Source organism: Panulirus ornatus, chromosome 53 (assembly GCF_036320965.1).
Source record: "Panulirus ornatus isolate Po-2019 chromosome 53, ASM3632096v1, whole genome shotgun sequence".
NCBI lineage: Eukaryota > Metazoa > Arthropoda > Malacostraca > Decapoda > Palinuridae > Panulirus > Panulirus ornatus.
Window position 1 is genome coordinate 19,018,557 of NC_092276.1, and position 124,110 is coordinate 19,142,666.

The 124,110-nt window shown below is 42.6% G+C and overlaps 3 protein-coding genes across 8 annotated transcripts; 2 read left to right on the plus strand and 1 right to left on the minus strand.

Moving 5' to 3' along the window:
* Positions 1–16,195: 16,195 nt before the first annotated feature.
* Positions 16,196–28,545, plus strand: LOC139765292 (vacuolar protein sorting-associated protein 26C). Of its 2 annotated transcripts, XM_071692672.1 has the most exons (7): positions 16,198–16,367; positions 20,041–20,184; positions 20,575–20,808; positions 23,886–24,044; positions 25,473–25,569; positions 27,029–27,154; positions 28,027–28,545. In XM_071692672.1, the coding sequence occupies exons 1-7, from the start codon at positions 16,311–16,313 to the stop codon at positions 28,107–28,109; spliced, it is 900 nt and encodes a 299-aa protein (XP_071548773.1). In that variant the 5' UTR covers positions 16,198–16,310; the 3' UTR covers positions 28,110–28,545. The 2 variants fall into 2 exon arrangements, with proteins under 2 accessions (XP_071548774.1, XP_071548773.1); XM_071692673.1 differs by lacking the exon at positions 20,041–20,184 and having other exon boundaries at positions 16,196–16,367.
* A 2,567-nt stretch (positions 28,546–31,112) lies between these two features.
* Positions 31,113–68,602, minus strand: l(2)dtl (WD40 domain-containing protein denticleless). Of its 3 annotated transcripts, XM_071692669.1 has the most exons (8): positions 68,499–68,602; positions 67,054–67,305; positions 55,040–55,231; positions 49,886–49,990; positions 42,361–42,487; positions 40,175–40,380; positions 38,415–38,617; positions 31,113–32,805 (listed from the first exon to the last, which is right to left on the minus strand). In XM_071692669.1, the coding sequence occupies exons 1-8, from the start codon at positions 68,560–68,562 to the stop codon at positions 31,597–31,599; spliced, it is 2,358 nt and encodes a 785-aa protein (XP_071548770.1). In that variant the 5' UTR covers positions 68,563–68,602; the 3' UTR covers positions 31,113–31,596. The 3 variants fall into 3 exon arrangements, with proteins under 3 accessions (XP_071548770.1, XP_071548771.1, XP_071548772.1); XM_071692670.1 differs by lacking the exon at positions 55,040–55,231 and having other exon boundaries at positions 31,456–32,805; XM_071692671.1 differs by lacking the exon at positions 67,054–67,305 and having other exon boundaries at positions 31,456–32,805; positions 68,499–68,585.
* A 491-nt stretch (positions 68,603–69,093) lies between these two features.
* LOC139765293 (small ribosomal subunit protein eS19-like) lies at positions 69,094–88,236 on the plus strand. 3 transcript variants are annotated; one of them, XM_071692677.1, is made up of 5 exons: positions 69,094–69,162; positions 81,483–81,556; positions 81,732–81,774; positions 83,249–83,375; positions 87,984–88,236. In XM_071692677.1, the coding sequence occupies exons 2-5, from the start codon at positions 81,486–81,488 to the stop codon at positions 88,214–88,216; spliced, it is 474 nt and encodes a 157-aa protein (XP_071548778.1). In that variant the 5' UTR covers positions 69,094–69,162; positions 81,483–81,485; the 3' UTR covers positions 88,217–88,236. The 3 variants fall into 3 exon arrangements, with proteins under 3 accessions (XP_071548778.1, XP_071548776.1, XP_071548777.1); XM_071692675.1 differs by lacking the exon at positions 69,094–69,162 and adding an exon at positions 69,166–69,234; XM_071692676.1 differs by lacking the exon at positions 69,094–69,162 and adding an exon at positions 70,915–70,953.
* Positions 88,237–124,110: the final 35,874 nt, after the last annotated feature.

Genomic DNA, 124,110 nt, shown 5'->3' on the forward strand with positions numbered 1-124,110 from the left:
TTATTCAGGGACCCTAGTACGTTAGGAGAGGCATACACGTGCATTACACCACGTTACGGTCCTATGAGTTCACAGGCAGACTCATAGGAATATACTTGATCACGCGCTAAATTATGATCCTTGGAGGTTTGTATGATATATATATATATAGAAGCTGGTGACTGAGTTTGGTAAAGTGTGTGAAAGAAGAAAGTTAAGAGTAAATGTGAATAAGAGCAAGGTTATTAGGTACAGTAGGGTTGAGGGTCAAGTCAATTGGGAGGTAAGTTTGAATGGAGAAAAACTGGAGGAAGTGAAGTGTTTTAGATATCTGGGAGTGGATCTGCAGCGGATGGAACCATGGAAGCGGAAGTGGATCATAGGGTGGGGGAGGGGGCGAAAATTCTGGGAGCCTTGAAGAATGTGTGGAAGTCGAGAACATTATCTCGGAAAGCAAAAATGGGTATGTTTGAAGGAATAGTGGTTCCAACAATGTTGTATGGTTGCGAGGCGTGGGCTATGGATAGAGTTGTGCGCAGGAGGATGGATGTGCTGGAAATGAGATGTTTGAGGACAATGTGTGGTGTGAGGTGGTTTGATCGAGTAAGTAACGTAAGGGTAAGAGAGATGTGTGGAAATAAAAAGAGCGTGGTTGAGAGAGCAGAAGAGGCTGTTTTGAAATGGTTTGGGCACATGGAGAGAATGAGTGAGGAGAGATTGACCAAGAGGATATATGTGTCGGAGGTGGAGGGAACGGGGAGAAGTGGGAGACCAAATTGGAGGTGGAAAGATGGAGTGAAAAAGATTTTGTGTGATCGGGGCCTGAACATGCAGGAGGGTGAAAGGAGGGCAAGGAATAGAGTGAATTGGATCGATGTGGTATACCGGGGTTGACGTGCTGTCAGTGGATTGAATCAGGGCATGTGAAGCGTCTGGGGTAAACCATGGAAAGCTGTGTAGGTATGTATATTTGCGTGTGTGGACGTATGTATATACATGTGTATGGGGGTGGGTTGGGCCATTTCTTTCGTCTGTTTCCTAGCGCTACCTCGCAAACGCGGGAGACAGCGACAAAGCAAAAAAAAAAAAAAAAATATTATATATATATATATATATATATATATATATATATATATATATATTACTACTTATTTATTATCTATTTATCATCTATTTATTATACTTTGTCGCTGTCTCTCGCGTTAGCGAGGTAGCGCAAGAAAGCAGACGAAAGAATGGCCCAACCCACCCACATACACATGTATATACATAAACGCACATACACGCACATATACGTACCTATAAATTTCAACGTATATATATATATATATATATATATATATATATATATATATATATATATATATATATATATATATATATATACACATGTACATATTCATACATGCTGCCTTCATCCATTCACGCCGCCACCCCACACATGGAATGCCACCCCCTACCCCGAGTGCGCGTGAGGTAGCGCCAGGAAAAGACAACAAAGGCCACATTCGTTCACACTCAGTCTCTAGGTGTCATGTGTAATGCACCTAAACCACAGCTCCCTTTCCACATCCAGGCCCCACAAAACTTATTATTATTAATATCATTATCATACTTTCCATTCTTGATTGCCGTTTCCCGCGTCAGAGGTAGCGCCAGCTAGCTAGACCACGCAATACTCGGCAAGCTGCTGCGTCACATGATTATTGTGTGGCCATCAGCAACTCAAGGGTGGGCCCTTTTGATGCCTGCTTCTTTCCCGACACGCCGAAGCTTTGGACTCTCTACCTTCTCATACTACTACTACTACTACTACTACTACTACTACTACTACTAATAATAATAATAATAATAATAATAATAATAATAATGATAATAATAATAACAACAACAATAATAATAATAATAATAATAATAATAATAATAATAATAATAATAACATTATTATTATATCCGATCGGGATGTGGATAACAGTATCGTCCAGGTTCTGAAGTGTCAGTAGCTACGATGGTTTAGCGTAGTGCTACATCTACTAACTGTTGTGTCTGGTGCATCTGACCTGTGTAAGTGTGATTACCTGTTTGTGCATTACAGGCAGGCTTACCTTTAGGTGCACCTGTTTCTTCAACTTGTGTGTGTGTGTGTGTGTGTGTGTGTGTGTGTGTGTGTGTACTTTATCGAAAATTATAACCAATAATAAAAAGCTAAAAGAGTCCATCTATGAGCAAATCATGCATTTAGCAGAGGCAGGCTTGCATCTACCCAAGCATCAAGATCAAGAGCACAGTTTGAAGGAATTGTATCCCAGCACAGCTTAACATCCCATCACAGCCAAACATCCCAGCACAGCCAAACATCCCAGCACAGCCAAACATCCCAGCACAGCCAAACATCCCAGTATAGCCAAACATCCCAGCACAGCCAAACATCCCATCACAGCCAAACATCCCAGCACAGCCAAACATCCCAGTATAGCCAAACATCCCAGTATAGCCAAACATCCCATCACAGCCAAACATCCCAGCACAGCCAAACATCCCAGTATAGCCAAACATCCCAGTATAGCCAAACATCCCAGCACAGCCAAACATCCCAGTATAGCCAAACATCTCATCACAGCCAAACATCCCAGCACAGCCAAACATCCCATCACAGCCAAACATCCCAGCACAGCCAAACATCCCATCACAGCCAAACATCCCAGCACAGCCAAAATTCCCAGCACAGCCAAACATCCCAGTATAGCCAAACATCCCATCACAGCCAAACATCCCAGCACAGCCAAACATCCCAGTATAGCCAAACATCCCAGCACAGCCAAACATCCCAGCACAGCCAAACATCCCAGCACAGCCAAACATCCCAGTATAGCCAAACATCCCAGCACAGCCAAACATCCCAGTATAGCCAAACATCCCATCACAGCCAAACATCCCAGCACAGCCAAACATCCCAGCACAGCCAAACATCCCAGCACAGCCAAACATCCCAGTATAGCCAAACATCCCAGCACAGCCAAACATCCCAGCACAGCCAAACATCCCAGCACAGCCAAACATCCCAGTATAGCCAAACATCCCAGCACAGCCAAACATCCCAGCACAGCCAAACATCCCAGCACAGCCAAACATCCCAGCACAGCCAAACATCCCAGTATAGCCAAACATCCCAGTATAGCCAAACATCCCAGCACAGCCAAACATCCCAGCACAGCCAAACATCCCAGTATAGCCAAACATCCCAGCACAGCCAAACATCCCAGCACAGCCAAACATCCCAGTATAGCCAAACATCCCAGCACAGCCAAACATCCCAGCACAGCCAAACATCCCAGCACAGCCAAACATCCCAGTATAGCCAAACATCCCAGCACAGCCAAACATCCCAGCACAGCCAAACATCCCAGTATAGCCAAACATCCCAGCACAGCCAAACATCCCAGCACAGCCAAACATCCCAGCACAGCCAAACAACCCAGTATAGCCAAACATCCCAGCACAGCCAAACATCCCAGTATAGCCAAACATCCCAGCACAGCCAAACATCCCAGCACAGCCAAACATCCCAGCACAGCCAAACAGTTTACAAGGTGATATTTATCTAGGCCACTGAATGGTCTAGATAGTTACATTGTCCAATGTTTTGAAATGTAGGACGTGTGTGTGTGTGTGTGTGTGTGTGTGTGTGTGTGGCTATCATACTTGGGCTAGAACAATTTCTTATGGAATTTTTACTACAGGAGCTAATTCTCAGAAGGGTCCATTTATGTGTACGGCGATTTGTAATGATCATGATCATAGAAAGCTCACAAGGAATCTCACAATTCACATTGTTGTAGCAAAATGGACCTTAAACGTCCTTGTTTCTTAGGCTAAAATGTTTTTTTTCTGTTCTTGATTACTGGGGAGCAGGAAGGGCCTACCAGGGAGTCGCATCAGTACGAAGTATGTAATTATTAAAGCTTCACGAAAGCCAACTGTCAGAGTCAGTAAGGTCGTCAGTCATAGTCACGATCAGGGAAGTCTTGAACATCTTTACATGTGTAAGATAATTGTAAGACCATAAACGCTCTCACACGGTATGAGATGTAGACCAGAGGCTTCCACCTCTCCACACACTTATATCTACAGGAAACATCACGTCTTGTGAGAGCGGTACTCTATACAAAAACAAATTAATCCTGTCTATAAACGGAGCAACTGTTCAGAGGAGAAGTTTCGACATCTAAACAAGACTCTCAGTTTTCTAAAGGCAGACTTCAATATTTCCGTAATGTGAAGTTTCCAAGATAGGTTAAATGTTACTATAATACCAAATGTACACATTGTGTCAAGCACTGAAATTACAGATCCCAGAAAAGAGTGGAAAGTTCGGAGAAATTTTCGATACAGAGATGGGCAGAAACTGGGTCTTGGAGGCATTAAACTACACCAGACTTCGTTTACCCCGAGTGAGATACCCCGTCCAAGTCTGAGTTCACTGAGTAAGTTGTGTCAAAGCAAGACGCAGTTCGAGTGAGAGAAAGAACAGATTTTAATGATGTGGAGGAATACAGTATTGAGCCATCAGCAAATGAGCGCATCCGGTTATTTGTAGAAGAAAGGAAATCGTTGATAGATGGGAGAAAATGTGTAGGAGACAGGGCAAAACCCTGAGTGACACTGCTGATGATGGAGAACGGGGGTAAGCATGATCCATCAACAGCCACGGAGGGAGGTCAGCCAGAAATGAAGCAAAATATTGAGGGAGACAAACACAAATGGGGAAGGCTGGAGTTGTGACCCCGATGCCACACCTTGTCAAAAGCTTCAGGTACATCAAAGACGACTACACATGACTCACCAAAATCTTTCACAAATGATGACCAGACATCAGCAAGACAGGAAAGCATATCATCAGTGTATTGTATCTTACGAAAGCCATACTGATGGTTAGAGAGAAGACTGCGAGATTCAATATGTTTGATGATATGGGAGTTGAGGAGGAATTCAAAGACTTAGGAGACTAGAATTCAAAGCAACAGGATAATAGTTAGAGGGGTTAGGTTAGGTTACCCTTCTTTGGGATGGGATTAACTAACGCATACTTCCAAGAAGAAGGAAAAGTTTTGATTTTCAGAGATAAACGGAGCAGACGAGCAAGCACAGGCGCAAGAGTGAAAGCACAATCTTTTTCAGTGCACGGGGATGGATGCCATCAGGCCCATGAGCCGCGACAGAAGTTGTTAGAGATGCCCTTAGCTAAAGACCAGAAAGACCCGTCAGTGGATGACGAGGAGAGTTATCGCACTTCCTATGAGTAAAGGAACGCTTTGCCTCATGGGTAACGTGCTTGCAGGGATCACAGGCAGTGATGAATGCTGAATGCAAGCAAGAGGAAGGAGAGTTTTTCCATGCCCAAACCGAGTGGCCTTAGAGCAAGAGCGTTTGAACCATGGATTAGAAGAAGTCGTCTTGGAGTAAGCGGGGTTAAATGCGTCCATTTCCGCAACAATAACCTCTGCTATGCGTTTGACGGAGACAGAAGCATCACCACTTAAAAGACCGTAATCTAACAAAGGAGAGTCAGTACTGAAAGCTCGTAAGTTACTCCAGTCAGCTTTGTTGAGGTGCCGGTATTTACGTTTAGATGGGGCTGCTGGAGGGGAAGATGCCATTTAGACATACATATATGAAAGTGTGGTCAGATGAACCAAGTGGGGTCGCGAGATCATGTATTCAAAGCAGGAAGGATCAGAGGTGAAAAACAAATCAGAATATTAGGAGAGCAGTCACAACGGTCAGGAATATGAGAGTAATGGGAGATGGTTTGCTGTAGATCACTGAGAACTGAGAACGCGAGGGCTTCAATCCTCTCACCATCCGTGTTGGAGGAATTCAACCATTCCCTATGGTGAACATTGAACTCTCCTGAGTACAGGATCTCGGCTGGTGGGTGGGAGGATGTCACGGTCTCATGGCGGTTTAGATCAAACAAAGAAGCTAAAACACTTGTATGATTAGGAGAGCAGTGGGCGAAACAAAGGAAAACAATGGTCGTTGGTAGACAGACCTTGAGCTACAGAACTTTAAAGTTTGAGGACTTAAATTCCAAAAGGTGTGCCAGAAGTGTGTTAATGTGGTAGCATTGCTAGAAATATATGAAACACAACAAGCTTACAATACTTGTGAAATGTGGTGTGTTGCATGATTCATTACTTGTGAAATGTGGTGTGTTGCATGATTCACTACTCGAAAAACTCATCTCACAGGATAGACAGGAACTTGTTTGGAAAGTTGGCGTATTCACTTATGTAAGACACTACTATCCTGACCCCCAGATGGTGTCGGTACACTACTATCCTGACCCCCAGATGGTGTCAGTACACTACTATCCTAACCCCCAGATGGTGTCGGTACACTACTATCCTGACCCCCAGATGGTGTCAGTACACTACTATCCTGACCCCCAGATGGTGTCAGTACACTACTATCCTGACCCACAGATGGTGTCAGTAATATGCTGTACGTCCGCTCACCAGAACACAGCCTCTGTGGTAGTCTGCAGGATTGGCTGGCAGTACAACGTTATCTCAATGAGACTTTACCCAGCCCTATATCTATATCTACGTTTCCTTTTCATATATATATATATATATATATATATATATATATATATATATATATATATATCATACAAACCTCCAACAGCCAGGATCGAACCCGGGACCCTTGCGTCACAGGCGGGAATGCTACCGCTAGGCTTTGGTCTTGGCTAATAGGAGATAACTATTGGAATACCATGTACTCGAATACCCTTCGTCTCACGTTGGTTAATGTTGATTATCATTTATATGATAACAAATATAAGGCCTCTGACTCGAAACGGATAAGTTCTGCTTATTCTTGGAACAGAAAAGTTTTTTTTTCGTCATTTACTTTCTGCTTGCAAGATGTGTAAACTAACTTTCTGTTGTCGTTGAAGTTGTTGAAGGCTCCAAGCTGGGAGGAAAGCCCACATCAAGGCCAGACCTCAACTGAATGACACAGAGGATGATGATGAAACGGAAGAGACGAGGGAAAGTATTTAGCTATGCTCTGGGAAAGACTCGATTTATGTCTGCAGTAATGAGTTCAAAGACCCAGCTCTGCCCCCCCCCCCCAGCTCTGCTTCGCTTCAAGTAGGCCACGAGCGGGTGGGGGGGGGGGGGAGCCTGGGGTATCGACGGGTCAGTGACCAACCTAACCACACGGCCGTCCACCTGGGACATTATAAACACTTCCTGTACCTACCCAACTTACAACGAAATAGCACGCTGTATAGCACTAAATAGCACGCTGTATAGCACTAAACAGCACGCTGTATAGCACTCTAAATAACACGCTATATAACACGCTGTATAGCACTCTATACAGCACACTATTACTGACATATACAAGAGTGGATGTTTCTTCCTTTAAGATATGAATTTACAACGGGGTGCTTAAAATGGTGTCTTAAAACATGCATCTACAAATATGGGCGTATGGAAAGATAATACAGAGAGAGAGAGAGAGAGAGAGAGAGAGAGAGAGAGAGAGAGAGAGAGAGAGAGAGAGAGAGAGAGAGAGAGAGAGAGAGAGGTCTATTTACAGTACTTACAAAAAAAATATTGCCAGATGGTAGGGCGAGCGCGCCCCTGGGAACATAAAAACATGTCGTGTATGTGTTGTCACGTGTTAAGTACGAGATGAAGAGTGTGCATGTTTCCGGGGTGAGAGACAGCAGTCCACGTGGCTACGGCGTGGATAGGCATAGAGAAAAGACAACTCTCGCCAAAAGAGTGGCACGTGTCAGCCACTGAAGTGCTGGCTCACTATCCGGTTGTCATGAAGCGTCCCGATACCCAAGCGGTGTCACAGTACCGGTAATACACATACCGTGTGCTCGGTGGCTGACAACCACCTGTTACTACCCAGGGAGAAGTCTGTACACATGTACAGTACAGTAGTTACACACAAACTGATGCAACTCATCTACCAGGTCACTAGTGAGTGAGGGTGAACATGAGACTTGAATCATAGTTCAAGTTATAATTGTCCAGGTTTCAACCACGGTAGATTACGTTGCAAATTGACGGCATAAATGATTCACACTTTCTGGTAAGTTTAGAAATACAAAATCTGTTTATACATATTACAAATAATTGTCAAATTATTTAATATTAAATTTGAGAAACGAATTTTCAACGTTTAAGAAAAACTTGTATATCTGCGCATACTATGTAATATACTTTTTTATCCTATTTCTTTTAAGGTAGCCTGGTCGAACATGGGTCACATGCATGGTGAGAGTGTATGTGGTCTTACAATAATATTCAACATCTGCAGAAGGTGTTACAGATGGTTTGGTTGGTGGATGGAACTTACGTTCACGACCTTAATGACCCTGGCAGTGGATGGGCCGAAGCCCAAACCACCAACAAACAACCTATCGATAATGTAGTCGAACATTTGATAAGCAGATCTTGTAATGTAACCATGTCAGTTCACTTGTTGATGGTCCATACCTGAGGACAATATGAGGATGTTATTTTACGAATAAATCATCAGAAACGCCAGTCAGACTGAACCAGTCACACACCCTCAGCCTTCTGTATACTGATGACGGAAATAAATATGTACGATTTGGTATGGCGCCGTGTTTCTTCTTTTCGCCTGACCACACCTCGTTATCAGAAATAATGTTAATAGATAACATAAAGTTATCTTGTAAACACAAATACCATCAAAACTCTGAGTCCATTACTTGTTCACCTGGTGACCGTCAGCCGTCACACGGACCCCAGTCTGGACTTCAGCCGGGATATGGACCTAGGCCGGGATATGGACCTAGGCCGGGATATGGACTTGAGTCGGGATACATTGTTCGTCTCAGACACGGAGGTCACATGAGGACAAGACCCAAAATAATACGGGTGGCAGTTGACACAGTGTGAACGGTACCAGGAGCTATATTTACTTGTTGGCAACTTACAAGTTGAAGAGGTGCCAGCTTATTCCCGAGTGGCAGCCAGTGCGGCTGTCTCCCCGGTGGCCAGGGTCGTGCATCTTGGGGGATGAGTTGGCATATCATGGCCTCCAAGCTTAAGAGCGCCCCGGACAAGGGGACTGGGGACCTACAAAATATAAAGGTTATTAAACAGCAACAGACCACTGTCTTCTTTCGAGATTGTTTATGATAGACGAAATATGAAATTTGAAGATCATTGTGGTAAAATTAGAGATGTAGATATTTATAACAGGAAAATAGTGTGAACGTTTCACGTATAAAGGAAGCGCAAAAAATATCAGTAGTGGATCTGCAACAAAATGTATATCATGTGTATTCCTAAACGTATTTACGTTGCTCTTTTCAGCCACTCTGATTAGTAGATAATTTCATATTTGAACAATCCTCGGAAGAAAGAGTACTTCGGCTCATTCAAAGTAAAACGTTAGCACACGAGTTTGTAACTATATTACTAGTAAAATACGACGAATCGAATTATTCTTATACATCTTTACCTGACACAGTTAAATGAAAAGTGGTCAGACTGTCCCAGGCTAACTTCCAAACTTGACCCCCTTGCCATACGCCGCAATGTTGGTTCACTTTCCCTCTTCTGTAGGTATTACTTCGGTTTTGGCACCCGAGAGCTGGCTGCTTGTGTGCCCCCCACCTCTAGGTAGACCACGCAATACTCGCCAAGCTGCTGCGTCACATGATTATTGTGTGGCCATCGGCAACTCAAGGGTGGGCCATTTTGATACCTGCTTCTTTCCATACCCCTCGAAGCTTTCGAACCCTCTGCCTTCTCATGTCTTTCTCAATAACTATGACCTTGCTCACTGTAAAAGACCAATTTTTCACACCCTTCAAAATTCGTAAATACTTTCCCTTGTCTTTTTCCCCTTCATAATTTCCTCTATATTTCACTTAGTGCTAGTTCTTGACGTAGAATTTTGTCCGTGACTAAAACCTTCAACATATAATTTTGTTTTTTGGAGCAGGTTTTTCGAAGACTTTGTTCATTATGAATGCCTGTATTATATTACCTCTTAGCTTTCTCTTTTCTAAGCTAAATGTCGGTCTGTAATTTAAGGTAAAGTGTGTGCTAACCCAGAGCGGCGTTGGAGAATTACAGGGTTTGGTCAGTTCCTGAGGACGAGTTGAGATGCTTTTGGTGACCTTGTGTGGCTCAGTGATCAAGCGCATGCCAGGTCAACGTTAGGTTGTTTGTATGTGTTACTACAAGTTTGTATGTGTTACTACAAGCAAATTTCCATTACTTATACCATAGTTTAGCATGGAATACTTCAGCACACTTAAATAAGTTGTCGATGCAGTTTGAATGTACGCACAAGTTGGAGGCTTAGCAATCTCTGCTCACAGCAATTGCACATTTCTCCGAGATTAACTAAGGATATTGCTCTGAAAAACCACTCAGCTATATTTAACTTCATCAAAGTCAAGTTTACATAAGCTGATAACTATGCTTAGTTCTGTTACACATTATCTGTTATCATGGGATATGATCTCAGGTAAGTGTATGGTGATGGGAGGATCATGGGATATGATCTCAGGTAAGTGTATGGTGATGGGTGGATCTTGCTTAAGATATATACTTTTTCACGTTAATAATTGTCTTGCCAATTCCTGTCCACTCAAACGTTTACAAGTATCACCATGACAGACTCCGTCAAATTCACAGCCTCTAGACCCAGGCATCATGGAGGTGCTCAGAATCTCCGGGTTTCTGGCTGACTCTACTGCCAGTGAGGGAGGACTGTGGTAGTAGTAGTAGTGCTGGCCACTACCACGACCTTACTCTCTCTGTTAGACCTTCCTCTTCTTCTCTGACACGTCAACAAAGCTGAGTGGAATAACTTACGTAACTTCTCTGAATTTACTTGAATAAATTTCTCTCATGTGATGATGCTTCTGTCTCCGCCGGAATCTCTTTTCTGACTCTGAAAACTCTCTCTCTCTCTCTCTCTCTCTCTCTCTCTCTCTCTCTCTCTCTCTCTCTCTCGAAACAAGCAAGTCTTAGGGACCTGATGACATCCATCCCTATGAAAGAGTGTGCCTCTGAACTTGCAACTGTGCTTGCTCGTCTGTTTCGTTTGCGTTTAAAAACCATAACTTTCCCTTCTTAAAAGCATGCATTGATACATCCCATCCCTAAGAAGGGTTACTGGTCTGACTTTCCTAACTGTCGTCCTATTGCTTTGACATCTACCATTTCCAGATTCTTTGTCTCTCATTCTCTCCCCAGAATAGTTATTTCGTGTCGTGTGTTTTGTAAAGGGAACTGTCATAGCTCAGTCAGCTGGGACGCCATCGTAAGCGGCTCCCGTCCCACGGCTGCCTCCTGGTCACCAACTAGTGTATGAAACAAACTGGAATTATGTTAGGAGGAGCGATGCAGGTGAGGAGGCCGGGCACCGCTCTGTCTGGTGGTTGGTGCTATTCACCTCATGGGGCCGACCGAGTCTTCCACTTGTCCTTGCCAAATTATTCCCGAAGTATTGGCAGTATTGTAATGCGATCTGTCTGCTTTGTCCGATACTTACTTACGACTTACCTCGTCCATAACTGAACCTGTTACCAGCCTACCCAAATCTCGTATTACCCAAGCGAGCTAAGTCTTACTTAACCTTGAGATGAACTAACTTTATCTCGTTTCTACACAAGACACCACTGGGCGACACCTGGCTTTGTGTTTAAATGTACCCCAACGATTGACATCTCTAAAGGTAGATGTGAGATAAACATACCACACAATGTCCCCTCAGCTTGCGTACAGCCAGGGAGGGATACATTTGTTGACCTGTGTGGTCTGCTGAAGTGCGCAGGGGACAACAACGGTGGAAATTGAACTTCATGTCGACGCGACATGCGCACTCACAGAAAAATGTCATTTCGGTTACACATGACCATGATGGTCAAGTGGGAAAAAATGTCAATAGACGTGCTTGATGTTGGAAACTTGCCAGGTATTCCCTGCGTGTCGTAGAAGGCAACTAAAAGAGACGAGTGTCTGGTCAAGTTATGTGCTTGCCGCTGCCTGGGACAGCGTAAGAACACCTACAAATATTCTTGAGCAGTTCAGGGGGTCCCATCGAACGTCCCCTGGATACAGCCTTCAAGAAGAAGTATTAAGAAGTTTACAAGACTGTGCAAGGTTCCACGAGCGAATACACGTGATCCACCCGGGTACCGCTGGCCAACAAGGAAATAAATAGCTTCGCTGACACACGCCGTAGCCCACGTGACGCGTTGCCCTGCACTGACACCCATAGCCCACGTGACGCTTAATACCCTGGCGGATACACCATATAACTCGAAGGACGCCTTGCCTGGCGGGTTATAACCCGAAGGACGCCTTGCCTGGCGGGTTATAACTCGAAGGACGCCTTGCCTGGCGGGTTATAACTCGAAGGACGCCTTACCTTGACGGGTACACGTAAATTATAACTCGAAGGACGCTTATCCTGGCGGGTATACACCATATACCCCGAAGGACGCGCTGCCTTGACCGATATACACCATGCGCCAGATGATGCAGTGTCCTCCGTGAGGAACTATTTATGATGCAATAACGGGGGAGGGAGTTCTAGCACTGCATCTGATCCACCCCGCTAATTCATGTTAAATTTTGATGATATTATTCATCATTATCATAATTACTTATTCCTATGTATAACAGATAACTAACCTGTATTGGAATGATTCTTCCCACAAGCCGCACTTGTAGCCACACGGTGATGGCAAGACACATACAAGACCATCATGTCTCGCTCACTGCACACTGCGCGTATTTCCACCACCTGCTCATGTGATTACTAACTTTCTTGTGCAACTTTATCTTGTTCGAGTTTCCTGTATAAAACAAATGATCTCACTATCGAAAAATTAACATGTTAGACGAGTGGAGTCGCTTACATGACTGGTTTGTCCCACTGTTACTTTTATCATTCCTAGCTAGTATATGTGAATTATAGGTGGGTTACTTAATCAGTGACTTTTTCTATAATTTTTCCGCTGTTTTACTGTTTCATTGTTGTGCTGACTTAAATATTAAGTAAAACATGTTAATAAAGAAGATGAGTTTAGGCAACGAGAGATGAATGCGGAAAATCGTGTGTTGGTTCATGGTGTATCACCTTTAAGGATAGCTCTCATGACTTCCTACATGATGGCGAGTAATGTAGGAGACATGGGAGTCCATGTACCCTACACAGGGCCTCATTAACCCTTGTCCTGGTTACCTGTTGTGAAGAACTTTATTTTTGTTATAATTCAAAGTAAATGAAGTAAGAATAGAACGCTAAGAAGGCTCTCTCCCCACACTCCACTAACAACAGCCGGGAGGGACACACACTTATGAAGTCCACCTGCACGGAAGTAACAAGATAACAAGGACAAGAAAAATCCTAGAATGTTACTGCTCTATCTCATCCTTTGTTGCACTGTAATATATTCTGGTTTGCAGTGAAGTAAAAAAATGATATATAACTATATTCTTTTCCTGTGTTCATTCAGTAAGTACCTGAAATTATTTAAGAAAATAATGGTCTAACCGGTTGACTGGTTAAGTCAGGTTTTCCCTTAATACCGAGGAAAGTCGCCATACTTAACCCACACATGCAAACGAGCACATTAACCTCCTGCAGGACGAGTGTATTAGACAACTTCATTTTTGAGTGAAAACGAGATGATTTCCTTCTCTGACTCCTGTCACTGATTTTCTCGTCTCAATAAACTGCATCAATATATTGTAAGGGAAAAGTCGAAAAAATCCACCAGTGTGTCAATAATCATCTATGACATAACTAGAAATTTTCATATGACCGACAATTGGGTATCTCTATAACCTTCTCGTGGAGTTATCTTAATGAACTGATTTGTCCTTATTCCTAAAGGAAACAATTATGGCTTGTTTACAGACTTCTTTTCTTTTGAACATTTGATCAACTGATGTTTACCTGTGTGTAAACAACAGTTGATCTCTGCTTGGCTGATGTGCGCCGACTGCTTGATCTAGATATTGTTAATGGTGGAGTAACTTACAATACATGTTGTATTGTAACAAGATCGACCTGATACTGGACTGTAAAACAGCTGATGATACGCATGACACAAGATACCATATAGATTTGACCTTTTTTTTCGTTGTGTCTGTATATCACATTTTTTTTTTTTTAGCATGAGTCTAACGTAATTTTGCATGTTCATTTAAAGATATGCTTCCGGTTACTTACAGCTGATCAAGGCTGATTACTCAGATATTTCTCAGTTAAGTGGCAGTAAGCGTACCGCTAGTTGCTGCCAAGATTGAACAAGTACCACCTTGGCACATCAACCTCCCAAAGCTTGCCAGTAAGGAGTCCATGATGCTGAGGCAAAACGTTCCACTATTTAATCTTTAGGGTCTCTGGTCTTTAGTTAAGGGCATCTCTAACAACTTCTGTCACTCTGCCTTTGCTTCACTCTTTAGTTCTGACGGTAATATAGCTGTTTCTCCCGTAGAAAAAAAAAAAAAACTTTCGTTCTCATTTCAACGCTTAACTCACCTTGGATGACTCTAACATTCCTTCACCCCTGATGTTCCTCTTACTAATCCTTTGCCTCCTCCCACAATCTCATTTCCGACTGTCCGAAAAGTGTTTCTCTCTGTGGACACAAGCAAGACTTATGGACCTGATGGCATCCATCCCCGTGTAGTGAAAGAGTGTGCCTCTGAACTTTGCACCTGTGCTTGCTTACTCGTCTGTACCGTTTCTGTTTAAAATCCAGAACTTTCCCATCTTGCTGGAGGCATGTGTTGGTATATCCCATCCCTATGAAGGACGACCATTCTTAAACCTCCAACTATCATCCTGTTTCTTTGACATCTAACATTTCCAAAACCTTTGAATCTCTCCTTAACTCCCATATCCTCACATTTAGAATCTCACAGTCTTCTCTCTGATCACTAGTACGGCTTCCGTGAGACGAGATCCACTGGCAACATTCATTCTTATCATACTAATCTCTGAAAGATTATAGGGAGTCATGTGTAGTTGCCCTTAATATGTCCAAAGCTTTTGACAGGTTGTGTCATTTGGTTCCCTCTTTTGTTTTCCCTCCTTCAATTTGCTCTCTCGTATCCAGCTTCCTCCATAGTAGGTGATGCATCAGCCTCCGCCATTTCTCTATCAACAGCGGTGTCCCTCAGGGTTCTGTCATGTCCCCTCCACTTTTTCTCTGGACTGAATTAAGGCATATGAAGCGACCTGGGGAAATCATGGAAAGGTCTGTGGGTCTGGTTGTGGACAGGAAACTGTGGTTTCCGTGCGTTGCTTATGACAGCTGTAGAATGGATGGAGGTTAATGCGGCCTTCGTCTGCTCCTGGCTCCACATCGATAACACGGGAAACGGCGATTAAGTATGGAAAAAAAGAAGTCTTTCTGATCGTAAAGAAAAAATACTAGTGTCAGACACGAGCGTAAACTCTCCCTGTAATGTACAAATACGTATGTACACGCTATTGTTTTTTTCTTCATACTTGTTTGCTGTTTACCACTTTAACGAGGTAGCGCACACAAGACGAGGAAATGTCTCATTCGCACACACACACACACACACACACACACACACACACACACACACACACACATATATATATATATATATATATATATATACATATATATATATATATATATATATATATATATATATATATATATATATATATATATATATATATATATATATATATATATATATATATATATATACACACACACACACATAAACAGACAAAGAATGACTTCATTTCTGTACATTCATTGTAGTTGCTATGCTTATATAATGCACTGGAACCACAGCTCCCCTGTCCACAAGTAGGCCCAAAAGTACCTTTCGTGGATATCCAATTTCTTTATGTATGATATTCTCAGGACACCTTTCTAAGAGAGAGTATTGGTGGTACCACAGAACTCTTTGCCCGAGCTCCAAGGCTACGCAACTTTATGAGGCAGGGAAATGATGGGTTCTTTTGGAGTTGAAGGTTTAACGAGGCATTACTTCCAGTGGTACAACCTTGTAAAATGTGACCATTCATTTGCTGTGTAACCTCGTGTCATAAATCATTGAGGTCTAAGGGTGGATTTATCAACAGATAGTGGGCCATTCAGTACCATAACAATGGACCGTATGTCAAGCGACCACCATAAAAGGGGGTGTCATCCAGATCAGCTGATCGTGATATGGGAGAGGGAAACAAAATACGTGTAAAGGGGAAACATTGTACTTGTGGTGTCTTGTTACAGTGCCTCAGCCATGTCACTTACTGTAGATATACAGTTTAAGAGATCTAGCAAGATATACCACCAGGGGGTAAGACACATTTACTGCGGGAGGACGATTTCGTTTTCATAGAACAATGTATATCAAAGGCAGGAGGCAGGCAAGCTCTGCATATTGATTGTTTTCTGCAGTGGCAGTCTAGTGTATAGAAAAATGATGACTTGCATTGCATGACTTGAAGCATTACATTCTATGAAATGAAATCAATAAGTGTTATGTACAGTGGTTGTAGGGAAAATATGTGGTTAATTTAAGTAGAAGTAGGTGATTCATTTGTCAGTAGCTGAAATCAATATATTAGCTGAAAGCAGACAGGCATGTGCTAGGTTTAGATACCTACTCTACTCTTATGCAGTTTTGTTGTCAGTAATGGATGATTTAAGGTTATGGGAGTTTCCTTTTTTATTTGAATGATACGATTGTAGTAGGGTAATGAGGCACAAGGAAAATGTGGGGCTAAATGATAATAATGTACTTTACCTATGAATATGGAAACATAGAAATAACTTGCCTATTTTAATGCTGCAGATTTGTATCGATTTAATGTTACTGTAAAGAGTACTTCACTTGATGGCACCGTGCATCATTACGTTCATGAGATAAACAGTAAATTTAGCCATCTCTAGAGATGATAAAGTCTGACCATGTTTGGGACTTTTTCTTTTAATCAGTAATTTGATTCTTATATCTTCATAAATATCTTAAATCTCCTAACAGATTTGCAGAACTTGGATTTAAATGTTACAATTTTTGGTGGAATTCAGTGATATAGGAAATTAGCCATTTCTAGACTCCACGGGCAGTTTCTCTTTTTTATTATAGCTTCCCGTCAGTTTGTGAATTGACTTACAAATTTAATGAGGCTTTATAAAATCTGATCTAATGCTAGGTGGAGGTTTGTCATTGGCTGTCTGCAGGATGGTCTTTTGTGAATGTTTTTGTGTGTAGCATTAGAACATTTACAGAATACTTCGGGATGCCATAGTCACTAGGCATCATCCCCTGTTACACTTATATGTTATTTATTATCTATTTTGCTTTGTCGCTGTCTCCCGCGTTTGCGAGGTAGGGCAAGGAAATAGACAAAAGGCCCAACCCACCCCCATACACATGTATATACATACACATCCCCACACGCAAATATACATACCCATACATCTCAATGTACACATATACATATATACACAGGCACACAATTCACACTGTCTGCCTTTATTCATTCCCATTGCCACCTCGCCACACATGGAATAACATCCCCCTCCCCCTCATGTGTGCGAGGTAGCGCTAGGAAAAGACAACAAAGGCCCCATTCGTTCACACTCAGTCTCGAGCTGTCATGCAATAATGCCCGAAACCACAGCTCCCTTTCCACATCCAGGCTCCACAGAACTTTCCATGGTTTACCCGACGCTTTACATGCCCTGATTCAATCCATTGACAACATGTCGACCCCGGTATACCGCATCGATCCAACTCACTCTATTCCTTGCCCGCCTTTCACCCTCCTTCATGTTCAGGCCCCGATCACTCAAAATCTTTTTCACTCCATCTCTCCACCTCCAATTTGGTCTCCCACTTCTCATTCCCTCCACCTCCGACACATATATCCTCTTGGTCAATCTTTCCTCACTCATTCTCTCCATGGGCCCAAACCATTTCAAAACACCCTCTTCTGCTCTCTCAACCACGCTCTTCTTATTTCCACACATCTCTCTTACCCTTACATTACTTACTCGATCAAACCACCTCACACCACATATTGTCCTCAGACATCTCATTTCCAGCACATCCACCCTCCTGCGCACTACTCTATCCATAGCCCACGCCTCGCAACCATACAACATTGTTGAAACCACTATTCCTTCAAACATACCCATTTTTGCTTTCGGAGATAATGTTCTCGACTTCCACACATTCTTCAAGGCTCCCAGGATTTTCGCCCCCTCCCCCACCCTATGATTCACTTCCGCTTCCATGGTTCCATCCGCTGCCAGATCCACTCCCAGATATCTAAAACACTTTACTTCCTCCAGTTTTTCTCCATTCAAACTTACCTCCCAATTGACTTGACCCTCAACCCTACTGTACCTAATAACCTTGCTCTTATTCACATTTACTCTTAACTTTCTTCTTTCACACACTTTACCAAACTCAGTCACCAGCTTCTGCAGTTTCTCACATGAATCAGCCACCAGCGCTGTATCATCAGCAAACAACAACTGACTCACTTCCCAAGCTCTCTCATCCCAACAGACTGCATACTTGCCCCTCTTTCCAAAACTCTTGCATTCACCTCCCTCACAACCCCATCCATAAACAAATTAAACAACCATGGAGACATCACACACCCCTGCCGCGCCGCAAACCTACATTCACTGAGAACCAATCACTTTCCTCTCTTCCTACACATACACATGCCTTACATCCTCGATAAAAACTTTTCACTGCTTCTAACAACTTGCCTCCCACACCATATATTCTTAGTACCTTCCACAGAGCATATGCCTTCTCCAGATCCATAAATGCTACATACAAATCCATATATACACACACAGACATATACATATATACATATGTACATAATTCATACTGTCTGCCTTTATTTAGTCCCATCGCCACCTCGCCACACATGGAATAACATCCCCTTCCCCCCTCATGTGTGCGAGGTAGTGCTAGGAAAAGACAACAAAGGCCCCATTCGTTCACACTCAGTCTCTAGCTGTCATGTAATAATGCACGAAACCACAGCTCCCTTTCCACATCCAGGTCCCACAGAACTTTCCATGGTTTACCCAAGACGCTTCACATGCCCTGATTCAATCCATTGACAGCACGTCGACCCCTGTATACCACATCGAACCAATTCACTCTATTCCTTGCCCACCTTTCACCCTCCTGATGTTCAGGCCCTGATCATTCAAAATCTATTTCACTCCATCTTTCCACCTCCAATTTGGTCTCCCACTTCTCCTCGTTCCCTCCACCTCCGACACATATATCTTCTTGGTCAATCTTTCATCACTCATTCTCTCCATGTGCCCAAACCATTTCAAAACACCCTCTTCTGCTCTCTCAACCACGCTCTTTTTATTCCCACACATCTCCCTTACCCTTACATTACTTACTCGATCATTTTACTGAACAGCCTGCTATATTCACCAAGTATTGTTGAAAAGGTTCTTTATATACCAGTATTCTAAAGAAAGACACATGGCTGAATTATAGTAATATGTACATCTTCTGAGCATCTGGAATTTTTTTCATTCAAAAGAAGTTAAAATGGCTGCCCCAAAATAAATAAATCCTTGATACCCAGACCTACAGTGCTTCATACCAACCGAATAGGTTCTCTTACAAACCTTTATTATCCATACTTATATAAGACCTCAAGAAATGACTGTATTCATCTTGAATATAGAATCTCAGGAAATTTAGATATCAGAGTGGTTTCATAGCAGTTATTGTGTATTGTTAATTTATTAAAATGATGTGCTGAATTTATGAATATAAATTTACCATAGAATTACTGCTGTCTTCCTGTATTTGTATATTGTGTTAGTGGGTTGACATATTGGGGGAACATACATTGTCTAGTAACTACATGTATTAGATAGATAGAATGCAAGTAGTATGATATATTTCTGCTGAAATACATCTCATTCAGCCTATGATATCATATATGTTGCTGTATGGAATTTTTAAGGAAATTGTGAGTGGAGTGTTAGTGCTTGACAGCCGATCTGAGGCAAGGCATGATGGTATTACACTAACATTAGATGGCATTGTAAGTGTGCAGCTGTCTCCCAGAAGTGCAGGACTGATTGAATCAATTGTGAATTCTTCCAAGGTAAAGCTTATCATTTAATTTCTAATTGTTCTCAGAGCTTTGATAAATATACTTATGCACATGAATTAAAATGCATTTTTGCTTTCTTATCATTAGTCTATTTTAAAATTTGGGTCAGGAGGAAATTGTAAGGAAACTGGAGATGTTGAAATGCAATATGAAGATGCAAAACAACTGTAAAATATGAATTGATTAAACTACTCTGAACTGAATATGATAAAGTATAGATTATCTAAAACTGGTTTCTAATCATGTAAAAGCTTATATTTGTGTATTTTTAGTTTATGTCTGACTTTATCTTTTTGCACAGTCTTCATGTGGAAACTGAGATATAGAATCATTAAAAGGTTTTATGTATATTGTATTTTGTCATATGTAAATATGTTTCAGCCCATCTCTCTTATTAACCAATCTGTGGAGGTCACTAAGTCAGGCAAGATACCACCAGGGCAGACTGAGATTCCATTTGAGCTTCCCCTTAGTCCACGTTCCTCCTCCAAGACTTTGTATGAAACTTACCATGGGTTATACGTAATAGTGCAGTACTCTCTACGGTGTGACATCAAGCGCAGCCTCTTAGCTAAGGATGTATCTAAATTACAAGAGTTTATTGTAGAATATAGGGTAAGTATTTTTTAGGAAAGAAACGTTGTCTGGATGTACCGTACTAATATTTGACAAATGAGATTTTATTAAAGTTTAGTTAATACTCTCACTGCTCCATACATCATATGTTATGTTACTGCTGCTCCATACATTATATGATAGTTTATTGGCTCATACTATCATTTAAAATCCCACCTGCTGTTTGCTCACACATTTCTCATGGGTGTTACTAGCAACCCTCCTCCACAAATGGGAAAAAAATATCACACATTTCACTCACCTACAGATTGTTAGAGAGTGCATATATGTCATCTTGGTGAAATGCTACAATCACATGTCCAATACTGTTGTCATTTTAAGAATAATTGAAACAGTTACTATTGTATTAGTGTTTACATTTTAGATAAAAATGGTTATTTTTTCTCTAATTCATATAAAAAAGGTCCTGCCTGTAAATATGACATGTAAATGTGTTAATGATATGTTTAGAATTTAAAAATTCATACATATAACTTAACATAGGTATAAGTTTGTTGAGTATTCCTGGGAAACTATATGGGAGGGTATTGAATGAGAGGGTGAAAGCATGTACAGAGCATCAGATTGGGGAAGAGCAGTGTGGTTTCAGAAGTGGTAGAGGATGTGTTGATCAGGTGTTTGCTTTGAAGAATGTATGTGAGAAATACTTAGAAAAGCAAATGGATTTGTATATAGCATTTATGGATCTGGAGAAGGCATATGATAGACTTGATAGAGATGCTCTGTGAAAGGTTTTGAGAATATACGGTGTGGGAGGCAAGTTGTTAGAAGCAGTGAAAAGTTTTTATCGAGGGTGTAAGGCATGTGTACAAGAAGGAAGATAGGAAAATGATTGGTTCTCAGTGAATGTCAGTTTGTGGCAGGGGTGTGTGATGTCTCTATGGTTGTTTAATTTGTTTATGGATGGGGTTGTTAGGGAGGTGAATGGAAGAGTTTTGGAGAGAGGGGCAAACATGCAGTCTGTTGTGGATGAGAGGGCTTGGGAAGTGAGTCTGTTGTTGTTCGCTGATGATACAGCGCTGGTGGCTGATTCATGTGAGAAACTGCAGAAGCTGGTGCCTGAGTTTGGTAAAGTGTGTGAAAGAAGAAAGCTGAGAGTAAATGTGAATAAGAGGAAGGTTATTAGGTACAGCAGGGGTTGAGGGACAAGTCAACTGGGAGGTAAGTTTGAATGGAGAAAAACTGGAGGAAGTGAAATGTTTTAGATATCAGGGAGTGGATTTTGCAGTGGATGGAACCATGGAAGCAGAAGTGAGTAACAGGGTGGGGGAGGGGGTGAAAGTTCTGGGAGCATTGAAAAATGTGTGGAAGGCATGTTGTAGAAGGTGACTGAAAGGGGAGGGAGCAGAGGGCTGGAAATCCTCCCCTGTCATTTTTTTTTTAATTTTCCAAAACAAGGAACAGAGAAGGGAGCCAGGTGAGGATATTCCCTCAAAGGCCCAGTCCTCTGTTCTTAACGCTACCTCGCTAATGTGGGAAATGGTGAATAGTATGAAAGAAAAAAGAAAATATATATTTTATTTATTTATTTTGCTTTGTCGCTGTCTCTCGCGTTTGCGAGGTAGTGCAAGGAAACAGACGAAAGAAACGGCCCAACCCACATGTATATACATACACGTCCCCACACGCAAATATACATACCCATACATCTAAATGTACACATATACATACACACACAGACATATACATATATACACATGCACACAATTCACATTGTCTGCCTTTATTCATTCCCATCGCCACCTCACCACACATGGAATAACATCCCCCTCCCCCCTCATGTGTGCGAGGTAGCGCTAGGAAAAGACAACAAAGGCCCCATTCGTTCACACTCAGTCTCTAGCTGCCATGCAATAATGCCCGAAACCACAGCTCCCTTTCCACATCCAGGCCCCACAGAACTTTCCATGGTTTACCCCAGACGCTTCCCATGCCCTGATTCAATCCATTGACAGCACGTCGACCCCAGTATACCACATCGATCCAATTCACTCTATTCCTTGCCTGCGTTTCACCCTCCTGCATGTTCAGGCCCCAATCACACAAAATCTTTTTCACTCCATCTTTCCACCTCCAATTTGGTCTCCCACTTCTCCTCGTTCCCTCCACCTCCGACACATATATCCTCTTGGTCAATCTTTCCTCACTCATTCTCTCCATGTGCCCAAACCATTTCAAAACACCCTCTTCTGCTCTCTCAACCATGCTCTTCTTATTTCCACACATCTCTCTTACCCTTACATTACTTACTTGATCAAACCACCTCACACCACATATTGTCCTCAAACATCTCATTTCCAGCACATCCACCCTCCTGCGCACAACTCTATCCATAGCCCATGCCTCACAACCATACAACATTGTTGGAACCACTTTTCCTTCAAACATAGCCATTTTTGCTTTCGGAGATAATGTTCTCGACTTCCACACATTCTTCAAGGCTCCCAGGATTTTCGCCCCCTCCCCCACCCTATGATTCACTTCCGCATTCATGGTTCCATCCGCTGCCAGATCCACTCCCAGATATCTAAAACACTTTACTTCCTCCAGTTTTTCTCCATTCAAACTTACCTCCCAATTGACTTGACCCTCAACCCTACTGTACCTAATAACCTTGCTCTTGTTCACATTTACTCTTAACTTTCTTCTTTCACACACTTTACCAAACTCCCTGGGGATAGGGGAGAAAGAATACTTCCCACGTATTCCTGCGTGTCGTAGAAGGCGACTAAAAGGGGAGGGGGGGGTGGAAATCCTCCCCTCTTGTTTTTTTTTAATTTTCCAAAAGAAGGAACAGAGAAGGGGGCCAGGTGAGGATATTCCCTCAGAGGCCCAGTCCTCTGTTTTTAACGCTACCTTGCTAACGCGGGAAATGGCGAACAGTTTGAAAGAACGAAAAAGAAAATATATATATATATAATGACACAGTAATATCACTCATTCAGTCCAAGTTAATTTTTGTAATGGTAAGCTGAGCTGTTGAGTACCAGTAAGAGAGCAGTGTAACTATATATTCATACATACTGATAATCACTGATATTCATTATTTGTTTCAGCCTAGTAATGGAGAGACTGACGAGAAGAAAGCAGTCAAGTTTGAGATACGTCCAGAGACATTGCAAAATGTTCGTGATCGGGCACGCATCCCACAGTTTCTTGTCAGAGGTCACCTAGATTCTGCAGTGTTTCCACTTTCAAAACCATTAACAGGAGAAGTTGGTATTTCTTCATGCAGTCCATTATGTATTAAGTGACTGATGAACAGGGAGTATATATGAAGGTGTTACTCTCATTCTGTAATTTACCTCAAGCGATAGAAGCTACCTTTGAATCCCCCATAGGGTAGAAAATAATTCACTTTGATTTCGTTACATTCTGAAAACCATAGCTTCCTCTTAGAATATATATAGCTCATTTCCACAGCCTGGTTTATTGACCTGTGTAATTCAGTGAGGGAACACATATAAGATATGGATAGAAAGATAGATAGATAGTAATGTTTAGGATATAAGGATAGGGATGGATTTTGAAATGCAGGATCACGTGGTAACAGTATGTGCACTGAGGCTGTCATTAAGGTAGGCAAAGAAAGGACATGGAAATGAAAAAGGTATGAGGATAAATACTGACAAGGTTGAGAAAATATCTAAGTTGAAAAAAATGAAATATGACAATTACTCATAATTGTAAACAGCCATGGAGGAGAGGAAAAGCAAGATGAAATGGAGATAAAAAAAACTAGTAGATGAGAAAGAGAGTATGGAAAGGAAAGTTGAATTGTTTTTTGGACTGTGAGAAATGGAATTCTGAGAGGAACTGCAAATTATGACTGGAGAATAATGATTTTTAGGAAAATGGTATGATTCTGAAAGATACATAAATATGTATGGAGAAAATGATTTGTGGAAAAATTAATGGTATAATGGTGAAGAGAGGATGATGTTTACGGAAATTGAAGAAAATACATTAAAGATTTGGTGGAAAGTAACAGAGTAAAAGATTAGGGTATGGGTTTAATGAGATTAAACTTAAGAACAAAACAGATGTAATGAAACAGAAGACATCACAATAGGATCAGGATAACTGTAGTATACCTTTGTCTCTGTATTTCTGATGCTTCATTCCCTTTGGGAACTCCACTCACTGTATATAGTAGAAGGGGAGAGGTACACCATGTAATAGGTGGTTGATTCAGTAAATGATTTATATTTAATTATGTCAGTAAATCCTATCATAGGAGTGGCTGTTGACTGTGCACATTGGAAACATATTGAGTATGGGAGTAAAGATGCACTGTTCAGACCATTTAGTACTGAGCAGAATTAGTGCATATAGACTTAACAAGCTATAAAGACTTAAGAAGCAAGTTATTTTGATTTAACCATTTTCTAAGTATGGAAATGGCTTTATTTCTATTATATAGTTTTATTAAAAAATTTTTGTTATTCAGCTTGCTTGGCTATTTCATTTTTGCTTATTATTCTTTCAATTTACTTGAGACTGTAGCTGTTCTACCCTATAAGAATGCTGTTATTGTATGTCTGTATAGACAAGAAACTCTGGTTATAGCAGTACTACAAAAGTTCTTAATGATAATGATTATGATTACAATTACAGTTTCATAATTATCCAATGACTTGCAGCTGACAGTTTGTGAATGTGAGAGGGGTATTAGCAGCATAGAGCTTCAGCTGGTGAGAGTAGAAACCTGTGGCTCTGCAGAAGGACACACCAAGGAAGGTAGGTCAAACATAGTTATTCACCAAAGTATGTTGCATTGAATGGAGAAAAATTGGAGGAAGTGAAGTGTTTTGGATATCTAGAGTGGACTTGGCAGCGAATTGAACCATGGAAACGGAAGTAAGTCATAGGGTGGGGGAGGGGTCCAAAGTCCTGGGAGCAATGAAGAATGTGTGGAAAGAAAGAATGTTATCTCAGAAAGGAGAAATGGATATGTTTGAAGGAATAGTAGTTCCAACTATATTATATGGTTGTGAGGCATGAGAAAGGGCTGTGCAGAGGAGGGTGGATGTGTTGAAAATGAAATGTTTAAGAACATAATGTGGTGTGAGGTGTTGTGACCACGCAAGTAATGAAAGGGTTGATATGTATATGTACATGTATGTATATATGTGTGTATATGAGTGGATCAGGTGTTTGCTTTGAAGAATGTATGTGAGAAATACTTAGGAAAACATATGGATTTGTATGTAGCATTTGTGGATCAGGAGAAGGCATATGATACGAGTTGATAGAGATGCTCTGTGGAAGGTATTAAGAGTATATGGTGTGGGAGGCAGGTTGCTCGAATCAGTGAAAAGTTTTTATCGAGGATGTAAGGCATGTGTACAGGTGGGAAGAGAGGAAAGTGATTGGTTCCCAGTGAATGTCAGTTTGCGGCAGGGGTGCGTGATGTCTCTATGGTTGTTTAATTTGTTTATGGATAGGGTTGTTAGGGAGGTGAATGCAAGAGTTTTGGAAAGGGGGTCAAGTATGCAGTCTGTTGTGGATGAGAGGGCTTGAGAAGTGTCAGTTGTTGTTCGCTGATGATACAGCGCTGGTGGCTGATTCAGATGAGAAACTGCAGAAGCTGGTGACTGAGTTTGGTAGTGTGTGAAAGAAGAGAGCTGAAAGTAAATGTGAAAAAGAGCAAGGTTATTAAGTACAGTAGGGGTTTATTATGACAGCAGACTTTCCAGTTAAATGTTATCATTATTGAAGTTTTTCTTTAGCCTCTAAGACTTTATACTTCAGTCCATTGCTTAATTACTTCACATGTCCAATTCCTTTGGATTTACTATTATTCATCAAAACTTGTCTTTATTTCCCTCAGAAAGTTAGCAGGGGTCATTTGCTCTCATTAAGTAGCTGCAAGATTTTTTATTCTTGATTTCAAAAAATTGTATGTTTTTGTAAGAGACATAACATAGCCATCATATTTTGATAGATTATGCTTTAGCCAATATTTTTTTCTTAATTGTGGGTAGATATATTCAGTACTGCAGAGTGGCTGTATTCTGTGATCTACTGAAAAATTTTCTCATTTCTCTTATTCAAGAAAAGAAAGCAGTAAATAATTCATTTGCGCCAAAGGAAAACAATATTATTTGCAATAAATGTGTGCAGTACTGTAGTAATAGGTTTACTTTATTTTATTGTCAAATTTGGTCAAAATCTCTTGCTTCATATTTTTTTTTAGCTTCTGAAATCCAGAATATACAGATCGGTGAAGGTGATGTGTGTCGAGGCATGGCTATTCCTGTATACATGGTATTTCCTCGCTTGTTCACCTGTGCCACAACTATAGCCCCAAACTTTAAAATTGGTTAGTGCTGCTGCTTGTATTTCTGATACTTTAAAAAGGATTGTTTTCATTTGGAAATAAATATTTATACAATCTATAATTTATACATATTAATTCTTATATACTGGGACTATATTATGTTCTAAAATCATTTAATGTTATTAAAAACTTTCAGCAGGGAAGTGGTGCTGAATAGAATATGGATCCAGATACAGAAATCAATGTTAACAATATTTTCCTGGCAAAGGGAATGCTCTCATTCATGTTATTGATTACTTTGATTTAGAAAGTACATCATATCACAAGTAGCCTTTGTTTAGTTTGAATATTTAATAAATATGACATAGGTTGTTGGAGTAATGTGGTTGACTGTATTGTTATTTTGTAGATAAAGACTTTAAAGAAAAATGAAGTAAAATTATCTTTAAATATCAAAAAGTTAACCATTGAACTGACATTAACTTGGAAGAGACAGTGGAGTGAATTGAGGGTGAAATATTAAAAGTTCAGTTAATTCCAAAAGTATATTCTAAAAATGTTTGGGTTCAATGAAGGATGTGCGCTCGGTATTGTCTGCAGGCAATACGTTTCACATTTTATTTTGAACAAACATGAATTTATCTGCAGCCATATTCCATCTTTGTTCTTTTTAATGTTATGAACTCAATCCTACTTAAATCTTTTATACTTTTAGCATATTCCTTTTTCTGAAGTTTCTCTTACTGCCACTTGAAGATGCAACAAAATCTTACTTTTCATCTCAGAGTATAATTGCCTTTTGTACATGTATTTTTTCAATAACTGAGGATTTCTTCTTGTAGCATCTTTTCTTAGCTTGCTGAAATCTGATCTGATACTCTTTCATCTTTTAATATTGTTATTTTCCTTTCCAGAGTTTGAGTTGAGCATAGTGATAATATTTGACAATGACCACCTGGTTGTGGAGACATTCCCAATCAAACTCACAAGAAACTGAATTTTTAATATTATGTTTCAGTAGAATCTAAGCTGTCAAGGAATTCTAAGCAAAAGAATGTGCTCAAAGTATCCAAGTTTACATTTTCTGTGTATAATGAACATTTGTAGTACTAAAATTCATGTATCTTGAATCATCAGTTTTTTGCATTAATTTTAAAATTCCACACTTGGTTTTGGGTTATGATTGTATTTAAGCTTCAACAAGTTTGGGAAATCTTTATGGCATTTCTGTATGGTTAAGTAAGACTGTCCCACAGCATTTAATAAGTATCCTTTCTGCAGTATTCCATGTGCATCACAAAATAGGGGAACAGTTTGTGTGTACTGTCCAGCATTAAAAATACAAATATCTCATGTTGATACCATACCATAATGTGGGGATACCAGTGGAAGATGCTGTAGAATAAAAATCATTAATTTTAAATGACCTTAAACAGCAGTGTTTATATGAAATCCAGCTTCATAGTTTACTCTTCATGAGAGGGAATTCAAGTCATTGTACACTTATGTACATTTGTCACACTTCAAGTTGAAACAAAAGTACAATAAAAGACTGTCACCCAAATGGTATTAGGCCAAAAAACCAGGCATCAATTACTGGTTTACTCACTGACAAGTCTAGTTGTGAATACTTATCATTGTTGTTACAACAAGATAAGCTTGTTGATTTCCTATGTAATTTGCCAGCTTACAACACATCCAGGAATTGGAAGTATGTTGGATAAGTTGTCTGACAAACAAGAGTTGACCATAAAGGCTAATGCTGAACTTCCACAGTATCACCATCAGATAACATGCTTACCTAGCTGAACTTCATCATCACCATCAGGTAACATGCTTGCCTGGTTGAACCTCCATATTATCACCATCAGATAACATGCTTGCCTGGCTGAACTTCCACATTATCACCATCAGATGACGTGCTTGCCTAGCCGAACTTCCACCTTATCACCATCAGGTAACGTGCTTGCCTGGTTGAACTTCCATATTATCACCATCAGATAACGTGCTTGCATGGCTGAACTTCCACTTGGTATATGGGGGTCAACATGCTGTCAATGGACTGCATTAGGGCATGTGAAATGTCCAGGGTAAACCTTAGAAAGGTCTGCAGGGCCTGGATGTGGATAAGGAACTGTGGTCTTGGTGCATTACACATGACAGCTAGAGTATGGGTGTAGATGTAGCCTTTCTTTGTCTGATTCCTGGCACTACCTATGTGTATATATATCTATGGATGTGTACATATATGTATATATTATCATTATTATTATTATTATACTTGATCGCTGTTTCCCGTGTCAGCGAGGTAACACCAGGAAACAGACAAAGAATGGCCCACCTACTCACATACACATATTTATTTATTATACATAATTGCCATCTCCTGCATTAGCGAGGTAATGCAAGGAAACAAATGAGAAATGGCCCAACCCACCCACATACACATGTATGTACATAAATGCCCACACACGCACATGTACATTTCAACGTATACATACATATACATACACAGACACACATTTATACACATGTACATATTTATACTTGCTGCCTTCATCTATTCCTGTCATCATCCTGCCACACATGAACATACATATACATACACAGACATATGCATATATACTCATGTACATATTCATACTTGCTTGCCTTCATCCATTCCTGGCACTACCCCACCCCACAGGAGACAGCACCGCTGCCCACTACTTCAGCAAGGTAGCACCAAGAAAACCAACAAAAAAGGCCACATTCGTTCACACTCAGTCTAGCTGTCACGTGTAATGCACCGAAACCTTAGCTCCCTATCCACATCCAGGCCCTACAGACCTTTCCATGGTTTACCCCAAACATTTCACTTGCCCTGGTTCAATCCAATGACAGCACGTCGGCTCTGGTATACCACATTGTTCTAATTCACTCTATTCCTTGCACACCTCTCACCTTCCTATATATTCAAGCCCCGATGGCTCAAAATCTTTTTCACTCTATCCTTGAACTTCCAGTTTGGTCTCCCGCTTCTCCTTGTCTCCACCTCTAACACACATATCCTTTTTGTCAATCTTTCCTCTTATTCTCTCCATATGTATGTATATGCATACGTGTGTGTCTGTGTGTGTCTGTGAGCAGATGTGCCTTTCTTCGTGTTTCCTGGTGCTACCTTGCTAATGCAGGAAGCAGTGATCAAGTATGAAAAAAAAAAATACCATTAAATTTTGTCTAAATAGTCTTGGAATTTTTTTTTTTTTTTTTTCATACTATTCGCCATTTCCCGCAGGTAGCGAGGTAGCTTTAGGAACAGAGGACTGAGCCTTTGAGGGAAATCCCCACTTGGCCCCCATCTCTGTTCCTTCCTTTGGAAAATCAAAAATGAGGGGAGGATTTCCAGCCCCCCGCTCCCTTCCCTTTTAGTCGCCTTTTACGACACGCAGGGAATACATGGGAAGTATTCTTTCTCCCCTATCCCCAGGAAAATATTCATTAGTAAATAGTCTTTTGCACTCATAAAGATTTAAAAAGTTGAGCTGCTTCTCCTGTTATTACTGAATATGTCACTGTGCTGTCTTCTGGTAAAAGAGTACGTCTAAAGACTATAATCATGGTTTACAAATCACTGAGCCTTCTTCAGTGTAAATGTTACTATAGTTTAATGTCATAATCATAGTTCATCTACTATTGTGTTATACACACCCTCTGCCCATACAGTGCCTTAATGATAAAAGTAAACTTCCACAGTGGTAGACACAACATAGCATCACTTGGTACACTATATGGATTCATCAAACTGAATTGACAAGTCTTCTAATGTATCAATGATGGTATATAGATGAGTGAAAAGACATAAAAATTTAATTTTACATGACTGAACAATGATTGGTAGCAGGGACCAGATAAGAGTGCTTCCTGGTAAGGTAATATGCTAAGTAGTATCAGAAAACATTCTGATTCCAGAGATACTAAGTTAGCCACCAAAGAAGATTAAAGGGATATAAAAATTACATTTAGATTAATATTCTTTAAAAATATAGTGCCACCATTACACAGTTATACAAAACAGATGCTTTAATGACATTGACAAAATATCACAAAGTTGGTATCATGTTACTGTTTGACATACAGAGAATGTTGAAAAACACTGCATCATTAAATAGAAAAGACTCAGAAAAGCAATGCAGACATACATCAACAAAGAATTTCTCAAAGGAAACATGTTTAATCTAGTTACCATTCTGCCTGAAAAACTGCAGCTCATGAATTCAGTTATAATATCAATGCAACATTATAAAAAAGTATAAAGACAGTATTTTGAAGTTATTGCTAACAATATAATTAAATAAGATAGTGAAGTGGTAGAGTTTAAAAGTTACAATGCAAATTATTGCAAAATACTGGCTCAAATTATGCTCAGAAATGAGACAGTGAATCAAAACTACAACTACATTGACTCCTTCAACCTTTGGCATAAAATATTCATTGTTATAGTTTTACTGTGGTGCATGGCACTTCTTTTTCTTATGTTTAATATGGAGAACCTTTCTCTCTCTGTGTTTATGTGTGCCTGATGCACCAAATTGAGACAAATTTTTTATATTTTTTTCTGGTACTCTTGTGAATTTCAATTTCCTTTGATGACTAAAAGATGTAAGCCAATCAAGAGGCCGTTTTTTCTCCACTTTGTTCTCTGGTCGACTGTGTGGAGAAAGCCCATCAACAACATAATTTGGTAAATTTGCTGTTGGAGAAGTGAGGTGCCCAAATCGAAATTGTGCTGGTGAGGAAGCATTCTGCACACTGACGTGGGTTTCAAGTGCCTGTAAGATGATGTCATCCTTGTTTTCATTGTTAGGTGAATATGCATTCTTTTCAAAGCATTTGGAGGATACATTTGTAACAGGCTTCCTAAAGCCAGACCCAATTGCTTCTTTGTCTTTTATCTCAATGGGTTTCACACTATCATTCATATCTGTTATACTCTCCTCTCCTATATTTTGGCATTTTCTTGGATTGCTAGGTCCTGCTTCATCTCCATATTTCAGCATCTTTGCTGCACTTGGATGAGAAATTTCTGGAATGTTTGTAGCTGCTGATGTACATAAAATATTTTTCTGGGGTGAAATAGGGGACTTTGGCTTTGCTTCATTTCTGACATTTTCCTGGTCTTCGTCAATTAGGTCTGTAAGTTTGCGTTTGAGACTAGCCTTTTTGCTATCACTTACAACAGTTGATCCTGGAGTACTTGGAGATCTTTGAGTTCCGGGAGTTTTGGCACTTGCAAGCCAGTGAAGTAGTGTGTTCCTTTCACTTGTTTTGGGCGTACAAGGTGTTACTCTGCCTCGAACACCATGCTTGTGCCTAGGGGTCTGTTGTTGCGGTGTCTGGGGAAGAGTCTGAGAGGCATGTGAACTACACTGCCCTTCTCTTTCTCTGGTATTTGAAGGTGTGGCAATAAGAGATCCTCTGTTTCTTAAAGTGCTTGGAGTGACTGGCAATGGAGGAAGTGGTTCTTGGGAATCGCACACTCTTCTCTCTTTAGTCTCAACCTCACTCCTGTTAGTAATTGTGCTATCTCCATCATGTTCTCCAATATATGGCTCTGACATTCCACAAATATTTGCCTTTTCATCAAAATCATCCATATTTGCATTTTTTCGCCGAAAGATGCGAAGTTTCATATCATCAGCACAAGTTACCAGCTAGAAAAAAATACCAATAAAATACAAATAAATGGTAAAATGAGATTATTGTTAAATTTAACTCGTTCTCTGAGAAGTTTCCAACCACTCTAAATAGGGTTCTCAATCTATTTTTCAACTGATACATAATGCATTTCTTATCAACATGCTTTCATAGAGTCCTCTGTCAAAGTAACTCACCTATCAATGAATGACATCCTTTTATAAATATTCTTTGCATGTCTTGTACCCTTCTGCAAGTTCAAGCCTCTAGCCTTCAAAGTATATTTCACTATTCCTCCACCTCCTCCAAGTTTTCCACTTTTCCTTGTTCCCTCCACTTCTGTATATGCTCTGACATATATATCTCACTCATCCTCTCCTTATGTTCAAATAATTTTAGCACACCCTCTTCAGCTTTCTCATACATACTACTCTTACCACCGCCTCTCTCTTACCCTGTCATTTCTTATTCGATCAACCCTTCTTACATGAAATATTGTTGACAAACATTTCATATCCAATACATTCATTCTATCCTTTATATTTTTGTCTAAGGTCCATGCCTCACATCCATACAGCACCATCAAACATACTCATCTTTGCCCTTGAAGACAGTGAACCATTTTTCAGAAGTACTCAATGCACCCAAGACCTTTGCCCTTTCACCCACACTATATGGCTGACTTCACCTCCCATGATTCCATTCACTGCCAAATCCACTCCCAGGTATTTGAAACACTCCATTTCCTCCAAGTTATCTCCATTCAAACTCACACTCCGAATAATCTCACTCTCTCTTTTCAATGCTAAACATTGTAACCTTATTTTTATTCACAATTTTTGTAAACTTTCTCCTTTCACACTTTCTCCCAAACTCAGAAACAAGCTTCTGCAGCATCTCACTTGAATCTTTGTCCTGTGTCATATTGTAGGCAAGCAACAACTGACTCGCCTCACAAACCTCCCACATCCCCAGCACATTGCATACCTGCTCCTCCCTCAAGACCCTTGCATTCACCTCCCTCACAACCCCATCCATAAACAAACTGAACATTCATAATGATATCTGCCACTCACCCTCCTCTCTACCTACTCATACACATGCCTTACTGTCTAGATAAAAACTCTATATCTCTTACGCCTGTTCCCTTCTGGAACTCCTTCAACGGGGTGGCCATGGCAACAGATTCCCTATGACCAGTGAACTCTAGGGCTGCTTCTTAGCCTTTAGTGCCTCACCCTTGAAAGGCCACATGCAAAGGGCAAGTCTGGTGCAGAGATTCCTACCTAATCTTCCTACAGACTATTTCTACCTAATGCTCCTGCCTGATGTTCCTACCCACTAATTCTACATAAAGTTCCTACCTACTATTTCTATCTATTGCTTCTACCATTTGCCAATAGGCAAGGCTAGCATATAATGCTCACCACAGGAAAATCTAGTCAAGTTGTATGTGCGACGAGGAGAGACTGTATGTTTGTGGACAAAATACCAGTAGTCAACATGTGGGTGAAACAATGAAAAGACAGCTACCTGGGTCAGAGGAGTGCAACTTGACAACCACTGAAGTGCTGGCTCACTGCACAGCTGTCACAAATCCTCCTGATACCCAGGTTGGTAGTACTGGTAATATACCACCCTAGTCATTGGCTGCCTACCAATTTCTACCTACCAGACTCTTTACAGCTTCTAATGACTCCTCCCAAATCATATATTTGTAGCACCTTTCAGAAATCATCTCTATCAACCCTATCATAAGCTTTCTCCAAATCTATAAATGCTACTCATAAATATTTGTTTCTTTAAGTATTTCTCACATATTCTTCAAAGCAAACACCTGCTCTACATACCCTATACCACTCATGAAACCACACTATTCCTCCCCAATCTGATGTTCTGAGTTTTCAACCACTCTCTCAATCACCAATTGTCCATATGGCTTACCTGGTAAGCTTAACAAATCAATATCTCTAATTCAAACACTTACTTCTGTCCTCCTTATCTTTCTACAATGTTCCTACACTTGCACTCTGCCAATCTTCAGGCATTTCATCATGATTCACACATACAATGAAAATCCTAATCATCAAATCAACAATACAGTCATGCCCTCTATTAAGAAATTCAACTAAAGTACTGCCCACTTCAGCAGCTTATTTGTCAAACCACTTGCCATGACTCTTTCATGTTGAAGACCTCCTATACCCTATCTATCTATATCTCTGATGCCCATTCCCTCCAGGAACTCCCATCAAGGGGTGGTAACAGAAAAAGTCTCCACGTATCCTGTCCTTACATGCCTCCCTTGCATGCACCATTCCAAGCATTCTTCCACTATTTATCTCCCTCCATATTCCTCCACCCTATTTAACCATGTCACAGGTGGTCTTCCACTCACACTAACCTTTAATTGTACTGTCATACACTCTCCTTGTAAACTCCCTGTCTTGCATTCTTTCCACATGCCTAAACCACCTCAAAGTATTAAGTTTCACTCATTCTACCACTCCATAATTCATTTCCTTTGCATTCTCTGCCACACCACATCTCTCATACACCATTTCATTTCTTTCTTCGTTCTATCTAGTCACACCACATACTCTTCTCAAATAGCTCATTTCTACGGCTTGGGTTCTTGAACTCTGTGATTCATTTTATGTCCTTTTTTTGGCTGCATAGGTCAGGGTTAGGAGGACTATGCTGTCCCTTAATCCTTCTTCACTTCCATACTCACATCTTAGCCTTCATTATTCCATCAAGTGACCCAATGACTCTTCTACCTTGCAGTGCTCCCTCCTATATCTCTCCTTCCATGTGTCCACACTCACCCAAAACAGCTCTTAAATACTTAAATTTTCTCATTTCTTCCAGTCTTTCTCCCCATATCCAAAGCACAATTTAGTACACTTCTTCTTTCACTCTATATGGTTTTACAAAATCTGTACATTCACTCCGTTTTCTTTCAAACACCATAACTTATTTTTACTTGCATTTACCTTCAATTGCCTACACTATCGCACATCATAGAACACACAACCTTCTGCAACTCCTTTACACTCTCAGCAAACACCTCAGTATCATTGGCAAACAGGCTTGCCACTAGCCACCATATCTCTGAGCCACACTCCATCTCTGCACCCCTTTTCCCTAGTTTTGCTTTCACCTCTTTTATCACTCTACCCATATTAAAAAGCCATGGTAACATCACACAGCCCTGCCTCACACCTACATGTATCCCAAAACTTTCGTTCAACTCTCCATCCACTCTTACATATGCATTTGCTCCTCTACAGAAGGCTTTCACACCATCCAGTTGTCCTATACCATATATCCTTAACACACCCCATAAAGCATTACACTTGACTCTGTCATATGCTTTCTCCAGATCCATAAAGCTGTATACTTCTTTCCTTTTGCTAAACACTTTTCCATGGGAATCTTTCCTACAAAAATCTGATCCACACATCCTCCATCTTTCTTAAAAACCCCATGTTCTTCACTTATTTTGCATTCAGTCACTTCCATCACTCTATCAATTAATATTCTTGCATACACTTTTCCATTAAAGCTGTATACAACTTTCCTTTTGCTAAATACTTTTCCACAGTCATCTTTCCTACAAAAATCTGATCTACACATCCACCTTTCTTAAAATCCCCTTGCTCTTCACTTATTTTGCATTCAGTCACTTCCATCATTCTATCAATTAATATTCTTGCATATACTTTTCCTGGTATACTTAACAGACCTATTCCCCTATGATTGCTACATACATTCTTAGCACCCTTGCCTTTGAATAAAGGAATGATAATAGCTTTCACCCAAACCTCAGGCACAAGCATCTGTTTCCATGCTGATTACATATCAGATGGATCCACTCTATCACACTTTCTCCTCCATACTTCAGCATTTCAACCATAAAAACATTCACTCCATGAGCCTTTCCTACCTTCAGGCTCATTACTGCCCTTCTTATATTTTTTTGTAATAGGCCCTCGCACTTGTATCTTCTTCCCTCCATCCTCCATACTCATGCATGTAACACATGCTGCCTCCCCTTCTCCCACATTCATCAGTTCTTTAAAATACTCCTTTCATCTTCCTTTCACCTCCTCCTTTTGATTTAGCAACTCAACTTTCTTATTTCTCTTACTGACAATTCCACTCTTACATCCACCTTTTTCATCTCCTTCCAGTATAGTTTCTTATTATCCCAAAACTTTTCTCCTTCCAAAATCTTCTAGTCTTTCTTTGCTTTCCTCTATCAGCTTCTTAACATTCCATTTATAAATTTTGTGTTCTTCCCTTTTCCTTTGCTGAACTTTCACTGGTACATTCCCATCAAACAGTCTACCATATGCCTTTTTCTTCACAGTTTTTCTAATCTCATGTCTACTATGCATTGCCCTTTTTATTCCTCTATCTCACTACCTTGTATCCAACTACTAATTCAACAACCTTTAACGGTATTTCTCAAACTCCTCTACCCAAACAATACATCTGCCAACCTATCATCAAACACATTCAAGAATCCCTCACAGTACACACTTCATCTCCGCTTTACCCCATCACTGCCTGTTATCACTTCCTCACTTGCCCAATTTAATTTAACCTCCTTCCAAGACATCTATTCTCCCTAAAGTTTGCTGATACTCCCATTTGCCCTCTTTTTCAGCCCCTTTTCTTTCCCTTTGACCTTATGTAGCTTCTTTTGTTCATCTTGTGATCACATGCATTCCTTTTATGTAAGCACCACCCATACACCTCTCTTTCACTAGCAACTTAACTTAGTCATCTCAACAGTCAATGCTCTTTCTCCTCCCCATCACCCACCTTCCACATGCCGCATACTTCTCTCTGTTTCCCTAAATATGTGTTTGCTGTTTCCTATATTAGTTCCAAGATCAGACAAAGGAAGGCCTCATTTGCTCACATCCATTCTTTAGCATTAATGAGATGGCCTTGATTACAGTATTCAGTTACCCATGCTATTACAAAAAAAACTGGATTAAAGATCAGAATCAACACATGCCTGTACTTAAAGTAATGTATTTTTACATTAAAAAATGCTGAGCTGTATTTCTTATTTTGTACATAGATGAAGTACATACATAGTACTGCATGTTTCCCAGCATTTCATTTATATTTTTTTGTTTGATTTCGGTTAAGATATCTCCCCTAGGAACATTATCCCAATATTTCACTGAATTCTTTAGTAAAATGGGATTCAAATTCCAGTGATTCTGCTAAGATGTTTCTTTGACATGCTTCTCCAATGTAATGCAGGAACTAGGTGTACTTATTCGATCTTTCCTGCCTTTGTGATATAGTGGCAGAAACAAACATGTGAACCTTATAGGAAAAATCCTCACTTAGCTCCTTTCTCATTACCTTCTTTTGGAAAGTAATAATACAGGAGGGGAGGGAAGGGGGATTTCCAGGTCCTCTCAGTCACCTTCTGCAACATGCTGGAGGTGCATGGATAGTATTCTTGACCAATCCCAAGGAACATACTTGTATATATTTTTCAATAATTCCACTCATATTGTCACACACATCTGCATATGTAATAAGTCAAATATGAAACCTTAACAGTGAAAACATTGGCAACTTTTAGTGAACATACCTTTTCATCATCAATAGGGCACCATCCTACAGATGTAACCTCTGCAAAGTGCCCTGTAAGTCTTGCTACTGGTTTCCCTGGATGATCAGTCAACCATATATATGCATAGTTGTCACTGGAACCGCTTAGGATATATGAGCCACAGGGACTGACACATGACTTCACAAAATAGGTCAAATTCACATGCCCGGTGTATTCTGCAACTAAGGACAAAAGTAAAATTATTTATGGAATGTTATGGAGAAGATAGGTTTCCCATACACATTTGTGGAAGTATTACTATGGGAGAGGTATGGGGGCTGCCTTTTCCATACTGCCATTTTTCTTTGGCCACATTCATAATGCACAACCTCTTGATCAGGTTTTGCATTCCAAAACTCCACATTATCCTTATCTTTAACCAAAAGGTGGCGTGAACCCCATGCTCCGACTTCACACAACCTTCTGTAAAATCAGATTTTGTTACATCATTACCTTCCATCAATTTGCCTTCTCTCTCTCTCTCTCTCTCTCTCTCCTCTCTCTCTCTCATCTTCATTACTTTTCAGGCCCCGATCACTCAAAATCTTTTTCACTCCATCCTTCCACCTCCAATTTGGTCTCCCACTTCTCCTTGTTCCCTCCACTTCTGACACATATATCCTCTTTGTCAATCTTTCCTCACTCATTCTCTCCATGTGACCAAACCATTTCAAAACACCCTCTTCTGCTCTCTCAACCACACTCCTTTTATTACCACACATCTCTCTTACCCTATTTTTACTCACTCTATCAAACCACCTCACACCACATATTGTCCTCAAACATCTCATTTCCAGCACATCCACCCTCCTCCGCACAACTCTATCTATAGCCCATGCCTCGCAACCACATAACATTGTTAGGACCACTATTCCTTCAAACATACCCATTTTTGCTTTTCGAGATAATATTGAAGGAATAGTGGTTCCAACAATGTTGTATGGTTGCGAGACGTGGGCTATGGATAGAGTTGTGCGCAGGAGGATGGATGTGCTGGAAATGAGATGTTTGAGGACAATGTGTGGTGTGAGGTGGTTTGATCGAGTAAGTAACGTAAGGGTAAGAGAGATGTGTGGAAATAAAAAGAGCGTGGTTGAGAGAGCAGAAGAGGGTGTTTTGAAATGGTTTGGGCACATGGAGAGAATGAGTGAGGAAAGATTGACCAAGAGGATATATGTGTCGGAGGTGGAGGGAACGAGGAGAAGAGGGAGACCAAATTGGAGGTGGAAAGATGGAGTGAAAAAGATTTTGTGTGATCGGGGCCTGAACATGCAGGAGGGTGAAAGGAGGGCAAGGAATAGAGTGAATTGGAGCGATGTGGTATACCGGGGTTGACGTGCTGTCAGTGGATTGAATCGGGGCATGTGAAGCGTCTGGGGTAAACCATGGAAAGCTGTGTAGGTATGTATATTTTGCGTGTGTGGACGTATGTATATACATGTGTATGGGGGTAGGTTGGGCCATTTCTTTTGTCTGTTTCCTTGCGCTACCTCGCAAATGCGGGAGACAGCGGCAAAAAAAAAAAAAAAAAAAAAAAAAAAAAAAAAAATCTCAACTTCTACACATTCTTCAATGCTCCCAGAACTTTCGCCCCCTCCCCCACCCTATGCATGAAAATAAGTAAAAAATACAATAAGTCATGGAATGAAATAATTCCAACAATTCAAGATAAGCAAATACAATTAAAAATGCAATAAATGAAGGCATGACATCATTACAAAATTTCAAATAATACATACCTGGATGAGGAGTGGGATTTGCAAGGTGGTAGGCATAGATCACATTATCCATGCAAGAAATATAGAGAACATCGCGAGATGGTGAAATTGACAATGATGTAAAACCTCTATGTGAAGAGCGGCCACTGTGTTCCAGAAGGCTTTGGCACTGGGGATCCCTTTTTCCACCCCCATGAGTCTTGCGAAGGTCCCATAATTTAATAAGTCTGTAAAAGAATGAAAGCACATTGTAAAAGTCACCTTTTTCTAAATTTCTAAACTATCTAGTTTTATCATTTAAAAAGAATAAAAATATTCTTTTATGCCATCCTGCCTTTTCCAGCCTTGGCAAGGTATCACTAAGAATCAAGTCTGGAAGGAAACATCTCACTTTGTTCCTGCTTCCACATTTATAGTGATAATACTGGAGGGGAGAATTTCCAGTCTCTTTTCATCTTCCTCTAAGACAAGGAATGGATACATGAGCAGAAATCTTTCTTCCCTATTCTCAGGGATAACAAAAGTACATAAAATAGAAAAAATCAGCCAAATGACCTAGCACAACGAAGTCTTGAATGTCCAACAATCACCTCTAAGCATTTCCATGATAAGCAACTTCCTAACGATAATTCATTACCAGTGTTCAGACCAGGCTCTGATCTGTGAAAGTAGCTCACAGCTACTACCACTTAAAGTTGTCTTATATAGTTTTACAATTCTTTTCTATATCTATCAACCTATTATCATCCCTCTATTACCAATATAATGGGGAGGCTTAGGTATGTACATGAATCTTTCTTTCATATTATTCACCATTTCCTGTTAGCGAGGTAGTGTTAAGAACAGAGGACTGGGCCTTTGAGGGAATATCCTCACCTGGTCCCCTTCTCTGTTCCTTCTTCTGGAAAATTAAAAAAAAGCGAGAGGGGAGGATTTCCAGCCCCCCCGCTCCCTCCCCTTTTAGTTGCCTTCTACAACACGCAGGGAATACGTGGGAAGTATTCTTTCTCCCCTATCCCCTATGAATCACACACATCATAATTCTGTGCCTATTTTTAAAAAGAAACAAGACTTCCACACAGTTACAGGCATTTCCTACATTCTCAATTTAAACACTAACTTGGTTCATGAACTGACACCATAGTCTCTTCATCATAACTGTTTCTTTCCCTACGACTCGAAGCCTTTGAATTCTCTACCCTTTCATGTCTTTCCCAGTAACTATGACTTGGCACATTTTAACGGACAGGATTTTCCTCCTGAATTTGAAAATATTTTCCTTTGTCTACTTTTCTCCCTTTCATCACCCTAAATTAAAATCAAGGCCCAGCCTTGATATAAACTTTTGTCCATATGAGAGAGAGAGAGAGAGAGAGAGAGAGAGAGAGAGAGAGAGAGAGAGAGAGAGAGAGAGAGAGAGAGAGAGAGAATAAAGGTGTTGTCAATGGCTGAACCAGGCAGATGAAGTGGCCAAGATAACCCATAGAGTGGTTTCTGGGGGTTTGGTTGTGGATGGCAGACTCTGGTTTTGGTGCATTATACCTAACATCTCAAGTTGCTTGTGACATCACTGTTCATTTGTTCCTGATGCTTGCTGCCTTGCTAAGACATGAAAGGCATTTTGAAAAAAAAAAAAATAATGTTACTTGATTCTTTAAATGCTGCAAAATAACTACACAATTTCATTGACAAAAGTTGAATTTTCTTCAAGTTACAAGGTAGGTTAAGTAACAGTTAAACCTTTATATAAATGTATGACAAGCAAAATCCACTCTGGAGTTATGGGGCTTCTTTCATTCAGTTCTTTAGATGCAGGAAAAGATCTGTATAAAGTTTCATGAGTGGTTTACAGTTTCATTCCTAAAAGGAAGGTGAAAGCATGACTCCTAATGAGAAACAATAGAAAAGCAAATTCCAAGAATTCGTTGTGTAAAAGAGACACAAACTCTAGCTCTATAACAACTAAATCAATCTAGTTTTATTCCCAAAGTGAAATAATTTTTGGAGCAATACCTATTCTTCTTCAACATTCTGCATGTCATAAAGATTTTGTGTTAAGACTTTGTAAGTTTTGTCAAATACAGCACTGGTCTACTATCCAGTTATTGAATACATTACTGATGATTCACCTCAGCAACTAACAACTTTAATATAAATTCCTTCATTCTTTGCACTAGTATTCTAATATCCTGAAACTGTCTACTTACCCATCTGATGCTCCAGCAGAGATAAGGATGTGCTGTTGCTGAAATAAAACTCCTGTCACACTATTGTTGGCCACTGACCCGCCTGTGCCAGCCTTACGAATACTTGGGGATGTTATACTTTTGTTTGCTGTAGAAAGATATGAAATATTTAATAACAAAAATAGGTGAAACAACTTTTCCATTTAGAAAAGATAGTCACCTCATAAATCATACACAGGTCCATCCAAGTCTGAGTTTCCCATCTTGCCAATATAAGGAACACAGACAATTTGCAAATCAGTGAGTGAAAACTTGTCAATCCCTACAGCTACCTAGCCATCATCTCTTTAACTGGAATCAAATCCCCTAGGGGGTAACTATTCTCTCTCTCTCTCTGGAAAAAAGAAGAGGAAAACCACTCTCCTTTTAAAGCACAGGTGCTTTCCAGTTCATCCGAGGGTCCACTGGATGACGCTTCTCATAAAAGTCTAGGAACCAGGGGTAGAAGCCACTATGTGGGGACACTTTTTGTGGCAAGACATTAAAAAGTGAAACTGTATCTTTATCATGAATCATAGCCAACCAAAAGTTGCAAATCAATTTGTATACAGACCATAACAGTTGCAAGAAATGGCCTTCAAGGCTGACAGATGAAACACTGAAATCTGTGCTTTAGTTAACAAGTTCCCATTTATCTATCTAAATCTACAATGTCTCCTCCCTTTGGGAACTCCCTCAAAGGGGGAGGCCATGGCAAAAGTCTCCATAACTGGTGTGCTGTAATAACTCCAAACCTTAAAAGATGTTTTTTTTTTTTTTCTTACTTTTAAGGCTAGGCTCTTGTACCCTTGAACCCTGTCTTTGATCCTGGGGTACCTTCATTATTTTGACTGAATGCAGTAAACATAATGTATTCTATAAGGCTTCTAGATAGTGACCTTAAAATGGCTCACAAGGCCAATGTGTGGTAGCTTAATACCTTGCCCATATCCTAAAGTATTACTTTATAACATACAAACACACAAACCAAATGAAAATATGTATCAGGTTCAACTCATAAAATAACATAGTTACAGAAAGAAGGGTCTTCCCAAGTGGGGACTAATGAACTGAAAATTCAGAACAAATATGACAATAAAGATATTGAACACTCTAAGGTATGAGCGATATTACATAGTTTTAGGCATGTATTGGCCAAGGTAAGGGTAGATAGCATATCATTTGGCCTCAAGGAACACAAAAACAAAATCCTCTCTTATGACATATTTATAAAATACAGCAATATTACATCTTCATGGAGTATAAGGGGACCCTTGATGGAGTAAAATTTGCTGTTTCATACCTGGATGGATCATAAACCAAAGCATGTCATGCCTCAAGGACTATGAATCCCCAAGCTTTGATGTCATGTAGCTCAAGGTCTGTTTCAACTACCACAGTTGTCTTTTGTAACGCCTAAGATTCTCCTAATTCTACAAATTTTATAACTTCTTTCAACTATCTAAACTCCTGCCATGAGGCCATGACATCCTCTCACCCACAAGCCAAGATCCTCTACTCAAAAGATTTCAAAATACACCATAGGGAATAGTTGTACTCTTCCCATACAGATGATGGTGGATTGAAGCCCTCACAGTCTTCTTTCTCAATAACCTAAGGCAAATCATCACCCATCCCACCCATATTCCTGACTGATGTGACCACTCTCCTGATATTCTGGGTCTCTTCCTCACCTCTAATCCTTTGTGCTGTAGTTTCAAAATATCACCCCATTTGGTTCACTTGACCTCACTCTCATATATTCATCTATTTCAATTGTGCCTACCCCTCCAGCAGTCCCTCTTAGGTGCAAATACTGGCACCTCAACAAAGCTGATAGGATAAACTTATAAAAATTCTTTTCTGACCTTCCTTGAGTATGTCAGTCTCTTATGTAGTGATGTTTCTGTCTGCCAAATGCACAGCAGAGGTTACTGTTGTGGGAATGGAAGCACTTATACCCTCTTCCTCCAAAACTACACATCTTCCAACTCATCATTCAACCATCCCTGTTCTGAGGCCATACAGGCATGGGATCAGAAGTATCAGGCTTGGAAACACTCTCCTTCTTCCATCTCCCATTCAGCATTTATAACTGCCCTTAATCACTGCAAGCATATGAACCTTGAGGCAAAGTGTTCCTTCATTTAAAAGAAGTACAACAATCTCGCCTCTTCATCTACAAATAGGTCTTTCTGGTCTTTAGGCAAGGCCACTGCCAACAACTTCTGTCACTCTACCTTTCCTTCTCTTTTCTGTTCTGAAGGTACTATACCTGTCTCTCCCATTTGGAAGAATGCAAGAGAGGAGAAAGTTGAGAGTAACATGAATAAAATCAATAATATTAGGGTGAGCAGGGTCAAGAGACAGGTTAGTTGGGATGCAAGTTTGAATTGAGAAAACTTGGAGGAAATTAAATGTTATAGATACTTGGGAGTGGGGTAAACCATGGAAAGTTTTGTGGGGCCTGGATGTGGAAAGAAAGCTGTGGTTTCGGTGCATTATACATAACAGCTAGAGAGTGAGTGTGACCGAATGTGGCCTTTGTTGTCTTTTCCTTGCGCTACCTCACGCGCATGTGGTGGGAGGGGGTTGTCATTTCATGTGTGGCGGGGTGGCGACGGGAATGAATAAAGGCATCAGGTATGAATCATGTACATGTGTATATATGTATATGTCTGTGCATGTATATATATGTATACACTGAAATGAATAGGTATGTATATGTGCTTGTGTGGACGTGTATGTATATTCATGTGTATGTGGGTGGGTTGGGCCATTCTTTCGTCTGTTTCCTTGCACTACCTTGCTAACGTGGGAGACAGCGACAAAGTATAATAAATGAATGTAAATGAAATAAATACTTGGGAGTGGGTATGGCAGCTAATGGTACTATAGAAGTGAGTCATTATGGCAGGGTGAGGGAGTGAAGGTTCTGGGAGCACTGAAGAGTATGTGGAAAGAGAGAATGTTGTCTGGGAGTGGAAAAATGGGTATGTTTGAAGGTACTGTAGTGCCAACATTATATGCATGCAAGGCATAGGCTATTGATAAGGCTGTGTGGATGAGGGTAGATGGGTTGGAAAAGAAATGTCTGAGGATATATTGTGGTATGTAGTTTGATCAAGTAAGTAATGAAAGGGTAAGAGTGATGTGTAATAATAGATAGAGTGAAGTTTAGAGCTGAAAGTTTGCTAAAATGATTTGGACACATGGAGAATGAGTGAAGAAAGGTTGACTATCTATCCATGTACCTATTCATTTGATGCCTGTTCCTTCCTGGAACTCCCTAAATGGGGTGAGAAAGGCTGACAAAGAGGATACATGTGTCAGAAGTGGAGGGAACAAGGTGAATGGGGAGACCAAACTGGAGATGGTAGAATGGTGTAAAATTGATTTTAAGCAATCAGGGCCTGAACATGGAGGAGGGTGATAAGTGTGCATGGGATAGAGTGAACTGGACTGAGGTAGACATGCTGTCAATGGACTGAAACAGGATGTGTGAAGTACATGGATGTAGGGCAACTAGAGAACGGATGTAAATAGATATGGCCTGGTGCTACCTCACTAACATGGAAAATGGTGATCAAGTATGAAAAAAATCTTAAATGAGGAATTTTTACCATTTTTCTAAAATACTTTTGTAAAATCTAGTAAACCCTTACACAGTGCTTTTGTACTCATCATACAAAACATTAGTGAAATACTATGTATTTAGGATCTAAAAACATAGATATTAATCCTACTACATGACCCCTGAGTGAATTACTATCTCATGTCTTGAAGTTAGTTAAAACATTTTACAAATTACTAATCCTTTAACAAAGTTAAGATTTACATCTCTGACCTCTAACTACCAAAGCTGAAATAAAGCTTACCACCGTAGAGAAAATTCATAGAGTTACAATCCCTGTCCTTCCCTTATGTCCGTAGGAGCATCAACATCAATTTCTTGACAATGAAGCATAAGACTTATGTACTGTACATGTAATGAAGGCTACAGCCAACCCACTGGATTAGTTTACATTCATTTATCTACAATCAATCATCTGTAATAAACTCATTCCAAAACTAAAGCATCTTGATTTGGGCAAAGTATGAAGGTTCATCAATAAGAAAGATTCAATACCAATTACAATTCCGGGCAGATTAAATCTTTAGTCAAACCATCTGAATATACCATCAGTTTTATATGGGTAGTAATACTGAAGGTTGAATATTACTGAAGTCCTTAACAGTTTTATGCACTTTATTAAAATAACATGTACGAGGCATCTCTATACTCTGTTAAATTTGGTAGGAATGTAGTCTTGATAAGCCCGGCAGTGGAATCTGAATGATCATAGTCATGGAAGTTGAACATTATTTATTTATAATCTTTATTTTGCTTTGTCACTGTCTGATGCAGTCATAATTTTTGCCAGTATTCAAACTTACCTAAAGAATTCACACCAGTAGAAAAAGGAAAAATGGTAGTTCTGACAGTCATAATTTTTGTCAGTATTCAAATTTACCTAATGAATTCACACCAGTAGAAAAAGGGAGAAAAAAAAAATTATTTATCATACTTTGTCGCTGTCTCCTGTGTTGGCGAGGTAGCGCAAGGAAATAGACAAAAGAATGGCCCAACCCACCCACATACATATGTATATAAATACACGTCCACACACACACATATACATACCTATACATTTCAACGTATACATATATATACATATGCAGACATACACATATATACACATGTACATAATTCTCACTTGCTGCCTTCATTCATTCCCGTCGCCACCCCGCCACACATGAAATGACAACCCCCCTCACCCTACATGCATGCGAGGTAGCGCTAAGAAAAGACAACAAAGGCCAAATTCGTTCACTAAGTCTCTAGCTGTCATGTATAATGCACCGAAACCACAGCTCCCTTTGCACATCCAGGCCCAACAAAACTTTCCATGGTTTACTCCAGAGGCTTCACATGCCCTGGTTCAATCCACTGACAGCACGTCAACCCTGGTATACCACATCGTTCCAATTCACTCTATTCCTTTCACGCCTTTCAACCTCCTGCATGTTCAGGCCCCGATCACTCAAAATTTTATTCACTCCATCCTTCCACCTCCAATTTGGTCTCCCACTTCTCCTTGTTCCCTCCACCTCTGACACCTATATCCTCTTCATCAATCTTTCCTCACTCATTCTCTCCATGCGACCAAACCATTTCAAAACACCCTCTTCTGCTCTCTCAACCACACTCTTTTTATTACTACACATCTGGATTTTATAAAACCTTATCTTTATAAAATCCCAATCTATGACAACTTATGTTACTTGGGAAGAGCATTTTGCTTGCTAGAAAGTTACTGATATATATGAGAAGAGTTGTCAACATAACAACATTAGCAGCAGTACAAGAGGATATTTAAGTAATCAGAATCACATCAGTGTTGTCTTGATAAAAATCTAATACACCACAGGAATTCTATCTATATCTTTATTTATTCATTTATTTAATGTATGTATGACTCATGGTGAGGTGCCTGACGATTGGTGGAATGCATGCATAGTGCCACTGTATAAAAGCAAAGGGGATAAAGGTGAGTGCTCAAATTACAGAGGTATAAGTTTGTTGAGTATTCCTGGGAAATTATATGGGAGGGTATTGATTAAGAGGGTGAAGGCATGTACAGAGCATCAGATTAGGGAAGAGCAGTGTGGTTTCAGAAGTGGTAGAGGATGTGTGGATCAGGTGTTTGCTTTGAAGACTGTACATGAGAAATACTTAAAAAAGGAAATGGATTTGTATGTAGCATTTGTGGATCTGGAGAAGGCATATGATAGAGATGCTCTGTGGAAGGTATAAAGAATATATGGTGTGGGAGGCAAGTTGTTAGAAGCAATGAAAAGTTTTTATTGAGGATGTAAGGCATGTGTACGAGTAGGAAGAGAATAAAGAGATTGGTTCTCAGTGAATGCTGGTTGTGGGCAGGGGTGCGTGATGTCTCCATGGTTGTTTAATTTGTTCATGGATGGGGTTATTAGGGAGGTGAACGCAAGAGTCTTGGAGAGAGGGGCAAGTATGCAGTCAGTTGTGGATGAGAGAGCTTGGGAAGTGAGTCAGTTGTTGTTCGCTGATGATACAGCGCTGGTGGCTGATTTGGGTGAGAAACTGCAGAAGCTGGTGACTGAGTTTGGTTAAGTGTGTGAAGGAAAAAAGATGGCAGTAAATGTGAATAAGAGCAAGGTTATTAGGTACAGTAGGGTTGAGGGACAAGTCAACTGGGAAGTAAGTCTGAATGGAGAAAAACTGGAGGAAGTGAAGTGTTTTAGATATCTGGGAGTGGATTTGGCAGCAGATGGAACCATGGAGGCGGAAGTGAGTCACAGGGTGGGGGAGGGGGCGAAAGTTCTGGGAGCACTGAAAAATGTGTGGAAGGTGAGAACATTATCTCGGAAAGCAAAAATGGGTGTTTGAAGGAATTAGTGGTTCCAACAAAATTATATGGTTACGAGGTGTGGGCTATAGACAGTTGTGCAGAGAAGGGTGGATGTGTTGGAAATGAGATGTTTGAGGACAATATGTGGTGTGAGGTGGTTTGATCGAGTACGTAATGAAAGGGTTGGAGAGATGTGTAAGAGAGAAGACGGTGTTTTGAAATGGTTTGGTCACATGGACAGAATGAGTGAGGAAACATTGACAAAGAGGATATAAGTGTCAGAGGTGGAGGGAACGAGGATAAGTGGGAGACCAAATTGGAGGTGGAAAGATGGAGTGAAAAAGATTTTGAGCGATTGGGGCCTGAACATGCAGGAGGGTGAAAGGCAGACAAGGAACAGAGTGAATTGGAACGATGTGGTATACCGGAGTCGACGTGTTGTCAATGGATTGAACCAGGGCATGTGAAGCGTCTTGGGTAAACCATGGAAAGTTTTGTGGGGCATGGATGTGGAAAGGGAGCTGTGGTTTTGGTGCATTATACATGACAGCTAGAGACTGAGTATGAACGAATGTGGCCTTTGTTGTCTTTTCCTAGCGCTACCTCCCACGCATGTGGGGGGAGGGGGTTGTCATTTCATGTGTTGCGGTGGTGACGGGAATGAATAAAAGCAGCAAGTATGAATTATATACATGTGTATACATATACATGTTTGTATATGTATATATATGTATACGTTGAAATGTATAGGTATGTATATGCGCGTTTGGACGTGTATGTATATACATGTGTATGTGGGTGGGTTGGGCCATTCCTTCGTCTGTTTCCTTGCGCTACCTCACTAACGCGGAAGGCAGTGACAAAGTATAATAAATGAATAAAATAAACATATTTATTTATTACCCTTAACTATGTTCTCCTTTTAATGGTTGGATCAATTACATACAGCCTCTATGTTCAATTTCAATTTCCTTCAAGGGTCTTTGAACTCAAATATTCCACCACGTATATAATAAAGTACTTTATGTCTACCCATACAAACAAAAAAAATCTTCAAAAAATCTAACAATACTTACTGAGACTTTGATGAGCTGGAGCTATCTCATCAGCTTTGTGGTGTGGTTTACAGCGCCTGTCCCAGATAATTACACTGCCATCACGAGCCCCTGTTGCTATCACATCTGTTATAACAGGAAACTATGAATTTCAAAGAAAGACGATACTTATGTAGGAGTTTTTTAACATTAAGCTACACTCATCTTCCCGTAATTACTTACTTGTACAGTACAGTGAGACATTTCTACACTTATGGGGCCTCATCCCTTAAACTTCCTTCTGCATGATATTTCACACATTCAAAGCAGGATGAGGTATTCATGCTGGTCTGACTACCATACAAATCAAGCAATTACTATCTACTTGTACAATAAATTTCATTGTCATTAGCACTTTCCTAAGTCAGTGGGCTTCATCAATTATATAGAGTATCCAAACATCACTCACACACATCCTTAAACTACCACATAGTTCCAATTCACTCTATTTCTTGCATGCCTTTCACCCTCCTGCATGTTTAGGCCCCAATCACTTAAACTCTTTTTCACTTCATCTTTCTACTTAAACTCTTTTTCACTTCATCTTTCTATCTCAAATTTGGTCTCCCACTTCTCCTCATTCCCTCCACCTCTGACACACGGGAGACAGCGACAAAGTATAATAAAGAAAAATAAATAAGGCAAAGGGGATAAGAGTGAGTGCTCAAATTACAGAGGTATAAGTTTGTTGAGTATTCCTGGTAAATTATATGGGAGGGTATTGATTGAGAGGGTGAAGGCAGGTACAGAGCATCAGATTGGGGAAGAGCAGTGTGGTTTCAGAAGTGGTAGAGGATGTGTGGATCAGGTGTTTGCTTTGAAGAATGTATGTGAGAAATACTTAGAAAAGCAAATGGATTTGTATGTAGCATTTATGGATCTGGAGAAGGCATATGATAGAGTTGATAGAGATGCTCTGTGGAAGGTATTAAGAATATATGGTGTGGGAGGCAAGTTGTTAGAAGCAGTGAAAAGTTTTTATCGAGGATGTAAGGCATGTGTACGTGTAGGAAGAGAGGAAAGTGATTGGTTCTCAGTGAATGTAGGTTTGCGGCAGGGGTGTGTGATGTCTCCATGGTTGTTTAATTTGTTTATGGATGGGGTTGTTAGGGAGGTAAATGCAAGAGTCTTGGAAAGAGGGGCAAGTATGAAGTCTGTTGGGGATGAGAGAGCTTGGGAAGTGAGTCAGTTGTTGTTCGCTGATGATACAGCGCTGGTGGCGGATTCATGTGAGAAACTGCAGAAGCTGGTGACGGAGTTTGGTAAAGTGTGTGTAAGAAGAAAGTTAAGAGTAAATGTGAATAAGAGCAAGGTTATTAGGTACAGTAGGGTTGAGGGTCAAGTCAATTGGGAGGTGAGTTTGAATGGAGAAAAACTGGAGGAAGTGAAGTGTTTTAGATATCTGGGAGTGGATCTGTCAGCGGATGGAACCATGGAAGCGGAAGTGGATCATAGGGTGGGGGAGGGAGCGAAAATTTTGGGAGCCTTGAAAAATGTGTGGAAGTCGAGAACATTATCTCGGAAAGCAAAAATGGGTATGTTTGAAGGAATAGTGGTTCCAACAATGTTGTATGGTTGCGAGGCGTGGGCTATGGATAGAGTTGTGCGCAGGAGGATGGATGTGCTGGAAATGAGATGTTTGAGGACAATGTGTGGTGTGAGGTGGTTTGATCGAGTAAGTAACGTAAGAGTAAGAGAGATGTGTGGAAATAAAAAGAGCGTGGTTGAGAGAGCAGAAGAGGGTGTTTTGAAATGGTTTGGGCACATGGAGAGAATGAGTGAGGAAAGATTGACCAAGAGGATATATGTGTCGGAGGTGGAGGGAACGAGGAGAAGAGGGAGACCAAATTGGAGGTGGAAAGATGGAGTGAAAAGGATTTTGTGTGATCGGGGCCTGAACATGCAGGAGGGTGAAAGGAGGGCAAGGAATAGAGTGAATTGGAGCGATGTGGTATACCGGGGTTGACGTGCTGTCAGTGGATTGAATCAAGGCATGTGAAGCGTCTGGGGTAAACCATGGAAAGCTGTGTAGGTATGTGTATTTGCGTGTGTGGACGTATGTATATACATGTGTATGGGGGGGGGTTGGGCCATTTCTTTCGTCTGTTTCCTTGCGCTACCTCGCAAACGCGGGAGACAGCGACAAAGTATAATAAAAAAAAAAATATAAATATTATCCCTGGGGATAGGGGAGAAAGAATACTTCCAAAGAATTCCCTGTGTGTTGTAAAAGGCGACTAAAAGTGGAGGGAGCAGGGGGCTGGAAATCCTCCCTTCTTGTTTTTAATTTTCCAAAAGAAAGAACAGAGAAGGGGGGGCCTAGTGAGGATATTCCCTCTAAGGCTCAATCCTCTGTTCTTAGCGCGACCTCACTAACACGGAGATGGCGAATATGTAAGAAAGAAATTTTTTTTTTTTTTCTATACTTTCCCACGTTAGCGAGGTAGCGTTAAGAACAGAGGACTGGGCCTTTTTTGGAATATCCTCACCTGGCCCCCTCTGTTCCTTCTTTTGGAAAATTAAAAAAAAGACGAGAGGGGAGGATTTCCAGCCCCCGCCCCCTCCCCTTTTAGTCGCCTTCTACGACACGCAGGGAATACGTGGGAAGTATTCTTTCTCCCCTATCCCCAGCGAATATATATATTATTATTATATTTTTTTTATTATACTCTGTCGCTGTCTCCCGCGTTTGCGAGGTAGCGCAAGGAAACAGACGAAAGAAATGGCCCAACCCCCCCCCATACACATGTATATACATACGTCCACACACGCAAATACACATACCTACACAGCTTTCCATGGTTTACCCCAGACGCTTCACATGCCTTGATTCAATCCACTGACAGCACGTCAACCCCTGTATACCACATCGATCCAATTCACTCTATTCCTTGCCCTCCTTTCACCCTCCTGCATGTTCAGGCCCCGATCACACAAAATCTTTTTCACTCCATCTTTCCACCTCCAATTTGGTCTCCCTCTTCTCCTCGTTCCCTCCACCTCCGACACATATATCCTCTTGGTCAATCTTTCCTCACTCATTCTCTCCATGTGCCCAAACCACTTCAAAACACCCTCTTCTGCTCTCTCAACCACGCTCTTTTTATTTCCACACATCTCTCTTACCCTTACGTTACTCACTTGATCAAACCACCTCACACCACACATTGTCCTCAAACATCTCATTTCCAGCACATCCATCCTCCTGCGCACAACTCTATCCATAGCCCACGCCTCGCAACCATACAACATTGTTGGAACCACTATTCCTTCAAACATACCCATTTTTGCTTTCCGAGATAATGTTCTCGACTTCCACACATTCTTCAAGGCCCCCAGAATTTTCGCCCCCTCCCCCACCCTATGATCCACTTCCGCTTCCATGGTTCCATCCGCTGCCAGATCCACTCCCAGATATCTAAAACACTTCACTTCCTCCAGTTTTTCTCCATTCAAACTCACCTCCCAATTGACTTGACCCTCAACCCTACTGTACCTAATAACCTTGCTCTTATTCACATTTACTCTTAACTTTCTTCTTCCACACACTTTACCAAACTCATTCACCAGCTTCTGCAGTTTCTCACATGAATCAGCCACCAGCGCTGTATCATCAGCGAACAACAACTGACTCACTTCCCAAGCTCTCTCATCCCCAACAGACTTCATACTTGCCCCTCTTTCCAAAACTCTTGCATTCACCTCCCTAACAACCCCATCCATAAACAAATTAAACAACCATGGTGACATCACACAGCCCTACATCAACCCACATGCATACTGAAATTTTTGCTCCACTCTCCATCAACTCTTACACATGCATTTGCTACTCTACAGACGGCTTTCACACCATCCAACAATTGTACCCTACCCCTAGTATCTTTCACATGTCCCATTAAGCATTCCATTTGATTTCACATGCTTTCTCTAGATCCATAAAAGCTGCATGCAGGTCCTTACCTTTCACTGGATACATTTCCACAGACAATTTCACCATAAAAATCTGATCCACACATCCCCTACCATTCCTAAAACCCCAATGCTCCATACTTATTCTGCATTAAGTCACTTCCAACACTAACAATAAAAATCACTGTGACTAGTCACCATTACATCAAACATATTCATTACTGCCCTCACAGATAGTGATCTCTCTTTCCACAAACTCCTCAATGTGCCCAAACCTTAGCCCCTTCACCCATCCTAAGGCTCACTTCAGTTCTCTTGGTTCCATTCAGTGTCATATCCACTTATAGGCATCTAAAACACCTCACTTCCTAAAGGTTATTTCCAATCAAACTCACACTCCACTAACCTGTTCCTCAATAGCAAAATCTAATAATCTTGCTTTTATTCACATTTACCTTCCTTCTTTCACACACTCTCCAAAATTCAAATACCAGCTTCTGCAGTTTTTCACTTGAATCTGCCACCAGTGTTATGGCACTTGCAAATAATAACCGGATTCACTCCCAGGAACCCCCTTCCCCAGCAGACTGCAGACCTTTCTCTGCAAAATCACTGCATTCACATTTGTCAGCACCTCATCCAAAAACAAATCACACACCCTTGATGCAAACCCTTCTCTATCAGGAACCACTCATCATCCTCTATTCCTAATAACACACATGCCTTAGTCTCTTGATTAAAACACCACTTCTTGTACATTTCCTCCCAAATCATGTACTCGTAACATATTCCACAAAATATCTCAATCAACCCCATCATATGCTTTCCCAAATCCATAAATGCTGCATACAAATCCTTCTGTCTCTCTAAGTATTTCTCAAACAAATCCTTCATAGCAAACACCTGATCCACACATCCTCTATCTCTCTTGAAACTATGCAGTTCCTTTCTAGTCTGATGCTCAGTGCATGCCACTCCCTCTCAATCACTACTCTCCTTTACAACTTACCAGGCAGACACAATAAAGAATTCACTTCCCTTTATATACTGGCAATATACAGGCATTCTGTGTATCATGAGGCACCTCACCTTGAACCATACATACACTTAAAATCCTTGGTAACTAACAACAAAATTGTCATCCCCTCTAAATTCTACTGCGTATGAAATTCTGAAGAGGACCTTATTCACCATTATAACTACAAGGCACAGGAAAAACTTATTCACAGGGGTCAAATCGGTTGACATCAACAGTCTTGACAGATCTTGTATGTCCCAGCAGTGAGAGAGTCACTTGAAGGCTACCATCCTCTCGCACTTCCAATACAACTGCCCTCTGATCTCCAGACACTGACACTACCTGCGCTGACCCTGGTACCCAACACACATCAAAGATGGCATTGAGATGAATTTGGTGACCTGAAACATTTGAATCACAGAGGTAATTAAGCAGGGCACAATGGTCAATAGACAGCTTTCTGATCTAGTATTACCCACTAAATTATTACTCTCCCACACAACTTACCAGGTGCATTTAAAAAACTTAAACCTCTGCAGTTTGAACATCCGCCCTTATCTCCCTTGCTTTTATACAGTGGCACCATACATGCATTCTGCCAATCCTCAGGCACCTTACCATGATCCATACATATACTAAAAATCCTAACTACCAATCAACGACACAGTTGCTCCCTTTCTTAAAAAATTCAGTTGCAGTAACATTCACTCCAGCCACATTGCCACATTTCATCTTCACCAAACCACTTTCTACCTCCCTGACCCAAACACCCTACATCTGCCATCCTATCATGGAGCACAAAAGAGCCTTTCAAAATACTTGATCCATCTCCACACCTCATCACTACATGTTATAACTTCCCCATATGGTCCCCTTACCTATGTTCATCATTTTTCTCACACTACTAACCTCCTTCCACATCTTATTCTCCATAAAGTTTACTATACTTGCTCACCCCAACACACTTTTGTCCTCTTTTTCAACCCCTGCACCTTCATCTTGATCTCCTGCTGCTTTCTCTTGTACATCTCCCCTGTAAGTACTGCCGATACACCTTTAACCTAATAACATTACTTCAACATCCCAACACTTTCTCACCTGCCCACCTCCCAATTTCTGTATGCTACACACTTCTCTCGTACATGCCAGCACTACTTTCCTAAATATATTCCATTGCTCATAAACTCCTTGATTCGTTTCTTCTTATCTTTTGCTGTTCTGCACTTAAGTTCTTACATAAATCTCTTTTCCAAGCTCATTTAATTTCACCATCCTCTTCTCACCAATACTATTTCCATTTTTTTCCAAAAATTTCAACAAATCTTCACCCTTGCCTGCACCAGGCAATGAACAGACATCCCACCAGCTGCTCTCAACACATGCACTTCCAAGAGCCTCTCTTTTGCATGCCAATGAATCAGTATGTAATCCAAAAATGCCCTCTTACCAACTTTTCCATTCACTCTTGTATATTTATGTATGTCCCTCTTTTTCAACCAAGTTTTCCCAATCACCAATTCTTTTCCAGCACAAATGTCCATAAGCTGCTCATCATTCCCACTGATCTCAGTGAATACCCCATGTTTCCCAGTCATAACCTCAACTGTCATATTACTTACTCTTGCATATACATCACCCATCACTAATACCCAATCTCTTGCATCAAAACTGATGACACACTCAAAGTGGCTGCTCCCAAAAGACTTGTCTCTCATCCTTCTTCTCATGGTCAAGTTTAAAAGCACTAAAAATCACCCATTTCTCACATTTCTGTCATACTAAAATAGTTATTATTTTCTTTACTATACTTAATCGCCTTCTTCCGCATCAGCGAGGTAGTGCAAGGAAACAGATGAGGAATGGTCCAACCTACTCACATACACATGTATATACATAAACGCCCATACACAGATAAATACATTTCAACGTATACATATATACACATGTACATATTTATAGCTGCTGCCTTCATCCATTCCCGTCGTCACCTCACCACACATGAAATAGCATCTCCCCCACCCAAACAGCGAGGTAGCACCAGGAAAAGACAAAAAGGTCCATATGCGTTCACACTCAGTCCCTAGCTATCATACGCAATGCACCGAAACCACAGCTCTCTTTCCACACCCAGATCCCACAGACCTTTCCATGGTTTAATTCAGATGTTTCACATGCCCTGGTTCAATCCACTGACAGCACATACACCCCGGTATACCACATTGTTCCGATTCATCATCCTTGCATGCCTTTCACCCTCCTGTATGTTTAGGCCCTGATCGCTCAAAATCTTTTTCACTCCATCCTTCCACCTCCAATTTGGTCTCCCCTTCTCCTTTTCCCTCCACCTCTACCCATTTATACCTTTTTAATCTTTCCTCACTCATTCTCTCCAGGGCCCAAACCATTTCAAAAACCCTTTTGCTCTCTCAACCACACTCTTTTTATTACTAACTTCTGGATTTTATAAAACCATTTTTATAAAACCCCAAATCTATGACAACTTATTTACTTGGGAAGAGCTTTTTGGGCTTGCTAGAAAGTTACTGATAAAATTTTAGAAGAGTTGTCAACATAAAAAAAATTAGCGGAAAGTACAAGGGGATATTTAATAATCAAATCACATCATGTTGTCTTGATAAAAATCTAATACACCACAGGAATTCTATCTATATTTTTATTTATTCTTTTATTTAATGTAAATACCATGGTGGGGGCCCTGACGATTGGTGGAATGCATGCATAGGCCCTGTATAAAAGAAAAGGGGGATAAAGGTGAGTGCTCAAATTACAGAGGTATAATTTGTTGAGTTTTCCCCCTAAAAATTTATATGGGGGGGTATTGATTAAGGGGTGAAGGCATGTACAAGCATAAAGTTTAGGGAAGACAGTGGGGTTTCAGAAGGGTAGGGGAAAGTGTGGATCAGGTTTTTTGCTTTGAAGACTGTACATGAGAAATATTTAAAAAAAGGAAAGGGTTTTGGGTATGTAGCATTTTGTGGATCGGGAAAAGGGCCCATATGATAGAGATGCTCTGTGGAAGGTATAAAGAAAATATGGTGTGGGAGGCAAGTTGTTAAAGCAAAAAAAATTTTTTAAATTGAGGATGTAAGGCATGTTTACGAGTGGGAAGAGAATAAAGAAAATTGGTTCTCAGTGAATGCGGGTTTGTGGGAAAGGGGTGCGTGATGTCTCCAGGGGTTGTTTAATTTGTTCTTTGGAGGGGGTTTTTAGGGAGGTGAACGCAAGAGTCTTGGAGAGAGGGGCAAGTTTTTCAGTCATTTTGGGGAAAGAGAGAGTTTGGGGAAGTGAGTCAGTTGTTGTTCGCTGATATACACCCGCTGGGGGCTGATTTGGGTGAGAAACTGCAAAAAGCGGTGCCCTGATTTTTGGTTAAGTGTGTGAAGGAAAAAAGTTTGGCAGTAAATGTGAATAAGAGCAAGGTTATTGGGTACAGTGGGGTTGGGGGCCCAAGTCAACGGGGAAAAAGGGCTGAAGGGAGAAAAACTGGGGGAAGTAAGTGTTTTAGATACTGGGAGGGGTTTTGGGGCAGCAGATGGAACCATGGAGGCGGAAGTGAGAAAACAGGGGGGGGGGGGGGGCGAAAGTTCGGGGAGCACTGAAAAATGTGTGGAAGGTGAAACATTATCTCGGAAAGCAAAAATGGGGGGTTTAAAAGGAATTAGGGGTTCCAAAAAAAATTTAAAATGGTTACGAGGTGTGGGCTATAGACAGTTGTGCAGAGAAGGGTGGATGTGTTGGAAATGAGATTTTTGGGAGGACAATATGTGGTGTGGGGTGGTTTATCGAGTACGTAATGAAAGGGGTTTGGGGAATGGGGTTTAAGGAGAAGACGGTTTTTTGAAATGGTTTTGGGCACATGGGGAAAATGAGTGAGGAAAAAATTACCCCCGAGGATATAAGTTTCAGAGGGGGAGGGGAAAGAGGATAATGGGGGACCAAAAATTTGGGGGTGGAAAATGGATGAAAAAGATTTTTAGCGATTGGGGGCCCGAACATGGGAGGGGGGTGAAAGGCAGACAAGGAAAAGAGTGAATTTTGGGAAAGAAGTGGTATACCGGAGTCGACGTGTTGTCAATGGATTTAACCAGGGCATGTGAAGCGTCTTGGGAAACCCTGGAAATTTTTTGGGGCATGGGTGTGGAAAGGGAGCGTGGTTTTGGTGCATTTTAATGACAGCTAAGACTGGGGTATGAACGAATTGGCCTTTGTTGCTTTTCCTAGCGCTAAAACCCCCCCACGCATGTGGGGGGGGGGGGTTGTCCCCTTTCATGTTTGGCGGTGGTGACGGGAATGAATAAAAGCCGCAAAATAAGAAAATTTTATACATGTTAACATAAACAAGTTTTTATATGTAAAATATAGTATAAAGTTGAAATGTATAGGGAGGGATATCGCGTTTGGACGTGTATGAAATACATGTGTTTTGGGGGTGGGTTGGGGCCCTTCCTTCGTTTTTTTTCCCCCCCGCTACCTCACTAACGCGGGAAGGGAGTGGGCAAAGTAAAAATAAATGAAAAAAATAAACATATTTTTTTATTACCCTTAAAATATTTTTCCCCTTTTTAAAGGTTGGATCAATTACATACAGCCTCTATGTTCAATTTCAATTTCCTTCAAGGGTCTTTGAACTAAATATTTTCCCCCACGTATAAATAAAGTTCTTTATGTCACCCATACAAACCAAAAAAAAAACTTTAAAAAATCTAACAATACTTACTGAGATTTGATTTAGCTGGAGCATCTCATCAGCTTTGTGGTGTGGTTTTTCCCGCGCCTGTCCCAGATAATTACACTGCCATCCGGCCCCTTTTGCTATCACATCTGGTTTTAACAGGAAACTATGAATTTCAAAGAAAGACGATACTTATGAGGAGTTTTTTAACATTAAGCTACACTCATCTTCCCGTAATTACTTACTTGTACATACAGTGAGACATTTCTACACTTATGGGGCCTCTCCCTTAAACTTTTCCCTTTTGCATATATTTCACACATTCAAAGCAGGATAGGTTTTCATTTCTGGGCGAATACCCAAAAAAATCAAGCAATTACATCTACTTGACAATAAATTTCATTGTCCCTTAGCACTTTCCCCAAAGGGTTCCCGGTTGGGCCCTTTATCCCCCAATTTAAAAAAATAGAAAAGTTTTTTTCCCCAAACAAATTTCCCCCTTCCAAAAAAACACATCCCTTAAACTTAAAAAAAACCCCATTAAAAAACCAATTCCCCCCTTTTTATTTCTTCCCCTCCCCTTTTCCAAAACCCCCCCTGGGAAAGTTTAGGCCCCAATCACTTAAACTCTTTTTCACTTCATCTTTCTACTTAAACTCTTTTTTTTACTTCATCTTTCTATCTCCCAAATTTTGGGCTCCCACTTCTCCTTTTCCCCCCCACCTCTGACCACGGGGGACAGCGACAAAGTATAATAAAGAAAAATAAAAAATATAAAATATTATTTTCCCTGGGGGGAAAGGGGGGAAAGAATAAATTCCAAAGAAAATTTCCCCGTGTGTTTTTAAAAGGCGACTAAAAGTGGGGGGAGCGGGGGGGGGAAATCCTCCCTTTTTGTTTTTAATTTTCCCCAAAAGAAAGAACAGAGAAGGGGGGGGGTATGAGGATAAATTTCCCCCTAAGGCTCAATCCCCCTGTTCTTTTGCGCGACCTCACAACACGGGGATGGCGAATAAGTAAGAAAGAAATTTTTTTTTTTTTTTTTATACTTTTTCCCCCGTTACGAGGTAGCGTTAAGAACAGAGGACTGGGCCTTTTTTTTGGGAAAATCCTCACAGACCTTTCCATGGTTTAATTCAGATGTTTCACATGCCCTGGTTCAATCCACTGACAGCACATACACCCCGGTATACCACATTGTTCCGATTCATCATCCTTGCATGCCTTTCACCCTCCTGTATGTTTAGGCCCTGATCGCTCAAAATCTTTTTCACTCCATCCTTCCACCTCCAATTTGGTCTCCTGCTTCTCCTTCTTCCCTCCATCTCTGACACATATATACTCTTTGTTAATCTTTCCTCACTCATTCTCTCCATGTGTCCAAACCATTTCAACATACCCTCTTTTGCTCTCTCGACCACACTCTTTTAATTACCACACGTCTCTTTTACTCTTTCACTACTTATTCAATCAAACCACCTCACACCACATATTGTCCTCAAACATTTCATTTCCAGCACATCCAACCTCCTCTGCACAACCCTATCTATAGCCCATGCCTCACAACCATATAACATTGTAGGAACCACTATTGCTTCAAACATACCTATTCCTGCTCTTCGAGATAATGTTCTCACTTTCCACACATTCTTCAATGCTCCCAGAACCTTTTCCCCCTCTCCCATTCTGTGACTCACTTCCGCTTGCATGGTTCCATCTGCTGCTAAGTCCACTCCAAGATATCTAAAACACTTCACTTCTTCCAGTTTTTCTCTATTCAAACTTACCTCCCAGTTAACTTGTCCCTCAACCCTACTGAACCTAATAACCTTGCTCTTATTCACATTTCCTCTCAATTTTCTTCTTTCACACACTTACCAAACTCAGTCACTAGCTTCTGCAGTTTCTCACCCGAATTGGCCACCAGCGCTGTATCATCAGTGAACAACAACTGACTTACTTCCTAAGCCCTCTCATCCACAACAGACTGCTTAATTGCCCCTTTCTCTAAAAGTCTTTCATTCACCTTCATAACAACCCCATCCATAAACAAATTAAATAACCATGGAGACATCACACACCCCTGCTGCAAACTGACATTCACTGGGAACCAATCACTTTCCTTTCTTCCTACTCATACACATGCCTTACATCCTTAGTAAAAACTTTTCACTGCTTCTAGCAACTTGCCTCCCACACCATATATTCTTAAAACCTTCCAGAAAGCATCTCTATCAATCCTATCATATCAGATCCATAAATGCTACAGACAAATCCATCTGTTTTTCTAAGTATTTCTCACATTCTTCAAAGCAAACACCTGATCCACACATCCTCTACCACTTCTGAAACCACACTGCTCTTCCCCAATCTGATGCTCTGTACATGCCTTTACCCTCTCAATCAATACCGTCCTACATTATTTCCCACGAATACATGACAAACTTATGCCTCTGTAATTTGAACACTCACCTTTATCCCCTTTGCTTTTGTACAATGGCTCTATGCATGCATTCCGCCAATCCTCAGGCACTTCACCATGATCCATACATACAATGAATATCCTTACCAACCAATCAACAACACAGTCACCTCCATTTTTAATATATTCCACCGCAATACCATCCAAGCCCGCTGCCTTGCTGGCTCTCATCTTCCGCAAAGCTTTCACTACTAAAACATATAATACTCTATTTGTTGTAGTGCAAGAAAATATTTTATTCGTCAAATGAATCAATACATATAATGTTGGCATTATTGTGACAGAACCCTAAAACAATAAATAACACACTTAAAAGAACTAAACTAACCTCAGCCTACATATATCAAGCAGCTCTTGAAACCTACCTAAGAAGAGATTTAAGTTTAAAAACTTCTGTCTAAGCCTGTTTCATCTGAACAATGAAATATCTCAGATATATGTGAAATGAGGACTTTCTAAATACCCAGTCAAACAAGTGGAGTAGCAATAGTTTTTTCTAACAAATACTATCCACTAACCTATGGCAGCAACAGCTTACGTGCTTTGGGACCACCTTCAACTAAAGACTGCGTGAGCAATGACATAAACCCAATCACTCCATGTGAAAGATTTGTCTAGCAGCTCAGCATTTGCAGATCACATGAGCTAACCCAAAAAGCAGTCATCATTAAATAAAGGGAAAAGTTTTCAGAAAAGAGAGGAAAAAATCAAAGGATACCACTTCAGAGAGAAAATGTCTTTCAGATATCTATCTACTTCTCTGATGCCTCTTCCCTCTGAGAGCTCCCATCAAGGGGCTTGCCCAGGTTAAAGAATCTCCACTTGTCCTTACATTCCTCCCTCAAATACACCATTCATGCATTCTTTCACCAATTTTCTCCCTCAAGCACTCTTCAACTCTTTTCCCCATATCACAAGTAGTCTTACTTTCACACCATCTATTTTAATCATAATATCATACACTCCTCTCTTTCAACAGGTTTAAACCACCTCATTTTTTTTTTCATCCACTCTACTATTCCACAATTCACTACATTTACACTCCCTGTCATAACTTTCACACCATCCATTTTAATCATATCATACAATCCTCTCTTTTAACAGGTTTAAACCACCTCATTTTTTTTTTCATCCACTCTACTATTCCACAATTCACTACATTTACATTCCCTGTCATACCACATCTCTAATACACCCACTTATTCATTTCTTTATCCCATCTAGTCTAACCACATGCTCCTATCAAATAGCTTATTTCCACAACCTGGAATCTTGACATCTGTGACTCATTCCATGTCCATGTTTCAGCTGCACAGGTCAGGGTCAGTTGAACTATGCTGTCCCTTAATCCTTTCTTCACTTCCATCCTTATACCTCTATCCTTCATTATCCCATTAAGAGACCCAGTAAGGCTTCTACCCTGTACTGCTTTCTCTCTTATCTCTCCTTCCATAACACCAAACTTACCCAAGATAGCTCCCTGATAATAAATTTCTTCCAGTCTTTCTCCTCTCATACCTATAACACAGTTTAGCACATTTTCTTCACTCACCCTTTAGGGCTTTGTAAAATCTATACTTTCACTGTTTCCTTCACACACCATTACATTACTTTTACTTGCATTTACCTTCAATCGCCTATGCTACATACAACATAAAATACACTTACAAGGTTCTGCAACTCTTCTCACAACACAGTATCACCTACAAACATGTTTGCCACTAGTAACCTTACATCACCACTACACACTATCTCTGCATCCCCATTTCCCTAGTTTTGATTTCATCTCTAGCATATATAAGTTAAAAAGCCACAGTAAAATCATACAGCCCTGCCTCATACCCACATGTATACCAATATTTTCCCTCAACTCTCCATCCACTCTCATCTATGCATTTGCTCCACTATATAGGGCTTTCACACCATCCAGCAGTTGTCCTCATACCCAACATACCCTTAACACACACCATACAGTATTTGACCCAACTCTGTCATACTATTTCTCCAGTTCCAGAAAAGCTGCATTATTACTTTTCGCAAGATACTGTGCCACAATTGTTCTCATCGCAAACTTTTGATACACACATCTACTAGCTTCCCTAAAACCCCCTCACTTCTCATTAATTCTGCATAGAGTCACTTTCATCACACTATCAATCAAACTCTTGCATACACTTTTCCTGGTGCACTTAACAAACTTATTATTTTATCTATCATACTTGATTGCTGTTTCCCATGTCAGCGAGGAAGCACCAAGAAACAAACAAAGAACGACCCATCCACTCATATACACATTTTTTACTTTTATTCATTTTGCTTTGTCGCTGTCTCCCACGTTAGCGAGGTAGCGCAAGGAAACAGAAGAAAGAATGGCCCAACCCAACCACATACACATGTATATACATACACGTCCACACACGCAAATATACATACCGATACATCTCAATGTACACATATATATACACACACAGACATATACATATATACACATGTACATGATTCATACTGTCTGCCTTTATTCATTCCCTTCGCCACCCCGCCACACATGGAATAACAACCCCCTCCCCCCTCATGTGTGCAAGGTAGTGCTAGGAAAAGACAACAAAGGCCCCAGTCGTTCACACTCAGTCTCTAGCTGTCATGTAATAATGCACCAAAACCACAGCTCCCTTTCCACATCCAGGCCCCACAGAACTTTCCATGGTTTACCCCAGACGCTTCACATGCCCTGGTTCAATCCAATGACAGCACGTCGACCCGGTATACCACATCGTTCCAATTCACTCTATTCCTTGCACGCCTTTCATCCTCCTGCATGTTCACTCAAAATCTTTTTCACTCCATCTTTCCACCTTCAATTTGGTCTCCCACTTCTCCTCGTTCCCTCCACCTCTGACACATATATCCTCTTGGTCAATCTTTCCTCACTAATTCTCTCCATGTGACCAAACAATTTCAAAACACCCTCTTCTGCTCTCTCAACCACACTCTTTTTATTTCCACACATTTCTCTTACCCTTACATTACCTACTCGACCAAACCACCTCATACCACATATTGTCCTCAAACATCTCATTTCCAGCACATCCATCCTCCTGTTTCCTTGTGCTACCTTGCTAACGCTAACACAAATGAGAATAAATAACTTGTAAAACTGACTTGGAGGCAAAATACAATTGGCTCTCCTGAAGGAGGAATCCCATGTCGTTCAAGGTAAATGCACATCTCAACATCTAGACCATGAAGTCGTCTGACAAAGATGATTGACAAAACAACAGACTTCTGCTGATTTTCTCCCAATGTGAAGATTCCAAGAATGGGTAAGATAAAGGCCTTCCTCCTCCTTTCCTGGGATATAGAAAAGAGACCAGGTTGAACCAGTACATCGAGTATTTTCATTTAAGGAAAGACATTCCTTGCCAACAGAGGTTTTATGGATTTCTGGGAGAACATATAAATGATCTTAAAAAAAACTCTTGATTTCCAAAAGCATATGGGATACTATTGAAAAAAAAGTACTAGACTTATGAAGTTGTCTGATAATGGATAATAACTTTAGGCTTATGAAGTTGTCTGATAATGGATAATAACTTTAGGCTTATGAAGTTGTCTGATAATGGATAATAACATTAGGCTTATGAAGTTGTCTGGTAATGGATAACTTTAGGCTTATGAAGTTGTCTGATAATAGATAACTTCAAACTTAATAGATTTATAATAAACCAAGAATCTTGGGTTTGATTTTATTTTCACAACAAAATGGCTAGGCTCTTGAAGTTGTCTGATTATTAAAAATAGGGCTTACTCAAACTTAATAGTTTTATAATATACCAAGAATATAGGGTATGATTCTTCCTTAACCTGAAAGTTATACACAAGACTTTTCTAATGAAGATACTGGAAATATATCTATCATTCAATATCACTGATGCTCATTCCCTCCAGGAACTACCATCAATGGGGTGGCCACAGCAAAAGCATCTCCACTTAACCCTGCCCTAACATTTCCCCCTCGCATATACCATTCCATGGATTCTTTCACCACTTCTCTCCCTCCAGTACTATTCTATTTTATTTCCCCATGTTACAGGTGATCTTCCTCTCATACCAACCCCTTTAATCGTACTACCATATACTCTCCATGTAAACTCCTCATCTTGCATCCTTTCCACATCACGTTTCACCTATTCTACCACTCCACAATTCACTTCCTGCCATACCACATCTCTCATACACCCCCTTATTTTTATCTTCATTCCAAGTATTTCACTAAAAGAGATTTTACAGAGCAAAAAGTGCTAATCACTTAAAAGAATTCTTTCAAGAAATGGGCCATCTATAAATTCAAGTAACATAATTAACCAAGAACCTTGGGTTTGGTTTTATCTTCCATGCGTTAACATGAAAAAAGACCTGTTCTTGTGTGACCAGTCTATGCATACTATTCTCTCCTCCCAGACCTCAAGGATGTAAGGAAATCAATCTTCTTATGAAGTTGGGGAAGTAAATGCGAGTAAACACTTTTAGCCTTTAAACTGTCTGACTTACGAAAAGTTCCAAATGGACAAGTGGAGAAACAAGCAGTCTCTTCAAAAAATCAGATCAGACAGCATTCTCAAACCTAGTCAATGCTGTTGCTTATAAGGTAGTACTTAAAGAAAACGCATTAAGAATATCTTGAAGATTAATACTAGCAAGTATCAATAGAACTTGAAAACTATTTGATCTAGAATGAAATACTCACCATTAAAATAAGGGAGTTTATTACTGTCTATTCATGTCTAAATGCACTCAAAATATAAAAAGAGATACAAAATGCTGCTCCATTTTCTAATATATTCAAAGTTTCTGGTTTCTAAATTCTGATCTTTAAAATATGGTAAAAATATTTCAGAAATACATTTCAAATCTATTATCTCCTTCTTGGGAAGTTCCATCCTCATCCATATAGAGGTAAAACATACACTAGACTAACACACAAAACACAAAAAGGTTTTCATTACTGGGTATTACACTGTCATCAGAAACAAATATTCTCTGACCCTTACCTTTCACTGGAGTCGAACTACCCAACTGTCGTGTATCTCTGAGTCCAATCTGTCCATCCTCATTTGCCAACACCAAAATGTGACCAAAATTTTGTCCCTCTCCAAATTTACATGCATATATTGGTGGGTCTGCTTCCTGCAGTACACTGTTTTCTGGATGACCTAATGCAATGCTATCACATTCATCTTTGCGAGAACACTTGAAGCTCCAAGCAAATAAACTTTTCTGAGCTTGCTTTACTTGACCAGGATCTGTGGGTAAGTAATGTGTGAAATAATGCACTAATCTCTTTAGCGAGTTACCTATTCTCCTTGTACCTTCAGGCATACTTCCACACCCATATCTCACCAGCAAGCTATCTTTCAAGCACTTCATAAGTGCTTCTCGTGTATTTAATGCTGAAATTTGGTTACTGTTCAGATTACAGCTTTGTCATTACTGACTAATACATTATGCATACGACTGCTGATGAAAATCACATCATTCTATACGTTACTTAACTCTAATCAAAACATTATTGCATATGTAGAGTTGACTCTGAAATAGAGTATGACACACATTTAGCTCATGAGAAACTTAAAGCAGGCTGAAAATGAAGATCCAGGGAAAACGTGAAGTTAATCAAATGTACGCGTTTAAAATCACGAAAAGCCCAGGATGCCAACATTAAGGTATTCAGCTTACATTTACTTACTATGGCCATGTGAATGAATTGGTTGTTCTCATCTGAAAATTCCTCAACACATTCTTTTGACATATATTATATATTCAAAAATGTCTAGAAAGAATGCATGCACACTTGTTCACACAGTTCACCAAGTGGAAAAACAACAATGACAATACATTTCTACTCTCAGTGGAAATTACTGTAAATTTAGCCCTCTCTGATAACTCAAATGTTTCCTTATACTTCTAATCCTTTTCATTATGGTAAATAACTACACAATTTTCCCGCATCTCCAAAGCCATCCTTACTTTAGTACAGTACACTTTCCATAAGTTAGTAAAGTTACTTCAAAGTCAACTCTGTTGGTGTAACTGTTCCCCTAAGCCCTAAATATACCAGTTAAGATTCTCTCCAGTATTCACATGTTCATATCCCACAGCCATAATGTGAACAATTACTTGAATTTCTTGCCATTCAGCGAAGCTTTCAGCACACTTCCAACTCCTCATTTGCACGAGTACACTCAAGTTTACCTTTCCCATTACCATTCTTAGCTGATAATCATTCACAAATACCCTGATTCATCAACAATACCTTACTATTTAACCATACTGTTACTGCACCAATAGTTGTAAACAGGAAACAAATGTCATGGATATGAGATAGACCCAATCACCCAATTCTCAGTGCTGGCCTTTAGACTACCATTACGAATATTTTCCCACTATAACCCACATTAGACATATCAAGAATGCTCTCTTCTTCCACGATACATACAAAAACCTCTAATACTCTTATCAAACAGCTCTGAGACGATGTGTTGCCGGAATCTACAAGACATCTCCACTCGGTTCGCGTCCAGAAGTAAACAAATTCTTCGCGGGAAACATCACGTTCAATTATGGCGCAAAACAATTTCGATAAGAATCGGGTTTCAGTTTATTAATATCATAATTCAGTGATATTAACATTAATACTCAGTTCATGATATATGTATATTGATACTTTAAACAGACTGAATAACATGACAATGAGTAAACTATGACAAAATACCATTTTTGTAATCAAGTTCGTGGGACAAAATTCTGTTAAGCTTATCTATCAACTTAAAAATGATTGATTATTTACGTAGAGGCTTTTTTTTTTAATTTTGTGTTGATTAAAGAGAATGGGACATATATATCAGGTATACCAAATCACTGAAGCTACAAATAACATATTTCTAAAATTACGGTTGGCTACAGATATATAATTTTCATTATCATATCAAGATATCAATTCTGCTATGACTATGAAGGTCTATGTAATATGTAAAGGGAATATGAGGCTGATATGTATAAATCTATACTGAACAACACGCAAGACTTTAGTCAGTTGTCATGATATAGTTGGTGCAGTCAACACCAGAGGTCTCTCTTTTCTCAAGTCAACACCACCCGAGGTTAGTGCTATGTTGGTGAAAAACGACTTGACATACCTTAGAATTAGCCCAAGTGATTTTGTATTATACTTTGTAGGTAAATGGAAATAAAGTTGGTTTAACCGCATTTGGATGTAGAGGAAAATAGCGGTTTGAGTGGTGGAAAACATCAAAATGAAGGGCAAGCATGGTTGTGGTTCCCACATGGCTCTGTTTTCTTTGGCGGCTGTGTTTGACTTCCCAGTATCATTCTCTTATTTGTTTTATATGGTTGAAGTCTTTTCAGTTGTACTTCGCGAGGTTTTCCCTCAGCAATGATACCTCTTTGTCGTATCAAATTCGTTACACTGCTTTGTATAGTTTACAGTTTTGTAGTATATTGGCCTTTTTATGCTTGTCTTCATTTCCAGAATTTACAGAATAATTCCTTCACAGTCATGAGATTTACATATCTGAACAAAAGTTGCTCATTTCATTTTGTTCGATATATATAGTTGTAATTTTTCCTCCTCTGGTCTGCTTTAATGTCAACGTCTATCACCACTGGACAATTTATTTCTATTATATATATTGGTATAATAGTTGTTTTTATTTATACAATATAGGAGACGATGGCCTTTTATCATGCACGTTTTCTTGTCCTTTCATTTCCCGTACATATCTAGACATGCCCCGTCTTCCCTATCTATTGTTCTGTATCCCAAGTTATTTTTGTCTATGAATCTTGTTATATTCAATTTTTTGTATCCTAAAAGTATTTCCCTTGCTTTTGTCCATTTGTCTTTTCACTCTTATTTTGTCCAATTCTTCATCGTAAGGCATTGCCATTGCCATTTTATACAGCAAATATATTATCTGCCCGTCTGTAATTCACAATTCCATAACTGAGGTACTTATTTTTTCTCAGAATGGGGTTTCTTACATATTTTGGTGCTTTGAATACTTGTATGTATAGCATTTTTTACTCTTTGTAAAGTAGCTATTTCAGTAGTAGTAAAGTTGATAATATTATAGCCTTATAAGATGGTAATGTGATGCTTTTCCAAGTTTTGTTACAGTTTTGTACAATTACAGGGTATGTGAAGATTATTTGTTTTGCCTTTTGTGTAGCCTTCTCTTTTTGCATGTTGAAATAGTTTTTATGATTCCTTGATATTTATTAGAATGGTTTACTTTTATTTTCTTGATATTCTATGATTTTTTGGTATTGAATGAGTTTTTCATACTTGATCACAGTTTATTGCATTTACCATTGCTAGGAAGAGAAAAAGAATGGCCACCTCTGCTCACATGCGTTCTCTCCGCATCCAGGCCCCACAGACCTTTCCTTGGTGTACTGCAGACACTTAACATACCCTGGTTCAGTCTCTTGACAGCATGTTGACCCCAGTATGCCACATTGTTCCAACTCGCTATATCCCATGCACACCTTTCACTTTTCTGTATTTTCAAGCTCCGATTGCTCAAAACCTTTTTCATTTTATCCTTCCATCGCCAGTTTGGTCTCCCTGCTGTCTTTGTTCTACCCTACACACACACACACTTCTGACACATATATCCTCTGAGTTAACCTTGCCTCATTCAATCTCTCCATATGTTCAAACCATTTCAACACTCCCTCTTGAGCTATCTCGACCACACATTTTATCACTGCACATCTCTTACCCTTTCATTATTTATTTAATCATATATCTTCACTACTTGTCTTCAAACATTTGATTTCCAGCACATCAACATATCCTCTGTCTATATGCATCGCCTCCATTATTGGGACCACTGTACCTTCAAATGCACCTATTTTTGCTATCCCAGGTAACTGTCTTTTTCCACACGTTCTTTGTTAAATCGAGGGTTTACTGTATTCTTCACCTTATTTTTGATGACATCTATTAGCACATTGTGGTTTATTTTAGGAGTATGACTAGTACATTTTGACTAGAAAATTTAGTGTTGATTGTTAGATAGCTTATGTGATGTTTTTGTAGGGTTTTGTAGATTTTCTTAGTTTAATACTTTTATCTCCTTTTCATTGATTAGCCCCATATTAGTTTAATACTTTTATCTACTTTTGCTTTGATTAACCCCATATTTTACCCAAATACACTGGCTTCTATATTCATTATTATTTGATAAAAGATAATGCTCCAAATCATATTGTGCTTTAATCAAATTGAACTGTACCACAGTAAAAGTGGAGTTGTCATTTCCCAAAACTGGTTTTGATATATAGCTGAAATAGACTTACTTTTTACATAAGCGCATGAGATACTGGAGTCTGCAAAAGGCTATTTCCCATTCTTGGCAGGTCCTTCCTACACCTACCCAACAGAGCTCATATAATTTCCAACCTATTCTTAAAAGAATTTAAGGTTCCAACCCTAACCAATGCATATGGCAAGCTGTTCCATAGATCACCCACCCAATTTCTAAACCAGTGCTTCCCCACATCCAATCTGCACCTATGTATGGTGCTATCCAGTGGTAACTGGCTCCTCAGTAACATGTTTTGCATTGATATTACACATGTATTTTCCTTCAGTTTCATAATTTTTTTGTAATCAGTTTATTTATTATTGAATGCTAAGAAGTAATGGTGATAGTCCAAAGTCCTGCAATTCATTTTTTATAAAAAAAATTCCATGAAAGTAGAATGAAGATATCAAAGCTAGAACATGTGCACCCTCTGTCTGGTAGATTAACAAGGTGCTGGTGAGTTGTAGTGATCATGGTCATTAATATGATATGGGAGAACAGAGCATAGATTTTGACAACAGAACCTGTGAAAACCTTACCTAACTTCGTTTAGCAGTGAATAGTCAAAGAAATTTCATAGTTATTAAAGTATGTGAGTCTTATGATTGTTCTTTGCAAACCATTGCTGATCACTACATTCTTGCAGGCCCATTGCCCTGCAAAAGCTTGCAAATGACAACCATATCATTGTAATACTCTTCAGATATCAAAATTAGGATAGATGCAAGCTTGGTCAATTGAATTTCTCAAATGGAAATTGGTTTACCTAATTGGGAGCAATGAAGAATGTGTAGAAAGAGATAACATTATCCCGTAGTGCAGAAGTGCGGGACCCAACCACCTCTGCAGCTCCTGTCTAACGTTCCTACCTTCTACATCTGTCTATTGATCCTACCATTTTGCCAAACAGGCAGGCTAGTGCAAAGTGCTTACTTCAGGAAAATCTAGAGTTGTGAAGTATGAGTCATATGAATTAAGTGTTGTCAACTGTTATTTGTGACAAGGAGAGTTGGATGATTGTGAATAGAATACCAGCAGTCCACATGTGGGTGAGGCTGAATAAAAAGACATGTACATGTCTTGATACTGATAAGATAAACTTTTAAGAAAATTGAATGTACTTTTTCACAGTGTGTAGCTCTTTGAGTACATATGAAATGGTGTTTATTTGCCTTACAAGTCAGTCCATCACTGTCTTAATAGCATTTGCTGACATCCAAGTATTCACTAAGTACTGTAATGGTAATGGACATTTGTAGTATGTGCAAATGAGATATTTCGTGTGTATTGTAAAGAGTGTTTTGTGGATTCTGTCTCAAATAGATGCTGGAATGTGGGTTAACTTTGGGCAGTCTTGGCTGATTGGTGTTCTTAGGAGGATGTTGGATTCGAAAGGGTCCCCTCCCCCGGCAACCAATACCACTTGGTTGTTGGGGAAATGCAAGCAGGCAGTTTTTTTTTATGTTGATAGTACTTTGAAAATAATGACAAAAAATGAAAAGAATAAGATATTATAAGAATTTTTATTCATAGTGGGTGCATGTAACGTATGGGGGTATGAGTGCTGCAGTGGGTTTGAGAAGAGTTTGGTAAACATGATAGATTTGATTGATCTTGAATGAAGTGAGTGTGAGAAAGATGATTGTTTGGTAGGTTGGTTAGGAATAGAATGATGAAGTAGAGCAAGGAAGGATATTGCAGTGTGAATGAAGGATTGGTGGAAAAAAAATCACTCATTTGCTTAATGTGCATTAGATTGAAGACGGCCAGTTAGAGTTGGAGAAGTCAAAGGATAAGTAATATGCTCTGTTTCAGAGAAATAAGAAGACTGTTTGGAATGTCTGATTGTAATTATGACCTGGAGGTAAAGATTGCATATTGGGGAACTTGAAAAAAAGTTCTTGGATAAAAGTGATGATACAGGTAGCATTATTACTAGAGAGATGGATGCATATAGAGGGGGCTTGCTGATTCATGTACAAAAAATAAGTTTAGTATCAGAATGACTTGATTAAAGAAGTAGCATTGGGTATGCATGATAATGTTGAAGATGGGTGTTTAGGAAAATGAGGGTGGATCTTGTATGCAAAGATGTTAACCAAGATGATAAAGGAGTAAGGAGCTTGGAATACAGTGTAAGATAGATATTTAAAAGGGTGAGGAAATTACAAAATCATACCATGAGGCATTGAACATAAAGTTTGGGAAAAGAATATAGAATTAGGAGATTGGAAAGAAATTTCTTGACAGAATACGAGTTGTATTCATATTAAGATTAAGTAAGCAAGGGCAAAGAATGTTTTAAGTGACCAAATATATGAAAGAGTAGTCAAAGGATTATGCTGCATAGCAGTAAGTGCTGCAGAATGGGATGTTTCTTTGGAATTAAAAAGCAGAACAGATAAGTAACAGTGAACAAAACAGATTTATTAGGAACATCAAAAGTTGGGTAGATCAGGATTTGTGAAGAAATTATGCATTTTATGTAATGAAAATAAAGTTAATATCTGAGGGAAGCATGAAAAACATGAATGGTAGGAGGGTGAACGAGGTGAATGAATTGCAATGATTCTGAAGTAGGATAGGGAGAGAAGACTTTTTTTTATATACTGAATGCTAGAGGACAAAGTTTTAAGGATATACAGGATATACACATGTAATGAAAAAGATAATGGAGGAGATTGAGGGAAGTGAAATTTGAGGCAGTTTTAATGCAGTACAAGAAAAACAAATGAAAATTAGTTGCAAAATGACTTGATGGCTGCATTAGATCTACCTTTGTATGATATGCCTTTTTATCAATTTTTAAGGATGGCTGTAAGAAATTAGAGATTAGTATGTAAAGTAGGAGGAAAGGTTTGTTGTGGTAATTAGACTTGGATCCCAGATAGTAAGGTGTACATCAAAGTTAATTTATTGAGTGGTGTGGTTGGTTGGAATGATTACCTTATGAATTGTTGTGGAGGTTTTGGACAAACAGAAGAGAGTATGTTTCATTCAAGAATTTCATGAAATAGGTGTTAATGTACTAAGGAACATGTTGGAATTTTCAGGTGGTGGGGGTTGTGTTGGAGGTATTGGAGGTTTCTGCAGAGTAGAACAATCTGGTGTCTCAAAAAAATGCAAAAGTGGTACTGTGCCACTGTGTTGAATTTCAAATGTCTGGGTTTTCAATGAGATTATTTTCAGATTTTTGTTTTTATATTTTATTCATCGTTTCTGGCAATGGGTAGAAATGTGCAGTGCCTCACCTTTTGGATGGATGAATCCACCTACCATGTGAAAAACTGTTGAGACTTCCGGTGCATGTGCTGGGATAAATTAATGGTTGCATTTCCAACTCCTCTTGGAGTCATTTGGTATGTTTAGGTTTAGAGGTGTGGTTTTGTAAGAAGTAGGGGAGGAAGATTAAAATGGTTGGAATGTAATGGAGAATAGGAGTATTGTATGCTAAACATGTCTTATATTAGAAGTTTGGGTATGAGTTTAGGAGTAGTTTAAAAGATAAAATAATGAGACAATGGAACTGGTAAGGTTTGATTATTGATCATTTGATCCACAGTTTTGTTTTTGTGGAAAGGGACTTTATGCTCTGTATATAGAAAAGTTTGATTGGGTTTTTGAAGATTAAAGGGAATTTTATTGAAGATAGTAATGGTTGCAGAGATGCCAGAAACGTTATTGAAAAGTAGTTTGTATGTGCTGCTGCAGTCTGTGGAATGCTACCAAGAGTAAAGACAAGACAGTAGGTGGGTTATAGTTGATTTATCTTGATGAATGTGGGTGTAAAGTTAGATTTGCTGTAACATTGGGTTCTTTGAATTGGAATGTGAAGTAAGGAGTGGATAAAATTAGGATTGAGAGTATCAGATCTAGGTATGAGAGAGTGGTTATGGAACATATATATATGGTAAGGGTAAGGATATTTAGGTGTTTGTGTGAGGTAAAAGGATGAGAGATGAGTCGAGATAGAGAAGGTATACATTGCTGAGGGGTGTGAAGCATGCACCGATATTTCGAATCATGCAGTTGTATGGTTGCATGGAGATGAGGTTGCAGGGGCCACCCTGCTGGGTAGTGGAAGATGGCATAGTGAATATGGATGGGGACATTTCACTTACTGCAGTGCTCCTGCAACCAAGTAATGAATGACAAATGCATGTTATAGAAGTAAACTCATGAAAATAGAGGAAATATCAAGCTTTTCAGTATAGGTATTAATTAATTCTTTGTTGCATAAAATTTGAATATTGTTTGTAGATGAACCAAGGCGTTGAGTACATTTTGCACTTTCATTGTGTAGAGTGATAATTTGTTCTTGGAAGAGAAAACAGTTCTTTAGTACATTGATTGAATATATATATATTATATTTAATCTGTAGCTAGGAACTGACAGTTTTTTCACAGCAGAAATTCAGTACTCAGGGGAAAAAAGAAATGTGCCATCTTTAGCAATCCAGTTTAGTTTTATGCAACTTGCATGCATCACTGTTGCCTAAACATCAGTACTGACACAAGTTTTTTTCATGCACTACAGTCCATGCAGTAAATTTAACTGTAGGAAGAGTGTATGAAACTTTTGGGAATTGGTATTAGTTTACAGGGTACTTAAAATGCATGGTTATGTATTGATATGAAGTCGTGAAGTCAAATGCGAAGTAGACACATTACATGTTACCTGAACCTGGTAAAATATTTGAAAAACTGGAGGAATATTTAAGATATTTGTTTGAGGGTAGTATATGGTGAAATTAGGTTATTTCTGGTGATAAGTGAACTTTAGAAAGGTAATTGGAAGACAGTTGAAATTCATAAAATCTGTAATAAAAGGAGAATGAAAATAAAGTTCTTGAAGTAGATCAGGTAACATGAGTGAGTTAAAGTGACACTGTATTTGTAGGCTCACATGTACAAGGTATTTGTTGATTTGGTTTGATGTTTACAAGGGCTATCCCAGATTTTAAGGTTAAGTTATTAGGGCTCAAGGGATTGAAGTCTCAAATTTCAGTATAGCTTAAGAAAAAAAATTTTGTGAATATAGTATATTTAGTGAAACAAGATGATTATCATTAGTATCTTCAAGTTAATGTATGCTGGCTGATGTATCAGCTGAAGCTTGAATTTTTGAACATTTATCAAATGCATGTATGTTCCCTCTTCCTCAAAGACAATTTCAGAATTTACAGTCTGCCTAAATAAACATCCTGCATGGCAATCCAAAGTAGAAGATGTGGGACAAAGTATGTCTTAGCATGGAAGGAGGAGGAGCTAGCAAATGACTGGATGGAAATGACAAGTGAATCGTGTATATCATGTATATATATAGCAAATGACTGGATGGATGCTTTCATGGTGCTTAATACATAAAGTGAATATGATAACATTTATAAGTTATTACAAGCATAAGAGGAATGGTGAATGCAGTTGTCTGCCACCTAGTGATTTTAACCAGAAAATGGTAGCATTTTTAAGTTATTACAAGCATAAGAGGAATGGTGAATGCTGTTTTCTTCCGCCCAGTGATTTTAACCAGAAAATAGAAGTTCATCGTTAATTTTGCCAGTACATCCTGTGTTTTAAATTGAAAAATTCCAGCTTTGGCTCAGAATAAATCAAAAAGGAAGACTTGTTAAAAGAAAAACTTCTCTTGCACAGAATCAATTAAATGGTGACAGTAAGGTTGTATAAGATTTAAAATTCCAAAATAGATGAAATTTTCTTAGTTTTGAGCTTGTAAACTGGTATTACATGGTGTAGACAGTACAATAGTGAAATTGATCCATTGTATACCTTAGATACAGGTCACATATATGCACATTTTTAAACTGCACTGTTAAGAGTAAGAGATGTATATTAACAAAATCATGCTAGAATCTATAGCCCTTTGATTTTAGCTTTAATGTTGATCTTTGATTTATGAAAATGTGGAGATATTCAGTTTTGTAAAAGTTTATCAAAAGGTTTGTGTCTTTAACCATAATATGTTAGTATGAAAATTCCAAAAGTTTAGCGAAGTATTCAGTTTTGTAAGAGTTTATCAAAAGGTTTGTGTCTCTTAACCATAATGTCAGTATGAAAATTCCAAAAGTTTAGTGAAGTTTATGTATTTTACCCAAATGCGTCAGCATGAAAAGCTGTATTTTATGGAAGCATTTCTTGTCTAACCATTTCACTTTGGGTGTAAAGTGCTTGGTTGTTGGTTGTACGCCTCCTACCAAATGCTGTATGGTGTGTCGTATTTGTGCTGCTGCCATACTACATAAAATACCATCTGAGTAGCATGATGTTTGCTCGAGTACTAATTCCTAATAGGAATAAATAAGGATAAATAACGTAAAAATTTTATGCAGCTTATTTGCATAATGTACTGATTTTATATATTTATAGCTGGTAGCACAGATTAATATGTAAGCCAAAAATCTAGAGATTTGTTTACATGTATGCTGATCAGTCTGTCACATTACATAGTGTTTAAGTGCACTGTCATTTAAAGGATAAGAAAATGCAGTTGTGTGACTAGGTAGCTGCAACTAGTTGCTAGAAAATGCAGTTATGTGACTAGGTACACACTAAATCAGTGTGGCATTATGATATAAATGTAAATTAGATTCTCTTTCATAACAAGCAAAATGATGAAATATTAAAGGTAAGGTTCATGAAACAATGAAAAGACTGCTTAGTGAAACAACGTATTAGGATGAGGTGACAACAGTTTGGCACAGAAGTTCTTTGAATGTAGCTTTTAATTTAGGATTTCAAAGAAAATTCCTTTATGCAAGAAAGTGTTTGTATTGGATTTTTTTTTAATGAGAATGAATTCAATTTCGGGAGTTTCATGGAAAAATTACTGTAAAATATTGGATTCGTGCATCTGACCAGTATGTACGCTGGTATTGCTTGCAGAAATGGTACTTGAACTTGGATTTCGTAATAAAGTGCTGGATTGTATATGAAAACTTAAGATTTTTTTCATTGATAGTAGGCAGGACAGGGTTGCATTAACATTGGTTGACATGAGGTCGAAGAAAGCAATTAATCCCTTTAAAAGATACTTTTAACTTTTGCATCCTTTAATTTCCCATGTCCTTCTTTACATCAGAAATGCCATGTGCTCAAATTCTCAAGCCAAAAAAGTATATCTTAATGTATGTTACCATGAAATCATACTTTGTTTTTTAATTGATTTGACTTACTTGGTCAGAATTGGTTTGTTGTTGTTTATTGTGAAGTCTACTGATGTGTTGTTATTATTACACAACCCCTGGAGTGAGTTTTGGGGCTGCACTCTGTAGTGGAGGAGGGACATGCATTTCAGGATGAGAAGGTCCATGATAAGACAGTACTTCTTTCTGCCCATTCATGATGTCACAGAAATGTTTTGAAAATGTTGTCAAAGGCAGTTTGTGCACTATATCTTTTTCCTGGGGTTTGTACTGCAGATAAGTTTGGTTAGAAACAAGGAAGAAAGAGCAATATATTTTTGTTTAGACTTGTTTAGGTGCTTGGGCAGGTGTTGGAGAATCCTTTGAAAAAATTTGAGTTGTAAATGTACATTTTAGGAAAACTTTTGATGAACACAAAAGTAGAAAGTTTTCTTCTAACCAGTTGCTCTGTGGATTGCAGATTCCTGTTTAGCACTGTTAGAATTGCTTGTTTGAAAGTAGATTGTTGTTTAAGTGATTAGTGTGTTAGGTAAATGTGGGAATGTTGCAGGGGTCTGTAAAACTCATGTTTTGATAATGTTTTGATGAAATGAACATTGAATTAGGTGAATGAAATTGAATTATTGCAGGATACAGCTGAACCTTGATTTACCAGGATTGAAGCTCCTGTAGATTGTTTTAAAAGATGATAAAGTTCTCTATATTTAATTACAGGATATGGGGATGACAGTGTCACAGATGGTATGCATGGGAAGTTGTTAGAAGTTAAAGGATATAAAAGTCATTCATGTATTTTAAAGAAAAAAATGTTAATTTGAGTGTGTTATGAACAAGTTAGCGATTTAGGAAGTATAAGATTAGTTTTAATGAAGAATTTGAAAGTTGCTTAGAAGTTTCAAGTACAAGTAGACCACCAATTTTCCGGTACTCTTGATTCCAAAGCCTTGTCGGATTAATCATTTTGCCGGACCAACTGTGGTCACGTAACAATAGTTCATCAACACACCACTAACCCACTCATTATACATCTCCCATGTGTCTAAAGTATACCATGAACTGCTAGAAATTTTAATTAAACAAATATTAAAATGTTTGAGCACCCTTAGATGGTAAGTCTGTCCTTAGATCGTTTGAATCCTGTGGGGTCATCTACATCTTCTGTTGTTAGTGTTTTCCTAGGCGTGCATCGCCAGAATAATGCAGTTTCGTCTGCATTATACAACTGCTTAGGACTGAGGTGCTCGTCTGTTACGAGTTTCGCAAATTTGTCCACATACTCGGCAGCTCCTTTATGGTCTGCAGACTGCTTTTCTCTGCATATTTTATTTATGGAAATTCTATGATGCTTCTTGAATCTTTGAAGCCATTCTTCATTATAGTCTCGCTCATTTTGTAATTTAAGTTCTGTATGGAACAACTTATCCTGGTCCATTGTCATGCTACCTTACAAGTTCACTCCATCACTCTGACGCTGTTTAAACCATTCCATCATCACTCGATCGTGCTCAGTACTCTTACCATCTTTCATAGTTTTTCTAATCATCATTTTCTTCTTGGAATCGCTGTCTGCATAGAATTTCAATATTTTCTCTCTCTGCTATATATCATAAACAGTTGATGAACCAATACTGTAGATGTCACACAGCTTACGTGCTGAAACACCACCCTCCATTTTTTTCTACTGTACTACTTTATCTTGGATCAATATGGACTATTGTTTACTTTTGACACCACGACTGATACTCTCATATGTCTTAGAAGCTATAGCTAGGGTTGAATTTCAGCAAAATAAGCTAAGAATCTCAGAATTGTGGTATCGCCACCAACAAGTGCAGTGTAAAGAATGTAAATAAGCGTGCCCTACACATAACACCATCTGTGTCTGCCCAGTAGTCACGTAATTTTGTCCGGACTGAAGGGGATGCTGAACCATCAGTTGCCTGAAATTCGATGGTGTACCTGTACTTGGGAATAGTAATCAATAAGTATAGTATTGGAGAAATGTAGTTAAGAATTAGTTGGGAAGAATGGAAGGGGAATGAAGCATATAAGGATAGATTGATAGATAGATATGTAGGATGTAAAGTAGTTTGAGGAAATATATGAGGACTGTGTTCAGAAAAATGATTTTATTAGAATTGGAAGAATTAAGATCAAATATTGCAATAATAATGACACTGAGAGAGTGCATGTAGAAAGTAATAAAAGTAATAGCACTGACTTTTGGAGGGATGATGGTATGGTTTCAAGCTCTTTTGTTACTTTGCATCTGAACAGAACATCTTTTCACATACAATATACATGTATCTGTTTTTGTTTTCTTTCGACTAATCACTGTAATTTACTTAACCTAGTGTTAATTTTAAGATGATGAGTTTAGGGTTGAGACAGGAATTAAAAGATATGCATTACTTATGGCAAATGAATTTTGGCCTAAAAGTGGTAAAAGTGCTGGTTATCTGAATAGTAGGGTTACTTGATTTGCAAAGAGTCATATATATTTTTTGCGCTAAAAGACCACGGTGAAACTGTTCATTGTTTACCCTTGATTATTGGCGGCATCTCATTTTGGTGATGAAATACAAGTCTTTGCCAATTAGTCGCATGCTGGGTAGTTTTTACACATTTTAAAAAGCAAAAATATGGATGTTTGAAGTATGATTTTTTTTTCATAAGTTAGTAATATGAACATTTTAGGCTATTTCAGTAAATGATTTGATTATATCCATGTTATAGATTCATTCACAGATGACAGATAACTGTGTTAAGATTATTCGATTGCTAAAATGTTATCAATATGTGGTTACTTCACTTGTAGATTCAGTTTATGGTTATAATCATTTAGCACATTTGCTATGAAAACCCTTGATTTATTTTGAATTAATTTATTCTTGACTCATAATGAATATTGTTGATTTCCATTAGAAAATGCCGAGTGTCGGTGTGAAAGACGTCAATCAGCAAGCTTTCACCAAAGCTTTTGCTGAATTCTTGAAGAAGTAAGTATTTGTGTGGTATTGGCTTTGATGATAGACATTATCGGTTGAAAAGTGTATGGTATTATGATATTTACTTTCCTGGGCATTGTTTGATATTAGATTTACAATGTAACTTGTGAAATAGAAAAAATTTACTATGTAACTTGTGAACACTGAAGTTGAAAACTACTTTCAGGTCTGGCAAGGTAAAGGTTCCAGACTGGTCTGATCTCATCAAGGTAGGTATCAGGTGCAAATGATGTCTGAACAGTAGCATGTAAACTGGAAAAAATAATGATTAAGTTATCATAGTTTGACTTACTTGGCTATCTTATATTTGTTTTAGATAGACTTACCAGAGTTAATTTGGTACTTTTTTTTCCCCAAACCAACTTCATATTCTATGTTTTTCAATGTGTATGCCCAGAATGTTGCCATGCATTTGTTACAGTGGATGTATTGAGATGATTTTTTTTTCCTTGCCATTGGAGGCTCCAGTAATGGACAAAAGTCCACATCAGGGCCAGGCCGTAATTGAAATATAAAGAGGTTAATGAAAGAAAAAATAAAGACAAGGGAAAGTATTTACTAGTTTTGGAGGAAGTGAAAAACCTGTTTCTTCAAATGTGCCAGGTCATAGTTATTAGGAAAGACATTAGAGGTAGAGAGTTCCAAAGCATTGAGGTGTAGGAAATAAAACAGCTGTCAAAAGGATCCACCAATGAGTTGCCATTGGCCACACAGTTTTATCAGTGTTCATAGATATGGAAATGTAGCCAAGTTACACATACTTTTTATCTTTCTGAATAGGTTTTCATTTTTATCTGTTTACGTCTGTATCCATATATTTATGTAATTACTCCATTCCAAATTTAATGAGATGGATCAGGCACATACAACTCCAAGCACTACTCACACAGACCATTTGTCATTGCCCAGTAACTTAGTAAAACATGAACTTTCTCAAAACTGTGTATTTAGAATTTTGATAATTTCAGATCTAAAGTTTTAATGGTCAGTTTCATCTAACATTGTTCATCATCCAACAATAACTCATAGTTAAAACTTTACCTGTTTGCACATGATTCGTCGGTGTTTTTGACATTCTGTTCTCAGGCTTTGCAGAATATCATACATTTAATAATTCATGTTGATTCCCTGTCTTCCATTCTGTCCACATGCCCAAACCACCTCAGTATTATGTTTCAACCACTTTTCCACTCCACAAATTATACCCTTTGTATTCCCTGTTACACCGATATCTCATCCCCCCCCCCTCATTACTTTCTCCATTCCAACTTTTCATACCCTTTTCAACAGCCTGGATTCCTAATCTTTGTGAATCATTCCATGTGTATGATTTGGCTGCATAGGTTAGGTTAGGTTAGGTTACTCATTTCCAGCACATCCACCTTCCTCCGCACAACTCTATCTATAGCCCACACCTCGCAACCATATAACATTGTTGGAACCACTAATTGTATATATTGTATATATACTTATACAGGATTTTCAGGATCTAGACTGATGGTCTTAATATATTGTTAAGATATCTTTCTTATAAATCTTAACCTTCATATTTGTGTGAATGAGATTTGGATGGGTTGCAGTACAAAGTAATTGACAAAATTATATCAGTAATGATTTTTGTCAATCATAATGGAAAAAGCAGTTATGCAGTGTTATTTTGACTTTTGCTTTCTTACACAACAGACTGCAAGGTTTAAGGAACTTGCCCCATATGATGATGATTGGTTCTACACCCGTGTGTCAGCAGTAGCTCGCCATATTTACATGCGATCTCCAGTTGGGGTAGGAGCTGTTCGGAAGATATTTGGTGGTAAGTATAGAAGTTTATAAAACAAGTCAAAGACTCGGCTTTAGTATGCCCAGTTCTTTGTATGATACAGGCTTGCAGAGCATACTTTTTTGATTATTTTTTATATATATATACTTTATCTCTGATGCCTGTTCCCTCCTAGAACTCTCTTCAAGGGATGGCCACAGCAGTAGTCTCCATAACAGGTGAACTCCATTGCTGATTCCTAGCCTTTATGTCTCACCATTTATGGGCCACTGACAGAGGGCAACTCTACCGCCATGTTTTCAGAGGGTCCTGCTGACTATATCTACCTAATGCCTCTGCCAAGTGCTCCTTTTTGATTTTTTCTTGTAACTACTTCTGAGAGAGTGGGGAGATTCTCACTCTGCCATCTCATATTGTCATGCAAGCTTCTTGCACATGACACTTAAGTTTGTGATTTCACCAAAGTTTTGAGTACACCATCAGTTCTCCCTTGCATGCCCTGCTGCTTATCCTTAGTTTTCCCACTACAGTTATGATCATCTCCTATTACCTAAACTTAACTGAAAACAATTCTTCATTTAAACTGATGATAACGTGCAGGTACCCATGTTTTTGAAAAGGACTTAGTTTATACTCATAATTGCAATCACCATTCTCTTCCTGTATGTTGAATCAAAGTAACATACAATTCAACCCAACTCTACTGATAAAGCTGATAAATGAGTATGAACACTGTTTCATGGTTGTTCTGCTGCACACTTTAGCCACCCCATTTCAGTCTTGTCTCAGTAAATGTCATTTCTTTGTTAAAACTTAGCCAGTGTAATAATACACAGCTTCAATACATCCTCACTTTTATTGGATATCACGGAATCATTCTTCTGTGTACCCCCATTGATCAAAACTGAATAGTATTAACAAATTTCCTATGCACACCATAAAGCCAGAAATTTATACACATTTTATAAGGATAGTACTGATACCTTTAGAGATCTTTTGGCACTACATACATCTAGAGAACTTTCACCACTTCCTACTAAAGTGCAAGACTCTGATCTACAAACCATCTTTCCTCCCAGAATCCCATTTATCCATGACTGGGGCCTTCAATATATAGAAAAGATGATTAATCTTCCCACGCATTCCTCACGTGTTGTAGAAGGCGACTAAAGGGGATGGGAGCGGGAGGCTAGAAACCCTCCCCTCATTGTATTTTAACTTCATAAAAGGGGAAACAGAGGAAGGAGTCACGCGGTGAGAGCTTAGCCTCCTCAAAGGCTCAGATTGGGGTGTCTAAATGTGTGTGGATGTAACCAAAATGAGAAAAAGAGGAGAGATAGGTAGCATGTTTAAGGAAAGGAACCTGAATGTTTTGGCTCTGAGTGAAACGAAGCTCAAAGGTAAAGGGGAAGAGCGTTTTGGGAGTAAAGTCAGGGGTTAGTGAGAGGACAAGAGCAAGGGAAGGAGTAGCACTACTCCTGAAACAGGAGTGGTGGGAGTATGTGATAGAGTGTAAGAAAGTAAACTCTAGATTGATATGGGTAAAACTGAAAGTGGATGGAGAGAGATGGGTGATTATTGGTGCATATGGACCTGGGCATGAGAAGAAAGGTCATGAGAAGCAAGTGTTTTGAGAGCTGCTGAGTGAGTGTGTTAGTAGTTTTGATGCACGAGACTGGGTTATAGTGATGGGTGATTTGAATGCAAAGGTTAGTAATGTAGCAGTTGAGGGAATAATTGGTCTACATGGGGTGTTCAGTGTTGTAAATGGAAATGAAAAGCTTGTAGATTTATATGCTGAAAAAGCACTGGTGATTGGGAATACCTGGTTTAAAAAGAGAGATATACGTAAGTATACGTATGTAAGTAGGAGAGATGGCCAGAGAGCGTTATTGGATTACGTGTTAATTGATAGGCGCGCGAAAGAGAAACTTTTGGATGTTAATGTGCTGAGAGGTGCAGCTGGAGGGATGTCTGATCATTATCTTGTGGAGGCGAAGGTGAAGATATGTAGAGGTTTTCAGAATAGAAGAGAGAATGTTGGGGTGAAGAGAGTGATGAGAGTAAGTGAGCTTGGGAAGGAGACTTGTGAGAGGAAGTACCAGGAGAGACTGAGTACAGAATGGGAAAAGGTGATAACAAAGGACGTGAGGAGAGTGGGGGAGGAATGGGATGTATTTAGGGAAGCAGTGATGGCTTGCGCATAAGATGCTTGTGGCATGAGAAGCGTGGGAGGTGGGCAGATTAGAAAGGGTAGTGTGTGTTGGGATGAAGAAGTTGCAGGGAAATAATGCAAATGAGTGGGAGGTGTATAAAAGAAAGGCAGGAGGTCAAGAGAAAGGTGCAAGAGGCGAAAAAGAGGGCAAATGAGAGTTGGGGTGAGAGAGTATCATTAAATTCTAGGGAGAATAAAAAGATGTTTTGGAAGGAGGTAAATAAAGTGCGTAAGACAAGGGAACAAGTGGGAACATTGGTGAAGGGGGCTAATATGGAGGTGATAACAAGTCGTACTGATGTGAGAAGGAGATGGAGTGAATATTTTGAAGGTTTGTTGAATGTGTTTGATGATAGAATGGCAGATATAGGGTGTGTTGGTAGTATTTTGAAGGTTTGTTGAATGTGTCTGATGATAAAGTGGCAGATATAGGGTGTTTTGGTCGAGGTGGTGTGCGAAGTGAGAGAGTTAGGGAGAATGGTTTGGTAAACAGAGGAGAGGTAGTAAAAGCTTTGCAGAATGTAAAAGCCAGCAAGGCAACGGGTTTGGATGGTATTGCAGTGGAATTTATTAGAAAAGGGGGTGACTGTGTTGGTAAGGTTGGTAAGGTTATTTAATGTATGTATGACTCATGGTGAGGTGCCTGAGAATTGGTGGAATGCTCGCACAGTGCCATTGTACAGAGGCAAAGGGGATAAAAGTGAGTGCTCAAATTACAGAGGTATAAGTTTGTTGAGTATTCCTGGGAAATTGGAAATTATATGGGAGGGTATTGATTGAGAGGGTGAAGGCATGTACAGAGCATCAGATTGGGGAAGAGCAGTGTGGTTTCAGAAGTGGTAGAGGATGTGTGGATCATGTGTTTGCTTTGAAGAATGTATGTGAGAAATACTTATAAAAGCAAATGAATTTGTATGTAGCAATTATGGATCTGGAGAAGGCATATGATAGAGTTGATAGAGATGCTCTGTGCAAGGTATTAAGAATATATGGTGTGGGAGGCAAGTTGTTAGAAGCAGTGAAAAGTTTTTATCGAGGATGTAAGGCATGTGTACGAGTAGGAAGAGAGGAAAGTGATTGATTCTCAGTGAATATCTGTTTGTGGCAGGGGTGCATGATGTCTCCATGGTTGTTTGATTTGTTTATGATGGGGTTATTAGGGAGGTGAATGCTAGAGTTTTGGTGAGAGGGGCAAGTATGCAGTCTGTTGTAGAGGAAAGAGCTTGGGAAGTGGGTCAGTTGTTGTTTGCTGATGATACAGTGCTGGTGGCTGACTCGGGTGAGAAACTGCAGAGGCTGGTGACTGAGTTTGGTAAAGTGTGTGAAAGAAGAAAGCTGAGAGTAAATGTGAATAAGAGCAAGGTTATTATGTACTGTAGGGATTGGGAGGTAAGTTTGAATGGAGAAAAACTGGAGGAAGTGAATTGTTTTAGATATCTGGGAGTGGATTTGGCAGCGGATGGAACCATGGAAGCGGAAGTGAGTCACAGGTTGGGGGAGGGGGTGAAGTTTCTGGGAGCGTTGAGAATGTGTGGAAGGCAAGAACATTATCTTGGAGAGCTTTGAAGAATGTTTGGAAGGTGAAAACATTATCTTTGAGAGCAAAAATGGGTATGTTTGAAGGAAAAGTGGTTTCAACACTGTTATATGGTTGTGAGGCATGGGCTGTATATAAGGTTGTGTGAAGGAGGGTGGATGTGTTGGAAATGAGATGTTTGAAGACAATATGTGGTGTGAGGTGGTTTGATCAAGTAAGTAATGAAAGGGTAAGAGAGATGTGTGGTAATAAAGAGAGTGTGGTTGAGAGAGCAGAAGAGGGCGTATTGAAATGGTTTGGTCACATGGAGAGAAAGAGTGAGGAAAGATTGACAAAGAGGATACATGTGTCGGAGGTAGAGGGAATGAGGAGAAGTGGGAGACCAAATTGGAGGTGGAAAGATGGAGTGAAAAAGATTTTGAGCGACCGGGGCGTAAACATGCAGGAGGGTGAAAAGCGCACAAGGAATAGAGTGAATTGGAACGATGTGGTATACCAGAGTGGACATGCTGTCAGTGGATTGAACCAGGGCATGTGAAGCATCTGGGGTAAACCATTGAAAGTTTTGTGGTGCCAGGATGCGGAAAGGTATCTGGTTTCGCTGCTTTACACATGACAGCTAGAGACTGAATGTTTTGTGATTCAAAATCCTAGAAATAGCAACCGTTGTGTATGATGGTTGTATGATGTCCCATATATTTGTTTCAGCACACAAATAGGTATTATTTGGCAATAGAAAGTGATACTTAAATTTGTGACTAGACGTTGATGTACAAGATACCCTTGTTTTGCATTTCTAATGCAAAAATTGTGTTGGTTCATACTGCTTTGCCAGACTAGTTTAGATGGAATGAATGGAGTGAATATTTTAGATATCTTTGTTTTTCAGCTCGCTACAGCCGTGGTACCCGTCCATCACACTTTTGCATAAGCTCTGGTTCTGTGGCTCGGAAATCCTTGCAAACCCTGGAGTCCCTGAAACTAGTGGAGAAGGTTCCCAGTGGTGGTCGTAGACTGACTTCCCAAGGCCGTCGGGATCTTGATCGAATTGCTGCTCAGATAAAGGCGGCCTCTAAAGTGCCTAAGGCAGCACCAGTTTTTGTAACTACACAGGAGAAATAAAACTAAGTTTTAGGCATAGATATTTCTTTATTATTATCATATCCAAAGATGTATCATGATAAATAAATCCTGTAAGTAATATACAAGAACAGTAAAGCTGAAGGGTTTAGTCTTGTGTAGTGAATGTATTTGGGGATGTTCACATCCTTATCTGCAAACCAAGTACAATGAGACTCAACCCTGAAAGATACACTTGTGTTAATGGTAATGCAGTAGTTAACCAAAACATTTTTGTATACAATTTCCACCATAAACTGAGTTGGAGATGTGCGAATAGAAACACAGATTACTGAAAAGTATTTTTAAATTACATTTCCTTATTAGTGTGTATCTGGAATTTCCCCAGAAAGTAAGTAAAATGTATACAAGATTCACTACTACTACAAAATTAAAGATGAGATTATTACACCATAGCTATAGCACACAAGCCAATTGAAAGTTTTGAAGTTACAAAGTACTTATCTCACATTCACATGGTAAAAGTTGGATTGGAGAGACATATTTTGTTCTCTAGTAAGGATGTGTGCCTTGTACATGAAGAGCATTGTCGGATTCCAACGTTGAGGCATGTTGAAATCTATGTGCAGGTCTGTGAAGCATGGGGTGTATCATAAACAAGTTGCTGACGATGGCAAAAATCGAATTTAATATGGATGAAAATTTGGATGTATTATTTTTCCTAAGAAGTTTGAAGGATAGAAGCAATGAAGGTATGGAAAACGTTAGGTAAGGGGTGCTGCCTCAGTAAGCAAGCAGATTTACCAGAATAGAATCCAGTGCTCGAGACTTTTAGCAGAATTGAGCATCTACTTGTCCTGTTTGGGCGATGTGGTATGGAGGGATAAAGCAAAGTGCAAGTATTGCAAAGAGTATACATTACAGGAAAATCATGATTAATGGAAAGTAAAGATCTCTACAAATGAAATAGAAAGGCCAACCTTGAGGTAGCATGTCCAGCAAATGTCATACAGGACTGCTGTGGTGGAATATGATTTGAGGATATGGTACATGGGTAGAAAGGTTGGTTCCTTGCCATAAACTGCTAACCCGTGAAGCACAAGGGTAACATTTAACGGTGTTCAGTATTACAACTGGTATGATCTAGAAGTCAAGAGTTGGCGTTTTGGACAGACTAATTTGGCTTTGGCCTGCAACAGCAGCTTGTGGTGGGTTGGCAGTTCAGTAGTTATGTAGTTTGTCGTATATGATTATGTGGACTAAGATGTATAAGCATATAAAGTCCCCATCTTAAAATTTTGAGTAACACATCAACTATTTTAAAAATGAATATGAACTAGTTACCAAGGATGTATGGCATGTGTATGAGTAGGAAGAGAGGAGAGTGATTGGTTCCTAGTGAAGGTCAGTCTGTAGCAGAGGTGTGTTGTCCCCATGGTTCTTTAATTTGTTTATGGATGGGAGGTCAATTCAGGTGTTTTGGAGAGGTGGTGAGTATGCTGTCTGTTGGGAATGAGAGGGCCTGGGAGGTGAGTCAGTTGTTTGCCGATGATACAGCTTTGGTGGCTTAGAGTGAGAAACTGCAGAAGTTGGTGGCAGTTTGGAAAAGTGTGTGAAAAGAGAAAGTTGAGAGAATGTGAATAAGAGCAAGGATAGGTTCAATAGGGTTGAAGGACAAGTCAGTTGGGATGCAAGTCTGAATAGAGAAAAATTAGAGGAAGTGAAGTGTATCTGGGATTGGACTGAGCAGTGAATGGATTTATGGAAGCGGAAGTGAGTCACCCTTTCTAATCTGCCCACCTCCCACGCTTCTCATGCCACAAGCATCTTTTGCACAATTCATCACTTCTTTCCTAAATGCATCCCATTCCTCCCCCACTCCCCATACGTCCTTTGTTCTCACCTTTTTCCATTTTGTACTCGGTCTCCTGGTACTTCCTCACACAAGTCTCCTTCCCAAGCTCACTTCCTCTCACCACTCTCTTCACCCCAACATTCTCTCCTCTTTTTTGAAAACCTCTACAAATCTTCACCTTCTCCTCCACAAGATGATCAGACATCCCTCCAGTTGCACCTCTCAGCACATTAACATCCAAAAGTCTCTTTCGCGCGCCTATAAATTAACACGTAATCCAATAACGCTCTCTGGCCATCTCTCCTACTTACATACGTAAACTTATATATATCTCTCTTTAAACCAGGTATTCCCAATCACCAGTGCTTTTTCAGCACATAAATCTACAAGCTCTTCACCATTACCATTTACAACACTGAACACCTCATGTACACCAATTATTCCCTCAACTGCCACATTACTCACCTTTTGCATTCAAATCCCCCATCACTATAACCCGGTCCCGTGCATCAAAACTACCAACACTCAGCTGCTCCCACAACTTTACGGACGCGTTAAACACCTTCACTGGTCAGCTGACCTATTGTGGCTCTTGACAGTCGTGCTTGTGTTGACCTTCTCAGCCAGGATGATCAACGGATTCAAGTTGTTAGAGGTAAATAGTGATAACCAAAAATACTGACTATGGAAGTTCACATCCAGGTATATATATATGCCAGGAAGTACAACTTAAGGTAGTTGAATGTAGTTGAATTGCTGAAATGTGCAGTAATATTTTTACGGTAACGAATCCAATACAATGTCCAGCGTAGGCGACCATGACACCTAGAGTCACTCACGTATACATACATGTATGTTGTCCTCTGTGCGTATACCTGTATGTTGTTCTCAGTACGTATACATGTATGTTGTCCTCTGTACGTATACATGTATGTTGTCCTCTGTACATATACATACATATATGTTGTCCTCTACGCATACATGTACATTGTCCTGTGTACGTATACATGTATGTTGTCCTGTGTACGTCATCTATGCTTTCCTGTGTATGTAGGTGCACTAGTAAACCTTCTCCTAACTTAGTGTTGTGTGACCAATATGAGGCATGTTAGGAAAGGTTTAATTAGCGCTACATTTCTGAGACGTGTAATAAAACTCGAAATTCCCGAATATACGAAAATTATGGTAATCTTACACTAGTGTATGTACAACTTTTAAAACAGTAGCAGACTTTTAGAACGTCCCCAAATTTGATTATTTTGAAAGCTTTTACGATTTTTTGGAAGAACAGCAAAACAAAACTTTGAATTAGATTACCTTAAACCTATTATTAACCCAAGAGAGCGTTAGAACACGTCTGCAACTTTTGAAGGTAAGTTGAGTGTGTGGAGGAGGAGGGTTGTCTTGCTAGAGGAAGATGTCTTCCACCAGGCTGCTGCAAACCTTATTATGTTAAGTAAACTAATGCTACAGTACGTTAGTGGTCACTCATCTTGATTATGCATAACTTCTGATACAAGAAAAAACGAGACAAAGTTTATATGTTTTGAGGGGATGACGTAAATTTATATATGTGCAACAACGTAAACAAGTTCTACATAATGGAAAGATACTTCATTCATTTATATCAATAACATAGCAATTGGGTGGTATTATAACATAGCAGATTGGGTGGTATTATAACATAGCAATTGGGTGGTATTATAACATAGCAGTTTGGGTGGTATTATAACGTAGCAGTTTGGGTGGTATTATAACAGCAGTTTGGGTGGTATTATAACATAGCAGTTTGGGTGGTATTTTAACATAGCAGTTTGGGTGGTATTATAACATAGCAGTTTGGGTGGTATTATAACAGCAGTTTGGGTGGTATTATAACAGCAGTTTGGGTGGTATTATAACATAGCAGTTTGGGTGGTATTATAACATAGCAGTTTGGGTGGTATTATAACATAGCAGTTTGGGTGGTATTATAACATAGCAGTTTGGGTGGTATTATAACATAGCAGTTTGGGTGGTATTATAACGTAGCAGTTTGGGTGGTATTATAACAGCAGTTTGGGTGGTATTATAACATAGCAGTTTGGGTGGTATTTTAACATAGCAGTTTGGGTGGTATTATAACATAGCAGTTTGGGTGGTATTATAACAGCAGTTTGGGTGGTATTATAACAGCAGTTTGGGTGGTATTATAACATAGCAGTTTGGGTGGTATTATAACATAGCAGTTTGGGTGGTATTATAACATAGCAGTTTGGGTGGTATTATAACATAGCAGTTTGGGTGCCAGCAGTTTTGTTGGTATTATAACAGCAGTTTTGGTGGTATTGTAACATAGCAGTTTTGTAGGTAATATAACAATTTATATACATATCAACTTTATTCTTGATATCTGAATATGTAATCATTATAATTGTAGGAGGAAAATTTCATTGATATTTGAAACATTTTTGTTGTTAGAACCTTACATTGTGAAATGTTGTGACGTAGGTGTAACTTGTTTGCCAGATTCAACTGCTCCAGTAGCAACCTCAGATGGCTTACTTCTATATAGTTTAATGATGTGATTCTCTTATAGTTACTATTGTGCAGCTTTTCAGTATTTCCATCCAGCATTTGTGTATGGTTTTAACATTATACAACTTCGGGAAAATAATAGGAACTGTCGTTTACTTATTTTCTGTATTAGGTTAAAGTAGGTTGAGTTTTCATTATGTAACCATCAAGACCTCTGCTCGTAGTTAGTCCCGACCGAGTGTCGTAACATAGCTTTAAACGAAGGTTGGATGATGTCTTTACGGGTCCAGGCGGTTGGTTGTAGGGTGGACAGACTCAGGATCTGCCTAGCATGAACCAATAGGCCTCTTGCAGTGTCCTCACTTCTTATGTTTTTATGTTATGGGATTTTTTACCGTCATTTTGTATAGTTTCCCTTAACAGTAGTAGAACTACTACCGTTTTCTTTGTTTCTTTTACTTAGACAGTTTTCTTTTACATTAATTATAAGGAAATTCGTTGAGCAGTCTGCGCTGATCATTGATGCATAAAGGCAAATTCTAAGGACATCAGTCACTCCTACTCTGTTGTAGGTGTTAAAGAGTTTTGTAACCTCATTTTCTCCGTGTAAGTCAGACATATAATTCATTCTTGTGGCTGAGGCTTTGGGTTATTGTATGATGTATTACTGTATGATTTTGTCCGGTCACTTCTGTTGTTGGTTGTAGTATTTCCGTGCCTTCTGTTGCTACACGTGAGTTTTCCTCTGTCATGTTGATCCGTTGGAAAGTTTCGTGATTTCCCCCTGTATATCACTGTGCTGTGGACTTGTTTTTCTATCATCGATATCTGGCCTTTTCTTCCTTTCTATTTTTCTTCCCATGCATGTGTGTTTGATATATATATATATATATATATATATATATATTTTTTTTTTTTTTTCGCTGTCTCCCGCGTTTGCGAGGTAGCGCAAGGAAACAGACGAAAGAAATGGCCCAACCCACCCCCATACACATGTATATACATACGTCCACACACGCAAATATACATACCTACACAGCTTTCCATGGTTTACCCCAGACGCTTCACATGCCTTGATTCAATCCACTGACAGCACGTCAACCCCGGTATACCACATCGATCCAATTCACTCTATTCCTTGCCCTCCTTTCACCCTCCTGCATGTTCAGGCCCCGATCACACAAAATCTTTTTCACTCCATCTTTCCACCTCCAATTTGGTCTCCCACTTCTCCTCGTTCCCTCCACCTCCGACACATATATTCTCTTGGTCAATCTTTCCTCACTCATTCTCTCCATGTGCCCGAACCATTTCAAAACACCCTCTTCTGCTCTCTCAACCACGCTCTTTTTATTTCCACACATCTCTCTTACCCTTACGTTACTTACTCGATCAAACCACCTCACACCACACATTGTCCTCAAACATCTCATTTCCAGCACATCCATCCTCCTGCGCACAACTCTACCCATAGCCCACACCTCGCAACCATACAACATTGTTGGAACCACTATTCCTTCAAACATACCCATTTTTGCTTTCCGAGATAATGTTCTCGACTTCCACACATTCTTCAAGGCTCCCAGAATTTTCGCCCCCTCCCCCACCCTATGATCCACTTCCGCTTCCATGGTTCCATCCGCTGCCAGATCCACTCCCAGATATCTAAAACACTTCACTTCCTCCAGTTTTTCTCCATTCAAACTCACCTCCCAATTGACTTGACCCTCAACCCTACTGTACCTAATAACCTTGCTCTTATTCACATTTACTCTTAACTTTCTTCTTTCACACACTTTACCAAACTCATTCACCAGCTTCTGCAGTTTCTCACATGAATCAGCCACCGGGGATTGTGGTAGTGACCTCGGGGATTGTGGTAGTGACCGCGGGGATTGTGGTAGTGACCGCGGGGATTGCGGTAGTGACCGCGGGGATTGTGGTAGTGACCGCGGGGATTGTGGTAGTGACCGCGGGGATTGTGGTAGTGACCGCGAGGATTGTGGTAGTGACCGCGGGGATTGTGGTAGTGACCGCGGGGATTGTGGTAGTGATCGCGGGGATTGTGGTAGTGACCACGAGGATTGTGGTAGTGATCGTGGGGATTGTGGTAGTGATCGCGGGGATTGTGGTAGTGACCGTGAGGATTGTGGTAGTGACCGTGGGGATTGTGGTAGTGACCGCGGGGATTGTGGTAGTGACCGCGGGGATTGTGGTAGTGATCGCGGGGAATGTGGTAGTGATCGCGGGGATTGTGGTAGTGATCGCGGGAATTGTGGTAGTGATCGCGGGGATTGTGGTAGTGATCGCGGGGATTGTGGTAGTGACCGCGGGAATTGTGGTAGTGATCGCGGGGATTGTGGTAGTGATCGCGGGGATTGTGGTAGTGATCGCGGGGATTGTGGTAGTTATCGCGAGGATTGTGGTAGTGATCGCGGGGATTGTGGTAGTGATCGCGGGGATTGTGGTAGTGATCGCGAGGATTGTGGTAGTGACCGCGGGGATTGTGGTAGTGATCGCGGGGATTGTGGTAGTGATCGCGAGGATTGTGGTAGTGACCGCGGGGATTGTGGTAGTGACCGTGAGGATTGTGGTAGTGACCGTGGGGATTGTGGTAGTGATCGCGGGGATTGTGGTAGTGATCGCGGGGATTGTGGTAGTGATCGCGGGGATTGTGGTAGTGATCGCGGGAATTGTGGTAGTGATCGCGGGGATTGTGGTAGTGATCGCGGGGATTGTGGTAGTGACCGCGGGAATTGTGGTAGTGACCGCGGGAATTGTGGTAGTGATCGCGGGGATTGTGGTAGTGATCGCGGGGATTGTGGTAGTGACCGCGGGGATTGTAGTAGTGACCGCGGGGATTGTGGTAGTGACCGCGGGGATTGTGGTAGTGACCGCGGGGATTGTGGTAGTGACCGTGGGGATTGTGATAGTGATCGCGGGGATTGTGGTAGTGATCGCGGGAATTGTGGTAGTGACCGCGGGAATTGTGGTAGTGACCGCGGGAATTGTGGTAGTGATCGCGGGGATTGTGGTAGTGACTGCGGGAATTGTGGTAGTGACCGCAGGGATTGTAGTAGTGATCGCGGGGATTGTGGTAGTGATCGCGGGGATTGTGGTAGTGACCGCGGGAATTGTGGTAGTGATCGCAGGGATTGTGGTAGTGATCGCAGGGATTGTGGTAGTGATCGCAGGGATTGTGGTAGTGACCGCGGGAATTGTGGTAGTGATCGCAGGGATTGTGGTAGTGATCGCAGGGATTGTGGTAGTGATCGCAGGGATTGTGGTAGTGACCGCGGGAATTGTGGTAGTGATCGCGGGGATTGTGGTAGTGACCGCGGGAATTGTGGTAGTGATCGCAGGGATTGTGGTAGTGATCGCGGGGATTGTGGTAGTGATCGCAGGGATTGTGGTAGTGACCGCGGGAATTGTGGTAGTGATCGCAGGGATTGTGGTAGTGACCGCGGGAATTGTGGTAGTGATCGCAGGGATTGTGGTAGTGATCGCAAGGATTGTGGTAGTGATCGCAGGGATTGTGGTAGTGACCGCGGGAATTGTGGTAGTGATCGCAGGGATTGTGGTAGTGACCGCGGGGATTGTGGTAGTGACCGCGGGGATTGTGGTAGTGACCGCGGGGATTGTGGTAGTGACCGCGGGGATTGTGGTAGTGATCGCGGGGATTGTGGTAGTGACCGCGGGGATTGTGGTAGTGACCGCGGGGATTGTGGTAGTGACCGCGGGGATTGTGGTAGTGATCGCGGGGATTGTGGTAGTGACCGCGGGAATTGTGGTAGTGATCGCAGGGATTGTGGTAGTGACCGCGGGGATTGTGGTAGTGACCGCGGGGATTGTGGTAGTGACCGCGGGGATTGTGGTAGTGATCGCGGGGATTGTGGTAGTGACCGCGGGGATTGTGGTAGTGACCGCGGGGATTGTAGTAGTGACCGCGGGGATTGTGGTAGTGACCGCGGGGATTGTGGTAGTGATCGCGGGGATTGTGGTAGTGACCGCGGGGATTGTGGTAGTGACCGCGGGGATTGTGGTAGTGACCGAGGGGATTGTGGTAGTGACCGCGGGGATTGTGGTAGTGATCGCGGGGATTGTGGTAGTGACCGCGGGGATTGTGGTAGTGACCGCGGGGATTGTGGTAGTGACCGCGGGGATTGTGGTAGTGATCGCGGGGATTGTGGTAGTGATCGCGGGGATTGTGGTAGTGACCGCGGGGATTGTGGTAGTGACCGCGGGGATTGTGGTAGTGATCGCGGGGATTGTGGTAGTGATCGCAGGGATTGTGGTAGTGATCGTATTGCATAAGTTCATTTTGTTTGTTTACATTAAGAATGCTGTGTCTAGTGTGTGTTGGGTGGAGCAGGTTGTGTGGGTTCGTGTGGTGTGGTGTTGTCTGTGTTACCCAGCTGGTGTGGTGGAGAAATAATGAGTTTGTGTTGGTGGTCCTGCCTCTACAGTGTCGTGGTTCTCACTCCACACACCACGTGAAGCCAGTCAGGATCCTCCACACACCACGTGAAGCCAGTCAGGATCCTCCACACACCACGTGAAGCCAGTCAGGATCCTCCACACACCACGTGAAGCCAGTCAGGATCCTCCACACACCACGTGAAGCCAGTCAGGATCCTCCACACACCACGTGAAGCCAGTCAGGATCCTCCACACACCACGTGAAGCCAGTCAGGATCCTCCACACACCACGTGAAGCCAGTCAGGATCCTCCACACACCACGTGAAGCCAGTCAGGATCCTCCACACACCACGTGAAGCCAGTCAGGATCCTCCACACACCACGTGAAGCCAGTCAGGATCCTCCACACACCACGTGAAGCCAGTCAGGACCCTCCACACACCACGTGAAGCCAGTCAGGATCCTCCACACACCACGTGAAGCCAGTCAGGACCCTCCACACACCACGTGAAGCCAGTCAGGATCCTCCACACACCACGTGAAGCCAGTCAGGATCCTCCACACACCACGTGAAGCCAGTCAGGATCCTCCACACACACACACTCTGCTTCCGCTGGTATATGTCTCCCATCCTGATCCGCTGAGGTACGTGACCCGCTCTCATCATCCCCCCACACTCTGCCTTGTGTCTGATCTTTGGTTTCACTAAACCATCTTGCATGTGGTACTTCATGAAAGGGTTGACGAAGGTCTTGGTTCTTATCTGCTAATATATGATTACAACATTGTCACTCTACGTACACAGGATCTTACGTTATGCAGGACGGGTCGCGGGCAGCGAGGACTTCGGGAAGGGGTTGTAGGAAGGTTGTTATGAATGAATGATCAAGAAATGATCAGGGACACAGAAGGAAACTGATAGATGCAGGGGATCAACTCCGTCAGTCCATCACTGTCATGCAACACACAAGGACCAGATCTCCTTATTGTAGTAGAGGAAGGAAGACTTAGTGAAGCACAAGGTAACACCAGGATATGACGAGATGCTATGATGAGAGGGAGGCTGTCATGAGTGCAGGAGACATGTGGTCAGGCAGAACACGCCACGTCTGAGCCACTTCTTCATGGCTGCTCCTCCCTCCCTCACTCCCTCCCTCACTCCCGTGAGAAGAACTTTTTGCACCAAAATCAAACTGGTTTACTGGAGATGTTGCACCGGAGGCACGCTTGTTGCCTGCTGTGGTGCTTGCCTCACCCTCTGGTGGTGTGGCCAGCCTGGAGTGGTGCTTGCCTCACCCTCTAGTGAGGTAGCCAGCCTGGAGTGGTGCTTGCCTCACCCTGTGGTGGGGTGGCCAGCCTGGAGTGGTGCTTGCCTCACCCTGTGGTGGGGTGGCCAGTCTGGAGTGGTGCTTGCCTCACCCTGTGGTGGGGTGGCCAGCCTGGAGTGGTGCTTGCCTCACCCTGTGGTGGGGTGGCCAGTCTGGAGTGGTGCTTGCCTCACCCTGTGGTGGGGTGGCCAGTCTGGAGTGGTGCTTGCCTCACCCTCTAGTGAGGTAGCCAGCCTGGAGTGGTGCTTGCCTCACCCTGTGGTGGGGTGGCCAGCCTGGAGTGGTGCTTGCCTCACCCTCTGGTGGGGTAGCCAGCCTGGAGTGGTGCTTGCCTCACCCTCTAGTGAGGTAGCCAGCCTGGAGTGGTGCTTGCCTCACCCTGTGGTGGGGTGGCCAGCCTGGAGTGGTGCTTGCCTCACCCTGTGGTGGGGTGGCCAGTCTGGAGTGGTGCTTGCCTCACCCTGTGGTGGGGTGGCCAGCCTGGAGTGGTGCTTGCCTCACCCTGTGGTGGGGTGGCCAGTCTGGAGTGGTGCTTGCCTCACCCTGTGGTGGGGTGGCCAGTCTGGAGTGGTGCTTGCCTCACCCTGTGGTGGGGTGGCCAGTCTGGAGTGGTGCTTGCCTCACCCTGTGGTGGGGTGGCCAGTCTGGAGTGGTGCTTGCCTCACCCTGTGGTGGGGTGGCCAGTCTGGAGTGGTGCTTGCCTCACCCTGTGGTGGGGTGGCCAGTCTGGAGTGGTGCTTGCCTCACCCTGTGGTGGGGTGGCCAGCCTGGAGTGGTGCTTGCCTCGCCCTGTGGTGGGGTGGCCAGCCTGGAGTGGTGCTTGCCTCACCCTGTGGTGGGGTGGCCAGCCTGGAGTGGTGCTTGCCTCACCCTCTAGTGAGGTAGCCAGCCTGGAGTGGTGCTCGCCTCACCCTGTGGTGGGGTGGCCAGCCTGGAGTGGTGCTTGCCTCACCCTGTGGTGGGGTAGCCAGCCTGGAGTGGTGCTTGCCTCACCCTGTGGTGGGGTGGCCAGTCTGGAGTGGTGCTTGCCTCACCCTGTGGTGGGGTAGCCAGCCTGGAGTGGTGCTTGCCTCACCCTCTAGTGAGGTAGCCAGCCTGGAGTGGTGCTCGCCTCACCCTCTGGTGGGGTGGCCAGCCTGGAGTGGTGCTTGCCTCACCCTGTGGTGGGGTAGTCAGCCTGGAGTGGTGCTTGCCTCACCCTGTGGTGGGGTGGCCAGTCTGGAGTGGTGCTTGCCTCACCCTGTGGTGGGGTAGCCAGCCTGGAGTGGTGCTTGCCTCATCCTCTGGTGAGGTAGCCAGCCTGGAGTGGTGCTCGCCTCACCCTCTGGTGGGGTGGCCAGCCTGGAGTGGTTCTCTCTCTAACCTTCAGGTAGTGTGGCCAGTCTGGTGTGGTCTTCTCAGCCTGCGGTAGTGTGGCCAGTCTGGTGTGGTCTTCTCAGCCTGCGGTAGTGTGGCCAGCCTGGTGTGGTCCTCTGAGCCTGCGGTAGTGTGGCCAGCCTGGTGTGGTCTTCTGAGCCTGCGGTAGTGTGGCCAGCCTGGTGTGGTCTTCTGAGCCTGCGGTAGTGTGGCCAGCCTGGTGTGGTCTTCTGAGCCTGCGGTAGTGTGGCCAGCCTGGTGTGGTCTTCTGAGCCTGCGGTAGTGTGGCCAGCCTGGTTTGGTCTTCTGAGCCTGCGGTAGTGTGGCCAGCCTGGTGTGGTCTTCTGAGCCTGCGGTAGTGTGGCCAGCCTGGTGTGGTCTTCTGAGCCTGCGGCAGTGTGGCCAGCCTGGTGTGGTCTTCTTAGCCTGCGGTAGTGTGGCCAGCCTGGTGTGGTCTTCTCAGCTTGCGGTAGTGTGGCCAGCCTGGTGTGGTCTTCTCAGCCTGCGGTAGTGTGGCCAGCCTGGTGTGGTCTTCTGAGCCTGCGGTAGTGTGGCCAGCCTGGTGTGGTCTTCTGAGCCTGCGGTAGTGTGGCCAGCCTGGTGTGGTCTTCTTAGCCTGCGGTAGTGTGGCCAGCCTGGTGTGGTCTTCTGAGCCTGCGGTAGTGTGGCCAGCCTGGTGTGGTCTTCTGAGCCTGCGGTAGTGTGGCCAGCCTGGTGTGGTCTTCTGAGCCTGCGGTAGTGTGGCCAGCCTGGTGTGGTCTTCTGAGCCTGCGGTAGTGTGGCCAGCCTGGTGTGGTCTTCTGAGCCTGCGGTAGTGTGGCCAGCCTGGTGTGGTCTTCTGAGCCTGCGGTAGTGTGGCCAGCCTGGTGTGGTCTTCTGAGCCTGCGGTAGTGTGGCCAGCCTGGTGTGGTCTTCTGAGCCTGCGGTAGTGTGGCCAGCCTGGTGTGGTCTTCTGAGCCTGCGGTAGTGTGGCCAGCCTGGTGTGGTCTTCTGAGCCTGCGGTAGTGTGGCCAGCCTGGTGTGGTCTTCTGAGCCTGCGGTAGTGTGGCCAGCCTGGTGTGGTCTTCTGAGCCTGCGGTAGTGTGGCCAGCCTGGTGTGGTCTTCTCAGCCTGCGGTAGAGTTTATGAGGATGTGGATGAGTAAAGGTTATGTTAACAAGGAGTTGAGTAAAAAGTGTTCGTTAAGGAATTTACAAGAGTGACTTAAGTGTATAGTTTAGTGGTCACAAGTAAACTCTGACATGCTTCTTTTATAGCAAGATGAATTCTGTTGGAAGGTTTTCCATATTACAATATGTAAACCAGTGGCAGGTACATAGTTGTACTTATATAACCTGGGGTCAGTTTTTTACTGCACTTGGAGATGCCAGGACCAAAAAGCCATTGATTTTAGCCAGTTTACGATGTTGTTAAAGTGATGGAGTGAGGAGACGTTGCCCGGGGCTCTGGCTTCGGCCCCGCGCTCCCTGACGACACCTCCGCTACTGACTGTTGTCTACCACACGCTGGGGCAGGTCAGGCTTCCTCCTGCTGGTTGGGGCAGATCGGGACTTCCTTCTGCTGGATGGGGCAAGTTAGGTCTCCCTCTTGCTGGCTGGGGCAGGCCGGGACTCCCTTCTGCTGGCTGGGGCAGGCAGGAGCTCCCTCTTGCTGACTGGGGCAGGTCAGGGCAACCTCCTGCTGACTGGGGCAGGCCGGGGCTCCCTCCTGCTGACTGGGGCAGGCCGGGGCTCCCTCCTGCTGGCTGGAGCAGGCCGGGGCTCTGCTGTTATAAGAACATCGATAGATATGTTAGTATATGTTATTTCAAACAAAATGAAATAAATCAACAGAAAGTGTATACTCGTGTGATGCCAACACAGAGAACGTCTCTTCCTCCCTGATGCAGTGTTTCCAGCCTAGCTGGAGGAGTAGTACTGAGGCGGGGGCGCTGCTCGGCTGCCTACCGTAGTGCGTCATGACCTGTGGACGTAGTGTGGCGATGACATGTCTTACTATGGTACGTGTGTCCTTGGTTAACCACTACCTTCCACGGTCCAGCCCCCTGGCTGTGGTTCCTGCCACCTGGCTCCTCCCTCAGGAGAGCCACGGTCCAGCCTCCTGGCTGTGGTTCCTGCCACCTGGCTCCTCCCTCAGGAGAGCCACGGTCCAGCCTCCTGGCTGTGGTTCCTGCCACCTGGCTCCTCCCTCAGGAGAGCCACGGTCCAGCCTCCTGGCTGTGGTTCCTGCCACCTGGCTCCTCCCTCAGGAGAGCCACGGTCCAGCCTCCTGGCTGTGGTTCGCGGGAGGTGAGGGAAGTACGATGCATCTCTCTCCAACCTGTAGTTTACCTGGTTGTCGTACGGTGGGTAAGTGATCGTAGTGGCGGACAGTCTTGCCTGACCGTGACTGCAGCAGTGGCACACGTCAGTCATTTGTGTTTCAGGAAGTGTGTTGAACAGGTGAAGATCACAAGCAGAGTGAGGCGGGCAGGTATGGGTAGCATGGAGAGTGAGGCTGGAGCCTCACCTGTGGTGGTATGACCTGGGCAGGTGTGCCTGGTTATTAATCAGGTGAGCCAATGCAACAATGGACAGGTGATTTCGGTCAGCTGACGGAAGACTCATCCCTCACGCTGGTATCATCCATCTACAGCCTTTCCTGCCGGCCAGGGGAGGTGCTCACTCAGGACCTGGTGTGTTGTTTTGTATCTTCACTTGTGTCATCAGGTTAGCGTCACACGACACCCTCCTCCCGGCCTGCTGTCGTCAGTAGCCTGGTACAGACCAACTGACACGTTTAGGAGTATGTAGGTCTCCATCTCGTGATGAATTGCTTCTACAGATGATGTTGTCTGTTTATAATGGACCATTATACTTACTGTTTGTGAGTACTGACTGCTCAACTCCACCCAGCATAGTGTGTGTAGGGTAAACACTGACCACTTTTGTTGTTGTTGTTGAGGGCTCCAATCAGGGACTTCAGTCCACGTCAAGGCTGGGCCTTAATTGAAATATAAACAAGTTAATGAAAGACATTGGAAAGCATTTACGAATTGTGTAGAAAGTGAAAGACCTGTCTTTTGAAATGTGCGGCAGGTCATAGTTATTGGGAAAGACATGAGAGGGTAGAGACTTCCAAAGCTTCGACGTGAAGGGAAAGGAAAAATATCAAAACGGCCCACCCTTGAGTTGCTGATGGCCGCACAGTAAACATGTGACGCAGCAGCTTGCCGAGTGGTCTAGCTAGTGGTGGGGGGCACACAAGCAGCCAGCTCTCGGGAGCCAAAACCAAAGTAATACCTATAAAAGAGGGAAAGTGAACCAACATTGCGGCGTAGGGCAAGGGGGCCAAGTTTGGAAGTTAGTCTGGGAGAGTATTACTGGAGTAAAGAGAACCACCACTTGACCATGTTATGTTGTGGAAGCTAAGGTGGTGAGTCATGTTGTCTAGAAGTGGATGGTGGATAATGGTGAGGTGGAGGAGTGGAACGAGGCGGTGTTGGGTAGTGCTAGATCTTGATCATCGTGCCTAACTGGTGCAGCTTAGAGACCAGAAAAAAAAGTGGATATATTATCGTTGAGATTATTGTACGATAACAGATGGTGCTTATATCAGATAGTGGTGGTGTTGTAGCAGTTAAGGTAGGTGGCACAGATAACAGGTCCCTCAGGGAACGTCACACAGACCACCAGACACAGAAGTGTCAGTAGGACAGCTGCCTGAGTCAGGGGCAGGGAAGTAAGGTGTGGACGACTTGTGTGTCACCACACACTACACCCACACCATCAGTCATCACCTCAGCATCATCACCAGAGATGACGTCTGGACCAACAATGGTGAACACTGCTACACCAAGTGTGCTAACATGTAGCGCCCCTCCATATCTTGCGTCTACGTAGTTCAGGGAGAGACACCAGAACCTACCTGTACACAGATGACCACCCTGACCTAGTACACTGTAGTGTTGGTACCTACCTGTACACAGATGACCACCCTGACCTAGTACACTGTAGTGTTGGTACCTACCTGTACACAGATGACCACCCTGACCTAGTACACTGTAGTGTTGGTACCTACCTGTACACAGGTGACCACCCTGAGCCAGTTCAGTGTACAGGGAAGGAGTAGGTGTGAGGAGCAGCACGCGTTGCCTCGCCTTGTATTAACAGATGCTTAACGTAGATTGAAACAGTTTATTCATAATGGCGTTAACCCTGGCAGTTCTTTACGTTATATTTGTGGAATCAGACTCGCTTACTGCTCAGGTGATTTCTGGGGAAATTACGTTTGGAAACTTTACAACCGATCGTATCTTGCAAGGGTTTAAACTGTCTTGAAACAGTCAGGAGAGAGAGAGAGAGAGAGAGAGAGAGAGAGAGAGAGAGAGAGAGAGAGAGAGAGAGAGAGAGAGAGAGAGAGAGAGAGAGAGAGAGAGAGAGAGAGAGAGAGAGTCATGCCTCCTCGTACAAGATGGTACGTGTGGTCACTGGTGTAGGTGAGACACGGTGACCACATGATGATGATGTGTGCAGACTTGACAGTATTGTATCATGACCAGAAGGTTCACGTCAGACACACCTGCTAGTGACCTGTTGTTGTGTTGTACCATCTGTACATACAGCCACCACGCTACGTGACCACTGCACCACACACACACACACACACACACACACACACACACACACACACACACACACACACACACACACACACACACACACACACACACACACACTAGCGACACAGTCACCTTCAGTTGTCAAGCAGGCAGCAGGTTTATCTTCACTACTGAGGAACTTGATGTCCACTGACAAAACAATCTCCATTCACTGCCACCAACGAGGCCTTCATTCACCACCAAAGTCTTCATTCACGATCGAAGAAGTTGTCATTCAATGTCAAGAGAACTGTATTCATGAAAGGAAACAATACTTCTCAAACGAAAGAACTTTCATAGTTTTCATTCACGGGTTGAAGAGGCTTCCTTCATGGTCGAGGCCACATCCATTCATGGTGCGGGATTCTCATGGCTGCCACTCATGATACACTTGGTGCTCATTCATGAAGCAGGGCGGCCTTCACTGGCCCCAGCCACCCAGCACCGTGATGACCGGCAAGATAACCACCCAGCACCGAGATGACCGGCAAGATAACCACCCAGCACCGTGATGACCGGCAAGATAACCACCCAGCACCGAGATGACTGGCAAGATAACCACCCAGCACCGAGATGACCGGCAAGATAACCACCCAGCACCGTGATGACCGGCAAGATAACCACCCAGCACCGTGATGACTGGCAAGATAACCACCCAGCACCGAGATGACTGGCAAGATAACCACCCAGCACCGAGATGACTGGCAAGATAACCACCCAGCACCGAGATGACCGGCAAGATAACCACCCAGCACCGAGATGACCGGCAAGATAACCACCCAGCACCGAGATGACCGGCAAGATAACCACCCAGCACCGAGATGACCGGCAAGATAACACCCAGCACCGAGATGACAGGCAAGATAACCACCCAGCACCGAGATGACCGGCAAGATAACCACCCAGCACCGAGATGACCGGCAAGATAACCACCCAGCACCGAGATGACCGGCAAGATAACCACCCAGCACCGAGATGACCTGGCAAGAAAACCACCCAGCACCGAGATGACCGGCAAAGATAACCACCCAGCACCGAGATGACCTGGCAAGATAACCACCCAGCACCGTGATGAACGGCAAGATAACCACCCAGCACCGAGATGACCGGCAAGATAACCACCCAGCACCGTGATGACCGGCAAGATAACCACCCAGCACCGTGATGACCGGCAAGATAACCACCCAGCACCGTGATGACTGGCAAGATAACCACCCAGCACCGAGATGACTGGCAAGATAACCACCCAGCACCGTGATGACCGGCAAGATAACCACCCAGCACCGTGATGACCGGCAAGATAACCACCCAGCACCGTGATGACTGGCAAGATAACCACCCAGCACCGAGATGACTGGCAAGATAACCACCCAGCACCGTGATGACCGGCAAGATAACTACCCAGCACCGAGATGACCGGCATGATAACCGGGTCCACTGCTAATATGTGGGAGATATGTGTCAAGGTTGTAGCATCACTTACCTAACTAACTGCCCTCCCACCATCACTCCTCACTCACTCTGTACTGCTGTGGCCAGGATCTTACTTTACTGTGGCCAGGATCTTACTTTACTGTGGCCAGGATCTTACTTTACTGTGGCCAGGATCTTACTTTACTGTGGCCAGGATCTTACTTTACTGTGGCCAGGATCTTACTTTACTGTGGCCAGGATCTTACTTTACTGTGGCCAGGATCTTACTTTACTGTGGCCAGGATCTTACTTTACTGTGGCCAGGATCTTACTTTATTGTGGCCATGATGTTACTTTAATGTGGTAGTAATAATGTTACTTTAATGTGGTAGTAATAACATTACTGTGGTAGTAATGATGTTACTTTACTGTGGTAGTGATGATGATGTTACTTTACTGTGGTAGTGATGATGTGTTTAATATGATAATGTATGGTCGTTGATATAAATTAATAAGCATGACACTGATGTGTGGTGGGGTCACTTGAGAACCCGAAGAGAGAGAGAGAGAGAGAGAGAGAGAGAGAGAGAGAGAGAGAGAGAGAGAGAGAGAGAGAGAGAGAGAGAGAGAGAGAGAGAGAGAGAGAGCCGTCAATAAGTGAAGGATGTAAAAGTGTTGTTGGTAAGGGAGGTAGTTATCAAGGGGGGGGGGGGGGGGGAGGGGGATTAACCTCCACTTAGTTATGCATCAAAAATGTAGACGTCTCTCATGGTGGCTCCCTGGAGACCTGCCCACCTCTCACCCCACACTCCCTCCCCTCACCCCACTCTCTTACCTCACCCCACTCCCTCCCCTCACCCCACTCTCTTACCTCACCCCACACTCCCTCCCCTCACCCCACTCTCTTACCTCACCCCACACTCCCTCCCCTCACCCCACTCTCTTACCTCACCCCACTCCCTCCCCTCACCCCACTCTCTTACCTCACCCCACACTCCCTCCCCTCACCCCACTCTCTTACCTCACTCTCTTGCCTCACCCCACTTCCTCCCCTCACCCCACTCTCTTACCTCACCCCACTCTCTTACCTCACTCTCTTGCCTCACCCCACTCCCTCCCCTCACCCCACTCTCTTACCTCACCCCACACTCCCTCCCCTCACCCCACTCTCTTACCTCACTCTCTTGCCTCACCCCACTTCCTCCCCTCACCCCACTCTCTTACCTCACCCCACTCTCTTACCTCACCCCACTCTCTTACGTCACCCTACGCCCTCCCCTCACTCCACACACTTTCCTCACCCCACTCCCTCCCCTCACCCCACTTCCTCCCCTCACCCCACTCTCTCCTCTTCCTCTGCATCTTTCATATTGCTATTACTTTATTTTTCCTCTCCCACCTTCCGTGTCTCTCCCATCCTCTCATTGAAGAATAAATCCTTAACATCTACTCTCTCTCTCTCTCTCTCTCTCTCTCTCTCTCTCTCTCTCTCTCTCTCTCTCTCTCTCTCTCTCTCTCTCTCTCTCCCCAGGGGCGGCAGATGTCCCCCCCGTCCCCAGGGGCTGCCCAACTGGCCCTTGCTCAGCTCAGCCCTGCTCCCTGATGCTTCCCTACATATTATAATTACATTTTATGACTGGGTTGTCACACTGGGCGGGAGGGCCTGTTGTGACGCCCTCATGTTGTACTCTTTAATGAAACACCTGTTGTTATAACCTGTTGTTATAACCTGTTGTTATAACCTAACCTAACCTAACCTAACCTGTTGTTATAACCTGTTGTTATAACCTGTTGTTATAACCTAACCTAACCTAACCTAACCTGTTGTTATAACCTGTTGTTATAACCTGTTGTTATAACGTTGTCTGTTGATATGTTATTTACTCATATCTCTCTCGCTCTCTCTCACCTTTTCTTTCACACACACACACACACACACACACACACACACATATATATATATATATATATATATATATATATATATATATATTATACTTTGTCGCTGTCTCTCGCGTTAGCGAGAGACAGCGAAAGGAAACAGACGAAAGAATGGCCCAACCCACCCACATACACAGGTATATACATAAACGCCCACACACGTACATATGCATACCTATTAATTTCATATTTACATACACAGACATATACATATATACACATGTACATAATTCATACTTGCTGCCTTTATTCATTCCGCCCCACCCAGCCACGCATGAAATGACAATCCCCTCCCCCCAGCGCGCGCGCGGGGTAACGCTAGGAAAAGGCAACAAAGGCCACATTCGTTCACACTCAGTCTCTAGCTGTCATGTGTAATGCACCGAGACCACAACTCCCTTTCCGCATCCAGGCCCCACAAAACTTTCCATGGTTTACCCCAGACGCTTCATATGCCCTGGTTCAATCCATTGACAGCACGTCGATCCCGGCAATTCACTCTATTCCTTGCACGCCTTTCACCCTCCTGCATGTTCAGGTCCCGATTGCTCAAACTCTTTTTTACTCCATCCGTCCACCTCCAGTTTGGTCTCCCACTTCTCTTCGTTTCCTCCACCTCTAACACATATCTGTCAATCTTTCCTCACTGCATACGAACGCGCACTTTATACAGAATACATGATGCATTCCAACAGCAAGGATTCGAACCAAGTTTTTTTGCGAAGTAGTTTGGAACGCTAGCCGCTCGGCTATGATCGTCTCTAATAGGGAAATAACTATTCGATTCCTAGTAAACTGAATCCCCTTTATCTCACATCTATGAACAACGGGTCCTGGTTCGGATCCTGGCTGTTGGGGAGTATTATTTGTTCTATGAAAGTGCGCGTTTATACGCACTATACCCGTGTTCATATACCTCCACTATACCCGTGTTCATATACCTCCACTATACCCGTGTTCATATACCTCCACTATACCCGTGTTCATATACCTCCACTATACCCGTGTTCATATACCTCCACTATACCCGTGTTCATATACCTCCACTATACCCGTGTTCATATACCTCCATTATACCCGTGTTCATATACCTTCACTATACCCGTGTTCATATACCTCCACGTTTGTACAGCAAGGTTCTACAAACTGCTAACTGCTTATAATGTGAGCCTGACGGGATTTAACCGATCTAGAACACGTTGTTCATGGATGTGAGGTATATATATATATATATATATATATATATATATATATATATATATATATATATATATATATATATATATATATATGTATAGCTTCATTTGTGTTACTACGCCTCTTTCTATATATTTCAATACATTTTCAGTGAAAATACTCCAATTACGTATGCAAGTCTTAACCGAAGCTACGCTTTCGGTAGAAGGTGTACTTACGTCGGTAGGAGGAGCACTTACCATGTGGCGAGGTTTGAATGCAGGAACTAGCGATACCTCTCACCCCAGGAGAATACTGACTTACCACTTATAATGAATGAGACGTGTGAGTTATGTGTTGTTATAATGAGTCGTGTTGTCATGTGTTACGTGGAGAGATAGTATGTTTGTGGACTGAATGCCAGCATCCCATTTGTAGGTGAAGTAGTGACTGCTATCGAGGCTAAAGGAATGACGCTTGACAGGCACTGAAATGCTGCCATACTGCATTACCCACCTGATGCCCAGGTGTGCAGTACCGGCAATATACCGCCTTGGTCGGTGGCTGCCCACAACACACTAGAGAGAGAGAGAGAGAGAGAGAGAGAGAGAGAGAGAGAGAGAGAGAGAGAGAGAGAGAGAGAGAGAGAGAGAGAGAGAGAGAGAGAGAGAGCCTGAATAAAGACAATGATCAGATAAGTATAAAGTCATGAGTCTGGAGAGAGAACGTGTGTGTGTGTGTGTGTCTGACCGAGAAACATAGTGTTGCTCCACCTCCAGTGGTCATGGTGACGCGGGGATGTTTGCTGTACTAAGCGTGGTTAAGAGATTTGAGTGAAGACTTCCCAGGAGGGATTGGCTGGAGAACAGGAGAAGGTGAGAGTACATGAAGCCAGGGGAAGGGGTCAGGAATGGGTGGTATTTAGGGAAGCGGTGATGGTATATGTAGGAGATGCATGTGGCATCCGAAATGTGGAAGGTGGGCAGATTAGAAAGGGTAGTAAAATAGAGGTGTTTGGGCGGTACTTACATGGATGGAGTGCAAATGATTGGGAGATGTATAAGAGAAAGCGGCAGGAAGTCAAGAGGAAGGTGCAAGGGTTGAAAAAGAGGTTTAGCAGGGTTGAAGAACAGGTTCATTAGGGTGTGAGTTTGCATGGAGAAAATATGGTGGAAGTGAAGTGTTTTAGATACGTGAGAATGGTCATGGCAGTGCGGCAGGAGAGGTCAATGATTGATATATTTGATGTATGGTACATGGGAGTGTATGGGAAGGACAGACAAGAGGAGACCTGGTGACCTATATCGAGGTTATCTGGAGTTAATGAAAGGTCAACAGTGTTCTGAGATGTGAGTGTTAGTTAGGCTCTGAACGTTAAGGAAATGAAGAGGTTGGATGTGCTGGACATGAAAGGTATGAGAACATTGTGTGGTGTAGGTGGGCTGGTGTGATGCATGACAGTACAGAGGCGTGGTATGACGCGCTGTCATAGGGCTGGCCACCAGTGTGATGGAATGGTTCGGTTATACGGAGATAATGAGTGAAGAAAGTCCGGCTCAGAGATGGATGGATATACGTGCCAGAAATTAAGGGAGTAACTGAATGGGCGTCGAATGATCATGATCAATGTGGTATACAGGAAGCGACGTGCGTTCCCCAGGCTGAAGCAAGGAGTATTATTGGTGAACCTCGCAGTGATAACAGCAGGAGGATGGATATGTGCAAGTGAGACTATTGTTGTAAGTTTCTGTATGATGTTTCCTCGCTAAGACGTGAGAGGCATATATGTAGGTATGATACATACTGTCTGATGATGATGGTGGTGGTGCACGGTGGGGCTGCGTCTCGTGTAGGTAAAGCGTCAGTAAGGCCGTGGGCCTCATCCTTAATCCCCTCACGCCGGATAACAACTGGTCTGGGGGATGAGACTGCCAAGTGGGTGTATGCAAACCCGCAGTAATTTATTGCTAATTCCCTGGCGAGCAGCACCAGGCCATATGACCGGGCTGGCCGAACCCGTCCAGGCCTCAGAACACTTAAATGACTGAGGAAGATCCAGGAAGGCCTCTTGTATGGAGGGTTTGTGTGTATGTGTGTGTGTGTATGTGTGTGTGTGTGTGTGTGTGTGTGTTAACAGTTTCAGAAACTTTAAGGGGATATCCTTGCATGTGGAAGGATTGAGTGGACCCAGTTGCCACAACAGAGGCTTAGAAATGTTCAAAGGACTTTGTGAAGGATCCAGGAAGCTCAGAAAGGTTTAGGGGGTTCAGAATTATTTTGAAAGACATAATAAAGGTTTGAAGACGGTCAGATGGTTTTAAAGGAGATCAGAAAGATTCTAGAAAAGTTACGCGAGGTTTGTGCCGAGTTGCGGGATGTGTTAGCAGCTCAGCTCAGGACGTTAGCTGGGGGAGGCAAGAGGATATCGGCAAGTTTAGTTAATTATATTGATCTGAGAGGAACATGGTTAGCCCAGAGGTGGCAGGAGAGGTGACACATGATCCCGAGGTACACTGGAGCGAGGAGGTGCCCCTGGGGCTCACAAGGTTGTGGTGAGGTGACGTTTGTGGCGTCTTGTGTGGCTGGCTACCCAGCTGGAGCAGCCGATGGTCGCTCATGACCCTGTTCCCCTCCACATGACCAGCTGCCGTACTGCTGGTGGACGACGTACGGTGTAGGAACACACACACACACACACACACACACACACACACACACACCATAAACTGATGTGTTGATGATGAGTAATGAGGGGGAGTGTGCGGGTAATGTGTGTGTTACGTGTTGTGGAGGGGCGGTGGTGTGCCTCAGCCAGGCTGACAGTAGAGCACGAGGGGGAGTGTTGATCTACCATGAAAACAGCTGCTCAGTGATGGTCAGGTGTGCGACAGACCACAGTGGCACTAGGCTATGTAGTGAACCCTTTCACCTGTAATGTGGTGGAGGGTTAACCTGTAGTGTGGTGGAGGGTTAACCTGTAGTGTGGTGGAGGGTTAACCTGTAGTGTGGTGGAGGGTTAACCTGTAGTGTGGTGGAGGGTTAACCTGTAGTGTGGTGGAGGGTTAACCTGTAGTGTGGTGGAGGGTTAACCTGTAGTGTGGTGGAGGGTTAACCTGTAGTGTGGTGGAGGGTTAACCTGTAGTGTGGTGGAGGGTTAACCTGTAGTGTGGTGGAGGGTTAACCTGTAGTGTGGTGGAGGGTTAACCTGTGGTGTGGTGGAGGGTTGACCTGTAGTGTGGTGAGGGTTAACCTGTAGTGTGGTGGAGGGTTAACCTGTAGTGTGGTGGAGGGTTAACCTGTAGTGTGGTGGAGGGTTAACCTGTAGTGTGGTGGAGGGTTGACCTGTAGTGTGGTGGAGGGTTAACCTGTAGTGTGGTGGAGGGTTAACCTGTAGTGTGGTGGAGGGTTAACCTGTAGTGTGGTGGAGGGTTGACCTGTAGTGTGGTGGAGGGTTGACCTGTAGTGTGGTGGAGGGTTAACCTGTAGTGTGGTGGAGGGTTAACCTGTAGTGTGGTGGAGGGTTGACCTGTAGTGTGGTGGAGGGTTAACCTGTAGTGTGGTGGAGGGTTAACCTGTAGTGTGGTGGAGGGTTGACCTGTAGTGTGGTGGAGGGTTAACCTGTGGTGTGGTGGAGGGTTGACCTGTAGTGTGGTGGAGGGTTGACCTGTGGTGTGGTGGAGGGTTAACCTGTAGTGTGGTGGAGGGTTGACCTGTAGTGTGGTGGAGGGTTGACCTGTGGTGTGGTGGAGGGTTAACCTGTAGTGTGGTGGAGGGTTAACCTGTAGTGTGGTGGAGGGTTAACCTGTAGTGTGGTGGAGGGTTAACCTGTAGTGTGGTGGAGGGTTAACCTGTAGTGTGGTGGAGGGTTAACCTGTAGTGTGGTGGAGGGTTGACCTGTAGTGTGGTGGAGGGTTGACCTGTAGTGTGGTGGAGGGTTGAACTGTCATAATCTCACCTGCCTCGTATGTAACATTATCTGAAGCACATAACGTGAGCGTCACTGCCCGAGCTACACAGCAGCAGTGCACAGTGACGTGTTCTCGGTACATCATCGTCCCGGGACCACCTACCAGTGACATTGCACTGCCATGAGTCAGCAGGAACATTTCGCCCTGCTCGTCTCCCGGGATCATCTGTCGTCCCGTGTTGACCCTCACCTCCGTGTTGTCATGACACGTAGCTAGGACGCCAGGTGGTAAACAGGGGACGACCAGAATAGCGTCCTAGCTACGTCTCTTCCTTGTATATCAAGTGATTGTTATATTTCTTGTGTCTCCCCTGATGATGATGATGTGATCATGACACCAAACTGCTACAGTTACAAAGGTCAGCAGTGACCATCTGAGTCCAGTGGACGATACAGAGAGGCGACCCTGTGGACGAGGCCGCTGAGGGACCTGCTCTGTGTTACGACCAATCAACGTTTTCTTTCCTACTTGCCGATCCGCTGATGAGGGTGGCACTTGGTCAAGGTTGCTGTTCTGAAGGAAAATTGTGTATCCGTTGTTTCTTATAATTATCATTAGGCTCATATTTCATTTCCTTCATGAATAAAATGTACCGATCATGTGGTGGTGTACAGAAAACTGTATTACACTTGGGGAAAACGGTATACCAGGCCATGAGACAACTGTTTACTGTGCCAACGTAGAATGATGAGGTGGGGTTGTAGACAGTAGGTTGGATGCTACTCAGAGATAACAATCTACTGCCAACATCAGGAGTGGCTGGATTGTACTCTGGGAAAATGTTGTTAGAAATGTGGAAGACGTGTGTGCTGTAGTTAGTGCGGTGTGGGTGTGGCTGGGAGTGTTAGCAAGGACGTTGAACGTACAAAGCAGGTGTGTGGTGGTCAGTCAGTCAGTAGGTAGTGTGGTGCAGTCAGTCAGTAGGTAGTGTGGTGCAGTCAGTCAGTAGGTAGTGTGGTGCAGTCAGTCAGTAGGTAGTGTGGTGCAGTCAGTCAGTAGGTAGTGTGGTGGTCAGTCAGTAGGTAGTGTGGTGCAGTTAGTCAGTAGGTAGTGTGGTGGTCAGTCAGTAGGTAGTGTGGTGCAGTCAGTCAGTAGGTAGTGTGGTGGTCAGTCAGTGGGTAGTGTGGTGCAGTCAGTCAGTAGGTAGTGTGGTGCAGTCAGTCAGTAGGTAGTGTGGTGGTCAGTAGGTAGTGTGGTGCAGTCAGTCAGTAGGTATTGTGGTGGTCAGTAGGTAGTGTGGTGCAGTCAGTCAGTAGTGAGGGACGTGAGGATCGTTGTGACCTCCTGCTGCAGCTGGTCAATACCACCGTAATAGCTCGACCACCTGGGACTGAAGGCCCTCCTCCCTGCAGCTCCTGGTCACGTGATGACCTTCTCTCGGGTCAGTATTGTCACGTTGGTATGTAGTCAAGTTATATCTCGCTATATGGAGTTACTGAGCTAGACACGACACCAACTGTGAGGTATTCATGAACATCATGAAAACATGAAAATATGGAGTTATATATAGTCAGACTTTTCCATGATCCCCATGACACACACACACACACACACACACACACACACACACACACACACACATATATATATATATATATATATATATATATATATATATATATATATATATATATATATATATATATATATATATATATATATATATATATATATATGGGTAAAGAAGTACGATGTAGGTGTAGTGTGAGCCAAGGAAGAGAATACATTGCTGGTTTAGTGAGGGTCTGGTGTGAGGTGGGTCAGTGATGACGGGTTTATATATGAGAGTTGTGTGTCATGATGGCCACTACCTGAGCACGTCAGCTGGCCACGACCCTGAGGGAAGGTGGCAGTAACATGACCTACAGACCCCTGACCTTATCCTCATCACATGACCAGAGCATGTGACTGCTCCCTGACCTGACCCTTACTTAATCTTAACCTGCCGCCTGACCAGGTCATCTGCTTTCACACGATATGACCTGATCTCATTCTTGCTGACCTGTTACTTAACCTGGCCACGTGTGGGATGAGGCGCTGGCTGTACAGGTATGAGTGTCTTCCCACTATGTGAGTGACTGGCCTGACCGTGTGCTACCCCCTCCTACCATCATGTGGTTTCTGATCCTCTCTACGTTTGCCTCTCCCTCACCAGTCCTCTTCCTCCTGCCACACTGCTCTTCTCCGCCTCTCTAACCATCTCTTCTCCTCCCGCTACTTTCCCCTGCCTTCTTGAAGAAGTTGTGGAGAGCCGATAATTTAATGTAGGTTACCTACGAGACACATGATACACCTCCTCACACCAGTCCCTCCTCTCACTCATCAGCCCGCCTCCCTCCCTCCCCGCTCCCTCCCTCCCTCCCTCCCCGCTCCCTCCCTCCCGCCCCAGGACAACAATTGGCCGGGACTCGTAACGACATAACTGATGGTCTTTTTTTGTGTTGCGATGATCGGGAATGATGGGCCGATGTTGTGTGGCCTGACGCTATTGTCTCTGGCTGCGGGGAGGCACCGCGCGAGGGGGCCCCGCCCGGCGTCTGACGCTCTGGATCTGCTTCAGGAGTCTGGCTGGGGTGAGGTGGTGGCAGGGAGGGAGGGTGTGGCTAGCCCAGACTGTGGCAGGGAGGGTGGGTGTGGCTAGCCCAGTCTGTGGCAGGGAGGGTGGGTGTGGCTAGCCCAGTCTGTGGCAGGGAGGGTGGGTGTGGCTAGCCCAGTCTGTGGCAGGGAGGGTGGGTGTGGCTAGCCCAGACTGTGGCAGGGAGGGTGGGTGTGGCTAGCCCAGTTTGTGGCAGGGAGGGTGGGTGTGGCTAGCCCAGTCTGTGGCAGGGAGGGTGGGTGTGGCTAGCCCAGTCTGTGGCAGGGAGGGTGGGTGTGGCTAGCCCAGTCTGTGGCAGGGAGGGTGGGTGTGGCTAGCCCAGTCTGTGGCAGGGAGGGTGGGTGTCTGGTGGTAGCAGGAGCCACACAGTCTTCCACTGACCGTGACTATGTAACTGTACGTCTGGTCTCGCACATACATTCTCCGTTGTACTTGACTTGTATATACTATGTATATATTGTAATGTCCACCGAGGAATTCATCAAAGTTGAGCCGTTCGTAAAACAAGAGACTAGAATAAGAATTTGTAAAATGTAATCGCGTTAGATTTGAACGTACCGTAAATTAAGCTGTGGCCAGCGGTACGTGTTGTGTGTGTTGTGAGTTTGCTGGCAACACTAGCCTCCAGTACCTGGATGTTTATCTGGAAAGTGTTATTTTGTTCCTGTGGGTCGACCAATAAGAGACTTGCTAGTGATTCACAACGAAGTGAGGACGTGTTATGCCGGTGTGCACGATGATGTGACGCCGTCACCAGGGGTGGGGCCTAGTGCATGCAGATCCCTCCACCACTCATGACTGGCAGACAACACACACACACGGAGCCCTCCCCCCCCCCCTCCTGTGGTGTCAAGGCCGTCTGCACCTGTCATAGTCAGCGTGGCGGCCTGCGCTCTGCCTGGTGGAGGGTCACACTCACGTGACACAAGACAACATTAACACTTCCTCTGGGAAAAAAAAAACACTGGGAAGCTGCTCATGATGTGTTGGTGTCTCGAGTGTCTGCCATCGTCCTGCTGACACACACACACACACACACACACACACACACACAACACCTGCTGGTACACACACACCCACACCTGCTGCCTCAGCCAGCAGGTGTTGGTCGACGTGTTGTCATGCATGTGTTGTGTCGTGCTCAATACCTCACATACGTGAGGATGTCTCGCCTCCCGAACATGGAAGAGTCGTAAGCTTTTGTACGTACAGGAGGGTCACTTTAATGAGTGGGATTCGATCAGATGGACATATTTACAGAGATAACAGGCGAATGCCGGAGTTGCAAATTAGTGTTAGTAACTTTATAGAAAACGGGAAAGATTATTCTCAGTTTAAACAACGGGGAGATGCGACAAGACTCCATTGTTTGGTGAAGTGCTTGAGTTACCCCTTAACCCAATTAGCACACATGGGCAAGAGGAGGGGAAATTGATGGGTGACGACCCAGGGGGCGGGGAGCATTTCAGGAGGAGATGGAGAGAGAATAGAGAGGCAAGAGGAGGGTGAACGGGGGAGGGGAGGGTGAGGATTGTGATGGGTGGTGACGGGGCAGATGATGGGGGAAGATACCCGGAGTTACAAGAGGACCAGAAACTGGACCCAAAGGGAGGAGTTCCGGGTACAGATCTTGGTGTAAGACAGTCCACAGTGGTGGGTGCACTAGGGAAGCACTGTGTAAGATAGTCCACAGTGGTGGGTGACACTAGGGAAGCACTGTGTAAGATAGTCCACAGTGGTGGGTGACACTAGGGAGGCACTGTGTAAGATAGTCCACAGTGGTGGGTGACACTAGGGAGCACTGTGTAAGATAGTCCACAGTGGTGGGTGACACTAGGGAAGCACTGTGTAAGATAGTCCACAGTGGTGGGTGACACTAGGGAGGCACTGTGTAAGATAGTCCACAGTGGTGGGTGACACTAGGGAGGCACTGTGTAAGATAGTCCACAGTGGTGGGTGACACTAGGGAGGCACTGTGTAAGATAGTCCACAGTGGTGGGTGACACTAGGGAGGCACTGTGTAAGATAGTCCACAGTGGTGGGTGACACTAGGGAGGCACTGTGTAAGATAGTCCACAGTGGTGGGTGACACTAGGGAGGCACTGTGTAAGATAGTCCACAGTGGTGGGTGACACTAGGGAAGCACTGTGTAAGATAGTCCACAGTGGTGGGTGACACTAGGGAGGCACTGTGTAAGACAGTCCACAGTGGTGGGTGACCACTAGGGAAGCACTGTGTAAGATAGTCCACAGTGGTGGGTGACACTAGGAGGCACTGTGTAAGATAGTCCACAGTGGTGGGTGACACTAGGGAGGCACTGTGTAAGATAGTCCACAGTGGTGGGTGACACTAGGGAGGCACTGTGTAAGATAGTCCACAGTGGTGGGTGACACTAGGGAGGCACTGTGTAAGATAGTCCACAGTGGTGGGTGACACTAGGGAAGCACTGTGTAAGATAGTCCACAGTGGTGGGTGACACTAGGGAAGCACTGTGTAAGATAGTCCACAGTGGTGGGTGACACTAGGGAAGCACTGTGTAAGATAGTCCACAGTGGTGGGTGACACTAGGGAGGCACTGTGTAAGATAGTCCACAGTGGTGGGTGACACTAGGGAGGCACTGTGTAAGATAGTCCACAGTGGTGGGTGACACTAGGGAGGCACTGTGTAAGATAGTCCACAGTGGTGGGTGACACTAGGGAGGCACTGTGTAAGATAGTCCACAGTGGTGGGGTGACACTAGGGAGGCACTGTGTAAGATAGTCCACAGTGGTGGGTGACACTAGGGAGGCACTGTGTAAGATAGTCCACAGTGGTGGGTGACACTAGGGAGGCACTGTGTAAGATAGTCCACAGTGGTGGGTGACACTAGGGAGGCACTGTGTAAGACTAGGTGTAACAGTAGCCACTGTTAATAAGATGATTGTGAATCTTGATGCTCAGAGCGTCAGTGTAGCAGTGGTGAAGGATGTAGGAGGAGGAGGGGTCGAGGTTGTGGTCATGTAGTACTGAGGGACCTCTGGAACGATGAATTACAAGCGGCCAGCATCCCCACTACTGGCTGATGTAGTGGGTAGTGGCCGGGTCCCCAGCACCTGCTGATGTAGTGGGTAGTGGCCGGGTCCCCAGCACCTGCTGATGTAGTGGGTAGTGGCTGCGACCCCACCATTTACTGATGTAGTGGGTAGTGGCTGCGATCCCACCATTTACTGATGTAGTGGGTAGTGGCTGCGATCCCACCATTTACTGATGTAGTGGGTAGTGGCTGCGATCCCACCATTTACTGATGTAGTGGGTAGTGGCTGCGATCCCACCATCTGCTGATGTAGTGGTAGTGGCCGGGTCCCTAGCACCTGCTGATGTAGTGGGTAGTGGCCGGGTCCCCAGCACCTGCTGATGTAGTGGGTAGTGGCCGGGTCCCCAGCACCTGCTGATGTAGTGGGTAGTGGCCGGGTCCCCAGCACCTGCTGATGTAGTGGGTAGTGGCCGGGTCCCCAGCACCTGCTGATGTAGTGGGTAGTGGCCGGGTCCCCAGCACCTGCTGATGTAGTGGGTAGTGGCCGGGTCCCCAGCACCTGCTGATGTAGTGGGTAGTGGCTGCGACCCCACCATTTACTGACGTAGTGGGTAGTGGCTGCGACCCCACCATTTACTGATGTAGTGGGTAGTGGCTGCGACCCCACCATTTACTGATGTAGTGGGTAGTGGCCGGGTCCACAGCACACATTCATTATCTTGTGATGTGATCATTTCCTGCCCCCAGGCACCTCCCTGGCTAGGATCACATTCCTATGCGAGGCACCAGTTGCACCACCAGGCATCCTCACTCCGACCTGTAGTAGCGACGTGCTCTGTGTGTGTAGCCAGGCTGGATGGATCACCTTAACTCTTCTTACTACCTACCTGGAGGCGACGGTAACTGGTTCCCAGCCACGGGCGAGGCTCGTATGAAGGAGAGGTGAGCCGTGTACTCAGATCAGCTATCAGTTCCTGCCTCTCAGGTACTAGCCCGTGGCGCGAGTTGTCCCCAGCCATGACCAGTCCTCAGCCCTGGGTTATCCTCGTCGGTCGGTTAATTAACCATTATAAACCTTCAGGAATGGTAAACACACACTCCTCTACCCATACGTCTGGCCTTTATTGTTCGGTAATAATTGAGTGTTGTACAATGACAAGGATATCGTGTTATATCCTGCCTCTCTGACGTACCGAGCAGGCCAGCAGGGTGTAATCATATCCACAATGTGTCACTCTCCTCCTGACCTTCCCCGACTCACACACACACCCGCCGGCCAGCCTCACTCCTGGTGCCTCCCTGGTTGAGAGAGAGAGGCAGGGAGACGCCCCACGGTCACACTACCCTCAGGAGGGTTAAGGTGGTCGTGTATGATGAGGAACCATTCACTGCTGACCGAGTTATTGTTCATTCTTTCTCCCGATGTCGCTGTACTGAGGCTAGTGTAGTAATTGCTTGTTTTATAAAACAAAATAAGAAAACCAAATCTCCAACACATGCTTTACGTGTTGCCAACTATGACGTCAAAGTAACCTTGTTCCTTCTCCATGAAACATCCTCATGTCTCACAAGACCATGATAACAGTGACATGGTCACCATGATCAGGCATTCACAGTAGCAGCTCATCATGAGAGTGTACAGCGTCAACATGTAGGTACAAGGACGTAGTGAAGCGTCTGCCACTAACATGTCACCAAGCTTCAGGATTGTTGTGTGAGTGTGTCTGTTCTGAAGATGGTCATGTTCTTTGACTGGTGATTATAACTTGATGTTGACGACCTTAACCACCCCGGTAGATGATTGGACCCCGTCCCGGTAGATGATTGGACCCCGCCCCGGTAGATGATTGGACCCCACACCGGTAGATGATTGGACCCCGCCCCGGTAGATGATTGGACCCCGTCCCGGTAGATGATTGGACCCCGCCCCGGTAGATGATTGGACCCCACCCAGGTAGATGATTGGACCCCGTCCCGGTAGATGATTGGACCCCGTCCCGGTAGATGATTGGACCCCGCCCCGGTAGATGATTGGACCCCACACCGGTAGATGATTGGACCCCGTCCCGGTAGATGATTGGACCCCGCCCCGGTAGATGATTGGACCCCACCCAGGTAGATGATTGGACCCCGTCCCGGTAGATGATTGGACCCCGCCCCGGTAGATGATTGGACCCCACCCAGGTAGATGATTGGACCCCACCCAGGTAGATGATTGGACCCCGTCCCGGTAGATGATTGGACCCCGTCCCGGTAGATGATTGGACCCCACCCAGGTAGATGATTGGACCCCGTCCCGGTAGATGATTGGACCCCGTCCCGGTAGATGATTGGACCCCGCCCCGGTAGATGATTGGACCCCGCCCCGGTAGATGATTGGACCCCGCCCCGGTAGATGATTGGACCCCGTCCCGGTAGATGATTGGACCCCGCCCCGGTAGATGATTGGACCCCACACCGGTAGATGATTGGACCCCGTCCCGGTAGATGATTGGACCCCGTCCCGGTAGATGATTGGACCCCACACCGGTAGATGATTGGACCCCGCCCCGGTAGATGATTGGACCCCGTCCCGGTAGATGATTGGACCCCGCCCCGGTAGATGATTGGACCCCGCCCCGGTAGATGATTGGACCCCGCCCCGGTAGATGATTGGACCCCGCCCCGGTAGATGATTGGACCCCGTCCCGGTAGATGATTGGACCCCGCCCCGGTAGATGATTGGACCCCGTCCAGGAAAAGACATGTAGATAACCTCCAGTTACAGTACAATCCTCAAGTACAGCTGGTGGTTGTTGGTAGCATTCTACCAGGCCACCACCTTGATCCCAAGCACAGATGGCTGATCTTGGGTGTCTATCTGCAGGTGGTTGATCCCAGGGATGATCCGGGGCCACTGTCTGCAGGTGGTTGATCCCAGGGATGACCCGGGGTCACTATCTTGACCCTACCTTACCTTATATCAAGCGGTTCATGACTGGGCTTGGCGGACGTGACCTCCCAAGCGGCCATCATGATCCCAGCTGACCTCACATCCAGCTGGGTTGACATGACCCGGTGGTCAGTGTTCCTGACCCCACAACCTGTTGTTACAACTGGTTCTCACTTGTGGCCGCAGTCCCGGGGTGTTTCCACACTGGGTCATGTAGGTAAACATGAGCCACATCTGTCTCAGGAGCTACACCAAAACAAAAACATTATTGAAACAAATATCTTGTCCACGTCACATCACGTGACACGTCACATCACGTCACACGTCTGATTCTGAACGTATTATGTGTTGTGTTTATGTTGAGGTGGCCCGTATGTCTGGACGGCTGTGGTGTTGGCCGGCTTCATCATCACTACCTGTGTCACCCGTGGCTTTCACAACCCAGCCGTCCATCTGACCCTTCAAAGGTCAATAGGATGATTAGTTACTGTGAAGTGGTTGTGATGGAGGGCGGGTGCTGGCGCACCTGTTGCCTCATTATCATTATTTAGGAAAATTCACTTTGTCTGGGTTTACCTGTACGTATAGCCACTCCCCTCCTCTCCATGCATCTTGCTTTCATCATTATTGTTATCATTGTTTCCTTGTCCATTGCACGATGAAGAGGGAAACACGGGATCAAGACGTACTGTACCTCAGGGAAACACGGGATCAAGACGTACTGTACCTCAGGGAAACACGGGATCAAGACGTACTGTACCTCAGGGAAACACGGGATCAAGACGTGCTGTGACTCAGGGAAACACGGGATCAAGACGTACTGTACCTCAGGGAAACACGGGATCAAGACGTACTGTACCTCAGGGAAACACGGGATCAAGACGTACTGTACCTCAGGGAAACACGGGATCAAGACGTACTGTACCTCAGGGAAACACGGGATCAAGACGTGCTGTGACTCAGGGAAACACGGGATCAAGACGTACTGTACCTCAGGGAAACACGGGATCAAGACGTACTGTACCTCAGGGAAACACGGGATCAAGACGTACTGTGCCTCAGGGAAACACGGGATCAAGACGTACTGTGACTCAGGGAAACACGGGATCAAGACGTACTGTACCTTATTAAAACACAGGTTTGGGACGGAGGTAATGGTTGGGAAGGATGAGGTCAGCAGGGAAGTTGGCGACCATCCTGACTTTATTTGGCCAATTTTGTACGATTGTTGTGTGTTGCCTCCCTCACCATGCACATGTGTGTGTGTGTGTGTGTGTGTGTGTGTGTGTGTGTGTGTGTGTGTGTGTGTGTGTGTGTGTCTGTGGTACAGTATGATGGTCTGCACTGATAAAGTATGTATGTGTCAGTGCATGTGACACGGGAGGGACACACACACACCAGACCTCCTGCTTCACCACGAAGTTTTCTGTACAAAAAAAGGAGAGAAAATTGGGTTAAATGTTTAGGAAAAGATGTTGGATGTGTGCTTGATGGGAAGGACAAAGAGTGGTAGGGAGAAAGGGTAAGTCGTAGGTAGTGTAACGGGGAGAAAGGACAGGGTAGGGGTGAAGGTATGGTAGTGGGAGTGTGGAGGGAGAGATGTGCTGGGGAGGAAAGATTGGCAGGGAGGTGGGACCCACTGGCCGACTGGCTTAGTGAGGGAAGATGGGTTGGGGGAGAGAAATGCCGGGAAGTAGCGGTAGGCGAGGGGAGTAAGTGGTTGGGGAGAGGGCTGGTGGGGAGATATGTCAGAGTGAGGGGCTGGTGAGGTATGCAGGTAGTGGATCATGTCTCACTGGTACAGTTGAGGTAGACCCTAGTGGAGGAGGGCTGCCCTGGTCATGACCTTCCTCTTCACGTTATCATGCCCCCCTCCCCCCCCCAGACTGTTTACAACATAGTCAACGGAAGACTGGTCATCATAGCGAGATCAACATGATGTTATAGATCGTATGGTGAGTAAAGTATTGATTGTTGTGTAAGATTATCTCGTGGAAAGTGAGAGATGAGTCTGGTTGTGGCCCGTCATGTGTGTGAACATGTGAGTCTAACTGGTGTTGTAAGTTGTGTAGCACAACACAACCTACAACACCAGTCTGGGGTCAACACTTGTCCATGGGTCAAAGTTTTAAAAGAAAATGTGGCGCCGATTTGTACCTGCTTCCCACACCGTCCATGTCAACACAGAACACAAGCTACCGACGCTTGCAAGACACGGTTCTGCCTCCGGTAATGTGCGACCCTCGAGAGATGCGTCTGTGACGTCATGCAACAACATCAACAAAGATGCGGGTTGAGGAAGGGAGGCGAGTCCTGCCGACATCCTTCCTGCCTCAGATCAGACCTCCTGTCTGTACCTCACCACTCGTGGGAGACTTGCCTCCTACCCTCACACTTCAACAATCTTGGTAGAAAATATCTTGCACCAGGAGGGTGGGTAGGGAGGTGAGGTCAGAGGACCAGCTGCACCAGGAGGCTGGGTCATGACGAGGTGGCTGTGTGTGGCTGGGGTCACGGTCATGTATGTACACGTCGTGCGCACATATACAGTCACAATTAAGTGTGTACGTACATGGACAACCATAACTTATTCGTTAGGTTGTGTACACATGGCTGTGTGTTACTCTGTGCACAAGTTGTAGGTTGTGATTGTGAATATTTGTTTATTGTTGTTGATATTCATGTGTTTATGTGTGTATGTGCTGTGTTGTGTGTCTACGTGTGTATTTCCTGCATGTGAGTTGTTACTTGTGTGTGTGTGTGTGTGTGTGTGTGTGTGTG

What these genes read in the sequence shown, in the direction of transcription:
- LOC139765292 (XM_071692672.1), top strand. Translation starts at nt 16,311, where the DNA reads ATGTCACTTACTGTAGATATACAGTTTAAGAGATCTAGCAAGATATAC. An exon ending in AGTTTATTGTAGAATATAGG is followed by an intron (nt 20,809 to 23,885) that starts GTAAGTATTTTT and finishes TATTTGTTTCAG; the next exon opens with CCTAGTAATGGAGAGACTGA. An exon ending in AGCCCCAAACTTTAAAATTG is followed by an intron (nt 27,155 to 28,026) that starts GTTAGTGCTGCT and finishes TTTCCTTTCCAG; the next exon opens with AGTTTGAGTTGAGCATAGTG.
- LOC139765293 (XM_071692675.1), top strand. Translation starts at nt 69,172, where the DNA reads ATGTTGGTGAAAAACGACTTGACATACCTTAGAATTAGCCCAAGTGAT. An exon ending in GTGATTTTGTATTATACTTT is followed by an intron (nt 69,235 to 81,482) that starts GTAGGTAAATGG and finishes GATTTCCATTAG; the next exon opens with AAAATGCCGAGTGTCGGTGT. An exon ending in TGTTCGGAAGATATTTGGTG is followed by an intron (nt 83,376 to 87,983) that starts GTAAGTATAGAA and finishes TTTGTTTTTCAG; the next exon opens with CTCGCTACAGCCGTGGTACC.